Source organism: Podarcis pityusensis, assembly GCF_964106645.2.
Source record: "Podarcis pityusensis genome assembly, chromosome: 17".
NCBI lineage: Eukaryota > Metazoa > Chordata > Lepidosauria > Squamata > Lacertidae > Podarcis > Podarcis pityusensis.
Genome location: NC_138042.1, coordinates 29,518,653 through 29,645,857, shown reverse-complemented (window position 1 = coordinate 29,645,857; position 127,205 = coordinate 29,518,653). Strand labels below are relative to the sequence as shown.

The 127,205-nt window shown below is 44.8% G+C and overlaps 2 protein-coding genes, 2 long non-coding RNA genes and 1 pseudogene across 6 annotated transcripts; 4 read left to right on the top strand and 1 right to left on the bottom strand.

Moving 5' to 3' along the window:
- Window positions 1-21,313: 21,313 nt before the first annotated feature.
- Window positions 21,314-21,784, top strand: LOC308466101 (MICOS complex subunit MIC10 pseudogene; annotated as a pseudogene). Its single transcript has one exon. The product of its transcript is annotated as an MICOS complex subunit MIC10 pseudogene (transcript).
- A 6,492-nt stretch (window positions 21,785-28,276) lies between these two features.
- On the top strand, window positions 28,277-42,041 carry TAL2 (TAL bHLH transcription factor 2). The gene is made up of 2 exons (XM_080987052.1): window positions 28,277-28,571; window positions 39,730-42,041. The coding sequence occupies exon 2, from the start codon at window positions 39,748-39,750 to the stop codon at window positions 40,099-40,101; it is 354 nt and encodes a 117-aa protein (XP_080843178.1). The 5' UTR covers window positions 28,277-28,571; window positions 39,730-39,747; the 3' UTR covers window positions 40,102-42,041.
- Window positions 42,042-58,818: 16,777 nt separating this feature from the next.
- On the top strand, window positions 58,819-85,799 carry TMEM38B (transmembrane protein 38B). Of its 2 annotated transcripts, XM_080986994.1 has the most exons (6): window positions 58,824-59,437; window positions 65,827-65,983; window positions 72,241-72,425; window positions 74,016-74,103; window positions 80,813-80,930; window positions 83,343-85,799. In XM_080986994.1, the coding sequence occupies exons 1-6, from the start codon at window positions 59,326-59,328 to the stop codon at window positions 83,550-83,552; spliced, it is 870 nt and encodes a 289-aa protein (XP_080843120.1). In that variant the 5' UTR covers window positions 58,824-59,325; the 3' UTR covers window positions 83,553-85,799. The 2 variants fall into 2 exon arrangements, with proteins under 2 accessions (XP_080843121.1, XP_080843120.1); XM_080986995.1 differs by lacking the exon at window positions 65,827-65,983 and having other exon boundaries at window positions 58,819-59,437.
- On the bottom strand, window positions 69,207-83,394 carry LOC308466346. The gene is made up of 3 exons (XR_013980782.1): window positions 83,292-83,394; window positions 78,293-78,375; window positions 69,207-71,505 (listed from the first exon to the last, which is right to left on the bottom strand). It is a non-coding gene; the product is annotated as an uncharacterized lncRNA (long non-coding RNA).
- Window positions 85,800-101,087: 15,288 nt separating the features above from the next.
- LOC308467062 lies at window positions 101,088-106,732 on the top strand. The gene is made up of 3 exons (XR_013981127.1): window positions 101,088-101,198; window positions 104,143-104,210; window positions 105,256-106,732. It is a non-coding gene; the product is annotated as an uncharacterized lncRNA (long non-coding RNA).
- Window positions 106,733-127,205: the final 20,473 nt, after the last annotated feature.

Below are 127,205 nucleotides of genomic sequence, written 5' to 3'. Positions count from 1 at the left end.
TTTCTGTTGCGCCACAGCTGTACTGGGAAGGGAATACGTCCTGGCATAATTTGAAAACGTTTCATTCTGAATGCCAAATATTTGAGAGCAACGCCATACAAATAGGTAAAGAAACCAGGTATCCTGGCTTCGGTTTTCATCAGTATTCTCAGTATCTACTATAGATGTACACATGTTTTGCTTACATCTGATATCCACAGACAAGGCTTTCTTGCTAAGAATTTCAAAATGGTGCTCCGGGGAGAGAGAGAGGTTATGCAAAACACACAGCGCACAGCGACACTTCCATTTGTCATGAGACGCCAGATGCTTTAGACAGGCTGGCTATAAATGCAAATCTGAGTCCAGGATCTAAATATATGGTACTGCTGGGGTTTTCCAGTGTCCTGCTAAAAATACTTTTGCCCTCTGTAAAGACCAAGCAAATGGACTGAAAGGAGGGAGGATTCAGGAGCAGTTAATTTAGGGCATGGCTACTACTAATGTCACCCGTGCACCAAAATCTCTCCCCTTCTGCCCTCAGAAGTCTGTAAAAATGTTTCCCCTGCCCCATGTTGTGATGCCCTAAATGGCCTTGACCCAGTATACCTGAAGGAGCGTCTCCACCCCCATCATTCAGCCCGGACACTGAGGTCCAGTTCCGAGGGCCTTCTGGCAGTTCCCTCACTGCGAGAAGTGAGGTTACAGGGAACCAGGCAGAGGGCCTTCTCGGTGGTGGCGCCCGCCCTGTGGAACACCCTCCTATCGGATGTCAAGGAAATAAACAACTATCTGACGTTTAGAAGACATCTGAAGGCAGCCCTGTTTAGGGAAGTTTTTAATGACTGATGTTTTAATGTATTTTTAATCTTTTGTTGGAAGCCGCCCAAAGTGGCTGGGGAAACCCAGCCAGATGGGCAGGGTAGAAATAAATTATTATTATTATTATTTATGTCATTGCGTACATTTCTCTGCTTGCACTAACTATTGACATAAAGCAGGAGCCCATGAATGTGGTTACATCATCAGCTGATGCAGATGTTGACTCAATTTAATTGTGAAAGGGGTGCTCTTTTTAGAAGGGACCCCTCCGTAAACCAGTTTTTATTCAGTTCCTTAGAAATGGAACAGGACTAAGACTCTCTTATTGTGTTTTTTAAAAATTTTGTATTCTTATGTTGTGATATCTACAGATGAAGGGCGGTATTCAAATTTAATAAAACAATAATTTTATAATTCATACCCCACCCATCTTGCTGGGTTCCCCCAGCCACTCTGGGCAGCACAGCACAAATAAAAACATAGTAAAACATTAAAAACTTCCTGGTACAGGGCTTTCCTTCAGATGTCTTCTAGAAGTTGTGTAATTCTTTATCTCTTTGACATCTGACCGGAGGGCGTTCCACAGGGAGGGCGCCACTGCCGAGAAGGCCCTCTGCCTGGTTCCCTGTAACCTCACTTGTTGCAGTGAGGGAGAATTATACAGAATTTCAAAGGATCTGAGTAGCAGAAGATTTTGTGGCTCTCCTATACAGTATACCAACGTGCATTCATAGGCCCTCCAAGTTTCCCTACTTCCCAGGGACAGCCCTGAATTTACAGAAGTTGCCTGGGTTTCTGATTTGATCCTGGAATGTCCCACTTTTCCTTAGGATGCCCCTATTTTCACCGGAGAAATGTTGGAGGGTATGGAGCAGGCAGTTCTGTCAGGTGTGCTCTGCACCCTTCAATGGCACCCCAAACCCGTGTTGGGATACTGCCAGGGAGACAAAGTCCATCATGGCCCCCAAGCCGGCTGCCGGACGATCCATCGATCTCCCGTAGACACGCAGTATCAGCAATTAGCGACATGAGCTCCAGAACATTCTAGAGCCGATGCACACTCTTTATCAGCAGATAATGCACAGCAGAAGTCGCACTCAGGAGAGCATTATTTACAAGTTTTATTCAGCGTTGATCAGAACAAAGAAAAACATGACTGCCTGCGTCAGTGTCTCCAGACACAGAGAAAACGAAAGCAACAGAAAACATAAACATCCTGTGAACAGGAAATACGCAGACTCTGTGACTCTCAAAGCCTGCTCCCTTTTAAGGTGGAACGGAAATATCCTAACAACCCGCAGCCTGAGGTGGCTGCCCTACTTCTGCTTAGAAAACCTTGCCTTTCTGTGCAGGATGTTGGCTCGAAAGCTATGGAGATGTCTTCTTCAAGTACAGTGGTACCTCGGGTTACGTACGCTTCAGGTTACATACGCTTCAGGATACTGACTACGCTAACCCAGAAATAGTACCTCAGGTTAGGAACTTTGCTTCAGGATGAGAACAGAAATCGTGCTCCGGCGGCGCGGCAGCAGCAGGAGGCCCCATTAGCTAAAGTGGTGCTTCAGGTTAAGAACAGTTTCAGGTTAAGAACGGACCTCCGGAAAGAATTAAGTACTTAACCTGAGGTACCACTGTAGTGGCAATGCCCAAAGATGTCATTTTAGGAGAGGCAACCTGACATTGCCACCACTGCCTTTCTTTTCAGTGAACCCACATAGCTGATCTCATGAACACCTATCTATTTGGTAGTTATGAGCTATCAAAGGCAGCCAATACTTTCTGAAGGCGCTTTTAATTCCCATAACATTTGAAGAGTGGATCCCTCACCCAGAAATCTCTCCACCCTTACAACGAAACTTTGAAATGGCAGTCCTAATATAAAGCCCCTATTAACTTCTTTCCTAGGCTTGTTTCAAAATTGAATTGCCCCTCCACCTCGCTCCCTTTCTAAATTAGCTAATTAATGCTGCTTTTGGTCTTTCAGGCGGTATAGAAAGTCAAGGCCCTTAAGTGCAGCTATATAGTAGCACCAAACTGCTTGTTTGACTTTTGTAGCCTCTCATCTTGAACTGACATTATGCCCCAATTATACACACACACTCTCTGTGTGTTAGCAGCCTCATCTGCACTTCTGTAGCAGCTTCTCTTGGATGAAAAGTCTCCATGTTTACATTTTGGACTCCTCTAATCGGCCTGGGTTGTCCGCTTTGTCGTGTTTCTGCCCAGCTGCCTGGAAAGAGGATGCTCTGAGCAAACATTGGAGAGCCGCTTTTAATAGATGTCGCCAAAGACAAAAGCCCAGCCCGACCATTTGGACAGGTCCAAGGTTTGACTCAGTGGGCTCATCAGGCATATGGTGCCAGGTCTCCTGGGGAATTTATTTGCCTTTCAGCTTCTGTTCCCCAAATCGCCCATCTTCTCTATAGGAAATCGGCAAAATAAGCATGAAAAGGAACAAAAACGTTTCAAGGTGGACACAGCTCATATTGTTGACTCTGGCCTTGTTTTGTACACTTGCGAGGCAGAGATATAGTGCCCTCTTGGTTGGTTGGTTTATGCAGCTGAGCTTGAAAGGTTGTCAAAGAGCCAGGTTGTTTAGCACAGCGGTTCCCAATTGGTGCTCCCAAAACAAAATTTTCAAAAGACCTATCGCATGGAATGAAATAAAATTGTAGTTGTAAGCTACCTTGAGTCAGGAACATAAAGGTAAAGGTAAAGGGACCCCTGACCATTAGGTCCAGTCGTGACCGACTCTGGGGTTGCGGCGCTCATCTCGCTTTACTGGCTGAGGGAGCCAGCATACAGCTTCCAGGTCATGTGGCCAGCATGACTAAGCCACTTCTGGCGAACCAGAGCAGCGCACGGAAATGCTGTTTACCTTCCCGCCGGAACGGTACCTATTTATCTACTTGCACTTTGACGTGCTTTCAAACTGCTAGGTGGGCCAGAGCAGGGACTGAGAAACGGGAGCTCACCCCGTCACAGGGATTTGAACTGCCGACCTTCTGATCAGCAAGTCCTAGGCTCAGTGGTTTAACCCACAGCGCCACCCACGTCCCAGTCAGGAACATACCAGAGTGTAAATCCTAAGGAACTCAGTGAGACTTGATTCTGAGTCAAAATGCTTCAGATTGCGGTGTAAGGCTCCCCAGTCTCGACCCAGTTACGTGGGAGTCGGCTCCATGGAATACAGTGAGACTTACTTCTGTGTAGACAGTGTAAGTCTCTGTTTACAAGAAAGGACTCAACACTCCCTGTGTTTCCTAAGAAATGGCAGAAGCATTGCAATGAAATAATTTAAAGCGGATTGGTGACATTTTCCTTCAAAATTATAGGAAGGGCTTTGTGCGCCAGCTTCACCATTTGGTGTGGGGATTTTATCTCCAGGATAAACAGACTCCGTTTTTGCACCTACACAAAGATCACTTTTAATTATTCCCTGAGACGTGGAGGAAGCATTTTGGCTCAGGATCAAGACATGGAAGAAAAAGGAAAAGTGGGACATTCCGGGATCAGATCAGGAACTGAAACGTCTTCTGTAGTTCTGGGACTGTCCCAGGGAAATCGGGACACTTGGGAGGTCTGTTGGGTTGTAAGAATCATAGAATATACGGTAAATTTTTAGTTGGAAGGGACCCTGAGGATCATATAGTCCAACCCCCTCAATGCAGGAATATGCAGCTTTCCCATGCAAGGAATCGAACCTGCAACCTTGGCATGATTAGCACCATGTTCTAACCAACAGCACTGGCTGAAGACAACTTGAATTGGTGGGGCAGTGCCACATTCACCCTAATGGAGCAATCTCTACTGACTTTGCGGGGAGCTGATGGTCCATGTTGCCTTGCTACCTCTGATAACATTGGCAAAATCTACTCAAAATGAGAACCATCAGCACTGTGGAGCGGTGCCCAACTTCGCAATCCTGTGGAGATAAGACAAGCCTATGGGTTCAGACCAGTAGCCACCTGGTTCAGCGTGCGTAATCAGTTGCGCATGCACAACCAGCAAGCAGTAACCTGAGCACGACTGCACCTTTCCTTCTTGCTGCTTCTAGCAACTGGTACTCAGAAGCATACTGCCTCTGCCAGGGGAGGTTGTTGTTGTTGTTGTTTAGTCGTTTAGTCGTGTCCGACTCTTCGTGACCCCATGGACCAGAGCATGCCAGGCACTCCTGTCTTCTACTGCCTCCTGCAGTTTCGTCAAACTCATGCTGGTAGCTTCGAGAACACTGTCCAACCACCTCGTCCTCTGTCGTCCCCTTCTCCTTGTGCCCTCCATCTTTCCCAACATCAGGGTCTTTTCCAGAGAGTCTTCACTTCTCATGAGGTGGCCAAAGTATTGGAGCCTCAGCTTCAGGATCTGTCCTTCTAGTGAGCACTCAGGGCTGATTTCCTTAAGAATGGAGAGGTTTGATCTTCTTGCAGTCCATGGGACTCTCAAGAGTCTCCTCCAGCACCATAATTCAAAAGCATCAATTCTTCGGCAATCAGCCTTCTTTATGGTCCAGCTCTCACTTCCATACATCACTACTGGGAAACCCATAGCTTTAACTATACGGACCTTTGTTGGCAAGGTGGTGATGTCTCTGCTTTTTAAGATGCTGTCTAGGTTTGTCATTGCTTTTCTCCCAAGCCAGGGGAGGTAGGACATAGCTATTAGCTTGTATAAGGAAACAGATATTGTAAAATGCCGAAAACTCTAGCACTCACTCTTGCCACAAGGAAAAAGAACTGCCCCTGGAGTGAGCTATACCATTCAGATAAAACTGAATAGTGAGAAGCAACCTTCAGCTTTGGCTAGCCCTGTGGTTAAGAAGCATCGAGGATGGACAAGAATATGTCCTCTTTTATTTTAAAAAATGGCTAAATGAGAATGGCGGCTTCAAACAATGGGACAAATGGTGGTGGCTGTAGGAGTCCTAAGCATGTGCTCATTTCTTCTCCTCCTTTCCCCATCTCTGGTCTCCCCCTCCCCCCAACCAATGCATGTATATCATCCCTGTGTTGTTCAGCTACAAGCGGATGATTTGTGTTTATAGCAAAATTGGTGACGGTGACCATGTGTGTGAATGGGTAATGAGTTCCAGCGATAAGGCCTTTGACTGTATATTTTACTCCACCAAGGTTCTTAACAAATAATCTTTCCGCAATGCAAGCCGTCCTTATCAGCCTAAGGCAGATTGTCTGAAACCCTTATCTCTCTGGGCCAGTTAGCTAGAGTGATCCCCATTTCACAATGAATAGAGAATGAAGAGCCAAACGCAAACCCTCTTCCACCCCTCCTTTTCTTCCACTCTTTCTCTTCCTCCATTCTCTCTCCCCCTCCCGCCCCCGCTCTCCAAATCCCCTAGCAATTGCTGCCATTTACCGGCAACGGTCTGAATGGGGATTCTGATTTCTCAAGTCATATAACACGAGGCCTGCCTTACGCTTTCCGAACAGTCGCTTTGCATTTTCATGGGGAAAGGATGAGACAGAGAAACAAGGGGAGCCAGACATATGAATGAAGGCCCTCCAACATTTCTCCGATGAAAATAGGGACGTCCTATTCAATAATAGTATAGTGGTACCTTGGTACTCGAAGGACTAAGCAAACCCGGCAGTGAGTGTTCCAGTTTGTGAACGTTTTTTGGAAGCTGAACATCCGACACTGCTTCTGCGGCTTCCGATTGGCTGCAGGAGCTAGCCAATCAGAAGCCATGCCTTGGTTGTGGAAAGGTTTTGGGAGTCAAATGGACTCCCAGAATGGATTAAGTTTGAGAACCAAGGTACCACTGTATTATTATTATTATTATTATTATTATTATTATTATTAATTATTATTAAATTTTATTTGTACCCCACTCATTTGGCTGGGTAACCCTAACCACTCTATACGGCTTCCAACATATAAAAAACATTTTAATAAAACATTAAACATAAAAAACCTTCCCTATACAGGGCTGCCTTCAGATGTCTTCTAAAGGTTGCATAGTTACTTATCTCCTTGGCTTGGGGGGTCACATAACTCCATACTCTCCAACATTTCTCCGATGAAAATAGGGACGTCCTAGGGAAAAGTGGGACAGTCCAGGATCAAATCAGAAATTTGATCGAATTGTCTACCTCAAGTAACAAAATTAACTGATTGGTTTGGGTACTATGTAATTTTGTGGGAGGTTTTTTGTGGGGGGAGTGTGTGTGTTTTTTGGGGGGGGAGTGTGTGTGTATGTGCGTGTCCTTCGGAAAGCAAAAATGTCTTGGGGCACCTGTGTGCATAAACCTTCAAAAATGTTCATCAGAGGCAAAAGTGGAATAAATAAGTCCTTCAATGGCTGCGCTCATTTCTCTCTGGTCGGGGACAGAGGGTGGCGCTTGGGGGGGAATTGTCATCGCGCCACTCCTTGGTGTGTGGAGTACCTCAGGGTGCGATACTCTCCCCGATGCTTTTCAACATCTTTATGCGTCCCCTCGCCCAGCTTGTTCGGAGTTTTGGGCTGGGTTGCCATCAGTATGCCGATGACACCCAACTCTATCTGTTGATGGATGGCCATCCTGACTCGGCCCCAGACACACTGACCAGATGTTTGGAAGCTGTGACTGGATGGTTACGTGGGAGCCGGTTGAAGCTAAATCCTTCGAAGACAGAGGTCCTGTGGCTGGGACGGGGCGATATGGGATTGGGGGGGCAACTCCCATCTCTTGCGGGGGCGCAATTAGTGCCAGCACCGTCCGTTAAGAGTTTGGGTGTAATCTTCGACACCTCCCTTTCCATGGAGGCGCAGATTGCAGCTATAACAAAGGCGGCATTTTTCCATCTCCGCCAAGCTAAGCAGTTGGCTCCTTACCTCTCTCGCCCTGACCTAGCCACTGTGATCCACGCGACGGTCACCTCCAGACTGGATTATTGTAACTCGCTCTACGTGGGGCTGCCCTTGAGACTGGCCCAGAAACTCCAGCGGGTGCAGAATGCTGCAGCGAGACTCCTTACGAGGTCTTTGCTGCGAGATCACATTCACCCGGTGCTATACCAGCTGCACTGGCTCCCGGTGGAGTACAGGATCAGGTTTAAGGTGCTGGTTTTAACCTTTAAAGCCCTATACGGCCTAGGACCCTCGTACCTACGGGACCGCCTCTCCTGGTATGCCCCACAGAGAAACTTACGGTCTTCAAATAAAAACATCTTGAAGGTCCCAGGCCCCAGAGAAGTTAGGCTGGCCTCAACTAGATCCAGGGCTTTTTCGGCTGTGGCTCCGATCTGGTGGAACACTCTGTCACAAGAGACCAGGGCCCTGCGGGACTTGACATCTTTCCGCAGGGCCTGCAAGACAGAGCTGTTCCACCAGGCCTTTGGCCAGGGCACAGCCTGACTCCCTCCCTCGGCAATCTTCGCGGAGCTCTGGCCCAATGGTTGCCAGTGGCTTGAATTAATTAATTTTATAATGAATGATTTTAGAATGTTGTTTATGCTGTACTTTTGTACTGTTTTATTGTTGTTAGCCGCCCTGAGCCCGGCTTCGGCTGGGGAGGGCGGGATATAAATAAAATTTATTATTATTATTATTATTATTATTATTATTATTATTATTATTAATACAGAATCTCTTAAAATCACATTTAGTTCTCATACAAACAAAGCAAAGCCATGTCATCTGTTTTTGGATTGAACAGTATCATAGCTGACATGTTATAAGAGTCAGGTTTTTTTTTAAAGCGTTGCAAGTTTAAGTTTATTCATCAATTAGGATGCCAGTGTGGGTTATGGATTGCAGTTAAAGGCATACTTGTTTATTTTCCACAGCTATTTTGTTCTAGTCAGCAACAGAGAATGGAGAAGCAAATATTTAAAATTCCTTCTAATACCAAGTGGCGGGTGAATTTTGTTCATTTAACTGTAAATTCTCTCACATTTCCTCCAAAATGCACTAGTGCTGATGTTTAATAACCCTCACTTGTACATTTACTTATTTAACATAGTATTTAACACAGTAATCCGTTTAAAGGTATATGATCTACAGTGCTAATATCACTGTTGAACTATCTCATGATTTGCATGCTTGTTTGCAGGATGTCCGTGCAATTCCCATTTTCCAGTTTCCCATTGAAATTCCTGTACTTTAGAGCAGGCAGCCTCCTTATCACCCTGTCACTACGGCTGGTTCACATGTGAAGAAGGCTCTAAGTGACTGTAGCAGTGACTGGTTTGGACAGCTGCTCTACATGCACATGGAGAGCCATTGGCAGTGCTGCCACTTATCCATTTGCTTAACCTCTGGCAGCACCGGCTCAGGAGTTGCATGCAGCTTCTTGTGGCAGTAGCAAGCAGAGAAGAACAAGAACGTCACAGTAAAAAGGAAGCTGCAGAAATGTCCTTATTTCTGTCTCCTGCTTCAGGGAGCCAGATGCTCTTGGAAGGTGAATGGCTGATGAACAAGCAAGTGAGATGCTTCTGAGTGAGGGGTGGAAAGGGGCTTTCTTTAGGCTACTGTATTAGCTATACCTTATGATAGCTGCTACAGCCACCTGGAGGCTTCTCCCTATGAAGGCTGGTTTGTGGAATTTTGTGTGAATAGGCCATATGTTCATGTTAATTGCATTAATGTTGCTGCATTGATTATGCAAATATTACTTGCAAGCGTTAAGAGCCATTAAATATGACAAGCGAAGCTGATAATTGTAAAGTAGGGGGAATACTACGCAATTGCTACTGAAATGTGAGGAACTGGCTTGTGCATTGCAGGGAAATTAATCCTCAAAACAGGATTTAGGAATCTGAAAAGTACAGTTTTACAACCTAGCTAATTCAAACAGTCTGAGAACAGTTAAATGTCTGATTCCTTTACACATGTAGGTATTTGTTATATCCATATTCCGCTTTTTCTCCAAGGCTTCACGATAACCCTGCCTTGCTGGGCTGAGGAATTGTGACTTGCCCGGAGACAACTTTGCTTCATAGTCATCCAGCAATTTCTCAGATCCGGACTCAAACCCCAACCCTAGCAGAGGACTGAACCGAGATTTACAGGTGACGGATTTATGCTAGCTGACCTTTACACGTAAATCCTTCAGGAATGGAATAATGACGGTTTTCAGCATTACAGGAGCAGCTCACAAACGCTGCTGTTTGGCCAATGCCCTTTGAAAAAGCCCACCCCTTGGCTGGCAACTGCCTCTGTTTCTTGGCAGGGCAACCTCTGCCGCTGGAGCTTTGTGTGTGACTGTGTCTGTGCGGTGTGAGGAAGCAACGGCTGTTGTTTGCAGCTTTTCATGGGCCGAGAATTTATGGTGCGAAGAGTACCTGCTGTTCGAGGGAATCTTTTATTTATCTGCTGCGGTTTTTGTGCCTCTTGTGTAGGCTTCGGCTCAATCGGAGGCGGGAGGCCGAGGATAAAAAGACATCTGAGAACTTCTCAGAAAACACATAATACACCGCCCAACTGCATTTATTTAATAGCAATGGGAGCCTTTCCCCCTTTTATGTGCAAGTTGCTGGCATTTAGCATGGAAAAGGATGCGGGGAGAAGCTTAATACAAGAGCATGTCATCCATTATAGACCTACCCGGTTGGTAGGGCCCTAGCTTTATGGATATTTTATTATATTTTAAAGTCAAATCTTGCCAGAGAACTTTCTCAGTGGAGCTGTGATTTTTGAATGCCCTCTGTCCTGACCCAGTTGCTGTTAGCCTCTCAACGAGCAGTGAAAAATCTGCTCTTTTGAACGCATTTAATTTCAGCCAACATGTACTTGCTGCCGAATAGTGCCACAGTCACTGGTAACATCTTGCTTAGGTTAGTGCCCTGCCCTGGACATACGGCTGCCTGTAAGGGTTGTTTAGTTAGTGCACAATACAGCAACTGGGTCCGGCTGTAGGTAGCATCTCACTGGTTGTTAGGCAGCGGCACTGATCTCCAGCATTTCTGAGCGCAGTTAAAAGTGTTGGTTTCGACCTTTAAGTGGCATGGGACAACTGTACAGTGGTACCTCGGGTTACATCTGCTTCAGGTTACAGACTCCGGTAACCCAGAAAAAGTACCTCGGGTTAAGAACTTTGCTTCAGGATGAGAACAGAAATTGTGCTCCAGCGGCGCAGCGGCAGCAGGAGGCCCCATTAGCTAAAGTGGTGCTTCAGGTTAAGAACAGTTTCAGGTTAAGAACGGACCTCTGGAACGAATTAAGTACTTAACCCGAGGTATCATTGTAACTGAAACATATCCTTTTCCTGCACGAACCAGTTAGCATAGAACAACATATCCTCCAAGCGTCCTGATTTTCCAGGGACAGTCCTGGAATTATCAAAGCCATCTTGGCTTCTGGTTTGATCTAGGGATGTCCCTATTTTCCCCGCCAGCACTACCAGCACTGAGCTCAGGGAGGATAAGGAGCCGGCGTTTGTCCCAAGTGAGAACCATGATGATGCCAGCCACTGCGAGGGAGCATCTCCTTGCTTCTCCACGGCTGCTGTGGCCGGCCTCTTCCCTTCAGCAGCTTGTAGCAGCTCCTGGAGAGTGGGCAAGGGGGAGGAGAGGCTGCCACCACTAAGCCCCAGCCCCACAGCATGAGCCAGCCACTTGAGGGGCAGGTTGAGGGCAGGGCCACCCTGGGCAGGAAGAATGGGCAGAGTGCAAGGAGCTGTGATTATAATTATTTTAAATGCTTTGTGCTTATGTGTCTTATCTTGCCCCTTTCTAAAATGGTGTGTGTTTTCCTTTTTGTTTTGGTTTGTACCTTGGTTTTCGAACGTACAGTCATACCTCATGTTACGTCCGCTTCATGTTACTTTCTTTCAGGTTATGTCCCGCGGCGACACGGAACTACCGGAAAGGGTTACTTCCGGGTTTCGCCACTCGCGCATGTGCAGACACGCAAAATGACGTCACACGCATGCACAGAAGCGACGAATCGCAAATTGCGCGTGCACAGATGCGCCACTGCGGGTTGCGTTCTTTTCATGTTGCGAACAGGCCTCTGGAACGGATCCTGTTCGCAACCAAAGGTGTCACTGTACTCATTTCTAGAAGACTGTTTGACTTCTAAAACCTTTGAAAACTGAGGCGCAAAGGGCGGCCTGCAAATTCAATAGAGAAAATGGGGTGGGGGGACTCAGCGGAAGCCGTTTGACTTCTGAGGTGCGTTCGAAAATGGAAGCATTTACCTCTGGGTTTTCGGCATTTGAAAACTGAAGCATTCGACTTCCGAAATGTTCGTAAACTGAGGTACCACTATAATAAAATAAAATAAAATCAGGGTCATGGGGTTTTCTCAGGACAGTGTGCATGTTCTGTGTCCCATTGGTGGCATTTGCCCTTCTTCTTCTGATAGGAAATGCTGTGCAGGGTGGGGAAGGATAGAAAATGGGGGGTCAAGGAGGGTTGGGGAGTGAGAAATGTCCTCCTTCTTATCTGAGGAAGGTTGGAGGGTTTGTGGCAAGTATATTAGCTGGAATCCAAAGAGTCACTTCAGGCAGGTGGCAGCCGTTGATCTGTACTACAGTAAGAAAGATTCTTTATATTCAAGTGCAGGGGTGCCAAATTAAACCCTGTGGAGGCCCCTAGGCAGTTGAAATCTTTTGGGGGGGGTGCTCGCAAGAGCGACGACAAACAATATTTATGCTTCTACTCGTGAATATTCTACTAGGATCTGGAGTTGAGGGGAACTCACGACAGACTGACAGAAAGCTTTGTATCTGGAGGTTTCTTGTGCGCATGCTCTAGTGGGATAACATTGAACTAAGAAAACTCGATAGTAATTTTCTTGCAAGAGCCAATCAATATTATTTAGATCTGTTGTTGTGGGGCCCCAAAAGGAGTGGGGCCCGAAGGCCGGTGTCAACTCTGCCTATTTGGTAATCTGGCAGTGAAGTGCAGGGGTGTTTCTATAGGTACACATGCGTGTGTATGTGCGCGCGCACACACACACACACACATTTCTGCTTTCCTAGTAATAGGAGGAAAAACAAGGGCTCTTTACCTCAGGATTTGCAAACCGCACCTGTTGTAGCCCCTCCAGTCCTTTACCGCAACACCAAAGGACATTTCCATGCACAAAGGAAAAAGTATAGCTGCGTGCAAAACAACAAGAAAAATGAATCAAAGAGACAACTGTCCTTTGGCACATGCAAAACATCTTTTGATCAATTGCCTTGTAGATTCACCCACGGATGTTGCAGGTGTGCTTTAAACAACGGTTTTGGATTATTTTGACCCTCTCAAGTCTTGCAGACTCATCTTCCAGGCACAGAAACCTATCATTTTGGCCACTGGTCTGAGGTGTGCACAATGATTCTATTTTTGATTAGAATTTGGGTTGTTTAGGGTTGCCAGATCGTAATCTGGAGATTCCCCTTATAGCTGTTTAGTACTGAAATCAGGAGATGAAGAAACTGCATCTACTTCACCTTTTGCTGCCTAGTCACCATCTGCTGTTGCAAGCAGGTACCAGTATATGAACAGGGATAGAATTGGGCAGAGGAAAGGACTTGGATCAGGGGTAGGGGGAGATTGCTATAGCAGTCTGATCACCCTGTTTCAAGAAATACAGGGATAATCTCCAAGTTTTGATGTGATAATCCTAATGTTATCGACTCTACCAAATCAAAATTATGATATGGGGGGGGGGGGCTGGAAGTCCCTTGGACCTACAGCATGCAGGGCTCATGTGGTCTCGGTTTGTTAGTTAGTTAGTCTTTGAACACTGTCCGTCTTCCCCCAAATAAATAAACGACAGGGAAATAAGCAGGAACAGATATGGATATTGATAGATATATAGATATAGATCTGTCGTCTGTGAGGTTCTGTAAAACAAAGCTTGAATAATATCTCCTTGAGCCAGATCTAAATCTTTATACTGTAGTGATCTCTTTCAGGAACTATTTTCGCCAGAGTAACTCTTTGAGAAATGAGTGGGGTGCATTGTAAGGTTACCAGACATCCCCGGATTTACAAATCAGTCCTTATACAAAATCCATTGAAGTTGAAAAGTGTCCTCGGATTCATTGAAGAAAATCTGGTAACCTTAGAGCTCCAGGTATCCTGTTCCAGTGCTATAACTCAGGACCAAGTTACCTTAAGGACTGCCTCCCTGCCCAGCAGGTACACCCCTGAAATAGGGCATTGCTGAGAGTACCAAATATCCCAGAGATGTGCTTAGTTTGTATTAGAAACTGGGCTTTTAGTGTTGCAGCTCCAGCTCTCTGGAATGAGTTGCCAGATAGGTGTAAAGCGAATTAATGTTTAGGAGTGTACTGTATCCATTTCTTATTCAGGAAAAGGTAAAGATAAAGGGACCCCTGACCATTAGGTCCTGTTGCGGACGACTCTGGGGTTGCAGCGCTCATCTCGCTTTATTGGCCGAGGGAGCCAGCATACAGCTTCCGGGTCATGTGGCCAGCATGACTAAGCCGCTTCTGGCGAACCAGAGCAGCGCACGGAAACACCGTTTACCTTCCTGCTGTAGAAGGCGTAGCCATTTGTGAAATATTAGATTCAGAGCTATAGAGATGTGTTTTGGTATGTGTTTTTTTTAGACTTTTGTAGCTTTTGTATCTTGTGTACTCCATTGATATCTTGTGCCAAGCAATTTTAAAAATCTTTTTTTTTAAAAAAAAAAATAGTAACTAATACCAATATAGACATCACCCCTGCCTTGCACCTCTTTTGTCTCCTGTCTCACAACTTGGGCACAAAGCGTGGGGCTAAGCATGGAGTTAGCAGAGCCGAATCTCCGTGCTACTTGGGGTTTTTCTTTAGCATGGCTGAATTTCTCATTTTAGAAAGTGGGGGAGAAGGGCGAGGGGGCTTGAAGGAAGAATTTGCATAATCTGATTAACTGGGGATTATCCAATGGCTGCTAAACAGCCTCCATGTGCTTGAGCTAAAAACCTTTACTATTCATAGCTCTCACCACGCTGGAGAGAGAGACCTGCACCTGCAGGGCTGCCAAGCCCTTCAAGAATGGCAGGTGGGGGCTGTTTCAGGCGAGGCAGAGCCAAGCAGAGGGAGGAAGGTGGCCATCGAAGTTGGACTGCTGTGTGTGTGTGTGACCTTTAATTGATCTCTTCGGATTATCCTTGAGGATGCCATAATAAAAGCTTGGGCCACTTTAAATGACAGAAGATGGCAAGATGTGGTGGTACCCTAGAGCAGGGCTTCCCAAACTTGGGTCTCCAGCTGTTTTTGGACTACAGTTCCTGTTAAGTTGTGGGTGAACATATCAGACGACATAGCGATTCTTCAAACAGCTCTTGTTTACTCACAGGCCAGAACAGAACTGAACTGAAGGGTTCAGTCAGCCTGCTTATATAGAGCTCCACTACAACGTAACTGTAACAATTTTCTAAAACTATCCAATCACTGAACGTCACTTTCGATCCCTTATTTGCATAACTATCTACAGTATCCCCCTGCTGGCCCAGGGTGAGAACTTCAGTACATAACAGTTCCCATGATCCCTGACCACTGGTCCTGCTAGCTAGGGATGATGGGAGTTGTAGTCCAGAAACAGCTGGAGGACTCATGTTTGGGGAAACCCTGCCGTAGAGACTTGATCCTGGTTCAGACACTCTACTCACCCTTTCAACACTCACCTAATGCAGTATGTGGTACAGGGGGTTCATGTGGAGGCTACTACTGTTGGGATACTGCCGGGGAGACGGGGGCATTTGGCAGGTTCCCCAGCTTGCTCCAGTCACCGGCCGGCAGCACGGCAATCTCCGGTACAGCATCAATCAGCAACACGAGCCTCAGATATGTTTAGAAGCTGTGCACGCTCTTATCAGCAGAGTGAATAAATCCTCACAACGGAAGTGGTGGACAGAGACATGTGTAAGCATATTTACAGCATTTATTCAGCAGCAGGAACAAAGGAAAAACATGTCTGCTTCCCTTCGTGTCAGAGGAAGCAGCAGTATACAAAAGCAATATACAAAATGGAAGTTACCAGCAGACTGTGCTGGAAGGAAACAGGCATGTGACACACAACAGTCATGCCTGTCCCTCTTAAGGTGGAATGGAACTATATCCTAACAACCACACCCGAAAGCATGACTCTCAGGTTCTTTCTTGCTTTTGGTTTGGAGAGCACAAGTGTCTGAAATAGGCAGATGCTTGGATGCTGGCAGTGACAGAAAAGAGGACCAGGACCAGGAGACTCCAGATCGAGACCATTGCACCCCTTGCAGGGCTAAGTGTCTCAGCAGATACCCAATGGGAAGGACCATAGACAGACTCTCCAAGTGTCTCTATTTTCCAGGGAAAGTCCTGGATTCACAGAAGCCATCCTGGTTTCTGATTTGATCCCGGAATGTCCCACTTTTCCCTAGGACGTCCCTATATTCATCGGAGAAATGTTGGAGGGCATGGAGTTATGTGACCCCCCCGAGCCAAGGAGATAAGTAACTATGCAACCTTTAGAAAACATCTGAAGGCAGCCCTGTGCAGGGAAGTTTTTAAAAATGTTTTATTGTGTTTTTACATGTGTTGGAAGCCTCTGAGTGGCTGGGGCAATCCAGTCAGGGGGACGGGGTACAAAATTATTATTATTATTATTATTATTATTATTATTATTATTATGGTACCTTGGGTAACAGACGTTTCAGGTTACAGACACTTCAGGTTACAGACTCCGCTAACCCAGAAATATTACCTCAGGTTAAGAACTCTGCTTCAGGATGAGGACAGAAATCATGCGGCAGCAGCAGGAGGCCCCATTAGCTAAAGTGGTACCTCAGGTTAAGAACAGTTTCAGGTTAAGAACGGATCTCCAGAATGAATTAAGTTCTTAACCCGAGGTACCACTGTATTATTATTATTATTATTATGGAATAGGACTTCCCTATTTTCATCGGAGAAATGTTGGAGGGTATGCAAACCTAATGATACTTGCTCCCAAGTCAGTACGGCTTGGTTGCTATCCTCTAGTCTGGGAAATTACAGTCAAACCTTGGTTCTAGAACTGCTCCGTTTTTGAACATTTCGCCTCCTGAACGGCGAAGTAAATGCTCCAGTTTTCGAACATTTTTCGGGACCCAAACGTCCGACGCGGCTTCCACTTGATTGCAAGAAGCTCTTGCAACCAATTGGAAGCCGCGCCTCAGTTGTTGAGCATTTTGGAAGTGGAACAGTCTTCTGGAACAGATTACGTTTGACGACCAAGGTTTGACTGTATAGGCGATACAGCCATTCACTGGGTGAGCAGGACAAAACAAGGAAGGCATCCTGGTTCCTGTTGAAACCGCACGGTGTTGCATTGATGTGATGTTGCCAGATAGCAAAAAAAAAAATCTCCTTCTGCGTTTAATGAGTAAGATAATTGAAGCAAGCTAATGTGAGGTACGTTGTGATGCAGATGGCGCTGTTTTGATAGGGATGAATTCAGTCCACCAATGTGTCAGATTATCTATGATTTGTTGCCTGTGAGAAGTGTATTGCTATCCATTGCGGTTTTCATTTGACAGTGTATTGGGGCAGGGAGTGTAAGGCAAACAGCAAGCTCCACATTTGCCTTATAGGTAGTCTACCTACCTATTATGGACGGAGCTTCCAAACCGTGGAGAATCCATAGCAATCACAAAAAGAAAAGGATCTTAATTCCCTCCTTACTAGTATTCATGTGCTGCGCTGGTGAACGACTAGAGGAGAATTCCAATCCTGCACATTCATGTTGAAGCCCGTGAGTTGATGCTGGGCTTGAGGCTCAGCCTTAACAAGCTCTTGTTGCTAACGAATCGCTCCAAGCTCAGCCCCAGAGCTTGTGAATCAGCGCAAGTTCCCTTTCCTCCTTTGGTAAGCAGTGCCCATTACCACACATCTGGGCTGGATGAGCAGCGATGGTGCCAGTAGCGATTATTATTTTTCTTGTATAAAGCAGTGGTGTGGCTGGGCTTCACTTCCATCATCCCCAGACACCAGCCATGGATGATGGGAGGTGTCCAACAGTTGTGAAGGGTAAACACAGCATCAGTCATTTCTGAAACAAGCTTCTCATTGGCTCATGGAGTTCATTTCCTCACACTCATAAATTGGGCTCAGCTCAAAAGAAGGGTTAGCCATAATCTTATTTTCAAAAGCAAATCTGTGAGCCCACCAAGAGCAGGGGTAGCTGATGTTTCTTGGGACAGGTGGGATGGAAGGCAGAGTGGCCACCTGTCAGGGATTGGACTCAAGAGGGAGAGATGGAGGAGGAATGGCAGAGATCCTGCTCCCTTCTCCTGACACTGCAGGAGAAGAGAAACACAGCATTGATTTACAGCAGGGGTTTGAGGGGGCTGAGGAAGGTCACCGCTCAGACATAGACGAACCGAAAAGCTGGGAAATACTAGACGTGCATTCCTGAAACAACGAAACAAACAACGATTGCGTGCACCTACCAAAACAGCATATTCCTTTTGCTTCACTGGCAACTGCACCACCAGCAGCAAAACCTGACTTTCCTATGTGGAGCACATAGCTAAGTGTGTTAGGAGGTGTAAAAATTCAATGGATGCTTTTAAAAGCAAAATGCCGTTTGTGGAAGCTGCCCCGGGGGAAACAATATTTCAAGGGTGGAATTGATGAATAATGAAAAATATTAATAAAACTTAAATCTTGAATATAATGAATCTAACTGAGAATCTTGCTCCTCTGTCCTGAAACTTCATTCCCCTTCCCCTCTGTAAAAGTGCCCCGGGAAAGGAAGCATTTATCAGCCAGTACCTAATGTATCCACAATGGGACAACTATAGAGCTCGCCTAGAGAATAAGAAGCATCATTTGCTTTAGTGCTTCAGACTGAAGGCCCATCTGGTCATACATTCTTTTTCCAGTGTGGTGTAATGGTTAAGAGCGGTGGACTCGTAATCTGGTGAACCGGGTTCGCTTCCCCGCTCCTCCACATGCAGCTGCTAGTCACCCCTTCCCCTTGACGTCCACTTTTGGCACGAACAATAGAGCATGCCATTGTAGCACAAGAACAGGAGCTGGGTGTTCTCATTCAAAGAGATGAAGCAATGAGAAGCCAAACTGCTGAAAAACGATTACTAAGGAATTTGTGTGTGTGCTTCTGTTGCTTTTCAAAGTCGGTATGTGACAAATTAATAAGGAAAGTGAGGTAAAGAAGTCACACCGTTGCTACATAGCAAAAGTTGCCTGCAAACACGCAATGAAGGCTGGCAGTGTTAACCCTGCCATGTGGGAATACCTTGCAGACAACTGCAATGCCTGGAGACAGACGGTCAGGTCTTGTATCCCTTGTGACCAGAGGGAGGAACGATATCTGGGGAAAGTGCAGGAAGAAGAAACACAGTGATTCACATGCATCAGAGCAGAGGTGCCAGCTTCTCAAGACAATGGAGAGGGCCCGATGGGACATCCTGACGTCACATGCACAACGTCCTGATGTCACGTGAGTGACGTCATGAGGAGCCAGGGGACAGAGCCAAATACCCTCTGAACACTGAGGGGCCTTGGGCCCCTAAAAAAACCATTTGGGGGCTCCAAAGTACCTTAGCTCTCAGGAGCTGCTACCTATGCATCAGTACAACCTGATGCCTTCATCTGCCCCAGCTGCAACAAAACATGTCTCTCCCGTATCGGTCTCTACAGCCACGGCAGGCGCTGTAAGTCTCCCAACAGTTTGACTTCATCCTCGAAGGTGCACTCTTCCATTGTCTCCTGAGACAAACGGATGCCAACCAGTTTTGAAACTTCAAACCTCTGGGCCAGTATTACTGAAGGTTGAGCTGAACTGAAATATAGTCTAAGGCAGGGGTCGGCAAAGTTGTTGTGGCTTGGGCCAGTTCATGGTCCCGCTGACGCCGCGGTGGACCGGAGTGTGTGTGTGCACACATGCATGCATGCGCATGCAAACACTATTTCCGGCGCTCCTTCCAGCACGGAGGAGGTGTGCACAGCTTCCCATTGGCTGCAGGAGCTTCGTGCAAGGCGGTCCCCGCTCTGCTCTGTGCCGGTTTAGCGCGGTGCACAGGAGCCAACGGAGCGGGCAGCAGGGCCCCCCGAGTGGGGGGCAGGGATCCATGGGCTGGTTAAACGACCCCCATGGGCTGCTTGTGGCCCATGGTCCTTAGGTTGTTGACCCCTGGTATAAGGTCACCTGGGCAGTTCTTGGAAGAGAGACGAGCTCTGAACGGTAGACTTCCTAGTCTGCCTACCCTTCTCTCAGCCACCGCAGTACACTAGTCCTCATGGAAATCTACAAAATTCCATTATAGGAAGAACAATGCAATCCTTTGCACTTCTAATCAGTGCTAAGTGTGTTTCATGATTTCTGCCAAAAAGTTTCGAAGTACAGTCGTACCTCGGAAGTCGAATAGAATCCGTTCCGGAAGTCCTTTCGACTTCCAAAATGTTTGGAAACCAAAGCACGGCTTCAGGAAGCTCTTGCAGCCAATCGGAAGCCGTGGAAGCCCCGTTGGATGTTCGGCTTCCAAAAATTGTTCGCAAACCGGAACAGTCATTTTCCAGTTGGCAGTGTTTGGGAGCCAAAACGTTTGAGAACTAAGCTGTTCGAAAACCAAGGTATGACTGTAGTACCATATCATCTCAGCGGATCTTCAGTTTATTTTTTGTGGTTTTAACTGATTTCGGTGGATTCAGAAGAAGTCCCAAACCTTTGCTTGTGGGATGTCAGGAGGCAGGATAGATTTGCTTGTCCACAATTTAACAGATGCAAATGGTTGTCCACCTCTTTTCCTCATGGTACAGAGCAAACCTTCTCTCCCATATTAGATATTCCTGGCTGGAATATCTCAGCGCTGCAGGCTGTGGGTAAATAATGATCTGGAGGAGGTTACACACTGGAGGTGCTTTTGGCAACTTTCCAATGTAAATTAGATGGAAATGAGGCTTCTGTGGAGGCCAAAGGCCCTTTTCAAATGGGCTAGTGGGGGATTAGTTAACATAACACTTGTGCTAAATGAAGCAGTTGACACAGCTTTCAGAGGGGAGAGCTGCTGCTCTAATTTACCATGAGAAAAGAGACCAGCCTCAATTTAGTCCTGCAGGAGAAGGAACTTGCAATCACAAGAATGTGTGGCCTATATTTCCAAACCACTGAAATTTGAAGTGTTGACATTCTGGGCAGTGTTAAAATAAACCAAGATAATTTAAACCCTTTCGTGGGTGACTTATTTCAATGATCTAGGTGGATAGGTTTTCAATTCTGCCTTCACTATTTTTTATTTCACGGCAGAGGCGCCAATTCAGGATGCTCAGACCAAAGAAAGATAAATATAAAGCCCTGCTTTTATTCTCGAACCTGCTGTTCTATATCACCTTTCCTGATGAGTGTGACATAGGATTGCAGCTCCCTTTGGACTCCGTGGCAGGACACATGCAAAACGATTGCAGAGTGAATTTTCTTTAGCTCTTTCTAGAGGTAACTTCCTTTTGCAACTCCTTTCAAAGAAGTGTAGCTTTTCTTATTTTCCACTACTTTCTTTTTTTCCACCCCTTCCCTCTCTGAAAAGAAGAAAACCTTTTCTCCTTTGAAGAGCTTGCAAAAGAACAATCCCTTTTAAAAAAAGAACCAAAGAAGAAGATGGAGTCGGAGGGTGACTTGGGCAGGAAGTGGGACCGGTGCTTGGCTGACTCCGCCGTCAAGCTGGGTGCTGGCTTTGGGTTGGGCGCCATCTTCTCGGTCATCTTCTTCAAAAGGAAGACGTGGCCCATCACTCTCGGGTCAGGAATGGGCTTAGGAATGGCTTATTCAAACTGCCAGCATGACTTCCGGTCTCCTTACCTTCTCCACGGGCGGTTTGTCAAGGAGCAATGACGCAGGCCCGACCCACGCCTCTCTTTTGCCAGAGGATCAGCGGCACCTTGACAATTCCTCGGGAAGGTTGAAGCGTCCCGGCCTTGAGGCAATGGCCTTTGGAAGCGCTCGGCCCGTTGCTCTTTTTTTACCGCGACACCTGGAACCGAATATCGTTTGTTTTTTTTGTAATCCCTCTTTTGGAAACAAAAACAGGGAAGGTGCTGTTCTGGAAAGTGAAATAAAAACGAGAGTCCACCCCCTTGGGAAAAAAAAAAAAGAACCGAAGAAGCTTAAATGCTTTAGGTCAGTTTTGGAGAAGAAAAGTCCATTATTTTTTTCTCTGGATATTTGTTGCCCACTAGGACAAATCTCTTCTAATTAAAGGCAGCCGTAGGGATGTCTCATTCCCTAATGATAATTTTACTATTTATACCCTGCACTTCTTACTGGGTTGTCCCAGTCGCTCTGGGCAGCTTCCAATATATATAAAAATGTAAGAAAACATTAAACATTAAAAAAACTTCCCTATACAGAATTACCTTAAGACAGCTCAGGGGTCAGATAATGCCACAGCCTCCAACATTTCTCCAATGAAAACAGTACATCCTAAGGAAAAGTGGGACATTCCAAGATCAAATCAGAAACTGTGATTGCTTCTCTAAATCAGGGACATCCTTGGAAAACAGGAAGACTTGGAGGGGCAGTTCTTACCTTACTTGGTAGGATTCAGCTACATGCTTCTGTTGTAAATAAAAATATGCCCTTTTCCCTTATGGGGTATCCAAGAGCCCATATAGAGTCCTTACATAGGTTCCCTATTGGTAGGAGAAAATAACAGAGGCCAACCAGAGAATATTGAGAAGCAGAGCAGCTAGTAAGCCTGATCTTTATTGATCTGTTGCAACAGGGTGCTCCCCTCACTCGCAGGAAAGGAGGAGGACCCCCCAAAATGCTGTGCAAGGGCTTATAAAGACTTTTGAAATTCCCATCCTGTAGACCAAGACCACCCCCAGAAACATTATACATACATCACAGAAGGGGTGTAACCTAAGACCACCCCTCAGATACATCACAGAAAAGGTGGTCTTAAAACAGAAATTTCAATATTGTTTTTCTCTTGTCCTTGTTTATTTCCTGTCTGGCAGGTTACTTAATTGGATTGCCTGAGGAGCCTGGCCATTCTTTTGTAGTGATAAATAGTGATAAATACTTAGTTCCTGGGCCACGTCACAGGCTCACACCCTATTCAAACACATCAACATACCCTTAAGACAGGATTTGTGAAGGAAAAGACAGTGGGGAGGTTTTTCCATTTTGACCATGCAGAGAAACATTTGCTCAGTTTAGGAATCAAAAATGGCTTCAGGTCAGTCTTTCTGTGCTTGATCTATGTACGTGCAGTTATGAACATTACCATATATCTAGACCTCAAAATTCCTATCACACTTCAAAATGCATGTCTTAATGTGCGTCTGGTATGCACATCATTGTAAGGTGTGGGCTTTCAGGCAGTACAATATAGTTTGTGTTTCTGGGACATGCTAAGTAGGACAGGTTCAACTTCTCCTGCACTTTTCCTGAGTTTGCAAGCCTGATATCTTCTGGGCACTTACGATAGTGAAAAGGGAGTCAGGATCAGATGAAATGAACCTTAAGGACTAGCTGTTTCGTACCATAGGGCAGGCCTGCCACAACTTGTCATTCATCAAGCTGAATGTGGCTTGCCATCTATGTCTTGCAGCTTGTCAGGGGCTCAGTAAGCTGTGCTTCTGCTGCCTGCTCAGGACTGAAAATCAAAGGTTGATCAATTGATGTCAGATGGACCATGGACCAATCCAGGTGTGCAGGCTTGGCTACAAAAAAGGGCATTAAAAGCAAGACAGCCAAAGAAGGAGAAGTAGGAGTAGGAATAATAATAGGTGCCAAGCTGCTTAGTATCAGATAAGGTACCCCAGTGGCATAGCGTGGTGGTGGGCCACAGGGGCAGTTCCCCCGGGCACAAAAATTTTAGGGGAGCAAAATTTCAACACCTGGTGCTGCCTCGGTACCGCTGGGCACTTCCATTGCTGGGTGTCATTGAAAACAGCTTCTCCATGCGAACCAGGAAGTGACCTTTCCCACCCTCCCACCTCCTTCATGCAGCCCCGGGCACTGGCAACCCACGATATGCCACTGGAGTAGCCTGCTTTTCAGCTGACCTCTGCTGTTGTGCCTTGAGCAGCAGCTTCATTTGCAGCCGTTCGGCATGGAGAGGTAGCAGCAGCCACTGTCAGGCTACAGCAGAAGAAGGAGAGATTGGGCTGCATGTAGGGCCTCCCCATCAGCTCAGCAGAGAGACCAGCAGCCTCCAGCTCCTCTTATCCTTGAGCTCTTTCTATTCCAGCTGGAGTTACAATAACTCCGTAACTCAGATCTGGGGTCTGACCCCCTCCCTCCCCATCCTCTTTCCTTCTGCACCAAGTCTTATGGGTTATAAGCATGAAAAGCAGGGACTGTTTTCTATTGATATTTGTAAGCTGTGTCAGGCTCCCCCCCCTACTGAAGAGAGGCATACAAGTGTGTTCAATCACATCTATTTATTTAGCTATTTATCTCCATGCTGGTTTCTGAGCAATGAGCATCAGCTCAAGGAGCAAGAGGAGGGAGCCAGCTCATTTCCACCCCTCCCGCCCCATGTCAGAAAAGCCAGGGGGTTGCAAGGAGCAGAGGCAGCGAAGTCTGCAACGCACCTGGAACTGCAGTGGTGGCTGGTGCCCTTTGAGACTGGTAAAACAACAGCAACAAACCTATGGTTACGTGAAACATACTCAATAAACACACGAGACGTAACCACCTGTACTTTGAACAAATAAGGTATACTATTCATTGTGTCAAATTGTAGATTTCAACGGAGGTCTCATAAAGTTCAACGAAAAAGGCAGAAGACCCAGTGGATCAGTTCATTCTCTAGTCAGTTCATGCATAAGGTCCATACATGTATAAGTATCTATTCCAACTGTCTGTTCATAGAGTCCAATAAGCCACATGAAGGGTTGTTACAGTTCCACAAAATCCTTTCACAGAGTCTAAGACAAGACCTTATTTATTCAAAGTACAGGCAGTTACAGGACCCGGGTGGCGCTGTGGGTTAAACCACAGAGCCTAGGGCTTGCCAATCAGAAGGTCAGCAGTTCGAATCCCCGCGACGGGGTGAGCTCCCGTTGCTCGGTCCCTGCTCCTGCCAACCTAGCAGTTTGAAAGCACACAGTGCAAGTAGATAAATAGGTACTGCTCCAGCGGGAAGGTAAACGGCGTTTCCGTGTGCTGCTCTGGTTCGCCAGAAGCGGCTTAGTCATGCTGGCCACATGACCCGGAAGCTGTACGCCGGCTGCCTCAGCCAGTAAAGCTAGATGAGCGCCACAACCCCAGAGTCGGTCACAACTGGACCTAATGGTCAGGGGTCCCTTTACCTTTACCTTTACAGCCGGTTACGTCTTTTGTGTTCTTTGAGACTGGTAGCCGCTAAGACTGGGAGACCCACAGCAGGTTAGAGCCAGGGGCCAATGACAGACAGAGCTAGCTAATTCTAGTTTTGCTCTCCTCCCTCCAAGTGTCCCCATTTTCCAGCAACAGTCCAGGAATTATAAAAGCCATCCCAGCTTCTGATTTGATCCTGGAATGTCCCCTCCCCTCACTGCCAGTGTTGCTGCTGTCGAGCTTGGCCCTTTTCCCAAGTAGCTGTGGTGGCAAGGGAGAATCATTTTCAAGGCCACTCCAGGGCGACTGCTGTCGGCCTCCTTCCTTGGGCAGCTTGTAGCAACTCCTGGAGAGCAAGCGAAACAGACGAGAGGCTACTGAACCTGAGGCTCAGCCCCATATGACGTGCCACCTCTGGGGAGCAGGCAGAGGACAGGACCATCCTGGACGAGAAGAAAGGGGGAGGTTTCTTTATTTAAAAAAAAATATTTTGTGCGTCCGTGTCTAATCTTGCCCCTTTATTTGTGGTTGTGTGTTTTTCTTTTTGTAAATCTTCCAAAGAATAAAATAGAATAAAATTGAGGTTAAGGGGTTTTCTCATGAAGGTGGAAGGCATGTGTGCTGTGTCCTGTTGGTGAAATGGTGTAGGGATGCGGGTGGCGCTGTGGTCTAAACCACTGAGCCTCTTGGATTTGCCAATCGGAAGGTTGGCATTTTGAATCCCTGCGATGGAGTGAGCTCCCATTGCTCTGCCCCAGCTTCTGCCAACCTAGCTGTTTGAAAGCACACCAGTGCAAGTAGATAAATAGGTACTGCTATGGCGGGAAGGTAAACGGCGTTTCTGTGTGGTCTGGTTTCCATCACAGTGTTCTGTTGTGCCAGAAGTGGTTTAGTCATGCTGGCCACATGACCTGGAAAGCTGTGGACAAACACCGTCTCCCTCGGCCTGAAAGCGAGATGAGCGTCGCAACCCCATAGTTGCCTTTGACTGGATGTAACCGCCCAGGGGGTCCTTTACCTTTTTATACCTTTTGGTGAAGCGGTGGTGGCACTTGTCCTGTTTCTGATAGGAATGGGGGGTTGAGGAGGGGCAGTTGGGGAGGGTGAGAAATCTTCATATTTTCATCTGAGGCATGTTGGAGGGTATGCTTCTGTACAGCGAAATACTGAGACTGACAGCCAGTGACTTCCCCTCATCTGGATTTAAGTAAGAAGACAGGCAGGTGGGGGCTGCCTGAGACCAGAGAGGTTGGTGAGGCATGCACCATTTGCTCTCATGGGCTGACCAGCCTCCACTGTCGGGCCACCAACTGTGGTAAGAAATTCACCACCTTGTTCATTAGCCAGGTGAGGAACAACCACCTGTTGAATAAACCACAGAACCAAGCAAATTATTTCCAAGTCCAGCATCCAGATTTAGGGACCCGGTGTTAATTTTTTAGCTATTGCAGCAGGACAGAGCTCACTCAACTCAGTTTGCGAGTTGAGAAGGTCTGTCCCAAGGCACTTCAGAACGCACCTTATCCAAGGTATCAGTCTACCTATTGGACTTATTTACAAAACTATTAGCACCCTTCTACAAGCATTGAGGGACGCGGGTGGCACTGTGGGTTAAACCACAGAGCCTAGGACTCGCCGATCAGAAGGTCAGTGGTTCGAATCCCCGCGATGGGGTGAGCTCCTGTCATTCAGTCCCTGCTCCTGCCAACCTAGCAGTTTGAAAGCATGTCAAAGTGCAAGTAGATAAATAGGTACCGCTCTGGTGGGAAGGTAAACGGCATTTCCGTGTGCTGCTCTGGTTCACCAGAAGCAGCTTAGTCATGCTGGCCACATGGCACGGAAGCTGTACGCCGGCTCCCTCGGCCAATAAAGCGAGATGAGCGCCGCAACCCCAGAGTCGGCCACAACTGGACCTAATGGTCAGGGGTCCCTTACAAGCATTGAACAGCACAGCATAGTAATACAATACAGATCAGCATAGTAATACAATACAGAGGATGGCTGGGAGGAGGGAAGCTCTTTCTCCTCTCTCATGCTTTTCTGCAACCAACATCTAAACCCTGTAGACTAAAGGCCAGTCACCAAGGGTGGGGGTGGCTATTGTCTGAGTTGTTGTGTGACGGTTGTTACGGTCTGAACATTTTGAAGTTGCCATACTATAAGTCGGAGGTCAGAGAATCGGTGCATCTCGTTCAGTTACGGTCTAGGTGGCAGAAGCTCTTGAGCAGAGGTCAGCTACATAACTTTTTCAGCAGGGGGCCGGCCCATTGTCCCTCAGCCGGACTATATTTTGAAGGGGGGGGGAATGAATGAATTCCTATGCCCCACAAATAACCCAGAGATGCATTTTAAATAAAAGGACACATTCTACTCATGTAAAAACGCGCTGCTTCCCGGACCGTTCGCAGGCCGGGTTTATGACCAGAGGCAATACCTAGACCCCCCCAAACCCATTTAAATGTGAGTGCCAGGGTTTGAAACTGGAGTTACCCCACACAAGGTCTGAGCTTGAACAGCTCTACAGCCCTTCCCCTGTTTGTAGCTGCATACCTACGTATGTGTGTCCCTGGGCTGCAGTTATGTGAAATATTTGGTGCACACATCACTGAACGATACTCGGAAAAACATTGTGATTACAAACAGCCTCCGCAGGTCTCCAGAGTAGCGTGCGTCTCCTTTGTTTTGCTTTCTTCGGCAACCATTCCTGTTGCCTTTTAAAAAATTACATCCCACGAGGCATTTTCCACACCAGTGTTTTCCCACAAGTGTTGTATTCCAGTGATTAGTTTCTAAAAAGAGCATTGCCAGGTTTCTGAGCGTGACTCCAAGCTGCCCTTACTGGTCTCCAAGCTTCTCCCCGCTCAAAAGGCCAGGCGTACTATGATGTTTGGCGGTTGCTGGGCACTCTGCACATGCTCAGAGGTGCTTCCTTTGCCATGCTAACGCTCCAGGCACTTGGAAATCCATTCCAGGGCTGAGTCCCCTGCCCCCCGCTGCCTGATTCCTAAGCCCAGACTTAAACGAAGCTCATCTCCTATAAAACCCTGCTGAATTCATTAGGCTATGGCTGGGGTAGGCAAGATGGTGCCCCCCAACATCCATCATCCCTGACCATTGACTATGCTGGCTGGGGGCTGATGGGAGTCCAACAACACATAGAAAGCATCACATTGCCAACCGCCAGCCACTTACGGCCTTTTGCAAAAATAGCCTGTCTGGTGTGTTTTTCCCCTTAGCGTTTGAATCCAAACCTCTTGGCATTTCAGAACAAAGCTCCAAAGCTGTCTTGTCCACCTATTCTAGCATGGGCTAGAATTCTAGGAAGAGCAAGAAGCTGCAGCATGAAAAGGATCTCCCAGGAGATACGGAATAAGCTCCCTGGATCGCTAGCACTAGTGGTGACACGCGCCAGACAAAGGATCTGGCATTCTATAAAGGAGGCAGCAGGCAGGGACCGGCAATTGGCTGGATTGTCAGGAGAGAGAGCAGCTCTTGCATCTCAGAGCTGGGAGAGCAAAGTACCAGCAGCAGCCAGAGCGAACTTGGGCTGCAGGCGAACACTTCTGCAAGATCAGCTTTGGAAAAGGTAAGTTACTTTGCTTATAATGTGTTTGTGTGGTTTTTCCTCCTTAGATTTTTATTTTTAAAGCATTTTAGTCTTTTATGCAACTTTCCCAAATGTGCACACACTCCCACTTTTCCCAAAACCAAAAGGCTTTGTGGGCATTGCTGGGTGGTTTCACTGGAATGCCTTTTTAGACATCCGCACTGAATTTTGTGCTGGGGAGGGAGTAAGAATCTTGACAGCTTCCTTTTGACACTCATAAGGTGGTGGTGGCACTATGTCTGGAAAGGGCTGCTCCTTCACAGGTGACTAAATCCAGACCTGGAGGGTGACGGTTGTACCCCCTGCTCTTTCCCACATTGCTGCTGACATTGTAGCATAAGCGTTGCAGTTAAGAGACCGGCGGTGGAGCTGTTCTCATTTTGTCCGTCTGAATAACATTCCACTGCTGAGATTGCATGGAATTCAGCGGGGAGGGGGGTATTATTAGGTTGTTCTCGTTTTTGTTTTTGTTTTGCGTTTTTATATTATGATTTTAAGTTGTGAACCGCCCTGAGACCTTCTGGTATACAAATTTAATGCATAATAATAACAGTGACAATGCTGAAGAAACAGGGAATATCAACAACCGAGTGAAATTCTGGAAGCTTTCAAGAGTTTAGCATTTAAAACCATGTGGTGTGTTAAAATCACGTACACCCCTGGGTGGAAAATGCCACTAAACCGGACACTTTGAGGCTTCCTTTACATTCTACATGCCATTACATGCGATGTATACAACATGACAGGGCCACTTTTTTAAACCACAGCAGCCTCAACAGTTTCTGTCGTATTTATTTTTGAAATATTCAGACAACAGATTCTTATGCTTTAGCATGCAAGGTAGCTAGCTCATTGTGTGTCTTGTGGAATATTTTTATACTGTTTAATTAATACAGATTCACTCAGTGCCCCAAGAGGCAGATCTGTAGCTTTGCATTCCTTGTCTTAAGCACATACTACGTGAAACTATCCTACCGAAATCTGTGGGTATGTTTCCATTTAAAGGACTTTCAATGGCATTTCCATATAAAGTGTTTGGGAGCAGGTTGCAAGTCTTGTTGAATTTCCTCCCCTTTGAGTGTATATGACAGTGACAGCTATGAATTCCTTGCCTAGGTTGCAAGTTTTTTGCATGTGCATACATATAGGAACTATTTAGCTATCTTTGTCGATTCTTTCCTAAACACCGTTTAAAAGATAATAACAGCAACAACAGAGTCCTCAGACTTTAATCCCACTTAAAACAATACAATGTCCAGTGGAAAATACCAGCTCAACATGTAATTCTCTCTGGTCATATTGCAGTACCCAGTGCTTTTTTTGTGATCTTACTTACTAATACAGAGTACCTCTTATTTTCCCTGCCCATGGCAGCTATTATGGGCTGGCACCCACAGCACATTTATCAAGGCACCACATTTTTTATTTTTTACCCCCCAAAAAGCACAGGCAGTACCTTATTATATACAGATTTCAGTTCCATAATATACGTACATTTTTATAATGTAGGGCAAAATCCAGATAAGGAGAAACACCTTTGAATACTGTTGACATCAGCAGGAGAGATTTAAGGACATTTCTTCCAATGAAATCAAAGTGCCTTAAAAAGGTACTTTATGGCTAGAATTTGCCAACACCGTTTGGCTGAAAAATCTCAGAACTGGCCCCTCTCATTTGAAAGGCCAAACTGGATATGGGCAGAGAGAAAACTCTTTATACTCAAGCCTGTGTGTGCGCACACACATAGAAAACCGGTTTATAAATATTAAATATAATTAACACTATACAGCAAGCATCCCATGTGATTTAGATATGATTTTCCTTTGATGACTTGGGGGGGGGGGTTATTTAATTCTGGATTTGGATGGCTCCCGAATTTTAGGTGGTTATCTTTTTTGGCAATAAAATAAGAACAACGAAAAACAGAACTGCAAACCTTTACAAAAATTGGCAGCAAGGGGGGTCGGGCAATCCGTTTGAGAATGTGGCTTTGGGGAGAGGGAGGGGGTTAACTTGCCCTGTTCCTTATAACCACCACCTCCCAAGCTGTTATTTGGCTTGTTAGGAAAATGTGTGCTTTTTTTCCTTGCAGGGCAAACAGCAGCTCGATAGGAAGGGCAGTTTGTATTCAGTGGAGGGGGAAGCAATGAAACCCCCCCCCCCCGGTCTCTGCCCTGTTTTGGCCCTATATGCACCCCCCCTCGTGCCACAGCTGTTTGTAAAAGTTCACAGAGACCAAAGAGCTATTTGCACATCCCCGTTGTTTCATTTCATTTCACCCTAAACTGGATATGATGGTGGGAAATCATTATTACTGTACTTTTTTTTAAGGCCAAATGCAGCCACGGGGGAATCCCCCAATGCAGTCTGAGACAGGTGCTGTGAAGGTGGGCTTAGTCCTCCCTGGCACAATTTTATTTGCCTCCTGAACTTAATAGCAGCTTCGGGGGGGGGGGGGGGCTATTAGATTAGCAAAAACATGAGATGGGAAAGGGCTCTGTGGTTCTGATCTAGGTGCCTCCCTCCTCCCCAGCAGCTGCAATTTTTTGCTTTAAAAACTGCTTTTTGTCTGTCTGTCTGTCTTTCCTTCCTTATATTTTCTGGCTATTTCTCTCTTAGATTTTACACACACACACACACACACACACACAGAGAGAGAGAGAGAGAGAGAGAGAGAGAGAGAGAGAGAGAATATTTAAAAATTGAATTAAATCAGGGGACAACCTTTATTTCGGGGGAAAAATGACTCTTGGCAATGCCTTTTCCTAAATGCGCTTTTAATTGGGGGTACTAATCTTAGCTTGTTTATTTGGCCCCCCTTCTAATTGCTGTGTTTGGGGTAATTCTTACATAAAAGCAGACTTCATTAGCGAAACCGATGTATTACTTAGAATGCAGTCCCATTAATTTCCGTGGCGCTTAATTGCTGCATAATGACCCTGATTCAAAATTCCACAAGGGTTCTTACGCACAACCGACTGAAGTGAATGAGGTACCCTCTGCTCATAAGGGAACTCTACGCGAATAGTGCAGTATTTGCATGGTTATCGAAGCCTCTGAGCTGGGACCAGTGCGTCTAGGAATTGTATGCACCATTACGAAAAAAATTGCATCTCAGTATTTTTGTTTCCCTCTACTACTCAGATTAAAATGGACAAAACTAGCCCTATGTGCATTTGAAAACCGCTTTTGTTTTTTAAATAAATAAATAAGCAAAATAGTGTATTTTTTTATCTTTTGGGCTTGCATACATTAATTATATTGCAGCAGTGATCTAATACATGCAGATTCAGTAAAAAAGAAGTTTATTTTGTTGTTTAAGTGGTCGGAAACTTGAGTCTGCCTGAAAAAAAAAAAATTATTTATTATAATTCTTTTAAAGGACCCATGAACCCAACAATAATATTGAAATGCCGCTGCTTATTGGGCTGTGAAAGCTCAAGAAAAGCTTTGGGTTCTGTCCAGATCTGCTTAGAGTAGATTCACTGAAATTAAGTTAGTCATGGGCCCGAGGTAGCCATAGCTATTTACTTCAATGTGTCTGTTCTGAGTAAATCTACCACTGGGTACAACCTTTAATTCCTGTTCAGCCCATGACCTCTTTTCCAGATTGACTCAGTGGAACAGGAAAATAACAGAAAAGTGCCTCTGACCATATGCAGTGTGCCTTTCCGTGTGCACTACTAAAAAATGGCAACAAATCTGCAGGCATCTGAAATTAGAGAGCATGGCTTTAAAAAGTGAATGTTTGGCTAGGTGAGCAAGCTTTAAGCACCTAGAAGTCAAGTGCTACCTTAGGAAACTGCATCCATTTTCTGTGATGATGCTGTCTAGGAGCGTTGACTGTATGTCGCGGAATGCTTTCATTTTTTGTTTTGTTTTAGCTAGGCAGTCCATATTAAATTGCTGTTTCAATTGTTGTTTTAACAAACTGGGGCCGTTTTAATCGTTTAAGGGGTTTAGTTGTTGCTGTTGTAGGCTGCTTTGAAAATGAAGGAGAAGCAGGGTAGAAATATTTTCTTACACGTCTCCATTCCCACCATGGACCCACATTTGCATTGTTGAGCAATTCCATATGCCATAGATCGTGGGTAGGCAAACTAAGGCCCGGGGGCCAGATCCGGCCCAATCGCCTTCTAAATCTGGCCCACGGATAGTCCGGCAATCAGCGTGTTTTTACATGAGTAGAATGTGTCCTTTTATTTAAAATGCATCTCTGGGTTATTTGTGGGGCATAGGAATTCGTTCATATTTTTTTTTCCAAAATATACTCCGGCCCCCCACAAGGTCTGAGGGACAGTGGACCGGCCCCCTGCTGAAAAAAACTGCTGACCCCTACCATAGATACTCTACTGAAACCAATTTTTTGTGGTCCGTTTGGTTGCACGACTGTAGGTTTGGCGTGAGTACACAGAACAAAAGAAGTTCGGCAGTTTACCCCTTCGTGCTTGGAAAATCTCATTTCGATTCCTTCGCTCAAAATGGCGCCCTGATAATGCTAGAACCACATCAGCTGCATTGCTGGGTCTGTTGCTGGTTTTTTTGTAGAGCTCTAGGTTTAGGGTGCTGGTTTCCCTCACAGAACTAAGTGGGGAAGTCCGCTTCATTGATTCCTTGGCTAAGAAACATACAACTCATAATAGTACGTCCATGTCTTGCTGCTAGTGGATTAAATGTCTTTCTGCTGTGGAAAAGAATAAATGCAGTTGTCTGCACCACAAAGGGCTTTGTTTATTTTAAAAATGAGGTAGTATTTATTTATTATTACATTTGTATTGTGCTGTTTGTCCAGGGGGAGCTCAGAGAGGCGCAGATGGGACTATTCCATTTTCTTTTACCCATCACAATGGGGGTGGAAAAACCGCTCTAGATTTTCCAGCCCACTCCCAAGTTATTTAGAACCAGGAGTTTGTATGTTGTTAAGGGGTTAAGAGCCCATTCTATCAGTCTTAAGCATTGCAGTTGTTAAAGGCCTCCAAAATTCTGCTTCCTTGATAATACTGGGCTGCTTAGGGTAGGCAATTAGCTCCAGTTGATATTAAAAGTCTCATTTTGGATGCTTAGCAGCATCCTTCAGCCCCAGACAGCATTAAGCAGGGGCTGATGGGAATTGTAGTCAAAAACATTTGGAGAGAACCAGGTGGGGGAAGGCTGTGACTAGCAGGCATGGCCAAACTTGGCCCTCCAGCTGTTTCAGGACTACAATTCCCATCATCCCTGACCACTGGTCCTGTTAGCTAGGGATGATGGGAGTTGTAGTCCGAAAACAGCTGGAAGGCCAAGTTTGGCCATGCCTGGGAGTATCCACTTAGAGAATTGCAGCTAGAAACTTTGTTTACTTTCTTACGTTTGTAAGATATTTCTTCATACGTTTTAAAAGAGACCTTTAGGATACATTTTGAGCCTTACTAATAAGGCGTTTGGGCATTTTTCCGTTATGAGGGGTTATCTCGTTTTTTTGGAATCTGTTTTTAATTTGAATTTTGTTGCCTATACTAATACATACATATATCGACACGTTCTAAGTTCTTGTGAGATTGTGAGAGGGAAGCAAACTTTATTATATTTTAAACTCTCTATCCCATTTCCAGGTTATGTTGCTTCTATATTTGCAGTACCACTGAGGACGAAGTTTCGCAGACCCTCAAAACACATTGCAATTGGAATGAACCATATTCCTTATTGCTTTGTTTGCCTAGTTGGAGAGGGAGGGCAGCCGTTTGAGTTCTGCTTCAGGTAGCAAAATATCCTGGGCTTCCGTTGGCCATTTATTTTGGAGCCTAAGTTTCTGTGTTACTTTTGAATTCCAAAGGCAGGTTGGAACTAGTGAATATTTCTGAAGCGGTGGAGATTTGGACTCTGAGAAAGAACATCAACATTTTCCAACCTTTAACCAAACATGCAGTTCGGAACAATTTCCTTTATATTTGTATGTTGGTAGTGCGGCTGCTGCTGCAACCAGTGTTGGGTCCCAACCCACCAGGGGAAAACCAGTGTCTTGGAGCAGGTTACTTGCTTCCTTCCTTGTTCCCAGCCCCAGCCAGATGAGGGCTCATGTCTATACACTGCTTTCTGTTGCAAGATCTTGGCAGCAAGAGTGCAGCATCCATTGGGAATCTTTTCTCCATGAGATCAGACTTTAAATGGGGCTGTATCTTTGTTGCAATACCTACTTCTCCCTTGTCTCTTGTCCCATACCTACTAGACCCTTGTCTAAATGGCTCCTTGTGGATGGTAATAATAATAATAATAATAATAATAATAATAATAATAATTTACAGTGGTACCTCCAGTTACAAACTTAATCCTTTCCAGAGGTCTGTTTGTAACCGGAAACCAGTCTCAACCTGAGGCGCGCTTTCGCTAATGGCGCGCGCACGATTTCCTCACGCATCCAGGGGCAAAGTTTGCTTCCAGGAGCACGTATTTCTGGGTTAGCGGATCTTGTTACCTGAAGGGTGCACAACCAGAAGTGTTTGCAAACAGAGGTACCACTGTATTTATTTATACCCCGCCCATCTGGCTGGGTTTCCCCAGCCGCTCTGGGCAGCTCCCAACAGAATATTAAAAACAGAATAAAACATCAAACATTAAAAACTTCCCTAAACAGGGCTGCCTCCAGATGTCTTCTAAAAGTCAGATAGTTGTTTATTTCTTTGACATCTGAAGGGAGGGCATTCCACAGGGCGGGCGCCACTACCAAGAAGGCCCTCTGCCTGGTTCCCTGTAACCTCACATCTCACAGTAAGGGAATCACCAGAAGGCCCTTGGAGCTGGATATCTTCTATTTCCTAATACATATGCAGTGTTGTGTGTGTGTGTGTGTGAGAGAGAGAGAGAGAGAGAGAGAGACAGACAGAGAGAGAGAGAGAGAGATCATTGTACACAGTCCTCTGTTCATCATATTCTTAGAGATTTATTTATAATTAAGCGGGATACACATTCTGTTAAATAAAATAAATACACCTGGACATAAAGTATCTTGCCCCATCTTTGTTGTTGTTGTTTTGGGAGATGACCTTTGGGGTCCCTTCCAACTTGACAATTCTATGATTCTATCTCTATAGCCAGTAGCTATAGAGCTGGATCGGGGCCCTAATATTTTCTTAACTCTTTTCGAAATTCAACGATGGTGATGCTAAAGGTGAGTTGACACATGCATGTACGTCAGCTTGATCTCTCTGTCCTTGATTAGACCGTACACTCAATAGCTGCTGCACTCAATGTGTGAACGGACACTACTGAGAAGCCTATTGTTGGGGGTGATATGGAAAGTCTGTCTGGGCAGTTGACCTGCTATGGCTTATACATGCGTGCGCCCCTAGATTCTGCCATCATAACATGATGAGCTGGCATGTGCACGATACAGGCCAGATACAAATCTAAGCTATTTATATACCCTGGAGGTCTGAATCTCTTTAAATTTTACTTGTTCGTAAGCCCTCATTCCCACTGGATTATACAGAGGTTCTTTGCTAGCCTATGAGGGTTACTGCTGCTTGAGTGGCCATTTATTGCGGAATAAATGCACCAGAAATGCAGCTTTTGTGCTAGGAACTGCTGCGGCTGGTGCTGTTTAAGTAGCCTGAATAGATTCACTAAGGGATGCTGCCCAAAGCCTTGGCTATTGAGAAACAGATCTTCATTTGTAGCTCCCTGCATTGGTTAATCTTTTGTATGGTAGTAGCTTTGGGTGAGCTTTGTTCATCATGTTCATTTGGGGCTTCTGAGGTGCTGCTCTTGATTCTAACTTGTTTGCTTGGACTTCATTCTGTGTTGCTGGTAGTTTCAAAGAGGTGAAGGTAGTAATGCGTACACATTCACATCTTTGTCCTGTTGTTGACTTTGGTCAAATAGGTCTTACAGGTCTTTGAAGCACTATGAAATATGTTTGATCGCATACAGCAGTGCTAGGAGTATTCACACCCTGGACAACAATGCATCTACTGTACAATTGCTATATTCTGGGGCGGTCAGAATCATTTTTATTCACATTTTGTACTACGCCAATAAACCCTACTGGCTGAGAAGACATTATATAAGGCCAGACTTACTTCAACAAATATATATCAGATCCTTTCTTTGGGGTTCATTCTCTGACACCATTCACATAATGGCTCGTGAAGCAATTTCATTCATAAACATGAAAGCTTTTTTTGTCTGAATGGGCCATCCTTGCACCTAACAGACAAGAAAACCCTAAACCTCACATTTTCATGATGTTTGGACATTTAAAAGTGCCCATATGTAACAGAGCAGCTTCAAATAAGACTCAAAGCAGGGAATCTGAATCAGGTCACTTTGGATCCCGGATGTGGATCTGGTTTTATTGCATTATTATGGAATATTTACTCAAGAGAGGGTCTTGATGTTGGAGGGTCTGTTGTCAAGGTTGGCTTTGCAAACAGAAATCTCTTGAGTACAGTGGTACCCCGCAAGACGAATGCCTCGCAAGACGGAAAACCCGCAAGACGAAAGGGTTTTCTGTTTTGGAGGCGCTTCGCAAGACGAATTTCCCTATGGGCTTGCTTCGCAAGACGAAAGCCCATAGGGAAATCTCCGGGGACCTCTTTTAAATGCTGGTGGTGGGGAGCAAAGCCTTTCCTCCCCTCCGGCCTTCAGAAGAGGTCCAGGAAGGCCGGCGGGGGCCGAAAGGCTTTGCTCCCCACCGCCAGCATTTTAAAAGCAGTCCGGGATAGCAGGGAAGAGCTTCCCGCTATCGCGGACGGCTTTTGAAGGCAGGCGGGGGGGGAGCAAAGACTTTCGCCCCCCGCCCGCCTTCAGAAGAGACCTCTTCTGAAGGCGGGCGGGGGGCGAAAGTCTTTGCTCCCCCTTGCCTGCCTTCCCGGGAGAGCGGAGAAAGGCAGCGCCTTTCTCCGCTGTCCCGGACGGCTTTTGAAGACAGGCGGGGGTGGGCAAAGACTTTCGCCCCCCGCCCGCCTTCAGAAGAGGTCCAGGACCTCTTCTGAAGGCGGGCGGGGGGCGAAAGTCTTTGCTCCCCCCTGCCTACCTTCCCGGACGGCTTTTGAAGGCAGGCGGGGGGGCCAAAGACTTTCGCCCCCCGCCCGCCTTCAGAAGAGGTCCAGGACCTCTTCTGAAGGCGGGCGGGGGGCAAAAGTCTTTGTCCCCCCCTGCCTGCCTTCCCAGGGGCTTTTACATCGCCCCGGACAGCGGAGAAGTCCTCCGCTGTCCCGGGCGATTTTAAAATGCCGCCCGCCAGCATTTTAAGATCGCCCCGGACACCGGAGAAGTCCTCCGCTGTCCCGGGGTTTTTTAAAATGCTGGGGGTGGGAAGAAAAGCCCTTGTCCCCCCCAGCCTTCAGAAGAGGTCGGGGGACAGACTGTCCCCGGACCTGGTCTGAAGGCGGTTTCCTTAGGAACGCATTAATTGATTTTCAATGCATTCCTATGGGAAACCGTGCATCGCAAGACGAAAAACTCGCAAGAAGAAAAAACTTGCGGAACGAATTAATTTCGTCTTGCGAGGCACCACTGTAGTTCTCTGCTGAAAATAGGGACATCCTATTCAATAGTAGTAACAACAACAATAATTCTTATATCTTGCCCATCTGACTGGGTTGCCCCAGCCACACTGGGCAGCTTCCAACATATATAAAAACATAATAAAACACCAAACTTTTTTTTTAAAAAAATTCTCTATACAGTGGTACCTTTGGTTACAAACTTAATTTGTTCCAGAGGTCCGTTCTTATCCTGAAACCGTTCTTAATATGAGGCACCATTAGTGAAAGTGCGCCTCCCACTGCGCACACACCTCTGGTGTGAGATTTCTGCTCACATCCCGGGGCAAAGTTCGCATCTGGGAGCAACTACTTCCGGGTTAGTGTAGCTCATAACCCGACATGTGCCTAATCAGAAGCATTCGTATCCAGAGGTACCACTGTGCAGGGCTGCCTTCAGATGTCTTCTAAAGGTTGTCTAGATACTTATCTCCTTGGCTCGGAGGTCACATAACTCCATGCCCTCCAACATTTCCCCAGTGAAAATAGGGACGTCCTAAGGGAAAGCAGGACATTCTGGGATCAAATTAGAAACTGGGATGGCTTCTGTAAATCTGGGACTGTCCCTGGGAAACAGGGACACTTGGAGGGTCTGAGGCAAAAGGATTCAGAATACAGCTCCCTGAGGTAGGGCTAAGAAGACATTTTAAGGTAAAGCAAACAGACAAGAGCAATAATCCCATGACACTTAACTTAACCACAACTGAACATGGTGGAATTTCTGAGTAAACATGCTTAGGATTGGGCTGCATGTCGGGAGGCTGTAAATAAATAAATGTCCCACCTACAAACTGGAAGTCTGTCAGCTATTTGAAAAGGATTCCTTGGGTGGATGGGGGCCTCTGTTTGCTGATCTTGTACAAATGTCAGAGAGACAAGGATGCATTTTGAAGCATGCCATCTAACGGAGAAACCCACAAAGGTCGCTATTCGCTCACAGAGCTTGTGCTGACAAAAGCAAGAGAGCAAAAGAAAGGAAGAGGGCAACTCTGGCTATCCTTTCACAAATATTGCTGCTCCCCTTGGAGTGATCTGTTAATGGGGCGCTAGTGACCTTTGGTCTACTGGAACATTTCAGGCCCGTACAAAGCAGAAGTGAAATAGAGAGGCACTGGGTTTGCAGTTGGACTCTAGGTCTGAGCTATCTTATTGAAGGGTTTAGGGACGCGGGTGGTACTATGGTCTAAACCACAAAGCCTAGGGCTTGCCAATCAGAAGGTCGGCAGTTCGAATCCCCACAACGGAGTGAGCTCCTGTTGCTCGGTCCCAGCTCCTGCCAACCTAGCAGTTTGAAAGCACGTCAAAGTGCAAGTAGATAAATTGCTACCGCTCCGGCGGGAAGGTAAATGGCGTTTCTGTGTGCTGCTCTGGTTTGCCAGAAGCAGCTTAGTCCTGCTGGCCACATGACCTGGAAACTGTCTGCGGACTAAGGCCGGCTCCCTTGGCCTGTAGAGCGAGATGAGCGCTGCAACCCCAGAGTCGTCTGCGACTGAACCTAATGGTCAGGGGTACCTTTACCTTTATTGAAGGGTTTTAAAAAAATGTTTACTTCTATCCTCTGGCTGCAGTTCAGCTAGTCCTTTCATGATGACCTTTCCACTTTTCTCTTCCTCCAGTTCTGCTGGTTCTTGAGAATGACCAGAAAGATCTTCACCAACAGCAGGGAGAGGTGGAGGCAGCAGAACGTCAACAGCGCATTTGCCAAGCTGAGGAAGCTCATTCCCACCCACCCTCCGGACAAAAAGCTCAGCAAAAACGAGACCCTCCGCTTAGCCATGAGGTACATCAACTTCCTTGTCAAGGTGCTCGGGGAACAAGGCCTGCAGCAGCCAGGGATGAATCCACGGGGAAGGATACTGGGACTGTTCCAGCCAAGTCCAAGTTTGGAAAGCATGGAAGACTTGACTCTCATTGAAGACTCTGAGGTCCCTTCTCCCAACACAAGCAGCAATGCTCCAGAGTGTTGGTCAGAGGCGTCGTCTCCGTGACGTGCTGTTTGTCGGGGCTGTAGCCCTCCTGGTAGTAATTTGATAGTTTCCCTTCTTTATACAAGTTGTGGGTTGTCTGCCTATGTACAGTATTTATATATATATATCTTTTGCTCTTTTAACGAATGTATTTTGTGTAACGGTTTCTTTGGGAGATGCTAATTTTCAGTACTTAAAAAGAGGGATATCAAATCTCTGGAAGTTGATCAGGATTCCAGCAACTCTACTTGCCACAAAGTGCTTTGATCTCAAGGCCAAGGATCTGTGATACAGTCCACAGAAAACTACCCATGACGCATTGGTGAGAGTTATTGGAGCCAATAGCTGGTGACTGATCAGCAACGTAACTTCTAGACCCAGTTCATACAATTATTGGGCTGTGGAGCCAGTGTGGTGTAGTGGTTAAGAGCAGTAGTCTCGTAATCTGGTGAACCGGGTTCGCATCTCCGCTCCTCCACATGTAGCTGCTGGGTGACCTTGGGCTAGTCACACTTCTCTGAAGTCTCTCAGCCCCACTCACCTCACAGAGTGTTTGTTGTGGGGGAGGAAGGGAAAGGAGAATGTTAGCCGCTTTGAGACTCCTTCGGGTAGTGATAAAGCAGGATATCAAATCCAAACTCTTCTTCTCTTCTTTTCCGTGGTGGAGTGAGTCCTCTCTACCTTGTTTCCTACAATGTATGGCATGAGGGTTGCATGTGATCTCCTCTTACCTTTCCTAAAAGGAAAGAAACACTTGAGTTGGGCCACTGCAGAGACAGCTGTATTAGGAAAATCTTCACGTCACACATTTTTGGAAGCTTGTGGAAGGAAGGGCTGCAAGCCCATTTCTTCACTTCTGACTAATGTGTATTGAAGATTCAATTTACCTTCAGTTTAAATTGTTTTAAAAGTCAAGACCATCCTAACATCAAAAGGTAGTTGCTTTCAGCAGCAGACTCGAGAGAGAGCACCATATCCCTGCCTTCAGTCTTGGTCTGAAAACTGAGCCCTGGAGCAGAGGTTGTCATATTTTTCAAAAATATTTTTGCCTCAGGTGAAAACAGTACCTAAGCCCCCTGCTAACTCATTTCTGTTGCCTTCATCAGCCATGCAAGTTATGAATCATCGTCACTGCTCTTATGTCTGCATCTCATTTCCAGTTTTTTTCTTTTTTATTTGCAGCTTATGTCAGAACTGGAAAATCAAACCAAAAAATATTTGGTATATTTTCAGAGTGAAAACACATCAGCCACGAGAGGATGACTGATGCCCAGTACACGTGCTGCAGTTTTATTCAAAATTGCCAAGATAAATAAACTAGGGTTGCTTATTTAATTTTTCAAACATTTGAACCTTAAAAGAAATACATTCAAATTTGATTATTTTTCAGGAACAGCAACTGTTTACTCTGGTTTTGTAGATGGGGGGGGGGAGATTTTTAAATTTGGCTATAGTCAGTAGGAAGGTGGCGTGGACTTTTAAACTCACACAATTTAAATTTAACAAGTGGAACTAATCAAATTGCTCAAGAAATGTTTCCTAATGGGAAACACAGTTTAATTGAAAGATACCTGTTCCACTGTTTTTTATAAGGCAGCAGGTTGCTGTTTGGATTATTTACAATGAAAGACAAATAAGACTACATTATATTTCACCTACTTCTCAGACATTCATCAAAGGCACTATTCCCCAAACTTTTGTTGATTTACAGAACAATCCTAAGCATGTCTACTCAGAAGTATGTCCTACTGAATTCAATGGGGCTTACTCCCAGGCTTGTATGGTTAGGACTCCGCATTTCATACTCCGCATTTCAAGAGCAAAGCTCTCCTGAGGTGGCTTACAGAAACATTCGAAATCATAAAACATAAAACCCTTTCATTACAAAACTAAAGAAAAAGAAAAGCAGTTTAAAAACAGGATAACGGCTCAGCATGGTAATTCAGATCAGATTATAATCAAAAACAGAAACAGTTTAAATGTAATGAAAGACCTTATATAATTAAAGACCAGTCTAATTGTTACGTGTTCCAAACACTTGCCTCTCAACAGGCAATTGCATTCTCTGTGTTGAAGTTTCCAAACCATTTCGAAAGACAGCCTCATATAGAATGCATTACAGTGGGCTAGTCTGTAACCAAGACGTAAACCAGTGAGGGAAGATATTTTTTCTCTGGAGGTTCGTAGCTGGCAGAGCAGCTTGAGCTGCTTTAAGCATCCCAGTCACTGATTCTGTCACCTGTGCCTCCATAGATAGCTCTGTTTGTAGGAGGAAACAGCCCCCGCCCCCAAGCTGCAAACTTGCTCTTTCAAGGAGAATGCAACCCATCTAAAACCACTTGCAACTCTCCGTCCACATTGGCTGGCTTCCTGTGCCATAGGTGGTCGAAGCCTCAGCTTCTTCATCTTCCTCCACCTCAAAACCATTTGCAGGTACCCACTGAGGACTTATACAGTCCCCCTGGGATCAGTACAGTGGTACCTCGGGTTACAGACGCTTCAGGTTACAGACGCTTCAGGTTACAGGCTCCGCTAACCCAGAAATAGTACCTCGGGTTAAGAATTTTGCTTCAGGATGAGAACAGAAATCGCTGTGCAGTGGCGTGGTGGCAGCGGGAGGCCCCATTAGTTAAAGTGGTGCTTCAGGTTAAGAACAGTTTCAGGTTAAGTACGGACCTCCAGAACGAATTAAATTCTTAACCCAAGGTACCACTGTAGTAATAATGATAATTTATTATTTATACCCTGAGCATCTGGCTGGGTTACCCCAGCCACTCTGGGTGGCTCCCAACTGAATATTAAAAACACAATACAGCATTAAACATTAAAAACTTCCCTAACCAGGGCTGCCTTCAGCTGTCTTTTAAAAGTAAGGTAGTTATTTATTTCCTTGACTTCTGATGGGAGGGCGTTCCGCAGAGCAGGTGCCACTACCGAGAAGGCCCTCTGCCTGGTTCCCTGTAACCTCACTTCTCGCAGGGAAGGAACCGTCAGAAGGCCCTCGGAGCTGGACCTCAGTGTTCAGGCTGAATGATGGGAGTGGAGACGCTCTTTCATGTATACTGGGCCAAGGCCATTTAGGGCTTTGAAGGTCAGCACCAACACTTTGAATTGTGCTCGGGAACATACTGAGAGCCAATGTAGGTCTTTCAGGACTGGTGTTATATGGTCTCGGTGGGTGGAAAAGAAGGGTAGATCTGGGTGGCATCTGCACACCAGTGACACTGTGGCCCAAAACCTCCACACGGCTTCTCCCAGCAAATGTTTCATGCAAACGTTAAAAAGCATGGGAGACAAGATGGAGTCCTGGGGTCATTGCTTTCTATTTGCCTGGGTTAATCGGCACTTGAAGTCTCTTGACTGAAATTCTGCTTTCTAAGTGAGCTTCAAGGAACAGACCAATAAATATTGTACTTTGCTGCAACTGCAAAGGGGCGAAGCTGCTGCGCTTTGGACATCAAAGCCCCCATTTCGACTCAGCCATTAAGTCATATTTGGCTTCCAGCAAATGACTCGTTTTAACCGATATCACAGGACTGCTGTGAGATTAAATTAAATGATAGCGCTGTGGTAATTATACTGCTTTAGGTCTGCCTCTTCCCCACTAGCTCCAAACATTTTTAAATGGTACGTTTTAAATAATTGCAGGTGGGAATAAAATTATTAGAATTCAATAATTCAACAGTAGCAGTTACTTGAAAAAACAACCCCACACTTCTAGGGATCTGGACTGACAGAGTTCTTTCATTGCATAATGACCATGCAGTGGAAAGACTACAGACTAGGACATCTTAAGAAGCACTCGGCCACTCAGTTCTTTCAAGACCTTAAATAAGCTATGACATGATTCTGACTTGCCTGGGAACCCATTGATTGGCCCTTTTAAACAACATACAGATTTATTTGGAAGTAAGTCCCACTGGGCTTAGTGTTCCGGCTGCAATATTCTGGCTGTGTCTGGGAAATTCCAGTCATCTGGCAACCCTAGCTTAGTGAGACACTAAGGCTGAAATCCTAACCATGTCTAGAAGCAAGTTCTGTTGAATTCAGTGGGACTTATTCCTGGGTACGTGGGGGTGAGAAATTCTGCTTAAGACCTTAATAACTTTGCTTAGGAACTAAGGGCTCAATCCTTGGGGATTGAAATGAGCCTGAAACATCTTTTGGGTTATGGTAGAAAACAGTTGTCTACAATCTGCCGTAGCTTTTTAAGTATGAAGACTTTATGTATGAAAACGTACTATTATATTTGATAGTCTCGTTCTTTTTCAGGAAAGCCACTTAAAATGTGAAGAAGTGATGGAGTAGTTCTGACGCTACCTCATGAAAAATCTACCCACGTTCACGGCATAAAATGATTTTTAATTAGGTACCAAACTAACAATCTATGTTTTGTGCTGGGACTGTTCATTTTGGCAATTATTCCTAGCATGTATAAGCTTTCCCAAATACCCCAAACAAATGAAGATTAATTTTACTTAAACTTAAACTCAGATTAAACTTAATTTTAGGGTGGTGAAAGTTTTCATGTAGTAATATTTCTAAAATGTCCTGCCTAATTTTATAGTAAAGGGGGGAAATAGTATCTACTATTGATGTACAATTTGCGTTTTTAACTAGACTTATCTACCAAAGATTTATTTTGTCAGCACTTTTTATGTTTTGTGATTTCCTTCTGTATAGCTATGAACAAATATGGTGTAACTGATACCTTTTCCTGTATACTATGCTATTTAATGGCTAATATATTAAGAAATAAATTATTTACAAAAGTGGTCACTTTGTTTCTTCTATTAAAAATGAAATTGTTCCAACTAGAAAATTTTTGCCATTGTTTACACGAGGAAGTCACTGGTCTTACCGCTTCTCTTAGCAGTAGGACGAAGCAGATACAGCTCCATAGGCTCAGTTACTTTGCGAAGAAAGTGTACGGGAGATCACAGTAACTTTTCTAATAAATGATTCACAAATGTACAGGTTTAACAGATGGCAAGCAAGCACACAGGCAGGGGCGGAGGAAGGGGGCGGTGGGGGTGGTCTGCCCCGAGTGCCCTCACTGAGGGGTGTGACATTTTTCGCAACACCTGCCCGTGACTCCCAAGCTGTCGGGATAAGTGGGGAGCTGCGCCGCTTTGCTGGTGGCATTCCCACCTTCCCCCTTTGTTTTGACAGCTTGGTAGTTGCGGGCGGGCGGCGCACCGAATGTCCGCCATGGGTGGCTCGCTCCGCCCCGGCTGCAGGGTGCTTGCGCCGCTCTGGGCACCCGAGCGACTATCCTGCACCCGGGAGGGCACCCTGCGTGCCACATCCCCATCAGGAGTGCGCCTGCCCTGGGCATATGCTCTGCCACTTCACACAGGTAGTGCTGACCTGTGGGCAATCAGTCTTGCAGCCCAATTTCCTAGGAATTGCTTCTGCCCACCAAAAACCTATAGCAACCTTTTCTCCAAACTCCAAAGTAGGTTTCTCAGAATACAGCCCAATTCAAGGCTCCCCCCAAAAAGAAGTCTGTTCACTTCCATCTAGGGAGGTGAGCATGCACTCAAAGTGGGTGGAAATAGCCACCAACCATCAAAATCCATTTGAGTGTCCACCCTGAGACCTCCGGGTATAGGGCGGTATATAAATTCAATAAACAACAACAACAACAACAACAACAGGCCAGATATAGAGAAAGCCATTTTGCATAGTCAAAAAACGATCTCATGACATATCTGGGTATCAGCACTAAAATTACTGTGTATAAAATTCACTGTACTTCCCAAGTTTGAGTAAAGCCATGGTCCACAGATAAGGATTTGGAGAACATTCGGGGATCTGAAATGCATGGGGAGCCTCAATTAATCTCAAAGGCTTTCTGCTGCAGAAGTTACCTTCCATAAGTTGGAAGATAAAGAGAACAGTGACCGGGGCTGTGAGATGAAGAGCACAATAATGTTAGGGCACAGGTAAGTTCTACCAGATCTAGGCATTATGGAAAGCAAGGTGGGTAGCTGTAATTTTCATTTAGTGTCCCATCTAGTCAACGTCTTTCATCTTGTCAAGTTTACAAAGCCAAACCTGTTTAGATTAAGTATCCTGATTCCTCGGCCCTTTCTTTGAGCCAGTGATATGGGGTGTATAATCTAAGTTCTATTCCGAGCAGACTCACTGAAATTGATTAGCCTAATTAATGAGTTCATTAATCTCGGTGGGTGAGTATGACAAACATTGGATAGAATCCTGTACACAGGATTATATTTTACCGGATTAGAATTCTAAATTCTAGAAGGGGCCAAGCTAGAATTGAAACCAACGGTTCTAACCATGTGTACAGCTATATTACCTCTGATGGATTATGTCTGCTTCGGATATTACTTTTAGCTACTTGCGCTTTGACAACGTGCAAAGAGAAAGTTCAGGAGAATACATTTCTTTGGGGTATGCTAATCAGCACTATATTTCTAGAAAAAGTGGTACTGGAACTTGCAATGAATGCTTCCCTTGTTCTTTTATGATGGCAATGGCACCCACCTGAGCTGAAAAAAGCTCTGATGTTAATAGTTAGACTTTATCAGCTAAAATTTCCCTGCTGGCTTGGCCTTCTCTTACAATGCAATACTCAACACTACATGAGTCCCGAAAACACATGCCTTCCTTGCTGAGCACCAGAACAGATGCTATTGAAAAGTATTGGGTTTTTGAGGTAGCATTTATCTCAAGTTAGATTGTCACAGCAGTTTAGGCCTCGAGCCTTTGCTAGAGTTACAGGAAGGGGGAGGCATATGCATTGCATACATAATGTCTTCAGTTCACTTTCTGGCATTTCCGGATTAAAATGGGATCTCAGTTTAGAACCGATAAACACTTGGTGCCTCACAACATGAGACATCACTGTCAGAGTAGTTGCGTGTCGAGGTCCCCAAGCCACCCCCCCAATAACTCACACATCACACATCAATTTTGGTTTGGGTTTTTGGCACGATTTTGGCCACAACTTTATTTAAATACATCCAAGTGAGTGGTTGCTTAGGCATTGGTTCCGACTATCTGTCCTTGCCCAGGGGACAGAACTGATTTCCGGATTCCAGTGAAAGCCAGTGCGGGAAACAAATTTTGGGGAGAAAATGAAGCTGGGCCTCAGTCCCTCACTTCCCACCCTCATGCTCCTGGTGGACAAGGATGAAAAGAATGGCAAGCCCCTGGATTCCTTTAATGGAATTCCCTTTCTGCACCACCATTGGAGGGGTAGGCACTTACCCCTCCACCAACCAATTTGAACCAATGCCTAACCGCCAACCTTACAAGTTGTGACGATTTGCTACGCAGTAGGCAAAACCAAATGGCACCAGCCAATCAGGCAAATGGACAAATTCCTACCAGGCCCCTGCCTCAAAGCAGACGAGCCCATGACAGGCATAGCAAGGTCAAGCGAACAACCCCCCCCCCCAATACAGGGAGGGTGGGCGGGTGATCCGGTGCAAGCAGCCAAGAGAATGTTCAAAGTTGGGCGACCAGTATTTAAAACCTCTGACCCCTCCTTCAAAACTGGCAACAAGCAGTTCTCCCCAGCGACCCAATTAACCAATTCACTGCCTGGGTCCCTCCACAAATCCACCCAGCAACAATGGGGTGGCTTGTATCCCCCACCACAACACGCGCTCTCTGCTAGGGAGAACACGTTCTAGATAAACAAAGCATGTCTCTGAACATATGAAGTTGCCTTATATTTCCTATCAAAGTACATGTAAATCAGCTCCTGGTATTTCACTGTGCATGTATACCCTAAATATCCATAAAGAAAAGAGGGGTTGCATTGGAATTAACCATCTGTGGGGTTTTCTGCAATGGAAACCCAGCATTGTGAAATCAAGAGATCTATGCTAGTCAGTAATGTACCCAAGACTTGCTGTTCAAATACTGCAGTGGCACATCAACTCCACACACTTCACATTATTCTTTCACATTATTTTTATTTCACCCATAAGGGAATTGTCTGAGATGACCAAGTGAAGATACAGGGTAAACAGTTCACATCTGATGGGTTCTTTCATCCTTCAACCATAAAAGGAAAGTGAGAGAATGGCCAGCTTAACTGCTGACCTGTGAGGTCAGAGATCATCTAAAAGTCACATTGTTAAAACCAAAGGCCAGAGAGATAAAGTGATTTTAAATTCATCCTTTTTCGCCTCCATAGCCATGATTGTACTTTTAAAACAGCAGGTGCCAAGAGGGAAACTAAAGGGATGGAGGAAGGTGAGTAAGAAAATAAAAGATTTAGGCTACAAACCGAACCACACTTACCTGTGAGTAAGCCCTCTGAATTCCATATGGTTTACTTCTGGGTAGCTCTGTTGCTGTTGGACAGGAACATTTATTTTTGATGGAATGACCAAATGCAAAATAGGATCCAGGGAAATTTCTCCGTTGCGGAAATACCTTCCATCCTGATTAAGGGTTCAAGAGCCCTGTTCTCCTTTTCATCTGGTCTCTCTCTCTCTCTCAGGTCCCTCTGCACAACTTGTGACTCGGCGCCACACGGCACAAAACCATGTAGCACAACCCACCAGAGAACTGATAAATCTGTTCTTGCTGTTGACCTGTGACTGCAAAACAAGGGGAGTTGTCTGGCAGCTCTTGATTCATGGCTTGTGGCCTCCATTTCCCAAGCTGGGCAGATCTGACCCAAATCTTGAGTAATAATAAGACCCCGACCAATGTACCACCAGTCCCTGCTAAAGGCCGCTGCTATTCTTTAAGTCTGGCCTTGGGGAACTTCTGGCCCTTCAGTTGTCATTGGCCTCCAACTCCCACCAGCCCCAGACAGCATGGTCAACGGTCGAGAATTATGGGAGTTGTAGTCCATCAGCATCGGGCAGTCTACAGTACATTGGAACATAGGAAGCTGCCTTATAATGAATCAGACCAGCATATTGCCTACATGGACTGGCAGTGGCCCTCCAAGATGTCAGACAGGACCATTGATTCATCTAGCTCAGGGTTTCCCAAACTTGGGTCTCCGGCTGTTGTTGGACTACAACTCCCATCATCCCTAGCTAGCAGGGATGGCCAGCTAACCATCCCTGGTCGTGGTCAGGGATGATGGGGACTGTGGTCCAAAAATAGCTGGAGACCCAAGTTTGGGAAACCCTGATCTAGCTCAGTATTGTTTACTTCAGCAGCTCTCTGGGGTTTCCAAGTAGAATCTTTCCTAGCCCTGATTGGAGAGGCCAAGGATTGCACCAAATGTTTATAATATTTCCGTCTGTGTGGTTATTATTATTTGTGATGAATTTATGATGCATGCCTATTCATCGCAAGGCCTTCCATCTTTATTTGCATCTGTCAACAACCTAATTTCCAAAGACAGGCTTTTGGCAAGAAGGACCTATAACAGATTGGGGCTTCAGCAACTCCCCACCCATACCAAACTCTGGTGCTAGTCTTGCCCCTCTCCCCAGTCCACATGATTAGCCTACTTCATCATATTGCAACAAATCTGGAGTTCTTCTTCATTACCTCTGCAGTTTTCCATGCCCAGTAAGCAAACTGGCTTTTCATACAGAAATAGGTTGAGCTGTCAGACTAGCCAATAAAGATCTTGCAAAAGCTTGGCAGAAAATGTTTAAGCGACCCGAGCTTTTCCTCACAGAGGGCTGGTCTTAACATATTGTGTGCATCCTTCTGTAGAATCAACATGACAACAGCACCTTGTCCCAGTTGGACAGTGCTGGTAATCTTGGTGAAGAATTTCAGCACTAAGGCTTGTGAGAGCTCCTTCCCTCCCTCTCCCACTCTGTAACGGAACAAGAGGATGGGATTAATTAGCAACAAACCCCACTGCTAGTCATGCAAATCAGCTTTGCAGTAGCTAACGCTGGTAAATCTCAGCAGCAAATTAAACAAAGGCCTTAAATATACAGTCCCCCAGCAAATGTTTTCTTATAAGGATTTGAATCCAAGGCAGTCATTTTACTATTTTATTTTATTTTATTTATTTTATTTTATTTTATTTTATTTTATTAAGAGTAGTCCTTCCAAGCCACCATCTAACTAGTGATCTTCTTAAGAGGCAAGCCACTTCACTTTGGGGCCTAAGGCTGAAAAACAAAATGAAGCATTCTGGAAAAACTATAAATATATCAAATTATTGGGAATTTGCTGCCTTTTTTCATGGTACTTTTAGGTTTCCTGCTTGAGGCTGACTGTGTCACCCTGCAGATTTGTCCTCCTCCTTTCCATCTTGTTTGTGTATTTTAAATTCACAAAAGAAAGAAGGACCGGGGAGGGGAGGGAGAGACTACATATTTGGAAACGGAATAAATAATAATAATAACGAAGAATTCCAGCAGGATTTGAAAGAGGAAGGGAAAAAGCAAAGCCCCAAACACAACTATAACCACCAATGTGGTTTTGGCATTTCTTATCACACTCCTGCAGAGGCTCTAAAACTCTTATCTCGATAGACCAGATTACTTGGCTGATCTCCTCTCCATGCTGAGTAGAAATCAAACGGCCTGTTTTACCACTGTCAGCAATTTGCACATTCCCTATCCCGATAAATCAATTAATGGGATGCAGGCTGATTCATTCCATCCCTCTTTCATTCAGTGTGCCTTTCTTTCTCTGCCTTGCCCACCCTCCCTCCCACCCGTGTTTTAATACCATCTAAGAGTCCTTAGTTAGAAGAGGACTTGTTCGCATTGCAGGTGCAAAGCCTTCAGCTCCACAGCCTAACACCAATAAACCCTTTCTGCCCTCCTCAGGGCTTCCCTTTGTCGAAATACTTTCTCCCTTTGTCATTTCCACCCCCTTCCCCTCGTCCTTTTCAGACGTACAGCACCATGCAGCTAATCTGATTATGCTAATTTGTACTTCATGATCCCAAACAAGGTAATGGGATCCAGGGAGGGTGCCCCACGCAGGGGCTGGTGGGACGACGGTGGCAGCAGCAGCAACAATGGAGGACAATGCGCCTGCGAGTCAGTTAACAATAAAACATCTTCTGTCTCGGAAGACAAAGCTCACTCTGGGAAGCCTGCGAAGCTCTTGAGAATTTAGAGTGGTCCAAGCAGGCTGCTGTTAAATTGGGTAGGAAAGGTGGAACCATCAGTTCGCGGTGTGGGGCACAGTGTTTGTTTCCTGTTGCAAGTTCTTTTTCTTACTTTAAACAATAATAGAAAAAGTCTATTCCTTGCCACTGTGCACAGCATTGCACATCCAATAGCTGCTTCTGCAGCAGACAGCATGTTATACTTCCTTAAGCATGTATCCAACACCATTCATTGGAAAAATGGGACCAACTTGTGACTGCTTATTTTCTTAATATGGTGCCTTCTTTCAGCATGTAACCCAAAGTGACTTACCTGTGGTTCCCAGGTAGTCACTCACCTGGAAAAGGACCAGACCTGCTTAGGTTCTGCAATGTGGCATCCTCATGCGCCTGGGACTGTAAAATACACACATTGGGTTGTATCAATCGCTGTGTGTGAGTGGTCATGTTGTGTGGATGCCTGATTATCATCTTCCAAAGCAACTACTCTACTCCGAACTTGAGAATGGTAAGCATAATGCTGGTGGTCAACAAAAGAAGTTCAAAGACCATCTCAAGGCAAATCTTTAAAAATGTAGTATGAACACTGACAACTGGAAAACACTGGCCTGTGAGCGCTCCAATTGGAGAACAGCCTTTACCAAAGGTGTCATGGGCTTTGAAGACGCTCAAACTCAGGATGAAAGGGAGAAATGTGCTAAGAAGAAGGCACGCTTGGCAAACCCTCACCATGATCAACTCCTGCCTGGAAACCTATGTCCCCAATGTGGAAGGATGTGTGGATCCAGAACTGGCCTCCACAGTCACTTATGGACTCACTTTTATGGAAGACAATCTTAGTCGGCTATGAGTGATTGCCAATGAAGAAGAAGTGAGTGCACTACACTTGTGCAATGGGACTTCTTCTTCTTCTTCCTCCTAACCCCCCCCCCTTTTTAGGGTGTGCATGGGTGGGGGGGCTGCTGGAGAGAAGAAAGGGTTCCATTGCACAAGCAGAAGTCTGTTGCATGAACACGACGGCAGCATTGGATGTATCCCACAAATTACAGGCCGGCAGCCAAAAGTGTGACCAGTCATTTCAAATGAAAAGGCGAACTTCAGCTTTCCTCCCTTTGCAGCTACATGGCCATTTGATGAATCTCTCTACAGGTTACCCCGAAAAAGGGAGAGAAAATGGAATTGGGAGTTCTAGATGAACAGTCAGACTGCATACCCTTAATAAGAAACAGGTGTTTTGAGCAAATGTAAGAGACAAAGGTTGTTACATAGATGATGAAGGGAGCGGGTGGCGTTGTGGTCTAAACCACTGAGCATCTTGGGCTTGCCGATCAGAAGGTTGGCCATTTGAATCCCCGCGACAGGGTGAGCGCCCGTTGCTCAGTCCCTGCTCCTGCCAACCTAGCAGTTCAAAAGCATGCCAGTGCAAGTAGATAAATAGGTACTGCTGTGGCAGGAAGGTAAACGGCGTTTCCGTGCGCTCTGGTTTCCATCACGGTGTTCTGTTGTGCCAGAAGCGGTTTAGTCATGCTGGCCACATGACCCAGAAAGCTGTCTGTGGACAAACGCCGGCTCCCTCAGCCTGAAAGTGAGATGAGTGTCACAACCCCATAGTCACCTTTGACTGGACTTCAGGGGTCATTTACCTTTACCTTTTACATAAATGATAGGGGATAGATGATGATTTACAAGCTACAGGGCAGGTTAGTCGATTGGATGTGCACTACATTAATAAGAGTTACTTATTTATACGTTTGTATATAAGGAGGGAACACCCCACTCATGTGCCTACAATCTAGGGCTTTGGGATCCACCAACAGAAATCTCTTTTAACTATCACCAGAGGGAATGGTGCAGAACCTTGCAATCTGCTGTCAAGCAACAGCTCTCGAAAGGCTGTGATGTGCTTCCTAACTGGCTTGTCCCTCTGTACCATTGGAAATCTCCTTTTGATCTTTTCTCTTTAACAATTTGTTTGAAAACAAAGCTACACTTCCTCCACAATCCATTTCTCTCCAATCCTCTTTTCCCCTTCTTTAGACTGCAAGTCTGTGCTCTTCCACTGTGTCTTTTGTTATTAAAAACACGCACATACATACCCATACCCATAAGTAGATGACTGTAAGTACTATACAAAGAACAAACACGCCATAGATGCACTTCTGCAAATCGGTTCAGCTCTCATTCCTGGACTGGCTGCTTGCAATTCCATTGCCTTTGCTACAGAACTGCCTTTGTGCCTTTTCATATCTGTTCTGCCCAGCTTTTACTGACCTTGGCTCCTCACCATCCCTCCTCTATTGTCATGCTACTGACAGTCTTTCTATCAGAAACCAGGTTCCCATTGAGCCAGCTTGACCATAATAATTGCTTTAAATATGTATCGATTGTAAAATGGGACACCCTAATCTGACCCAATCCAAACTTGGTACAGTGGTGCCTCGCAAGACGAAATTAATTCGTTCCGCGACTTTTTTCGTCTAGCGAATTTTTCGTCTTGCGAAGCACAAAATCCCATAGGAATGCATTGAAATCCAATTAATACGTTCCTATGGTCAAAAAAAGTCCAAACAAAGCCAAATTTGGTACAACAAGAGTTTATTAAGTGCTCTTTAAAGTCACACATACTGTAAAGAGCATTTCAAAAATTGAAGGAACAATAAATTAAGTTTCTAAACATGACAGAAAAACATTTAAAAATCAACAAAGTGTACAGTACATTTTCTAAGACTCTGGGAGACAACTCGAAGAAGGTTCCTCTTCCACTCTTTGCTTCTTGCTGAAGAACCTGTCCATGGTCTGCTGCTTCATCCGCCTTTTCAGCACCTCCCTGAAAGGCGACATGACCCTCGTATCAAAAGTGTTCGCAAGGTCACGTGTCAGGTCCTTGTCAGGGTGGTGCCGCTGTGCAAAAGCCTGCACATCTTTCCACTTCTGGCAAATGTCCCTCAGTTCTTCAGCCGCAGGAACATCAGAACTGGCAGCCTCTCCATGCCTGACCACGCTGTGGATTCCAGATCTTGTCTTGAACTGGTCAAACCAGCCTCTGCTTGCCTTGAAGACTTCTGGCTCACCTGAGGTTCCTGGCTGTTCCCGGACGAGGTCTGCGTGAAAGGCCTTGGCCTTCTCACAAATGACGGCCTCAGTCACTGTGTCCCCTGCACGCTGCTTCTTTTCTAACCAGATGAGCAGCAACTTCTCGACCTCCTCCAGAACAGCTGGGCGGTTCTTCACGATCCTGGTGACTCCCTTGGCTGCATCAGTCGCAAGGATCTTCTCCCTCATCTTCAGGATGGTGCCGATGGTCGATGGGTTCCTGCCGTACTCCCTGGCGAGGTCTGTCACACGCATTCCACCGTCGTGCTTCCGGATGATCTCCTTCTTCATTTCCAGCGTCACCTTCTCCTTCTTCCTCTCGCCGGCCTCTGCAGCAGCAGTCTTCTTGGGTCCCATGGCAGCACAGCTCCTAGCTTCGTAAACTCAGGAGAGAAAAAAATCAGTGCTTCACACCCAAAAAATTCAAAAGCACCCAGCCACCCACCACACAGGAATTCAAACCCAGAACCAAGTCCTTGAATTCCAAACACCCAACCCAAAATCCAAAACCCCCCAAAAAAGTTTTAAAAGTTTAACTTACCAAACGGCTGCAAAAGAAGTTTTGGAAAAGCTTCAAAAATCAGCAAAGTCCTCAAAAACCTCAAAAACCTCAAAAAAGGCTACCACACCGCGTGCTATGTGTTGCTCCTCAAAGTCAAGTCGCAACTGCACCTCTTCAAGCAATGCACCCTGCGTATTAACGGTTTTACGAAAAAGGAAACAAACTTGCAAGACGTTTTCGTCTTGCGAAGCAAGCCCATAGGGAAATTCGTCTTGCGAAGCAGCTCAAAAAACGGAAAACCCTTTCGTCTAGCGAGTTTTCCGTCTTGCGAGGCATTCGTCTTGCGGGGCACCACTGTACAGGGGTGTATTCTTCCTGATGGGCTAAGCTTGTGGGACAATGTCAGCTTTGCCTTTAAAAAACAACAACAACCAATGTTTCTGAAATGTTTACAAGGAAACACAAAGGCCCCTAAAGAAGGTATGTTTGGGCCTGAACAATCAAGACGGATGTTGGCTAATATGGACCAAAAGTAATGAGAAGTTTGATGAGTTGTAGCCGAAACAGGAAGCAAGCTCATCAAAGAATGTAACTGTGAATATTCATATCAGCAAATAACAATTCAGATGTGTTTTCTAAATATGAAACGGGGGGGGGGGGGCATGGAAACCACCCAAAAGAATTCCTGTGGCCAGTTATTCTTTGTGGGTCAGGCACTGGTCCCAATTGCATCTCAGATCCCTGGGCAGTAAATTGAGCTCACCGAACTGTGCATACCTCTGACACCTTCTATATGCCCCAAGTAACTCATATGTGTCAGTTGCGACTCTGCTACTTTGGATTGGTGTAAGGGGGAAAGGGATTTTTTCAGCTTGTATAAAATTAAAAATCCAAATGGGCCCCCTTCCAGCTGTGAAAAAAGTATGGGAAAAAAGATCCCATGTATAACTGAAGACAAAACGTGGGACAAACTGTGGTCTAGCTACTTTGGGAAGACAGTTTCACCTAATATTGAGGAGACTGCCAGAAAAATCTTACATCGGTTGTACAGGATGCCAGTGCAATTGGCTTGCAATTGGCTTGCATGACTTCCACAATCAGTTTCACAAATCTGTGTCCAAGAAGAAAGCAACACCTAGAAACAGCTGGGATGAACAGCAGATTTACTTCTAAAAGACTGCAGCTAAGGAGAAAGTCACATTTATGAAAAAGGAGAATCTGGATAAGTTTGAAGACATCTTTGTAAGGCTTTTTCAACCTTCTTGGGGACTGAAAGAGAGTGCAGGAACATCTCTGATTACTTGAGGCAGCTGGAATCTCAGACAAAAAAACCTCCTTCCTTTCTTCAGTTCTTCCTCCTGTCCATTCCATTCTTTTTACATATTTGTTAATTTAGTTAAGTGTTATGTGACTTGAGTATCTTGAGAAGGGTGGATAGACATCTGAAGAGTGCCTCAACTTTTATGAGAGTGTGTTGGATGGATTAGGAAAGGGAAAGGTTGTTATTAATATGGACCCATATTAATATTTCAAATGCACAAACAACCTCTCCCCCCCCCCCTGTGAATTATCAGAATACAAATCCCATTACTGTGGAAGCCAAAAAAATATACTATTTGCAGCAGTGTATGTCTGCAGGTTTATGTTCTAGGAAACAGATATTTTCCATAGTTATTTTCCTTATGAGTAAAATTGTGAACAAACTGTTTACAGTAGCTTGAATCAACTTTGGTAGGATTAGCAAAGACCAGATATAATTTATTTGCCATCCAGACTGGGCCCTAGGTTGCCAGTTATCCACCTCCATCCTAAACTAACTCCTTCCTCTTTCCTGTACTTCGTCAGTTTAGGAAATCAGGCAGAACTATATTTACATTTCTTAGACATGAATGTGATGCCACTCAGTGGGTAAAAAGCAGTATTGCAAAGAGCACAGTGATGTGCTTTCACGCTTCCCATGTGAGTATGTCAGATATTGTTATATATCTGACCTTGGTAAGCATTCTTAATATTAATTATGAATATTTTGGCACCATAAAGAGTAAACAAATTATTGGAGCATAATAATTAGAATGGGCATTTCCCCTAAATTTTAGAACTCAGTTTCTATAGCTATTAACTATTGTAAAGGTAAAGGTAAAGGTAAAGGACCCCTGACAGTTAAGTCCAGTCATGAACGACTGTGGGGTTGTGGCACTCATCTCACTTTCAGGCCGAGGAAGCCGGCGTTTGTCCACAGACAGCTTTCCGGGTCCTGTGGCCAGCATGACTAAACCGCTTCCGGCACAACGGGACACTGTGACGGAAACCAGAGCGCACGGAAATGCCATTTACCTTCCTGCAACAGCAGTACCTATTTATCTACTTACACTGGCGTGCTTTCGAGCTGCTAGGTTGGCAGGAGCTGTACTCACACTGGACAAGTAGATGCCGCTGTAGGAAGCTCCCAAGCCAGGAACTAAGCATAAGAGCACCTCCCCCCAGTTGCGATTCCCAGCAACTGGCACTCATAAAGCATCACTGGTGGCCATCATGGCAAGCAGCCTTATCCTCCATGAACTTGTCCAATCCTCTTTTAAAGTCACCCAAGCAGGGCCAGCCCAAGACAGGTGAACCGAGGTGAATCACAACATGGTGCCCCCACAGCTCCCCTCTGTGGAAGAGGGTGGCCGCCTGTCCTGTACAATATAGTCGTACCTCGAAAGTTAAACAGAATCCGTTCCGGAAGTCCGTTCGACTTCTAAAGCGCAGCTTCTGATTGGCTACAGGAAGCTCCTGCAGCCAATGGAAAGCCGTGGAAGCCCCGCTGGACGTTTGGCTTCCAAAAGAATGTTCAAAAACCGGAACAATCACTTCTGGTTTTTGATCGTTCGGGAGCAGGAGGTTTGACTCCCAAGGCATTCAGGAGCCGAGGTACGCCTGTACAGGATTGTCCCGTATTTCAATGTAAAATGCTACATCCTGTATTGTGGTGTGTTTTTTTATGTTTTTTAAAGTTTTCTTGGTTTACAAAGGTATGCGCAATGTCTCTTTTTTCAAGTTACATTTTCCATAGGTCAGTTTCATTTGAGACATTAGGGTTACATTAGGAAGAAAAAGGGGGGGAGAGGTGGAGGGGGGGAAGGCGAGTGGGGGTGGGGTCGGGAGGTGATGTTTCTAATTTGCTTAATGTATGTGTGGGGTTTTGCTATTCGCTTGTGTTCCTTTGGTGGTGAGAGAAATTGGGGTTGGCCTAGGGTGCGGCTGTTTGTTTGTGATTGGCTGTGGTGAACTTTGTTTTTTGTGTGCGAGTGGTTGATAAGAGTTTGTCCTGTATTTCAGGTCCCTCTCTCTCCCAAGTTAGGGATCTTTTCCAAATGCATGTGTTTGAAAGAGTGTGTGAAACGTCATGTATTTAAGCTCTGGGTAGCGAAGCACAGACAGATTTACAAATTCTCGTGTATGGACAAATTCCAAAGGGGCCATCCTGTAAGGCTACAATAGATTGCAATGGATTGTTTTGAAGTCACTTCATATATATACAGTGGTACCTCTGGATGCGAATGGGATCCGTTCCGGAGCCCCGTTTGCATCCTGAAGTGAACACAACCCGTGTCTGTGTGTTGCGATTTGTCGCTTCTGCGTGTGACATCATTTTGAGCGTCTGCTCATGCGCGAGCAGTGAAACCTGGAAGTAATGCGTTCTGTTACTTCCGGGTCGCCGTGGAGCGCAACCCGAAAATGCTCAATCTGAAGCAACTTCAACCCGAGGTATGACTGTGTATATATATAGATAGATAGATATATCACTTCTCTCTCATATATATGTGTTTTATAGATATATACCTATAATTAAATTTTCTGTTTTACAGTTTAAAGTACTCATTTTTACATCCTTAAAATATCAATGACTCCCCTTCTTCTCTTACCATACAGATAATAAATCCCTGCATATTTTACAAAAACTATACTGTTCAGTATTCCATCCATCAGAACTTATTTACACTGTTGAATTTATCTTAATGCTGCCAGTGTACACAGCTGTCACTTCAGCACCAGATGAAAAAAAAAAAAATTGCACCCAACCTGTGCATTATGTCATAACAAAGGTGGCAACCCTAGACTGAAGATCAACATCAGGTACAGAGGGGGAGCAGAAATCAATAATTATCTGCATTAGGATTTGCCACCCTTGTTTCTTTTGCTGCCTGAGGCAGTTGCCCCACCTTCCCCAACGGGAGGACCGGCCTTCACTGCCTCCCCCTCTGAGCGTCCCTGCCTGAATGCGCGGCCACCCTCCTGTCCCCGCCCACCGCGCGGCAGCCCGGCCAATCGCCTTTCATTCCAGCACAACGTTGGGGGGGGGGGATGGAGGGGGCGGGGCCAGCCTCTGCCCCGACCCCGCGGCGCGAGCGCTCATCCCGCCCGACGGCGGTTTGTACGGGACAAAAAACTATGCGCGGGATTCGACTGGGACCGTTCGCGCCCCTTTTTGGCCTGAGGCGATGAAGAGAGAGGGGGCGGAGGGGCCCTTCTAAGCCCCGCCCCTCGCTCGTTTGGCTCTTCTCGCCCTCCCCCGCCCCCCTCACGTTCCCTCTTTAAATCCGTCGCCGGCGCATGCGCGGCGGAGTCCGCCGCGATGGAGGAGCTTCTGGGGCAGGTGGCGCTTCGCTTCTCCCGCCTGCCCATGTTCCCTTTCTTCGACCTGGCGCATTACGCGGCCTCCGTCCTGTCGCTGAAGGAGCAGCCGGGTGAGTGAGGGGGAAGGCGGGCGGGCAGCGGGGATGGCGGCGCCGGAGGAGCCCGGCCTCGCGTCTGGCCGTGCCTCCTGGGCATGTGCAGAGTGCCTTCCCTTGTAGACGAGCGCGGTTAGCTGCGAGGCGAGGGCTCGCTCAGCTCCACGCCGCTTTTCTCTTTTTTAAATTGTATGTTGCATGCCCGCACGTTTTATAAAGAAACACAAACACCCCTTTTTTAAATTTTTTGGCGGGGAGGGAGAAAATTAAGCATTTTTTTTTGTTCATTTTTTCCTATATTATATTTTCTGTTTTACATTTTAGAATGTTCATTTAAATAACCTTAAAGCATCAGTGACTTCCCTTCTGCTCTTTCCATGGTTCATTTTGCATACCACAAATCCACGCATATTTTACATAAACTAAGCTATTCCATTATTACATCCATCAAAACCTGCTGCGTAGCTGCCCAGAGTGGCTGGGGAAACCCAGCCACATGGGCGAGGGATAAATAATAAAATTATTATTATTATTAGTTTATGAAATTTGAATCCATACGACTTGGTGACAGACGCATGCATGGTTCGTTGGATGGCTTTGACAGGTAGCCGGATTAGGTAAATTCCTGGAGGATATAAGTCTTATCATTGTATCCTGGAGTTCTGCATCCAGTTCTGGGCACCACAGTTTAAGAAGGGATGTTATGCAGAGGAAGGCAACTGAAGACATAGGAGCCGACTCCTAGGGGCAAAGGAGTCTTCAGTCCCCTCATAAAATATTTGAGTTAATGGGCATTGCCATTCAAATGGTGTATGTGTGCAACACCATGAGATCAATTATGTGGGGCGGGGCTTACCTGGCTCACCCAATATTTCAATATTGGCACCCAGTGGACCAAGATGATAGAGGGTCTGGAAATCAAGCCTTATGAGGAACAGTTCAGATAGCTGGGCATGTTTAGCCTGATAAAAAGGAGACATGATAGCCACCTCCAGATAGCTAAAGGGCTGTCACATGGAGGATAGCGCAGGCTTGTATTCTCCAGCTCTGGAGGATAGGACCTGAACCAATAGATTTAAGTGACAAGGAAGAAGATTCTGACTAAATATTAGGAAGAACTTTCTGACAGTAAGAGCTGTTCGACAGTGGAATAGTCTCCCTTGGAAGTTGATGGACTTTCCTTCATTTGAGGTTTTTAAGCAGAGGTTGGTTTGGCCATCTGTCTTGGATGCTTTAGCTGAAATTCCAGCACTACAGGGGGTTGGGCTAGATGACCCTTGGGTCCCTTCCAGCTCTACAGTTCTATGATTCTGCCAGTGACTGTTAGCTGTGTTTGTTTTATGGAAGTCCATACTCAAAGCTAATACACAACAATGCCTGTTTCTGAAGAGCAACTGTTGCCTTCCTCTCCTGCCTGTGTGCTTCCCATAGACGTCTGGTTGGTCACTGTGAGAAAGAGGATGCTGGACCTGATAGGCCTTTGGTGTGATCCAGCAGGACTTTTGTTCTAACTGGAAGTAACAACAGTGCTTCTGATCATGTGCAGAGTTACTTTCCCCCCTTGCACCAAGGGTGGGGAACCTGTGACCCTCCAGGTGTTGGAAGTTGGGGCTCTCAGCTTCCATCATCTGCAACTGTTGGTCATACCGGCTGGGGCTGGTGGGAGTTGTAGTCAAAGACCTGGAGGGCACCAGTTTGAGGAATGGTACCCTGAGACCAAAATCAGCACATGTATCAAGAACAGCTGTTGCCAGAGGTTAAATTTGTAGCTAGGTTCAGACTGTCCTAAAAGCTTTTATTTATTTAGCATTAACAGGTTCTCAGGGTGGCTTACAAAAGTTAAAAATAAAACCAATGGGAACAAGAACATTGAAATACCACAATTTAAAAGCAGCTGGCAGAATTAAAGCAAATGCCAAGCTGCACACACACACAAAAAACATTCAGGGTTTTTTAAAAGGCTGGCAAAAGCGTGTTGCTGAAATGACACAAATACGACTGGCTTAGTGCTTTGGCATAAAAGCAGTATGCAGAGTGGATTTGGAGTGTGTATGGAGCAGATTTGACTAACATCACATATCAATGAATGGATTCAAGTGATGACTCTTATTTTGTTATGCTGTGCTTTCTTTAATGAAATTCCAGGTAGCACTTGTTGGGTGTCTGGTAATCTGTTCAGGTACTGACCAGTCCAGACCTGCTTGGCTTCAGCCAGGTTGTTGCTGCATCATGTGGCTTTAGGGTCTGAACTGCTTCAGGGCACAAGTTGTGAAACTCTGTAGTGCAAGGATGGGGAATCTGTAGCTCTCCAGGTGCTGGGCTACAACTCCCACCATTTCTGGTTGGGGCTGATGGGAACTGGAGTCCCACAAGAGCTGGAAGCCTGCAGGTTCTCCAACCATGCACTGTAGAGTCTCACGATGTCTGCCATGGACCATTTCAGAACCTTTAAGAGTGTTTGAAATCTCTCTTCAGAAATTAAAAACTGGGTCTATACTGGGGATAGCTGAGCATGTCACACACCCCCCAGTCTTCTCCTTGGCCCATAATAGCCCTCACGATTATATACAATCATGGTTGTGTACTTGTATACAAAAAGATCCCTTTCCACGACACTCTGTTCACCATGGCCTTGACTCTCAACAAGTACTATTGAGGCACCTCAGCCTCAAACAGGTGTGTTTAGGCAGACAAAAGGTAGTACTATGTGACTTTGCTTTGGTAGTGTTGAAAATGCACCGCATTTGCCTGCATTTTGCAGGAGTGGAACTGCTATAGGCAAATTCTGAATGGGGGAAACAGTGAAAGCGATATGCTTCTATGGTATAGGCACACTTACGTGCGGCTTCTCTGCTCAGAATCCTTCAGCTGCTTTCTCTCATTTGAAAAAGACAGAGCTGTGTGTGACATGAAGTTGGCCCCTTAGCAACCTTATCTTCACCACTTGGCCGGAGCACACACTGCATGCCTTCATGGTGTCTCATCATTAGTGGGGTAAACCCAACTGACAAGACTATGTTCAGATTGATGATACAAAACACTAAATTTAGTTCATCATTCTACCCACAATATAGCTATAAATGGCAACTTTAAATGGCAAGCCATTGAAGCAGCATAACAGCATAGTAACAACATGCCCATGCTATAATCATTAACTTGAATTTTTGGACCCACAAATAATGTGCAGTGTTCCTTTCCTCCAAAGAAAAACAAATTGATTCCTTTGACTCCAGGGGCGTATTTGCAACACAGTCTTACACTGGCTTTTACATGTTGCTGCTTCCTCAAAGAATCCTGGGAATCAAAGCTGGAGTGTAGATCCAGACTTCAGAGAGACATGGGAATGGTGCTAATGACATCCCCTCCCCCCCCCAAAAAAACACACATCAGGTCATGGCCCAGTCCTGCTTGTGGTGAAAATGGCATAGTGGCTGTTGCACCACTGCTGCTTTGGTGGCAGTGCTGCTCTCCACCGGCTGCCTGGACATGCTGCAGTGCTGAATGGTGGTGGTGGTTTTGAATGGGAGCTAAGCTCAGTTCTCATCCATGGTGAACACCTGCAATCTTAAGTTACCCCAATGCAATGCTTGGCTCATAGATCTAGTTGGGCAAGGCTGGTATAAAGAAGGGATGTACCATAAGAGGAGGGACACGGGTGGCGCTGTGTGTTAAACCACAGAGCCTAGGACTTGCCGATCAGAAGGTCAGCAGTTTGAATCCCTGCGACGGGGTGAGCTCCCGTTGCTCGGTCCCTGCTCCTGCCAACCTAGCAGTTCGAAAGCACGTCAAAGTACAAGTAGGTAAATAGGTACCGCTCCAGTGGGAAGATAAACGGTGTTACCATGCGCTGCTCTGGTTTGCCAGAAGCAACTTGGTCATGCTGGCCACATGACCTGGAAGCTGTACGCCGGCTCCTTCGGCCAATAAAGCGAGATGAGCGCCGCAACCCCAGAGTTGGCCATGACTGGACCTAACTGTCAGGGGTCCCTTTACCTTTATCTACCATAAGAGGCATAGGGGGCCAGGGAGGAACACCAAAAGCTGAAGGGGACCGGAGACTCAGGCCAGCTTGGCAGGACTTTCCAGCTGAAAGTGGCAGACCAGAGGACCAGATGCAGAAGTAGCTGGAAGCACAGGTGGTGGTGGTGCTCGCTTGACCCCTTTGGAACAGGATTGCCAATGGCTTAATGATGCAGCAGCATCTCAACCATGAACTGAGTGTAGGAGGAGCAGCAGGGAAAAGTTATCATTGCCTGTATAATTTTGGACATTAAGGCATCATTCTGGAAGTCTGGGTTTCCTGGTCTCTCTGGGAAGGTGAAGTCTTCACTTGTTGCTGTTCTTGCTTGGAGAGAAAACCTGCAACTAATCCACTAGCCCCTGTTCCTCTGAATCTGGAGCATCTTCCCGATATATATCAAAACATCTTTCTCAATGCCTGATTTTTGGGGGGGGGGGGGTTAGTGGAAATTAGACTTGTGGAATATGTGCCTGTCTTCTGACCTCACAAATCCTTGTAAATATATACTTGTGAATAGGGCATTTGGACTTAATATCTTGTGCTCCAGACTTGTAATTAGGTAAATCTGATAGTTCATCCAGATAATTATCTCCCTTGTCAAGCACACAATTAAGCTTAATTAACTGCAGCTTTAATGCTAGAAGGAATATTGATGGGTTCTCAGCACTAATATTCATTGGGACATGCAGTGCAGATATTAAAGCATGGCAATTTATATTTGGATATTGCTGATACAAACTATGTTTAATTTGGCTTAACAAAAGTAATTCCAAAGAATTAAGTTGCATGTGCACCTACTAACTGGATCCTCATTTTTTGGTATGAATTAAAGGCAGTTTAAAGGAAAGGTCATTAGTGGCTACATCTAATTACTTGTGGATTACTGAAAGCAAATCACTTGATCATTTCTGTTTTCTCCCATTAAAATTTGCTTTTCCACATAATACCAGTTTCTTAACTTGCCTGCTTTCTTGTGCTCATACTATTGTAAAGAAAACAAGTTTTTTTTAAAAAATTGAAATAGTATTGCATTTGCATTGGTAGAATGTTTTGTAGAGAGTTGGAGCTGGGTTGGTCCTTTTGAATGAAGCCTTGCACCTGTTCTGGTTTCTATGATGGTTGCATTCAGTGCTGTTATTACTTGGACCATTGTAAATGTATCTTCTTTTTTGACATTCACATAGTAGCTGATTGTTGAGGGGTCTGTATGCTTTGCACAGTATTTCATCATGCTCGATAAGTACATATTGAATAGTTACAGGTCGGTAGCCATGTTGGTCTGCCGTAGTCAAAACAAAATAAAACAATTCTTTAATATAAAAGAAGTGTGCATGCACACGAAAGCTCATACCAATAACAAACTTAGTTGGTCTCTAAGGTGCTACTGGAAGGATTTTTTTTATTTTACATATTGAATGTGGACCATGCTTGGAACAACCTTGCAAACAAAGTTCATAACAGCTTTTTTACTAGTTGACTGCAAATACCCCCTGTGACGGTCATTTGTGGCCTAAAAGAAGGCAGGGGTGGAAAACCTTTTCTGCCTTGTGGCCTGGAATTGGTCCTTCATGCCACAAACAAATCAAACAAAAGTCTTCTTATAAGGTTGGCTTAGAACCCAACAGGGAGGCCAGTTAAGGAGAAATCTTAAATGACATCAATGGGGTTGACAATGCAATTTTAAGTATGTTTACTCAGAAGTAAGCTCTACGTTCAGTGGGAATTGCTCTCTCAAAGTGTTCTTGGGATTTTGACCATAGACAGTTTATTCTGTATGCTTTAGCTCTGGGTAGGCAATGGATTTATTGGCTTGGATCCAAAGGTGAATAGTCAGGCCCTTTTGCTTTTGCAAGGCATCCCCAACCAAATTCTTCTCATTTCCTTATCCTGCCCCAGAGACCCCTGTGCTCCAACTCTTGTTCTTTCAAAGAGTCACTTGATCCTTAGGGTCATCTTTGGGAAGTTTTTGGGGTGTTATATCAGGAAAGACACAATGACCCTTCACACTCGTGATGCCATTTCAAATACTTTGGGCAGCATCCAGCTTTATTCACTTTATTCAGTAATAAGAAACACACTGAACTAAATAAAAATCCATTTATTTCAGTGGGTTTGCTCAGAGTATGGCTAACGTTGGAGATCATGCTTTCGGTACTGTTTTCATAAATAATGCTTAAACCCATTTTGGTATTGGGCATGTGAAGCAAATTAATGAACTACATTGGTAGGAACAGTGGTTCCCAAACTTGCACCCCACTGGATGACCTGAAAATTGCTGAGGGTGGTGGTTGGTGCTGACCTGTGATCAGGTTTTTGCTCTTTCTGTAGAGATTAAAGGTGAGATGTTGGAACTACTTACACTTTGTCTTTTCTACTGTTCCAGGAGCAGTTGACGTATCATACCGCAGCCCAATTGCATGCTGGTTTAGCGCAATGCTTTACTGTTTTGGTGGCTCCATTTTATCTTCGCTGATGCTTGCAGAACCTCCAGTTGGATTTCTTGCCAACACCACAAATGTCTTACTTGCCTCGTCAGTCTGGTAAGCAGCTTTTACGATGAAGGATGTTGCCTAAAACTTAAATCTGTGCTTAAATTCATGGAATGCAGCTTCAGAATTTTAGAGCTGCCATCTGATTCAAAGAATCTAGGTCAGTTAATTGTGTGAGTTTTAATAGATTAAATCTGCATAGTTTTGCATATGAATGAATAAATAAAAATATTCAGGGCCCAAGAGAAATGGGTGTCTGCAATTGGCGGTTTTTAAATATGCTTTTTAATACAAGTTGTTGTCTGGGTACCTCGTTGAAAAAGGTTTTTATTCAATTTAATCAATTAGTTAACACAGTGTTGCACCTGTAATTAGAAGCTGTTCAAATGCTAAAAACTGGGTGTTTATATAGACATGCATAAAAAGGGCAATTGGTGCACTTGCCACAATATGTACATATAGTTATTTTGGTTCATGGTGTAGCTTGGGGAAGGTGAATAATCTGCAGGTTTTCCTATAGGGTGTGTTGTTCACAGTCCTGACTGGCTGATCCCTGTGATGTCAAGAACCCTCTTTTCTTGTGTGTCCCCCACCCTGTATGCTGTTTTACATGGTTTTTATTTTTAACAAAAGAGCACTGGGTGTATGTTAGACTGACTAAAATAAAACGTTGCACTGAAGAAAAAAACTTTTAAAGGCAATAATACATCCTGTCTCAAATGTGGGGTAAGACCTGTTACTTTAGAACAATGGCAGGTACGTCTGTCTTTCAAGAGGAAATTGGGCTTGCCCTTCTCGGAGTAAAAGCGAGCAGTTACTGTTTTCAGGTTCATTTTGAATGCCGCCATCGATGCCTTTCTCACAAAGGCTGCAGTCTTAGTTACTTACCTGAAACTCGGCGGGCCTCGGCTTCTAATAAGTACAGTGGTACCTCAGGTTACATACGCTTCAGGCTACATACGCTTCAGGTTACAGACTCCGCTAACCCAGAAATAGTGCTTCAGGTTAAGAACAGATATCGTGCTCCGGCAGCACGGCGGCAGCAGGAGGCCCCATTAGCTAAAGTGGTGCTTCAGGTTAAGAACAGTTTCAGGTTAAGAACGGACCTCCGGAACGAATTAAGTACTTAACCTGAGGTACCACTGTATAGATCAGATTGGGCTGCTTACCTTGGTGTCTTGTGGCGTAAATGGAAGCCAGTCATTCAATTTACCGCATTAAGATTTGCATTTTCCTGACTATTAGAGCCACCTTTCCTCCAAGGAGCTCAAGGTGACATATATGGTTCTCCCCCTGCCCCTTTTATCCTCGCAACAACCCTGTGAAGTAGGTTCAGCTGGGAAATTGACCCATGGTCTTCCAAGTCCTAGTCCAGTACTCTGAACACTACACTTCTAGTCTTTCAGCACACTGGAGTTAGGAGAAAGACAGAAGATTGGTACGTGCAAACTAGTAATTACTGTGAGCTAGATTTGTCCTCCATGTGAATTTCCAACTAGCTGAGAGGCCCAGTAATAGGACTTAGCAGTGTTCGTAACTGGCACAGAACAGTATCTTTTTATGCGTCCATAAAGTACATGTTGTTCTTTTTCAGACTTTTTCCTAATTAGTGAAGCTCATTAACAGTTTTGAGTTGGGGTTGAATTTATGAATCTCAGCCCTTTAGCTGCCGTGACACGAGCTGTGGAATGGATGCAACTCTCTTCCACTGTCTCTTAACCCACATTTGGGTGGGGTGAATGCTTGTGGGGTCTTTTTTTGTGGGGGGGGGGAGTGTTTTTCCTTCACTATAGTAGTTTCTCAGTTTAAGCAGTACTAACATCATCTTATTAGAAGTTCATTGGTATGAGAATGTGCTTTGATTTAGGTCGCCTTTAATCAGAATAATAGGGTCTCCTGGCCTGAAAAACAAAGCATACATTTTCTGGCTCAGACCCTAACTTTTCTTCCATAAACAGAACAGAGTTGGTGTTCATGGAATGGCCTTTTGCTTCACTCTGAAGCCTCCTGCACCCCACCCCCCCAACCCCCTGTCCCTATAAGTTGGGGGTCTGTTGATGAGTGAGGTAGTTGGGTGACAATGTAACCCCTCCTCAGGATTCAAGTCCATGTGTTTACCGTCATCCTATACTCGTCCTAGAATCCAAAAATCTCATTATGAGATGCCGTTCTGAGCCATATCCATTGCTTGACATAGGAAGAAGCTATAGGGAGGTATAGTCGAAGCTGCTTTTCAATATGCAGAGACTTAAATGGTGTCTTATTAAAATTAACTGATTGATTGATAAAACACTCAAGTTATTCAGGCAAATTAAGGCCAAGGAAAAAATATAACTTCATTGCCTTGTTTCTTCCTATCATACTTAAAGGATGCCACCATCCTTAATAGGATAGCTTGAATGTATATTCATGCACCATCATCTCTACTTTAAGGTGCATCTGTTAGGATAAGAGGGACGCGGGTGGCGCTGTGGGTTAAACCACAGAGCTTAGGGCTTGCCGATCAGAAGGTCGGCGGTTTGAATCCCCACGACGGGGTGAGCTCCCGTTGATTGGTCCCTGCTCCTGCCAACCTAGCAGTTCAAAAACACGTCAAAGTGCAAGTAGATAAATAGGTACCGCTCCGGCGGGAAGTTAAACGGCGTTTCCGTGTGCTGCTCTGGCTCTCCAGAAGTGGCTTAGTCATGCTGGCTACATGACCCGGAAGCTGTACGCCGGCTGCCTCGGCCAATAAAGCGAGATGAGCACCGCAACCCCGGAGTCGGTCACGACTGGACCTAATGGGCAGGGTCTCTTTACCTTTACCTGTTAGGATAAGAAGCAGTTTTCCTAAAGCGTTTAGGGAAGCTGGGTCCCGTCCCCCCCCCCCGCAAAAAAACCCCTGCCCGCCTTGCTGGTGCATTTGGGATGTACAACATACTGATTTTGTATTATATACAGTACATCATGATGAACTCCTGTTTTTTCTTACATATAGATTGTACCCATGCAGAAAAACAGTGGGGTTTTGTGGTCCCCCAGCAGTTGTTTCTGGGGCCCCATCAGGACCCCAAGTTGAGTGCTAGCCACCTCTGGTGCAAGGGATTCTATATGACCTTGGTTAATAACACTGCTATCATTATTAAAAGTAAACATGGCAAATGCACTATCAGGGCCCCGTTTTCTGCAGTTGAATCTTTTAATATATCTGAGAAGTAGGTGTTTAAACCTTTCCCCTCTCATCCTCTGAAATGCTTCACAAGGAATTGGATTGGAGAAGGTGCAGCCCCTTGATGTGTGAAGTGGTGTGTGGATGCTTCCATCAAAACAGAAGGAAAGTTCTGAAGATTGCTGTCAGATGCATCACAGAACAAACCAAGAACCCAAGTGACAAGTGTGAAATGCTTTGTTTTCACTCAAGCCTTGTTTACATTTACACGTTGAAGTATGAGCCCTATCGACTTCAGCAGCTGACCATTTAGGAATGTTGTTATTGCATATAAAAAATACAGCCGACTTTAGAATTGTGTAGAATGCTGCCTCTGTATTGCATAAAATCTGAAATGAAACTTTCCCCCTTCACTGGGAGAAAAAATTCCATCAGTAAGAGAGTGGCAAATTAAATTTTGTGAATATATAGTTCTGGCAAGACTTACGGCAGCGATAAGAGGACAATCAGATCAAAAACTGATAGAAGAGTGGGATTGTGTAAAGGAGTACATGAAAAAACATTGTTCTGGCATAAACATATTGATATGCAATGAATGAAGTTTACAGGGTAAAGACAAGGAGAAGTTGGGTATAAAAGGTATAAAGGCAAAATATTATTGATAACACAATTAAAATAAAAGAGAAAGAAGGAAGTCATACACAGGTGGAGGGAAGTCAAGATTTGTGTACTTTTTTTTTTTGTATTTTAGGTTGATATCTTTTTTCGTTTGCTGTTTCTCTTATTTTTTATGTTACTTTGACGTTGTCTATTCTGTTTGTTTCGTGTTTTTTGTTATTGTAACTATCAATAAAAAATAAAAATAAAAGAAACTTTTCCCCTTCTCTGAACAAGCCAAGCTAATAGAGATTCTGTTATGGCTGTCAACTAGTGACATCTACTGGCACCTATTGGAAACATCTCTCGCATTCTACAAGAGCCAGTCTTATTTATTATAAATGCCTGATTTGAATACTATATACTATTTTCCCCTTTGACTAGGACATAATGAGGAATCTGCTGTTCTTCCTATACAGCAGAGACAATTATGCACATGCATTGCTATGACTTTGCATGAAAGGAATGTGCCTCTAGAGTTGTGAAGGCCCAGAAGAAAACTGGAAAAACAAAAGCTGGCTGTTCCCCTCCAATTCTTCTTCTTGTGTCCCCTCTCCCTTGAAAAATAAATGGGATTTCACAGGTGTACGGTAATGAGCAAATATTGTGTAATACCACTTCTCTAATGAGATCAAAATCACCACTGAGCAGTCTCCTAATTTATTATAGATCCCTGGCCAGCGACTAGTTTTACAGGCAAATTTGAGAGAGGGTGGAGAGCGGCGGTTCAGACTACCCTGTATGGTTCGCCAGACTGTGTTGTCAAACAGACCCACAGAGAGACCACTTTTTCCACCTGCTCCTGTCAGAGTTAAACACTCAGATATGTGAGCCTAGGTGCCAAATGGCTCCTTAAATGTCAAGTTGCCGTTTTTCAATACAACTTTTTGTTTCCTGAAATCCATTCTGATTGTGCAGATAAAATATAATGGACAAAATTCTGCAGGATGTGTTGCTCGTGTGTAGAAACAGGCAAGATCCAAGGATCTTCAGGCATGCACCTCCAGGTGGTGGAGACATCAGGCGGCATCCTGGCACCCGGGCATCTTCACCTGGTTGCAAATGGCCAATAGTCAGGTGCAAAGTGCAGAATTTCAAACACTGGCTCCTCTTGCTCCTAGGTGGGCAGCTGGATCCACTGGTGTTTCCTAGGAGGGCAGGTCTGGCGTTGCAAATTCCTGTGGAAGACTTTTGCACTAGGGTGCTAGGGAAAGATCTGATTCATAAGCAAAGATAATTTGACCTGTCTGGGGGAAAAAATAACCATCTTGTGCAATGTTTCCAAATGTAAGCTTATTTTTTAAAAGATTTTCACCCAATGCACCTGCTGGAGGTTAGGGAGAGTCTATTGTATTAAGACAACTCACATGCTAAATTGAAGCCCTGCGTATTATTATTAAATATAGATGTTAAGAAACGTATGTGGATTCTGAGAATGGAAAAAGCAAGGTCCATATAGTGAAGTCACAACTGTTGGCTTGCAATAATAAAGCATATATGTGCGGATTGAAGAAGGCAGAGATGCTTGGCCTTTTGAGCTTCCATTGGCACACGAGCAGGCATCTGAGGAAGGCTTATTCCTTTGGCATGCCGATGGAGAGAGATCGGAGAAGGCTGGTGAAACCTGATGAAGAGATCTCCTCTGATCCTGACAGTAAACCAGCAGCATCTCTGTTCACTCTGTGTCAGCCGACGTGCTTGATTTTCAATCAAATTTGGCAGTGGGAGGGAGATGGTAATGAAAATGATGTCTCTTTGTTAAAGGAGCCTGTAGAGGCAGAGGCAAAAGGGGAGAGCAATAGATGATTAGGAGGAAGCGAGTAAAATGCTGCCTACCAGGCCTTTATTTATAATTGTTCAACCTTTGTGCTGGGGTGGAACAGTGAGGGAATATATATATCTTTCAATAAGTGAATGGGAGGGAAAGATTGTTCAGAGCTAGACAAAATGCTCATGTAATTGCCCCTGCTCCTATAGGTATGTGGAGAGAGTCACTCATGCAATTGCAGCATTGGTGAATGCATGTTTCGGGCTCCTAGCCTATTTTCCCCAAATTTGGGAGCTTTAGGAAAATGCTGTATTTGTACATTAGAAGTGTAATATTAAGAGGATACATGTGGACTAAACACAATGGATGTGACTTTTTTTAATGCTATATACTTCTTTAAAATGCCAGATCTTGATATACCACAAAGAATGAGGTGTTGGGGTATGTTTTTTTTACAGCAGTTGTGTGTGTTTGTTTTTAACCAAAGAGCAGGGAAGGAGCCACGTGCCCACAATTTCAGCAGCACGCTGCATGTTCACATTCAAACCATAGTTTAGTTTAACTATGGTTTAAAGTGACTGATAGCCGTAATACTACAGCGATGACTTCTTAACATCTAGCTCTTTTTTTTTTAAAAAAAAAAAGCCTTTATCAGTTTGTTTCATTTTGTCAGCATGCTTCCATTGCAAACATTGCGAAGTAGCTAAGGTTCAAACTTTTTCCCCAATTCTTTAGGTATCTTGTATTTTATTGTCCGCGTGATCTAGCCTACCGCTGTTTCTGTTTTCTACCTATACGACTGCTGCTTGCAGGGATGAAGGAAGTGACTAGAACGTGGAAAATAACTGGCGGGATTGCACATGCACATCAGCACTACAAAAATGTCTGGTTAATCATGATAGTAGTTGGCTGGGCCAGAGGTAATGTATAAAAAATAATATCTATATATATTAAAAAGCATTTCAAATTTTAAGGGGGAATCTCAAGGACAGTGGTTGCAAATCTTTTGAGGGGGCATGGGCTGCACTGACACATAGTGAACCCTCTGTAAAAAAAAAAATCAGTATGGCCAATTATTATTTTTTTAAAGGACACTGGGGCAGCTCACAAAAATCATTGGCATTTTGGGTGGCATTTTGGGGGCACAAAAATGGGTGTGTGCGGACTGTACATAGCTTGTGTGGATTAGGCACCACTGTTCTATGAAATGGTATTGCATCCGGGGCCACTCTTAGAGGAAAAACCAATTTAAATCCATCCTGTTAATGTGTTCTTCGCCCTCCCTCCCTCTCACCACTGCCACCCCCTTCTTGGCTGCTCCTTAGAGCCATGAAGCTCAATCCTGCTCAAGTTTAGTTCCATCCTCCAGAGGAAAAGAACTCATGCCTAAGCTTTCACATGTTGCTGTTTATGTGGCCTCTGAATAAGATGTCCCTAGTTTAGGTTTCAGTTTTACTGGCAAATGCTGTTCTTGGATGAGAGCCGCTTATAGGTGCTCTCATTTTATTATGGAATTCCACCTCTGCCAGGTATAACAGTAGCAGGGGCATTTATATTTCTACGTCAGCTCTGACAGGTTTGTTTAAAGCTCAAATTATAAGGCAGCAATCCATAGGTAGGAGATGGGGAGGTCAGCACGGTGGACATCAGGGCAGGGGAGTGTTTTTGTGCTTTTTCATCCTTTTCAAAAAATGTGAACATTGGAATTGGTGGAAAGGGAATATACTACAGTAGCTCCAGTTTGGTTTAGTTACATATAACTAAACTGCTAGCTTTCATATGTGTGCTGCAAAAGGCTCTTTTGGTGAGAGCTGACAAGTGATGAGTGTTTCAAAAAAGGTTCAAGAGTTGCAGTCATGGTGTTTAAAAACAGAACACTGGTTTGTCCCTCCTCTGCCAGGTCCCAGTAGGCTAGTCAAATGTTTTTTTGTAGACTAATAACTTTTGCGAGACTTTTATAGGGCTGGAGTACTACTTCCATGAGTTTGGTGTCTTTCTTCTGGAGTAGTCACAGGGAAGAGTGGAAGTCATTCTATGAGCCCTTAATGGGTGCATAATCTCTGTGTTGCTATTGCTTTGTAAGCAAGAAGAGATTTTGTGCTTAACTTCAGTAAGATATAGGAATCTCTCTCAAACCCTTTTTTTACTAAATGGACAATCACAAATTCTAAGCTCCAGCGTACCAGGCTGCTGCCTCCATTATTATTATCATTATTATTTATTAAGCTTTGACAAAATTTAAGATCCTTGAATTAATTTCCCCCCTGAAATATTAGGTGCTTGCTCCTGACAATAGGATGCTTTCAAATGAGTCTCAAATTGAGGACCCAATTTCAAAAACTGTGAAGTAGGTCATTCCATTTGTGCCTATAACTTGAGGGCCATATCCTGCTCCTTTTAGAAAGGGATGTGAGCAGCTTTGCAGTTGTCCTGACTGGAAGCAGAATTGAGTGTCGTCAGATCTTCTGGAACCAATTTTATGCATGTAATAATTTCTTGTTGAATTGCAGGAGCTGGGGGCGGCCTAATATCTAACTTTGAGCAGTTAGTGAGAGGTGTGTGGAAGCCAGAAACTAATGAACTGCTGAAGATGTCCTAGTAAGTCAATGAAAAGCACGTAACAATTGTCACAGTACTGGGAATGTTCTTTCTTTGTATTGAAAGTAGTACTGTATGAGTAGCTCTTCAGTAACATGACTCTTCTATAATAAATTAGTGTGCTTCAAACTTTCTGCCTGGAGGGAGAACTGTCCGTGCCAGTTTGCTGCTGAGGAACCCCAAAATATCTGCAACGAAACTGTCGCATGTTGTAGTATTGGTTTCTAGAAAACCTATTAGTTTTGCTCTATATGAATTGGGTAAAAAGATAAAGGTAAAGAGAACCCCTGACAGTTACGTCCAGTTGCGAATGACTCTGGGGTTGTGGCGCTCATCTCGCTTTACTGGGTCATGTGGCCAGCATGACTAAGCCACTTTTGGCGAAACCAGAGCAGCGCACGGAAATGCTGTTTACCTTCCCGCCAGAGTGGTACCTATTTATCTACTTGCACTTTGACGTGCTTTCGAGCTGCTAGGTTGGCAGGAGCTGGGACCGAACAATGGGAGCTCACCCCGTTGCGGGGATTCAAACCGCCCACCTTCCGATCAGCAAACCCTAGGCTCAGTGGTTTAGACCACAGCGCCACCTGCATCCCTGGGTAGGACTGGGCAAATACAGAGCGCTAGACTGCACTGTATTCTTGTGGTTTATCACATGGGAAAGTGAGCAAAGCAGTGCACATATAACCACATAAAGATGATGAAGAGTCTATGGCTGCAAGCCACGGCTCCTCAGAAGTAAGTACTATTGACTTCATATGGAGTTCATCTTAAATTACCTGTCTGCACTACTGCCCACAGGGAAGGGGAGCTGAGGAACAAGGCAGCAGAGAGCTTCATTGAAGAGCCCTATGGGGCCTCTCAAGTAAAGACGTTGGCAGCGACTTCCACTGGGGATCACCATGGCTGTTGACTTGTCCTGCAATTTGCTGCATTTTATGCCCCGTTCCTCTTAGCATTTAAAATGAAGCTGCTAAAAGCACTCATTCAGAGTTTGGAAGTATACTGACGACACCCAGCTGAGTCATATGATCATAGAATGAGCTGGAAGGGACCATGAGGGTTATTTTGTCCAATCCCCTGCAATGCAGGAATTTTTTTGCCCAACCTATGACCCTAAGATTAAGAATCTCATGCTCTACCAACTGAGCTATCCCAGACTTCTTTCCCCTCCTTCCATTCCCAGCGAGGTGATGAAACCCTTGAACGGTTGCCTGGAAGAGGTGATGGGTTGCATGCAGGCTAATAAATAGAAGCTCAACCTATTCTCTCCCCCCCCTCCCGTTTATGGTTTTGTATCCTGCTTAGTAAACTGAGATTGACAGCTCAGCCCTATACATGCCTACTCAAGGCATAAAGTCAATATAACTTATTCCTAAGTGAGAAAGTATAGAATTGCAGTCTTAAACCACAGTTTCTGAATTCAGATGTACCTGGAAAACCAGGGTTGTAACAAACCATGATTGAAACGCTAAAGCTGCCATCTTGAGTGCAGGATGGGGGCAACAGCATGGGTCTAACTCTCATTCTGTGCTTTGAAAACCAAGATAGATGAAGCAAATATAGCTTCATCGGAACTGGTCCTTTCAGTAACAAACTGTAAGAGTATAGTGCAGGGTTTCCCAAACTTAGCTTTTTTTGGACTACAATTCCCATCATCCCTAGCTAGCAGGACCAGTGGTCAGGGATGATGGGTATTGTAGTCCAAACACACCTGGGTTCCAGTTTGGGAAACCCTGGTCTAGTGTTAGGCAGAACAAGTGGGATAAAAATCGAAAATAGTCTTTCTTTGGCTTTCATTGTGGCAAGTGTGTTGGCAACAGGAGTCTGGGGAATAGCTACAGTTGCAATCGAAATTATTCAGCTCCCATTGTAAATCAGGTTTATTATCAAACTTTACAGACATTCAGCTGTTTGCAATGCAGGGGGTTGAATAATAGTGAGACTGGAGAAGCGAGCATAAGTTGCAATTTCAGCTGAATTGGGAGAACTACTCGAAGCATCCGTTTGTGTTCAGCTATTCCAATTGCTTTTGTTTGATTTGCTCGTTGCAAACAGCTGAAATCTGTAATTTTTTATTAAAACCTGATTTGCAACTGGGGGGGGGGGTGGTTTGAATCATTTCGATTGCAACTGTAAATCCTTTTCCTGTCCTACCTACTGATGCAAGGGATTACTGGGTGTGTGGGAATAGGGCAGGCAAACTGAACCTTAACAGCAGGGATAACTTCGTGTGATTTGTTAGGTAAGGGAAATAGTATCAGTCACTCATCTGGATGAAAAATAAAAGTTAAAACTCTGCTCTTAAGGACTAAACTCTGCCGAGAGCTAAACCTGTTTACCACCCCAATCCTGACACTGAATTGTCTAGATCATGGGTAGGGAACCTGTGACGCTTGTTGGACTTTAGTCTCCCATCAGCGTCACTCAGCATGGCTTAGTGATCAGGGATGATGGGAGTCGTAGCCGTACACCACCCGGATTTGCGCATTCCTTATCCCTAGTCTTGCGCAGGAGGGAAATCTTGCCAGGGGTCCTTGCAATGTGCGCCACCAGCCCTGCCTTTTGCTGAATGCATCCCCAAAGCAGCCTGCCAGTCATAGTGACGGGCGCTTCACCAGTGTCTGACAAAACGTCAGCTTCAAAGCAGTAACTGAAATTAATCGGGAACGAAAAGTTCAGGTTTTGTGGGGATGCGAGAGCCTGCTCCGAAGGCGAGCCACATTAGTATGCTGTTCAGAGCGTGCCTCTGGCGCACGGGGGAATACTGCTTGAGTTACAGCTTTCAGCTCGGGTTTGCAGAAGCTAAATTGGGAATGTTAAATCACTCCCAATTTAACTTCTGCCATGGGAAGTACAAAAAGAGCTGGAGCAGGCTGTCAGGCCCCAGCCGCTCCTCCAGAGGGGGAAACGAGCTCATGGTGGGCATTTTAAAGTCCCCTTGCCCTTCCTCTCTGACTTCCTGGCAGGGTTTCCTTTGCGGAAGTGATTATTTTGAAAAGACTGCTGCCACTACTAGTGTGATAAAAGCAGCAGGAGTGCCAAAGCACTTAGGCATCCTGCTTCCAGCCACTATCCTAGGTAATAAAGAATGACAGGAGAGAAACACAGCAACGCAAGCAGAGCTGTTGCCAAAAGTCGGCGTTGTCTCTTCTCCCTCTTGACCCACCCGCTTAGCTTTGTGTGTGTGTGTTTGTGGTATGAGCTGCCTTTTGTTGTTGTTGGGCGTGTGTAGGTGACCTAAATCCTTCAGCTGTGAAGAGAAATGCAATTTTTGTCAGTTTAACATGCTGCAGATGTATTTTTTCTTCTCTTAAAGCTATATGCTGGTCAATGCAAGGCAGAGCATTGCATGTTTTTAAGAGGGGAAACTTGAAGCTCATGAAAGGAGAAATGTTTCTCAGGAGCTCCTCTTGCGACAATATCACTGATTTGAGAACTTTAGGATTTTAAAAAGGGTTATACGTAGATTGATATTTTCTATTACTGCACAGTGCAATTTAGTTCTGGATTATACATTGCTCCTAAGGAGAATTTAGGGACTCCTGAGGTCCCAGCTGCTGCCCACCTAGCAGTTCAAAAGCACGTCAAGTGCAAGTAGATAAATAGGTACTGCTCTGGTGGGAAGGTAAATGGCGTTTCCGTGCGCTCCTCTGGTTCGCCAGAAGCAGCTTAGTCATGCTGGTCACATGACCCGGAAGCTGTCTGTGGACAAACGCTGGCTCCCTCGGCCTATAGAGCAAGATGAGCGCACAACCCCAGAGTCGTTCGTGACTGGACTTAATGGTCAGGGGTACCTTTACCTTTAAGGTTCCTAAGGTGGGGAACTTGTTTTTCAGCCAGAGGGTGGCATTCCTTCATGCGAAACCTCCCCGGCGGACTGCCTGCAAATGCTGAGCAGGGCCAGAGGCAAATGTGGCTAGACTAGAGCAACAGATGTGCCTCTTTTGTATGTTTCGGCCACTCAAAAGTCAGAGGTTTTGGCACAGACCTCCCACTCCATCCAGGTGAGCAAGAGGCAGTGCCAAGGTTCAGAGACACCTTGCAGCTAGGCAGAGCGCTTGAGGGCATGGAGGACAGGCAGTGCAGGGTGTGTCCTGGGAAGAAGAGGCCAGGGAGACCGTAGAAAGGACTAGATAAGATGGGTTGGGGGGATTTCTGCCCCCCCCCCCGGCATGAGGTTACCCACCCCTGCTCTAAGCCACAGTGTTGGGAATTTTCTAAGTGCCTTTAACAAGGGGCCTGCTTCATAGGGTGCTGGCAGAGATCTCCCTGGTGAACCAAGGGGAAGACAAATGCATGTTAAACAATTAGCCCCTTCTATGTTCTGCATGAGTCTGACCAAACTGCGGGAGGCAGTGGAAGACAGGAGTGCCTGGCGTTCTCTGGTCCATGGGGTCACGAAGGGTCAGACACGACTAAACGACTAAACAACAATGTTCTGCAGAGGGCAGGAGCCTTGTTCTTTTACAATCTCCAGCCATCAACTCACTGGTTGACTTGGGCAAGCTTTTATTCAGTAAGTTTGTCAACCTGGCATGCCTGTCTGCAATGTTGCCATGCTACTTTACAGAGATGGTGTAAGGATTAGCGGGACGAATGTTTGTGAAGTGTTTTGAGCAAAGCGCTCTTAGAAAATGTCAAGTGGAAGAAGCGGTAAAGATTTGAGAAAGACAGGTGCATCGTGGTAGAAAACGGAGGAATTCTCATTTCTGTTGTATAAAATCCAGATCTATTTCTTAGCAAGACTAGCAAACAGTTCCCAATGTGTTGTTGCAGCGCTTTCAACCGATTATGGATTTTTTGGCTGGTTAATCATTTGCCCTTTTTCTGCTCAACAAGTCTCATTGAGCTGTGTTACATGTTAAATAAACCTGTGGGTGGAATCAAACATTGCATTATCTGCTTATAAAGACCTTTGAATTCCGGGTCTTGGGATTCTTATCAAGTGCTTCCTCCCATATGAAGCTCTCTGAGGCTTAAGAGCTGTTTTCAAGCCCTGATTTCAAATTCTTGCATGCTTTCAAGCCAGGCTTTCATAAGAAGCAGAAGCTGCCTTTCTGTTACTGCTCCAGAGGTTTGGATCACCTGCTTGCAGTCTATTCTAGAAACCAGGAAGCTTAGTCGGGTCAGAATCTAATGTACACTTCCAGAGTTAATGATAAATACAGATTAGAGAACTGGGCAAAAACAAACAAGATGAATTTTAACAGGGAGAAATGTAAAGTATTGCACTTGGGCAAAAAAAAATGAGAGGCACAAATACAAGATGGGTGACACCTGGCTTGAGAGCAGTACATGTGAAAAGGATCTAGGAGTCTTGGTTGACCACAAACTTGACATGAGCCAACAGTGTGACGCGGCAGCTAAAAAAGCCAATGCAATTCTGGGCTGCATCAATAGGAGTATAGCATCTAGATCAAGGGAAGTAATAGTGGCACTGTATTCTGCTCTGGTCAGACCTCACCTGGAGTACTGTGTCCAGTTCTGGGCACCACAGTTCAAGAAGGACACTGACAAACTGGAACGTGTCCAGAGGAGGGCAACCAAAATGGTCAAAGGCCTGGAAACGATGCCTTATGAGGAACGGCTAAGGGAGCTGGGCATGTTTAGCCTGGAGAAGAGGAGGTTAAGGGGTGATATGATAGCCATGTTCAAATATATAAAAGGATGTCACATAGAGGAGGGAGAAAGGTTGTTTTCTGCTGCTCCAGAGAAGCGGATGCGGAGCAATGGATCCAAACTACAAGAAAGAAGATTCCACCTAAACATTAGGAAGAACTTCCTGAGAGTAAGAGCTGTTCGACAGTGGAATTTGCTGCCAAGGAGTGTGGTGGAGTCTCCTTCTTTGGAGGTCTTTAAGCAGAGGCTTGACAACCATATGTCAGGAGTGCTCTGATGGTGTTTCCTGCTTGGCAGGGGGTTGGACTCGATGGCCCTTGTGGTCTCTTCCAACTCTATGATTCTATGATTCTATGACATGACGGCTGGTAAATAAGCCACCATAGCCATTAGAGGGCCATGATAAATTGTGTTCTGGGCTTTTTAGACTCTTCTACCCATGTACAGTACTATCTGGAACCAAAGAGGCACATTGGTTGCCCGATGTGAAATTATTTTTAACTTTCCTGTCCCACTAAGACAACTAGGTTTTGTTGTCTTTTGGGGAGTTTGCCATTATTTTTCTGCTGCTTGGTTTTCCAGGTTTATTTTAATTTGTTATGTTTGATTTTACATACATTACTTGATGAGAGGGATAGAAATCACAACAGTAATGTTATATATACCACCTAAACAGGTGATTATAAAAAAGTTACTGAGTTAAAAAGTTAAAACAACAACTTAATAAAGGGAGTTTACCACACGTTCTGAGAAGGGATGGTCATCTTTAATATTTTCCTCTTGTTCTTCATTCACCAAAGCCAAAAGAGCCTTGGAGATTGAACACCCGTGCCCCTAACTTCCAGCCAGTCAATTGACGTTTCTCTTCGCCTGCCAGCCAGCTAAAGCTTCAGCTGTTTCGTTTACTGATTAGAAGTTTTGCAGCCCTATTGGAGAACCCAAATGCCTCTGGGCCGGGGATGGTGGGAGATCTTGACAAATTAATGAAAACTAACAGCAGTGTTGAGAGATTTACAAACTCTTCTTTGAGGGTGGAGAGGGGATTGAGAAATGATGCCTGACATGTTTTGTGTCTTTCCCCCCGCAGCCCTGTGAAAATAAGCTTGATAGGGGCCGTACTCTTCACAATGCAGCACATCTCTTTTCTTCCAGTAGCAAAGCCCAACCTCATGCTGTATTACACCTCCTTCTTGGTAATCACAAAGGTAAGAATTTTGGGGCTTCTTGGTGCTTGATGTTGTGCTGACATGAGTAACTTACAGGCACTCTAAATAAACCTGTGCATGTTTTTGTACTGATGGTTCCAGTATTGCATCTAATGCTTCATATATTAGATTTAATTGTTTTATAATTACATAAAATCGGCACCCCGATCTTAGTCTTCTTTTTTTAAAAAGTTCATTCCTGCATCAACTCTTCTTTCTCCAATAACTAGAAGTTTGAATACCAAATTGTGTGGTAACAGTTAAAACTGGGGTGGTGAACTACTGGCCTGTGAGTCTGGTCCAGCTTCCCCAATGCTTGTTTGTGACCTCAAGAACCCACAATTTTTGTCAGCGGCAGTGGCGAAAGGCAGCATGTGATGAATGTAGGAACTGCCTTCAGGAAAGAGAGAGAGAGAAAGCGCCACTGTGAACCAAAGAGGCAATATCAGCAAAACAGATCCAAACAGGAAGGAGCTTTCTGATCTGCTATGGTGTTTCCTGGGCACTCGGGAAACTTTGGAGCAGATCAGAGTGCTCTTTCTGTATCCAGTGTGGTCTGATCCGCTCCGGTTCCTCTTCTCCCAGCAGTTCACTTACTTTCCCTTCCTAGAAAGCAGTTCTCGGATTGAGAGCTGCACTAGCACCAAGAAGACTGTTGGAGCACTGCTTTCCATCCTGCCTAGCTATCTTTGGTAGTGGCAGTATTGAGTCCCATGTGGAGGGATTGCAGCAGGGCACCTCGCAGTAGGAGGGAGAGGGTGGGGAGGCAGTAAATCAGGGGGAGAGCAAACAGGCCTGCAATTTGTGGAGGTCCTGGCACACGGTGCTTGCATTGTGGTCTGTGTGGGGTGGCCACACCCACTTTTGCCTTGGCCACACCCTTTGATGGTTGACCAAGAAGAAATGTGCCCCTTGGGCTGTAGAAGGATAACCGCCCCCTCCTGTTTAAAGCATTTGAAAAAAATTCAGTGGTGAAAATTTTGGATGGTGGTGGTAACTAATTAGTTGTACCTTGGTTGCCAAACGCTCTTGGAACTCGTACATTTCGGCTCCCAAACGATCGCAAACAGGAAGTGAGTGTTCCAGTTTTTGATTTTCGGAAGCCAAACGTCCAGCACAGCTTCCGCGGAAGCCGTGTCTTGGTTTTCGAACAGTTCTGGAAGTCAAAGGGGCTCCCGGAACACATTCTGTTCGAGAACCAAGGTATGACTGTAATCTGCATCTGTCCTCTAGAAAAGCCAGAAGAACAGAAAGGAGCCCTCTGGGAATGTTTGGGGGAACTTCACTTTTGAAAACCCAATGAGATACCTACTTAATTTCAAGGACCAGTTCACATGACTACTCCTACCCTCTGCCAACCCGGGCTGTGGTTTCTCATGTCGAGGACCACTGCAGTGCTCATACTAGCCAACTTAGGATTCCAGTGGCAAGGTCTACTGAGGATTCACTTAAGCTCACGATATTTAGAAACATGCTAGTTTTTCCTATCCCTTCAAAAGCTGCTTTTGGGGGTTACAGGACCCCCAGGTAGATTTTGGAAGCACGCAGGAGGCTGGAAGAGGGAGAAGAGAACCTGAAAGTCGCACCACGCAAGCGGGTAGGCATCGCTTAGATGCCACCCTGGGGTTGTATTATTTATCATTCTGCATTTGTTTGTTTGCTTTTAACTAATGCAAACTACCTTGAGCCTGCCAGGTAAAGCAGCAATTTTAAACTTGCAAATGGTCACATTAATTGTTCTGTGTACAGAAGATATCTACCTAGTTTTAGTTCCATAGAATTGTAGAGTTGGAAGGGACCCCAAGAGGCATCTAGACCAACCCCGCTGCAATTCAGGAATATGCAGGTTGCCCATATGGGGATTGAACCCATGACCATATGTCTGTGAAATCAATAGGAACTTTGCCTTCGCTTCAGCCATGTCAGAATTGCATGCTAGGTGATTCTGAATGTGTGTGTGTGTGTGTGTGTGTGTGTGTGTATTTACTAGTGAAGATATGAATTGAATTAAGTATTAATGTCAGTTTTAAAAAGTATAACTGTGCAATTTTAAGAAGTAGTGTTTGCTTGCTTGTATGATCTAGGGAGAAATACATATTGTGTTTGATATTCTTCCCTTAACTTGGGTCCTGGTTTGTATCTAAAAATGGAAAAATCATTGGGGAATTGGATTAATTCTTATTTATGGGTTGTTGCTCATGACCTCGTGATATAACGTGTATAAATGCAAGGAATAGCACATCAGATAGCCCATAACCATTCCTTCTAATTGCGAGCTTGGGTGATCACATGATGGTCTGTTTGGAAGGAAAGCAGGACCACCCAAAAGTAAGCGAGTGGTTTCTACCTAGGTACACACACCTGCAAATCTTGTTGGAGAGCTGATGCCCCTTGCTGTGCTTCTTGTTTCAGGTAATCATGATGCTGACGGATAATGCTTTCACTCCCTTGGCCCCGTTTGAGAAGGTGCTGGTTGGCCTCCTCTTTGGTCTTCACCCGCCTTGCCCTGAAGCCAGCGAGGCCAAAGTCCCTTACAATGGCGCCTCCTCAGACTACGACCGCACGACAGCTGGAGAGACGAGCGACAGTGTCAAGAGAAGACATGCCAAGAAAACAGAATAAAAAGCTTAGAATGTGATGCGGGGTGGCCAAATGTGGCTTCTTTGTACATGCCCATAAAAACACGCCATGTTTTTCTTTTTCCTAATAATGTGAAAGGACAATTGTGTATAAGGAAATTCACGTAGCAAATGGCTTCCAGAAGCATAGTGCAAAGTTTCCTGTGCAAACCCCCATTTCAGTGAAGCTCGCTCAGGCTACATTGCCCACGAACTTTCTGCACTATTGACAACTACTGCCATATGGCTCTATGTAGCCTCTAAAATTTATTTTTTTGTAAGCTAGAATTCATACTTGGACAAGATGCATCATGTTGGGTTTCTTTCTATCTAATGTGACTTGATAAAAGAAGAGATTATATTGTGATTTTACTTGTATGAAGAATTTTTATTGTGGTCTTAAAATAGTTTTTCTACTTCAGAAAAGAAAATACTAACTTTTAAAAAGCTTGATGAAATATTTTCTGGCACCAGTGAAATGTGATTGTCAGAACTGACTATTTATGTTGATTGTAACTTATTCGGGAGATGATCCAGCAGACCTGAGCACCTTGAAATCTGATGGGTGAGCTTTAAGCATGAGCATTTAGGACTTGAAAGTGCTTAATTTTTTGGCTGAATTGTGTCCTGGTGTTTTCATTCTTTAATACCAGGGGTTACTCTCCCAATATTTTAACACATGATTTTAATCTAGTTGAGAAATGTGAACATATTTGTGAAAATGTAATATATTCAGTGACTGAAAGAAGCAGTAATTTCAGTGATCAAATTTAAACCAGTTTAATATTCTAACAATTTTATATATATATAACAGTGCTTGAGGGCCAATTTTGTAAGTTTTCACACTTGGCTTGAGTCACAAGCAATCTTGTAGCTTTTTTCACAAAATTTTCATACAGGGTTTTCAAATCTTTGTATGTTTACTCACTGGAACCACTTAGATATTAAATTATTTGTAAGCATGAGCTTCCTTCTTCCTTGCTGGGTTTATGAAACAAAGAAACTCAAGTGTTGTGGATTTTCTTTTTGGATTTTCCAAACAATTCCACTTAATCAGTCAGAGACTAAGTGTGGTAAGAACACACCCCTCTTCAGTACACACACTCTTTTATTTATTGAAACAGATATTGCATACTAGACAGGTTTTCCCTATATAATTTGGTATATCAGCCTATCTAATGCTAGCTAGCTGTAGACACAAACTTGCACATTGAACCACGTTTCAGATGTTTGCCTGGTACCAAAACACCTGTGTGGTGTTGCCAATCACCTGGCAGGAAATAAAAATAGAAAGGGGCCAACTTCCAGGAGGTCTCCATCCTTTTCCCCAAATCACCTGCCTGGCCAGAATACATGGGTTATGGTCTGTATTTGCCTTCATAGGTCAGAAGCTGTATCGCCCTGTTGTAGGATTTAACCTCTACTGGATGATAGCCAACTAGGGGCAAATCCACAATATACCTTTAAAGCATATTCAGCGCACATTTAAAACACGTTCCCCAAAGGCTCATGGGAACTGTAGCTCCCCCCAATAGAGCTACCATTTCCAGCATCCTTAACAAACTACAGTTCCCAGGATTCTTTGGGGGAAGCCATGTGCTTTAAATGTGTATTGGATGTGCTATAAAGTTATCATGTGGATCTGCCTCAGGTCATAGAGTAGGCCTACATAAATAAATGAACTTCAGTAACTTTAGGGAAATATTTCATGACATAAACATACGATTTTACAAGTAACTTTACATTGAAAAATAAATTCAGGAAGGCTTTTTTTAAAGGTTTAATTTCCCCGCCCTTTAAAAATGTAAAGCTAAATTTCTCTCTTAAAGTGGTTTTGTTCTGGGAGAGTGTAATTCATTGCCATATAAAGAAAGGGTACTGTTGTCTCAAGTACCCATCTACCATTATACTGAAATTCATTAGGGGGTAGGGCAGCTGAAAAGTACTTGAGACAAACACCAGCAGACAAGTGCGCTTCCAACCTTTTTGTGCCAGTAAAATCTCTGAAATGTTTTGTATTACTGGGCTGAGCAAGTCTCTCTTTGCTACTAGATCTTTGTGGTGCTGTTGACGATGACGACGATCTCACCGTAGTAATTTCACCGTAGTTCTTTTACACAAATGAATGTGAAAATGTATTTGAAATTACTGTTAAGATATTTACAGTTGTTAGCCAGAAAATGGTCTGCTTTGTATTTGGGTGCTGTGTGCATTTTAAATCCCTGCTATTAAAACGAAATGGAAAAGGAAACCGTTTGTCTCGGCGCCTTTAGCAGTGTGATGGGCAAATAATGAGCTGCACAAATATGTTTTCTTGCTCCATGGGGCGTGTTCCTGTCATTAATGTACTTAAAAATTGTTCTGCAATTTTGTCTTAAAAATTGCCTTGCGACGTGATTCTGCTAGTCCGGGCTATGAGGTCTGGGGTGGTGCAGGCCATGACGTTTGCCGCCCCGGGAAGGTGGGATCGAACGAAGGATGACATAAATGGTGTGACTGAATCCGTTCCGTTCTCTGATGAATGCATTCAACACTGAGTGAATGGTAGAAATGCCACTGCTACCGTTCCACACACAATTAAGCTTTTTAAAAAAGGAAAACTGGGTTTGGTTATGGGTCATAACATCTGTTTGAGGGGATTTCTAAATATTGAGATTTTAAGCATAGCCCTCTCCTAGTCAAAAGCATTGTAGTAGCAGTCTGATAACGAAGGTCAAACAGACTCCAGGTGCACTTGACTTCCCGTTTAATGTCAGAATATGTGTCATATTACAAAACAGTAAGTTTCATGTTACCTGGAGTCTGCAAGGCCTCCATTGAGAATTCTGAGGAAAATACAATCTTTGAACAATCTACCCAACAATACTATACTAGACACTATGGATGTGGGATTCCTGTACACCAGCATCCCATACAATGATGGTTTACAAGCTATAAGGAACACCGTTTCAGATAAAATCACAATGGACTTTGCTACCAAACTCTGCCATTTTGTCCTCCCTCACAACCACTTCAAATTTGGAGATGACCTGTTCCTCCAGATCAGTGGCACAGCTATGGACACCCGCATGGCCCCACAGCATGCCAACATCTTCATGGCAGATTTGGAACAACGCTTCCTAAACTCCTACCCACTCAAACCTCTCCTGTACCTGCAATACATTGACGATATTCTTATTATCTGGACACATGGTTAGCAGACCCTAGACACCTTCCACCAGACATTCAATGACTTTCACTCCGCCATCAACCTAACAATGAACCAATCTATGCAAGAAATACATTTTCTGGACACCACTATAAAAATACAGGATGGGCACATAGACACCACCTTATACTGAAAACCAACTGACCGGCAAACATCTACATGCTTCCAGCTACCATCCCAAACCTACCAATCAATTGTATATAGCCAGGCTCTATGTTACAGCCGCATCTGTTCCAACTCTACAGAAAGGGATTCTCACCTAAGAGATCTACAGCAAACCTTTTTGGAACTAAAATATCCACCTGATGAAGTTAAACAACAGATCAACAAAGCCAGACTGATACCCAGAGAGAACTTGCTGCAAGACAGACCCAAAAGAGAAAATAACAGAACACCACTAGTAATCACATATAGCTCCCAAGTTAAAACAGTTCAGCGCATCATCAGACATTTACAACCTCTCCTAGACAATGACAGTTCTCTTTCTCAAGCTCCGGGAGGAAGACCTTTCATCGCCTACAGACAGCCACCCAATCTTAAACAACTTCTCGCCCACAATAATACAACAACCAGACTTAACATGGACACTGGTACCAGAGCCTGCAATAAACCCAGATGCCAACTTTGCTGCCATATACACCCAGACAACACCCATCACTGGCCCCAACAACATCAAGGGCTATTTAACTGCTCATCTTCTAACACGGTGTATGCCATCAAATGCCAGCAGTGCCCTTCAGCAAAGATGTTTGGCTCTTAGCTGGGGCTATATGCTACATTTGGCTCTTAGCTGGGGCTATATGCCATGACACCATAGCCTGTATTGGGCTTCATCTTTTAGCAGGATCTGTCCTTTCTATGCTACTGCAGGACAGTGTCAGAAACTCAGGTATATAAGCTAGGTGCCAGATGGCTCCTTAAACCAGGGTTGCAGCCGCCAAAACGGAAGGCCTAGTTGCCATTTGGGGGCCAGACGGCTCAAAAGTCGTATTTTCAATACTTTTTGGTTCCTGAAATGGGTTCTGATTGTGCAGACAAAACATAACGGACAAAATGCTACAGGGTTCGTTGCTAGTGTGCGAAAACAAGTCAAGATCCAAGGATCCCCAGGCATGGACCTCCAGATGGTGGAGATGTCAGGGGCATCCTGGCAGCTGGACATCTTCACTTGGTCGCAAGCGGCCAATGCCCAAGGGCAAAATGCACCTGGGAAATTTTGAATGCTGCTGTAGGATGGATGCTCGTAAGTCAGTGTTTTTGATGTATTTTAAATGTTTGCATCATGTCCTGCTTTTATCACTGTAAGCCTCTTTGAGACATTTTATATAGTAAGCCCATGTTAAGTGGTCCGTCCCTTCCTTCCGCAGGGCCTGTAAGACAGAGCTATTCTGCCTGGCTTTCCATTTGAACTTAGCCTGATCTTTTATTCCCCTTCCTTCCCTCCCCCTTCCCTTTTTATGAAGATTACCCGCTCTGGCATCCCACAGCTAATTCTCCCCTGGTCTCCTTGCTGGCCCAAATAGGACTAATTTAGCCAGCTAGCCCTGGTGATCATCTAATGTTTGTTGGATGGATTTTCCCCCTAAATTGATTTTTGAATTCTGACTTTATTGTTATTCACGTTTTATACTGTATGTTATGCTTTTTTTTGTTGCATCAATTAAGTGTTTTAAATTTGTTGTTAGCCGCCCTGAGCCCGGTTTTCTGAACTGGGAAGGGCGGGGTATAAATAAAAATTTATTATATTTACAGTGGTACCTCGGGTTAAGTACTTAATTTGTTCTGGAGGTCTGTACTTAACCTGAAACTGTTCTTAACCTGAAGCACCACTTTAGCTAATGGGGCCTCCTGCTGCCGCCGCGCCACCGGAGCTTCTGTTCTCATCCTGAAGCAAAGTTCTTAACCTGAAGCACTATTTCTGGGTTAGCGGAGTCTGTAACCTGAAGCGTATGTAACCTGAAGCGTATGTAACCCGAGGTACCACTGTATTTAATTTCTGTCTCCCTGCCCAGGGGCAGGGATGGAGGAAGGGGGGTGCGATGGGTGTGGTCTGCCCCGGGTGTCACCACTGAAGGGGGTGACAAAATACTGGACGACACACCATGGGGCCTGCAGCGCGCCCGAGCCACGCATCTCTCCTGGGAAAGACGCAGAGGCTTGGGCACACGCAGGCTCCACGCTGCCCAAAAGGTCTACCTGCTGCCTCCCCCCCAGCTATAGGGCGGCTGAGTGGGAAGAGGCAGGCGCTGTGGTGTGTCCTGCCCCTATGGGCGGCTTGCCACGCCCCTGGGCATGCTGCCCCAGGCACCCAAGCAGCTTCCTCCGCCGTTGCCCAGGGGTGGGATAGCTCTCTCACCAGAGAAATGAGCAAACTGCTTGCAGGCGGCTTTTGAAATTGGGGTGAGGGTCCTCCCGTCACTTACCTTTTAAAAACGTTTGTGGGGCAGTTTTGCCATGAGTGTGATGTGCTAAACCCTCCGAGAGAAAACAACCGGACTGAGGAAGGCTGTTCAAGCCATTCATTTCTTGTCTGAAAAGGCCTTGCGTTCGACTTAAAGCCTGGCTGTTTTCGACAGCGTTGCCCCCTCGCCCTTGCAGTGCGTTCCTGCTTGGAGGCTATTGCATTTCCCTCCCTCCAGTGAATCGCAGCTGGTACGAGAGACCGTGTTCCTGGGAGTGAGAAGTGGTTGCTTTGATTGGTAGAGCCAATCTCATGGAGAGCTTTGAACGTCAGGGCAGAACCTTTGAGCTTGCGCTCTTGTGTTCTGAGCTGAGCGGAAAAGAGAAGAATTCTGAAGGGTTACGTTCGTGCCGGCCTGTCACACTGAGCAGCCGAGTTGCTGTGTTTTTGTACTTAAGCTGTTTCAGGCTGTGTGGCTTCGCTCCTAGTAGCAGTATATTGTAAAGCTGCCTTCTTCAGTTCTATCCGGCGATGGTGCAGCCACAACTTGGGAACTGAAGCTCACACGTTCTGCCCACCTAATGATCCCTTGCTCTTTTTAGACCACCCGCCAGCATTCCACCGCTCTGAAGGTGTTTTCAGCGAGCGACGTGGAAGATGCTTTTTATAGTTTTCCTGCTGAACGTTAGGAGGATACAGAAAGCAGAAAAGAGCCATGTTCAAAGATGGGAGTGTGCAGTCCGAGATCAGCCAGCCTCACTCTTTTCATTGACATGGAGGCCCAAACCCTGCCCTGAGGACAGACCCTGCAAAGTGTCCCTATTTTCCAGGGACAGTCCTGGATTTCCTCTCAGCTCACCCAAGAAAGTCACACAATGAGAAGAATTCTAGGAAATGGCACCCTAGTTTCTCGCTCTGCTTTGTATGGGCAGGCACAAGATGGATGACCCTTCTTCTGGCTGCCCACAGCTGTGTCCCGTTCACCTGCGATCTCCATACCCTGTTCCAGGTGCAGCAGGTTTGTTGAGTTTCCCTGGGAGTCCAAAGAATGGGAAAACGTCAAATCTAGGTTTTGATGCCGCTTGCGAAAAAATGCCCGTAGTTTAAGAAGAGTCGTAGCTAAAGCAGAGATATATCAAAACTAAATGAAATTGTTATGTACTGAGTTGAATAGGATCCAAAATGCAGCAGCCTGATTGGTCCTAGAACAATAGGATCCAAAATGCAGCAGTCTGATTGGCCCTAGAACAATAGGATTCAGAATGCAGCAGTCTGATTGGTCCTAGAACAATGCAGCAGTATGATTGGTCTGCAGGAGCCACCCAATCCAGCTACAGATGGAAGTGAATCCACAACCTGATTGGCCTACAGGAGAATTCCGGAATTAGCCAATCACGTGCAGCCCATTGTGTAAATAATGTATATAAAGCAGATACTTTGGGGGAACTTCCATTCCTCCTCACCACTATGAGCTGAATAAAGAGCATGAAATCCACTCTCGACTCCGAGTATATTTCAGAAATGAATGCACCAGGTCTTAGAAACACTGTGCACGACAATGGGAAACATCTAATGACTTACATATATGTACATAACTTGAAACTGACCCTTTTGTTTGAACACTTGTACAGCTGCTGCATGACTAGAAATGCTACCAGTTGTTCAATTGGATAACCCTTCCTCCCTCTGCCTCACCTCACTTAGCAGTAAGTGGATGAGCAGGAAGATGCCATAAGCCTCAGGTCTGCCTTCTCTCCTGGCATAAGCAGAGAGTAGCTGATGCAAGGCTTGTGCTCACACACTCTCCTGCTCCCCTGCAGCAGAGAGGAAGTCTTCAGCAGTGTTTAGTTTCGCTTTCCATAAAACCTGGCTTGCCGCTAAACAAAGTGAAGGTAGCTGATGGGTCTCAAACCCTCAGTGAGTTAGGGACTTCCCCTGCGTGCAAAGACAGTCTCCGGAAGATTGAGCGGACGAGACCAATAGTGGGTCCCAGAGACACTGGGTGGCCTCTCTGGGGGTGGAATGAAGGCGTGGAACAGCCCCCTTGTGTTAAAATTGCTTCAACAGGGATGGGGTTTAAACTTGGGTGGGTGCTGTTTTATTGGGGGAGTGGGGTTGCTTTAAATTGTTTTTAAATGTTGTATGTTAATTTGGATTTTTGGATTTTATTTTGACATCCAATGCCCTTTAAAAATTTGTTGGGGAGGGGGCTGTTTTTGAGCTGTTTTATTTATTTTTCTTATGTATTTTGTGTTTTTATATTGTGATTTTATATTGTAACCACCCAGAGACTTGCATGTACAGTGGTACCTCAGGTTACATATGCTTCAGGTTACATACGCTTCAGGTTACAGACTCCGCTAACCCAGATATAGTGCTTCAAGTTAAGAACTTTGCTTCAGGATGAGAACAGAAATCATGCTCCGGCGGCGCGGTAGCACCAGGAGGCCCCATTAGCTAAAGTGGTGCTTCAGGTTAAGAACAGTTTCAGGTTAAGTATGGACCTCTGGAATGAATTAAGTACTTAACCCAAGGTACCACTGTATAGGACAGTGTACCAACAACAACAACAACAACAACAACAACAACGGGTTGGAGTGTTGTTTAGAGTCTTTTGCTGGGGAGTGTATTTTTTATTAATGTGCATACATTGTTATTTCTTTTACTTATTTTTGTTACGTATTTCGTGCTTTTCCTATTGCAACTTTGTATTGTGGGCTGCCCCGTGACCTTACGGGTATCGGGTGGTATGCAAATTCAATAATTTAACAAAAACAACAACAACCTTGCCCTGTTTAAACAGATTTGAGGTTTGCCATGATCCACCTGTGTTCCCTGCCAGGTAGGGATGAAGTGGCGCTGGCACCGAAAAGGAGATGAGTACGCACGCTATTCAGTTTTCCAACGGAGCTGAGACCAGCCTCTTATGTAAGCCCCATCGTGCCCAGACAGAAACAATGGCTGCTTGGGAGGGGGTGAGTGTTCTGGAGCTGCCAGACTGATTTGGAATCTTTTTCTTAGCCGTTCCGACACAAACAAGGACTGGGCACCCAAATCCCTTTGGCAAGACTCGAGCCTCTTGGGCTGGAGGCCAGAGAAGGAAACCTGAGCGTTCCCCACACAACCACCACCACCACTGGCTCCCACCCCAAGTCACGCCTCCGAGGTGCTGAGCCTGGTGCTAATCTGCTGCGCCCACCCCCTTGCTGATAGCTGCGAGGGCCTGGCAATTCCCAGAGCTGGGCTCTGCCATTTGTCAGCAAGCCTGGCTCTAAAAGGTGAGGGGGGTGGGTGGGAGGGATAGGGGGCAGCCTGCGAATTCCTTTACAGCCCATTGTGTACAAATGCAGGTCTTAAGGCCTTTCATTTCCCCGTTCGCCAGGCTGCCTTTGAGCTCTTGTGTTTAGTCTCATAAGCAAACTGTTTAGAGCTTTTTTCCAGCATGTATTTATAAGCCCATATGGGCATGCTGAGGATCCAGCTGGAGGGATGGCCTTGCCTGCTGGAGTGGCTCCTGGCTCGTTCCTGCACTCGATTATCTCGCTGGGAAGCCTTTTGGAGCGGCAGAAGAATTTGGGTGGCGGGGATTTTTTGAGCGAATTCTCCCAGGCTTGAACGCGCTTCCGAAAAAACCAAGCTGCGTGTCGAATTTATATGCTCCCTAATGTCATTTGCTTAGGCTGCTGTTGGATTTAGGGTTTAAGGAAGGAAGCAAGCAAACAAATGTCCTGGTTCGTGGGCAAGATTGAGCATCAGTATGTTTTATAGCAGGGATGCGGGTGGCGCTGTGGGTTAAACCACAGAGCCTAGGGCTTGCCGATCAGAAGGTCGGCGGTTCGAATCCCTGGAACAAGAGGTGTGGGATATAGCTATTAATGATAAATTAACATGTGCCATTAAGGTAAGACAGGGAATATGCAGGAGATATGATTTTGAGGAGATATGGAAGGTGTTTATAGAATTTGTACTGTTAAAACGCAAGAGGTGTTAGAATTTTGGGTGGTTGGATAGTTACAATGGAATGGTCTCAGTGGTGGGGTACACATATTTTATTCTTATGTATGATTATTACTTTGCCAATATAAAATAATAATAATAATAATAATAATAATAATAATAATAATAATAATAATAATAGAAAAAAGAATATCCACAGTAAGAAAGGAGGGGAGGAAAGTCATTATATTGGTTTCATAGTTTTTGACAGGGCAATATATCACAAATTAAGATGTTTGTGTGTGTGTTTGCAAAAATCACAATGTGGGGAAAACCAATCAGCCAATCCCTCTACATACTACTACTACTACTACTACTACTACTACTACTAATTTATTATTTATACCCCACCCATCTGGCTGGGCTTCCCCAGCCACTCTGGGCGGCTTCCAAAAAAATATTAAAATACTGTAATACACCACACATTAAAAGCTTCCCTAAACAGGGCTGCCTTCATAGCTCCATCCTTATTTCAGACATTGTGATATATCAATATATCACGATGTTTAGCTGGGGATATATCACAAAGCTGAAAACCAGGTGAGCGCCTTGCCCAAACTAGTCACAATGACAAAGAGACATGATTTTGGCCCATAGTAGCTGCAGGGTGGGTGGTTTTGCTCCAGATTTTTTTGGGAGGGGCAGAGGAAGGAGAAGGGAAGCTAATCCTTCCCCTCCAATGCTATTTTCCTGATGTAGCCCTTTCCCCACCAGCCTACAGTTTGCCATGCCATGGAGAAAACAAAGAAACATATACACGGACACGCAAATGTAATGTTCTGCCTCTCTTGCTGTCCACAATGGGGAGAAATAAATATTAAAACACCCTTTGCCTGGTTCATGTGATGGCATATGGGAGGTGGAATAGGCAGCTATGTTAGCGTGGTGGTGGTGGTGATGATATAAAAAGCCCCAGGGCAACAAAAGGAGCTCCAGTTGCCCCGAGTATTAAATGTCGTAAGGGGGCTAGGTAACAGAGCACAGTGCAAAAGTGTTTGGCTTGACTGCAGAAATGGATCAACGAACTCAGGCAGAGACATATTAGAGCAGGCATCCCCAAACTCGGCCCTCCAGATGTTTTGGGACTACAACTCCCACCATCCCTAGCTAACGGGACCAGTGGTCAGGGATGATGGGAGTTGTAGTCCCAAAACATCTGCAGGGCCGGGTTTGGGGATGCCTGTATTAGAGCATGGAATGAAGGCTTAGAATGCCTTGATTGCCCTGTCAGAACTTTGTTGCCTAAGCAATACAAACACACCTAACACAGACAAACAATTGGTTTGGGATTTTCTTTTTTCTCTCTCTCCCCTCCCTGCCTGTGTTCTAGCGGGGTTTATCTAGAGCAGTGTTTCCCAACCTTGGGCCTCCAGCTGTTTTCGAACTACAATTCCCATCATCCCTGACCACTGGTCTTGCTAGCTGAGGATTATGGGAGTTGTAGTCCAAAAACAGCTGGAGGCCCAAGGTTGGGAAATGCTGATCTAGAGTATAAAGGGCTCTTGCCAGATGGAAATCTCATTTCAGCAGCAACTTGGCCAGCTCTGTGCGGGCATTAAAACAACAAACTGCATACTTACCGGCTCTTCTTATTTAGGAGAAACCCATTCTTATTTCTACAGCAATATATTGCAGTATTTCCTCGCCTCCCATGTGGCACTGCCAACAAGTTTTCCTTTCCAGGTTTCCCAAACTGGGGCTCCTGCGGGTTTTGGACTACAACTCTCACCCTCCCTATCTAGCAGGACCAAGTGGCCAGGGATGATGGGAATTGTAGTCCAAAAACAGCTGGAGACCCAAGTTTGGGAAACCCTGGTGTATACCAAGGGTAGCCAAACGTTGTACCCTCCAGATGTTGGAGGACTACAACTCCCATTGTCCATGACTGCTGGCCAAGCAGAGTCCTAACACCTTCTGGCGAACCCCATGCTTACATCGACTGGCAGCAGCTGCCCAGGATTTCAGACTGAGAATCCTCTCCCAGCTCTACCTGTAGATGCTGGGATTGACCCTGGGACCTTCTGCATGCAAACACATGCTGTGCAAATGAGCTACAGCCCTTTCTATTTTGAAGTGAGTGAGTTAACACATGTTGCCATCTAAAGTGTGATGGGTTGAGGTCTACATCCAGAGCCTAAAATTGCTTTGCAACCTCATCTGGCTCAGATGCAAGTTATATACGAAAGTCAGCAATGGGCAGTGGAGAGTTGAGCAAGATCTGGAGAAGATATTTTTGTGTGTGTGGTGGTCTCTCTCTCTTTTTAAAAAAAAATATTTTTATTAAACAATTTCAACAAAACAAATTATCAATCCAAACAGTCGATTATCTCTTCCTCGACTTCCCTCAGCTCCCTTCTCCAATTTGTTTACGCTTGTTATTCTCTGCATATCAAAAATGGTACATATCATTACCTTATCTGTCATATATTCTATTAATAAATTTGTGGATGTTTATTCAAAACTTGCCAAGGAGTCTAAGTCATTTTGTTTTTTAAAAAAATAATTTGTAAAAAGTTCCCAATCTTCTTTGAAGTCATGATTGTCCTTCTCACATAGTTTATGTGTCAATTTGGCCAATGCTGCATAGCTCATCAGTTTTTCTTGCCATTGTTCTTTTGTTGGGGTTTCCTCGTTTTTCCATCCTTGTGCTAACAAGACTCTTGCCGCTGTTGTAGCATACATAAATAAATTCTTTGTTTTTCTTGGCAGATCTTGTCGTGTGTGGTGGTCTCTTAACTTTAATCCTGACAATGGAACCAGGCACAGTGGTACCTCGGGTTAAGAACTTATTTCGTTCCGGAGGTCCGTTTTTAAGCTGAAACTGTTCTTAACCTGAGGTACCACTTTAGCTAATGGGGCCTCCTGCTGCTGTCACACCGCCATGGCGCAATTTCTGTTCTCATCCTGAAGCAAAGTTCTTAACCCAAGGTATTATTTCTGGGTTAGCAGAGTCTGTAACCTGAAGCGTCTGTAACCAGAGGTACCACTGTACTTAGTAATCGGAAGCTCTTTCCCCAAGTGCTTGTAAGCATTTTCTGCCATTCACTGCCGATTCTTTGCCACCTTCAGATTTGTTTTATTATATTCCCCCAATCTTTTAAAATCAAAACTCAGCTGGTTAGAGTGTGGTGCTGATAATGCCAAGGTTGCAGGTTCGATTCCTGATCCTCAGGGTCCCTACAGTTCTTTGGAATATCTTTGGTCAGAAAGACAATGCATACTTTAAAAAAATAAAACAGAAATATGCCTCTCTTTCAAAACTCTTTAGTCATGGTTAATAATCTCTAGCTTTCCTGGTGTAAAATCAGTCCTGAAACTTGAAACTCATCATTTCTGCATCAACTGTCACTCCCTCTCAATCTGTTCCTTCATTTACCCTTTTATTCCATCTCTTCCAGACCCACCCATTCCTCTCCCAAATCAGATCCATCTGTATCTAATCTACTTTGAAAACACTCCAGGCTTCCAAGTTGCCCGGCCAGCAACCCCTGTGCCCTGACTACTAAGATATCTCTCTTTTAAAGAGACAGGGAGTTGTTGTTGTTTAGTCGTTTAGTCGTGTCCGACTCTTCGTGACCCTATGGACCAGAGCACGCCAGGCACTCCTGTCTTCCACCGCCTCCCGCATTTTGGTCAAACTTATGCTGGTAGCTTCGAGAACATTGTCCAACCATCTCGTCCTCTGTCGTCCCCTTCTCCTTGTGCCCCCCATCTTCCCCTACTGATCAGCAAGTCCTAGGTTCTGTGCTTTGTGCAGCTGCCCCCCCCCCAATTCAAATGAATGAATGAAAATACTTAACTAAAAGTAGAAACTGCAGAAAGATTCCGACAGGTTTTCCTGAGCACTTGGGGCCCAAAGAAAGAATTTTAAAACAACGGTTGAGACATTTCATTCAGAATCCGCTACGGAGGAGAATGACAGGTGGGTGGTCTGCCTCCCCACGCCCCCCGCGCAACATAAATCCATTCTATGCCCATAAACAGACTTCATCCAAGAGGGGACCTCTTCTTCCTTGGAGGTTTCCAGGTAGAGGAGGTGCCGATGGCCACCTGTCACGAGATTCATGCATCGCAAAAGGGGATGGGGGCTAGAACCTGGGGGGTGGGGAATTCCTTCCAACTTCTGCGATTCTACGAACTAACCCTTCTCACCCGTGGGGGGGACGGGACGGGACTTGCGCACAGCAGCGAAGCCGCGAACGCCGTGCAACTCGCTCCAGCTTTTGCAGCCCGGAGCGCGCGCTCGGGGCGCCTCCTCCGCCGGCGCCACGTGGTGCTGGGGGGGTCTTCCCCTTCCCCGCGGGGGAGGAGGAGGCCTCCCTGCGAGGGTCCCGCCTCCCCCGCGAGCAACTCCCAGCTACCTCTTGCCAGCAGGTGGCTCCTGCCGACCGCCTCTCCTCCACTAGATCCGGAGCGCGCGCGCGCGCGCTTCGGCTGCAAATGCAAACGACACCTCTTCTTGCATTCTTATTTTATTTTTTATTTTTTTAAAGCAGGTCTGTAAATATGCAATGCAATCGAGAGCAACCCCCAAACACCCCCCCCGGCTGTTTTTTTTTTGCTTTTGCGGTTTAGTTGCGGCGGAAAGCGCTCCTCCGGGAGTCCCTGGGCTCGTTTTTGCTCGTTTTTGCGGCGGCAGCTGCAGCTTAGCCGGGTTGCAACAGGCGACGACCCCTTTGTTCTCCCCCTTGCTGCCCTCTTGCTCCGAAGTATCCCCGGCGCAGCAGCAGCAGCAGCGCCCTCTGCAGGAACTTGGGAGGCGCTGAGCGGAGCGGGGATGCCCTGCAATGCTTCCTTGCGCACGCTGGGAAAAACCGTGTCGCTGCCTTGGAGGGATTTGTTGCAAGACCGGGAGCTGCCAGCTAACACGTTGCAGCAGCGGAAGCAAACGGAGCAGGGCGGGGAAGGGGGCAGGCAGCTGAATGACCCCCAAAACAGCAAGGCTAGCTTGCCACATGGTGCAAAAAAGTGAAGGAAGGCATGCGCGGGACTGGCACTGTCAATATTTTCATTCAAATAAATCCCCAAGCGGCTTACAAATAATAAGTGACAGTAAAGTGGTGGTGGAACATAATTAGAACATCACAAATATAGCACGAATAATTAAATATTTGATTCGATTTTCCGTAGTTGCACCCGCCCTGTGTAATGCCCTTCTGGCAGGTGTGGAAAAAAAATACACATATTCGTAGGCATATGAAGGCAACCCTGTTTCAGGAAGTTTTTAATGCTTGATTTATTTTTGATGGCGGGTGCCCAGAGTGACTGGGGCAACCCAGTCAGTTTGGCAGGGTATACAAAATAAATTATTATCGTTGTTGTTGTGGAACATAATGAACATCACAGATACAGAAGAAATCATATAGGATAATAAAATATTTTATTTGATATATTTCTTTGCCGCTTTTCATTTAAATAAATCCCCAAACGGCTTACAAACAATAAATAACAATACAGTGGTACCTCGGGTTACATATGCTTCAGGTTACATACGCTTCAGGTTACAGACTCCGCTAACCCAGAAATACCTCGGGTTAAGAACTTTGCTTCAGGATGAGAACAGAAATTTTGTGGCAGCAGCGTGGCGGCAGCGGGAGGCCCCATTAGCTAAAGTGGTACCTTAGGTTAAGAACAGTTTCAGGTTAAGAACGGACCTCCGGAATGAATTACCGTATTTTTCGCTCCATAGGACGCACTTTTTCCCCTCCAAAAATGAAGGGGAAATGTGTGTGCGTCCTATGGAGCGAATGCAGGCTTTCGCTGAAGCCTGGAGAGCGAAAGGCATCGGTGCGCACCAACCCCTCTCGCTCTCCAGGCTTCAGGAAGCTATCCGCAAGCCTTGCAAGCCCGGTGGGAGTTCCCGCGGGCTCACAAGGCTTGCAGGCAGCAGCCTGCAGCCCCGGCGAGTGTCCGCAAGCCTTGCGCGCCCGGCAGGAGGTCCCGCCGAGCGCGCGAGGCTTGGGGCCGCAGCCTGTTGCCCGAAGCACGGGGAGCCCTCCGGAGGGCTCACCGTGCTTCGGGCGAGTGTCTGCAAGCCTTGCGCGCCCGGCAGGAGGTCCCGCCGAGCGCGCGAGGCTTGGGGCTGCAGCCTGTCGCCCGAAGCACGGGGAGCCCTCCGGAGGGCTCCCCGTGCTTCGGGCGAGTGTCTGCAAGCCTTGCGCGCCCGGCAGGAGGTCCCGCCGAGCGCGCGAGGCTTGGGGCTGCAGCCTGTCGCCCGAAGCACGGGGAGCCCTCCGGAGGGCTCCCCGTGCTTCGGGCGAGTGTCTGCAAGCCTTGCGCGCCCGGCAGGAGGTCCCGCCGAGCGCGCGAGGCTTGGGGCTGCAGCCTGTCGCCCGAAGCACGGGGAGCCCTCCGGAGGGCTCCCCGTGCTTCGGGCGAGTGTCTGCAAGCCTTGCGCGCCCGGCAGGAGGTCCCGCCGAGCGCGCGAGGCTTGGGGCTGCAGCCTGTCGCCCGAAGCACGGGGAGCCCTCCGGAGGGCTCCCCGTGCTTCGGGCGAGTGTCTGCAAGCCTTGCGCGCCCGGCAGGAGGTCCCGCCGAGCGCGCAAGGCTTGGGGCTGCAGCTTGTCGCCCGAAGCACGGGGAGCCCTCCGGAGGGCTCACCGTGCTTCGGGCGAGTGTCTGCAAGCCTTGCGCGCCCGGCAGGAGGTCCCGCCGAGCGCGCGAGGCTTGGGGCGGTAGCCTGCAGCCCGAAGCACGCGAGGCTTGGGGCGGCAGCCGCAGGGGGGGGGAATAATCTTTTTATTCATTTCCCCCCCCCAAAAAACGAGGTGCGTCCTATGGGCCGGTGCGTCCTATAGAACGAAAAATACGGTAAGTACTTAACCTGAGGTACCACTGTAACAGGATGGAATATAATAGAACATCAGAAATAAAGCATGAAACATACAGAATAATTAAACCACCAGCGAAACAATTGCGACCTTATAGCACACTGTTAACAAAGCTAAAACTAAAAAAATAAGCTAAGCATCACGAAGCAAAAGGCTGATCACACGATTCACAAGTTAATACAGCAGCTTGATAAAGGGTGGCTTATAAATCATCATGGCCATCATCTAGAAAACAACATTATCAAAATAGCCACCCAAAGATAAACTAAGCGCTGCTAAGATTGTAAAAATGATCTCCACACCCCCATGACACATACCAGTAATCTTTCACTCTGTTCAGTTTATTAACATACACAGAATGTCATTAGGGAAGAGCATTGCATCTAGAGGTCAAAAGTTGCCTAACTTCTCCCATGGTTTAAAAGCTAACAAAATTATGATGGTCCGTAAAAGTTATTATAGTCCACAAGGACGTATGCCTTTATAAATGTGCTAATCTTTTTGCAGATCTGGCATCCCACTAATGATTCTGGTCTCCATCATCCCTGACCACTGGCTTTGCTGGCTGGAGCTGTCGAGACTCTGACAAGTTCTGGAGTGCTCTGTGTTGACTACCCCTCTTCATTGTGTGTGTGTCTCAATATATATATATACGGTATATTAAAAATACAAACATTTCCACAACAATCTTCATAACAAATTGTTACATTCTTTCATTAATAGACTTCCCATCTCCACTTCCGCAGTGGTTTTACTCAAACCTTTTCTTCTGCATTATATCTTTTATCTATTACACAAATTTTCTCTATTACAATAGTAATAGTAATAGTATAGTATTTAAAAAAAAAAAATCCAAGAAAGGCCTCCATTCTTCTATGAAAAATTCATCATTTTGATGTCTTAATTTCGCTGTCAGATTTGCCATTTCTGCATAGTCCTTTACTTTCAAAAGCCTCCGTTGGAACCTGCTCTCCTTTCCATTTCTGCACATATAATAATATTCTGCTGCTGTTGTCATGTACATACCGGTAAATAGTTTAGTCATCTTCTTTGGAACCTCTGTCCCTATTATGCCTATCTATTTTTGTGTTTTCAGACTTGGACAGACAACACAACGTCAATTTCTTTGCCATTGTCAACATAAGGGGGTTTGGAGGGGGATCCAAGTTAGAAGAAAGGAGATTCCGACTGAACATCAGGAAAAACTTTCTGGCGGTAAGAGCTACCAAAGTAATATTCAATAGTACATTAGAATTTAATAGTACACAATAAAATAAAATATCAGCAAATAATAAACAGAGTTTTTTTAACAATTACAAATAAATAATTTCTAAACTATAATCAGTAAAAATAAAAGCACGTCACAGTGCATAAAATAACAATACAAATTGAAAAGGAAAGACACACAACTTATATAATTATTTTTTTAAAAAATATCCCTGAACTCCTCTCTTCCCAGCTCCTCCTCCTGTTCCTAAAGTCATGGTTTGAGAATGGCTCCTAGGCTGGGAGGCTGGACAGTGATTCTGATGACTTTTCAACACCAAAGGAAGACATTTTTAATTCTCCCAGGCATTTTAACTGTGGGGTTTTTATCTCTAGTGATGTTCTTTTATGCTGCTCTGCCACTTGCTGTTGTTGCTTGTTTTGTTTGTTTTTAAACTAGACTGCTTTTCGTTTTTAAAACCATCCCACAGCAGTTTATAACAGCAGGTTTACATACGGTAATCATGGCAAAACTTACCAAGACAATAAAACATCACCAAGACAGTGGTGTAAAACTCACATCAATAGCTGGGCAACAACTAGGCAAAAATACAAAATTCGGATAAACAATGGGAAAGACCCCTGTTGTTGCCTGCTATATGACTGTACGCATGGGGGGCATGTACCACAAAATACCGGTAAGTGCCACTGCGGAGAATTCTTTTTTTTTTTAATAAAAGATATTTATTAGAGTTTCCAATAAAAAGAACACATCAGTAAAAAAAATTAAAAAGAAAAAGAAAAATACACAGTTCAAAAGTACACAATACATAATCCAAAACAAAAAACAAAAAACAAAAAAGAAAACAGTTAAAAACAATACCACCTTTTCATTACCATTTTTAAATTAACTTATTTTCTGGACCTCCTCATACCTCCCTCTTTTGTATTCCAGTTCAATTTTGTTTGTCCAGCAATTTCTTTCCCTCTTTTTTAATCCCAATCCTTAATCTTAATATAGTATAACATTAAAATTTTTACCTCTTAAAAGCCAAATTTCCATTTCCTTTAACTTTTTTAATCCTAATCCTTAATCTTGATCTATATATAACTTTAAAGCCTGTATAGCTAGAAGCCACTTTATTTCAATCCATCATCACTCTAACATTCTTTAATTTTGCAATGTTTCTGTAGATAATCTTTAAATTTCTTCCAATCTTCCTCCACCAACTCTTCTCCCTGGTCACGGATTCTACCAGTCATTTCCGCCAGTTCCATATAGTCCATCAGTTTCATCTGCCATTCCTCCAGTGTGGGTAACTCTTGTGTCTTCCAATACTTTGCGATGAGTATTCTTGCTGCTGTTGTTGCGTACATAAAGAAAGTTCTATCCTTTTTTAACACCGATTGGCCGACTATGCCCAGGAGAAAGGCCTCTGGTTTCTTCAAGAAGGTATATTTAAATACCTTTTTTAGTTCATTATATATCATTTCCCAGAAAGCCTTAATCTTTGGGCACGTCCACCAAAGGTGAAAAAATGTACCTTCAGTTTCTTTACATTTCCAACATTTATTATCGGGCAAATGGTAGATTTTTGCAAGCTTGACTAGGGTTATGTACCACCTATATATCATTTTCATAATATTCTCTCTTAAGGCATTACATGCCGTAAATTTCATACCTGTGGTCCATAACTGCTCCCAGTCAGCGAACATAATGTTGTGTCCAACGTCTTGTGCCCATTTAATCATAACAGATTTCACCGTTTCATCCTGAGTGTTCCATTTCAACAGCAAGTTATACATCTTTGACAAATTCTTAGTTTTGGGTTCTAACAGTTCAGTTTCTAATTTTGATTTTTCCACCTGGAAGCCAATTTTCTTGTCCAAATTAAATACCTCCATTATCTGAAAATAATGAAGCCAGTCTCGCACTTTGTTTTTTAATTTTTCAAAACTCTGCAATTTCAGTCTATCTCCATCTTGTTCCAAAATTTCCCAATATTTCGGCCATTTGACCTCCATATTGAGTTTTTTCAAGGCTTTCGCTTCCATTGGTGACAGCCACCTTGGAGTTTTATTTTCTAATAAATCCTTGTATCTTATCCAAACATTAAACAATGCTTTCCTGACAATGTGATTTTTAAATGCTTTATGTGCTTTGACCTTATCATACCACAAATATGCATGCCATCCAAATACATTGTTAAAACCTTCTAGATCCAAAATATCAGTGTTTTCAAGAAGCAGCCATTCTTTCAGCCAGCAAAAAGCTGCTGATTCATAATAAAGTTTAAGGTCTGGCAGGGCAAATCCACCTCTTTCCTTTGCATCCGTTAGTATTTTAAATTTTATTCTGGGCTTCTTGCCCTGCCAGACAAATCTAGAAATATCTTTCTGCCACCTCTTGAAACAATCCATTTTGTCCACAATTTGCAAAGTTTGAAACAAAAACAACATTCTAGGCAATACATTCATTTTTATCGCAGCAATACGGCCCAGCAGTGAAAGCTTCAAATTTGACCAAATTTCTAAATCTTTTTTCACTTCAGCCCAACATTTTTCATAGTTATCTTTAAATAAATTCCCATTTTTTGCTGTCATGTTGATCCCCAGGTATTTAACTTTCTTAACCACTGTTAAACCTGTCACGTTCTGAAACCTCACTGCGGAGAATTCTTCACCGGTGCAATTTCACAGGTTGTGGCAACAAGCACCCTCCAAAAATCAGCGTGATCTAACAGGTCTGCATGGGGAAGGCGTTCTTCTAGGTAAATGTGCCCTGAAGTTGTTTAGGGCTTTATATCTTGATAACAGCACCTTAAACCTGGCAAATTAGCAGCCCATTCTGCACAGGTGTTATGTGTGAATGGCCAGATGTCTCTCTTAGCAGCCTAGCTGAGTGTTCTGCACCAGTTTGCGGTTTTATTGCTGTTTTTATTTTTTAAATTAGGGATGCAAGACGGTGTTCCTGCAGCGCTCTGATGTTTAAATACCAACGGCGGCAGAAATGGTAAAATTGTAAGTCATAGAGGGCAAAATGTACAGTGGGATGTTAAAGTACATACAGAGGTTTGGGGGATGGGTTGGGAGAGTGATCGCGGACAGCCCTGTCCATTCCTTAATCCAGGATTAGGAATTGCAGCGCTCCAGATGTTGCAGAACTACACTTCCCATTGCACCTGGCTGTTGACGTCGCTGAAATTCTACTCAACATTGATCCAGAGTAGATTCCAATGTATAGTTAACAGAGTAAAAACTTAAACACATTGCAGGATCCCCCCAAAATAGACCAGAGGTAATTGTATTTCATCCAACAGAGCCATAGCTGTCACAGATTCGAAAATAAGGGATCAGCAGCCTCGAAAATAAGGGATCAGCAGCCAAAATAAGGGATTTTAGTCAACCAGCAGCCAAAGGAAGCCTCAAGCGGTGGTTCCCACAGCGCAGCAACCCCGCAAAGGGGATGCAGCAAGTAAAACCACAGTCACCTCTCCGCTGGGAAACGCTGAGCAAAGGCGAGTCCCCAGGCAACGTGGCTGATTTGATTGGCAGAAAACATGCAAGCTCCACCTCCCAGGTGGCCGGCAGGGAGGGAGGGAGGGAGAGGAGCTGCTACCTTTGAAACCCGGGAAATTTAAGGGACATCATCAGTAAGGGACAGCAGCGGGACACGGCGCTGGGATAAGGGACTTTCCCGCCAAATAAGGGACGGTTGACAGCTATGAACAGAGCTTTACTGCTACTGAGGGCAAATAATAATCACAAATCCAATACATTCAGGACTGGCACTGTCCATAAGAAATCCAGGTGCAGTAGACTTAACCTAAACTTACAATAACTTATAATAAGACCAGACCTTAACACTAAGCATACTATGTACAGAAAACCACACCAGAAGGAAAAGAGATAGAAACTGAAGCCCAGGCTCTTTCTGGCCCTACTTTCATAGTCAGCATGACCTTGACTGAGAGAGATAACAGAACCAGTTTAAACCAGTTGTACTCAGCTTCTCTGAAGGAATAACCCAAACATCATGAACCTTCTGCTTGTTTCTTTCACACAGAGAAGCTTCCAGAACCCTCTTGAATTAAGTAGAATAGGAAAGATCTCTACACATCAGATCAATACTTTCTGCACCAAGAAATGCAAACTGACAGTTGACCATACTGACTGGGACAATTTGGAGAGGAAACAATTGCTATGAGGCCGCAATTTCCTTTATCTCTACTCTTAATGATACTGGAGAGCCAAAGAAGCTTTTACTTCAGAGTTATAGGTCATGTTGTCACACTTTCGAGGGTGTAACCCTCACTTACTTACCTGGGAGTAAGCCCCATTGAATTCAATAGGAGTTCCTTCTGAGTAGATATGCTTCGGATCGCACTGTTAGAATCCTCTTACTGGTTTTACTACTGTTGCTGCCTATTTTTTTTTTAATCATTTTTGCTCTCATTGTTGTATTTCTGTTTTTATTATAAATCCATCCTAGGGAAGTTTATTTGAAAGGTGGGGGGTATAAATACCTAAAACAAACATACAGGCATATAGAATAAACCATGCACAGTTGTCAGCCAACCATGAAAAAAAGCCTTGTCTGTTTTTGTGGCTTGATGTCCAGAATTTGGCAGGCAAAACTTTTCATGGCGTGGAAATAAATCATTTAACGCCTACTCATTGAGAAATTTGCGGAGAGCTGTGCTCATCGTTCCTACAGATCAAGCCGCTGTTAAACACACAGCTGCCACAACTGGTTAAAATGTTGGCAGCCCTAACTTTGCATGGCCCGATAGCCAAATTTCCAGTTGTTGCACCAGTTCTTTTCCAACATGAGAGCATCAAAGCCTGTCTCGTGATCAGATTCCCATCCCGCTCTCCAAATGACTAAGAAGGCTCAGTGATATTGCCAGCTGGCTGAATAACCATGGTCTGGCCTGCTCCATCCTGTGTTATGCAGGAATCTTACCTGCTACTGTCTGCAAACCCAGCAGCTGTTGGGCGCAGGAACCAGGACCGCAAAAATAAACTTTAAGAAGAGGAGACTTACGGGACATAAAGTTGAATTTTTGGATACTGCCCTCCTTTTCCTTGATGAACTAATGTCAATACTCAGCCTCACCCCCCACCAAACTAAAATTCCAAAGATATTTTACCAATGGTAATTAAACAGATACAAAGACACTATCAGTTAATACGCTTCAAAGTTCTGTATTCCAGAAAGCACAGCACTACTTAACAGAGCAATCAAGTGCCGCTTCAGAAGGAAAAAACTCAAACTGGAATCAAGCTGCTACTGGTGAACTACAAAGTAAGCTGTTGTGTATTAATTGATTTTAGATACCTGCTTGTTGATTATGTGTAAAGCTTGATTATTTCGTTTGAGTGGGCAAGGCTGGGAGTTGGGGCAAGAGAAACGGAAGTCTTTCATTGCGGCGCTAATGATCTGCCGTACGATATTTTCTCAACTGTAGAGGCTCATTAATTTGTTTCTGGTAAGGAAATATTTTCTCCTTTTCGCTGCCGCGATAAAAATGTTTTGGTTGCGCACACTGTGCAACAGAGCTTTAAACGAACCACCGCCGTCCACTAATGTATGGATTACGTGGGTAGTTAGGTAGGAGAAAGCTGACACTGCAAGAGGAAGAGTTCAGAAGGAGAACAAAGTCAGGACCAGGCTGCCATCCAGATGTGCGATGGAGATTTCATGCAAGCGAATATCTAATATTTAACTTTGCTCTACATTATGATAAACCATTTAATCCCTTGGCTTGGTCTGCGCTGGACAAGGTCAGAATTTAAGTCTTGTCGTATCCTCTAGGTGTGTATATCTTATTCTTTCTGCCTGTCGCATGCCCCAGTGCTCTGCCTCTGTTCCTCTGCACTGCAGATGGAAGTTGTCACGGGGTCAAGGAGCATAGTCTGCACAAATGTAGCAGGAGAGGTGTTTTCCTAGCCTACCTGCACTCCGCTGCATCATTCCTACTCCAGGAGGGATGCTTTCTTTGGCACTTTTATTCCAAGAGGACCCTCTTATTTTTTGCAGCTTTATGGACACTAGCAAAACAACAACAAACCTATGGTTACGTGAAACATACTCAATAAAAATACAAGACGTAACCGGCTGCACTTTTGAATAAATAAGGTATACTAGTCATTGTATCAAATTGTAGATTTCAACGGAAGTCTTGTAAAGTTCAACGAAAAAGCAGAAGACCCAGTGGGTCAGTTTATTCACTAGTCAGTTCATACATATGGTCCATACATGTATGTGTCTATTCCACCTGTCTGTCCATAGAGTCCAATAATCCACATGAAGGGTTGTTACAGTTCCACAGAATCCTTTCACAGAGTCTAAGACAAGGATTTCCGGAATATTAGCCTTGTTTCGCCATCCTAGGCTTCATCAGTACAATGAATGGTATACCTTATTTATTCAAAAGTACAGCCAGTTACGTCTTGTGTGTTTATTGCTTTATGGACACAGCACACAGCTCAGCTCATCACTGTTGTTGTTGTTGTTAAATAAACAGGGCAAAACAACCTGTAATCTTCTATCCGTGCACATGCACGTTAAGTGTATAAATCTTAATTTTTTGATAAGTGCACATGCAAAGGACCTTAAAAATTGCAAAGATGTATAGAGGTTGTTGGGTGAAGTTGTTGCAGAGGTGTTCAGCAGCACTGGGACAATGTACAATGAGGTTCACAAGGGCATTCATTTCCAGTATGCCTTTAAGGACCAAAACTCCTCCATGAACTTTCTTAATCTTTTAAAGCTATCCAAGTGGCTGGCTATCACTCTTGTTACTGAACTACAACTCTCGGCATCCCTTGCCATTGACCATGTTTGCTGGGGATGATGGGAGATGTAGTCCTGGATAGCTCCGTTGGCTAGAGTGCGGGGCTGATAGTGCTAAGGTTGCTGGTTAGATCCCCATATGAGACAACTGCATATTTCTGCATTGCAGTGGGTTGGACTGGATGATCTCAGGGTCCCTTCCAACTCTACAATTCTATGAGATCCTATGAACATCTGGAGGCCCAAAGTTTCCCCACATCTGTCCTACAGCAACAAATTCCATGGTTTAATGCTGCTCAGTGTGAAGAAATAGTTTATTTTCTCTGTCCAGAATGTTCCATCATCCAGCTTCATTGTATTATGAGGGGGGGCAACTTTTCCCCATCCAATTTATTCACCCCATGCATCGTCTCATGCACCTGTATCATGTGTCCCCTTCTCACCTTTGTTTCTAAGCTAAAAAGCCTAAGAACTCTTCACATTTCCTCCTAGGGAAGTTGCTCTACCTCGCTCGATCATTTTGGTTGCAAGTGCAGACACACCATAGATTTGTATAATTATATTGATGTGTTATATTTCCAATCCGCTTCCTAATGACCCCTTAGCATGGAATCTGCCCTTTTCACAATGCAAATGTACTGGTTTGGGTCCACAACCTCATCAAGCTCTATCCAATATGACCCCAAGGTCTCATTCCTGGTCATTCGCTGCCAGCTCAGACTCTGTGTGTGTGTGTGTGTGTGTGTCCCATATATATATATATATATATGGGACATATTTATCCCTTAATGGCACCCATTTAGTCATTCACTGAAGGCATTTTGACTCCTGGAAAGACTTCCAGATCAATAATGAGCAAGATAAAAGATATAACACACAAGGAATAGGGATGAGGAGGGATGAGGAAAGCAAGGAAACTCAGGTGCTGGTTGCAAAGTTGTTATTAAGTTTGATCCCCATATGGGACAGCTGCATATTCCTGCACTGCAGAGGTTTGGACTAGATGATCCCCAGGCTCCCTTCCAACTCTACAATTCTGTAATCCAGCTAAGATTCTGTGATTCTGCGATTCTAAGGATCAGCTGAGAAGGAAACCGTTTGGAGGGTGCAGTTGCCAAATGGAAATGTTCTCTCAGCAGAGCTGATTGGAGCAGCCCAACTTCCTGTCTCTCTTTCGGCTACCGCTAGCTGACAGCTGGGGCAGCAGAAGAGCCCAAGGCAGCTGGTAAATCACGATCTGGGCACGACAACTCCAGCGTGCTGCTCTAGCCTCACTGCCACCTGTCTCCTCTGCTAAGATATGCCCTCCAGCAACAGCGAGGGTCCCTTTCTGCTCCTTGTTCACCACTCAGCAGCTCTGGCTGAGCAGTGCGATCAACATCACGCCTCCTATACTTCCTGCCACTGTTCCAGGTTCTTAATACCCACTGATGAATTGTAGGAACGCAACTGACAATTGCAAAGTGGGTGATAACAGAATGGAACGTTTCCAGCCTTGCAATGCATTCCTAAAGCATTCTCCTCTACCAGTACCTCTCCTTTTCTCTCTCTCTCTCTCTCTCCATTTTCTCTGAGCATCAGGGAGAGAGCATAGTAGGAACGAAAGCCTAATGCCTTTTTGCACATAGACGTTCGCAAATGTTACAGCCATCCTTGACACCGGTGACCCACTCTTACCTTAGCTGAACCGCTTGAAAAGCCTGTAAGTAATATTTGGAAAGCCTCATTTGATGTAGTTGCTTGTAATGGCCGTCTTGCAAAGTCGGCCTTGAAGCAAAAGCTGCCAGCCCCCTCATGCCAAGCCAAGTCTCAGGAACAGGTTTCTGGGTAAATGAAAGTTGCATTGCCTTCCATTAGAGGCGACTTGAAAGTAAAGTGCTTTGACTGTAATACTGCAGATGTCTGCAGGAAACCTGGGGTGGGGGTGGGGGGGAGAGAGAGCGAGAGCCTTGAACACCGTAGTTAGATAGCTGTGCAAAAAAGTACACGAAGGGAAGAGCTAATGTGCAGGACTTCTATTTAAGATAGGGGGGAAGGAAATAGAAATTGTGATAGCATGCTATTTCAGGTAATAATAGAAAGTACTTGATGTTTACATGGTGAATGGATCGATACTAATTCTGTAGTCAGGGCACATATACAGTAGTTTGGATTATACAAGTGATAGATGCACTCCGTACAGCAGAAATTTCCACCCGACAACATTTTATTTCTCGCTGAGTGCCGAGATGGAATTTTTTCCACCCAACTATCTGGGAAGGATTTGCATAAGAATGGCGATAGAGCAGTATTCTTTAATGATGTGCTTTTCTTTGTTAAACTTCAAAAAAATAAAAAATGTCTACGGTGCATGATGAAGTTCGGATGAATTGCCGAGCTAATGCTTTTATATTTTCTTCTAAAGAGCTTATCTTCCTGGTGTTGTGGAAGTTGCTTTATACTGTTGTCATAAAGGTTCAGGCAGCAACGCAGACCTGGTTGCAGCCTCTGAGGGTGTCCCCGTCTCCTTCCATACTGCCAGGGCCTCTTGAGCAGATGGAAGAGGAAACCCTTAAATTACTAGGGATAGGAGACTTGACAGATCTCCAGAGTAGATTTGTTGGTTATGCAGCTGAGCTGCATTTTCTTCAACCAAGGCACAGGCAACATACTTTAAAAACCCCCTCTCCTCACACATAATCATGGAGTTGGAAGAAACTCTGAGTATCATCTAGATACAGGTACAACAGCTGTTGTACCTGTTATCTAGAAATATGCAGCTGTAACTTACGGGGATCAAACCTGCAACCTTGGCGTTCTCAGCACCATGCTCTAACCAACTGAGCTATCTACTCAGCATGAAAAGCAACAGAGCCTCTGCCAGAGTTCTCCTCCTTATCCACCCTAAGTGGACTCTGACAAATAGAACTGAGCAGCTGTGGTGTAGATGATGACAATGATGATAATTAATAATAATTTATTATTTATACCCCAGGGATGCGGGTGGTGCTGTGGTCTAAACCACAGAGCCTAGGGCTTGCCGAACAGAAGATCGGTGGTTCGAATCCCCGTGACGGGGTGAGCTCCCGTTGTTCGGTCCCTGCTCCTGCCAACCTAGCAGTTCGAAAGCACGAAGTGCAAGTAGATAAATAGGTACCACTCCGGCGGGAAGGTAAACGGCGTTTCTGTGCACTGCTCTGTTTTGCCAGAAGTGGCTTAGTCATGCTGGCCACATGACCCAGAAGCTGTATGCTGGCTCCCTCGGCCAATAAAGCGAGATGAGTGCCGCAACCCCAGAGTCATCCGCGACTGGACCTAACGGTCAGGGGTCCCTTTACCTTTACCTATTTATACCCCGCCCATCTGTCTGGGCCTCCTCAGCCACTCTGGGCGGCTTCCAACAGGATATTAAAAACACAATAAAACATCAAACATAAAAAACTTCCCTAAACAGGGCTGCCTTCAGATGTCTTCTAAAAGTCAGATACAGTGGACCCTCGGGTTATGTAATCTTCGGATTGCGAAAACAGCAAAGCCGAAAGTATTTTTCTGGGTTACGCCACTTGCGCATGTGCAGAAGTGCTCTATCGCGCTGCAGGTGTGCGCAGAAGCGGCGCCTCTGGATACGGATTTTTTGGGGTGAGCACGGACTCCTGGAATGAATTAAATCCGTATCCAGAGGGTCCACTGTAGTTTTTTATTTCCTTGACATCTGGTGGGAGGGTGTTCCACAGGGCGGGAGTCACTACCGAGAAGGCCCTCTGCCTGGGGAGACACCTGCAAAAACCTTTGTTGCTGGGCACTTTGGGGAGGTTTGGGCAGATTAATGACCCCTTTGCATACACCTCAGCTTGCACTAGCACCCGTGAGCAGAGGTGGCAATGCCGATCTTTGAGTTCTAGTACAATTCACAATATTGCCTCTTTTTCAAAAACGAAAAGCTCTTATTAAGCGGGACCTGTCTTGCTCTGCTGTTTGGCCATCCTTGCAGCTTTCATTACCGACTCATTATTATACAAGGTTATCTATTTTTTATTTTTTTACATTTATAAAGCAGTGACCTCTTACAGTATTTTAACCCAAATCGTTACAGGATATGGTAACGTGTTTTTCCCCCTCTGAAAGTGGGTCAGATTCACATTATTTGCAGAATGACATTCTTGAATTAAGAGAGAAGCAAAGGATTAGGCTGAATTTGAAATGATCCTGGCTGGCTAAAGTTATTGGAAAGATGGTTATGAAATTTTAGAGGAGATTTTGGCTGGCTTTGATGGTCCAGCCAAAACTCCTGGACCCCAGGACCCCACCAGTCCCATTTGGCATGTACTCCCTTCTCTAACTTCCAAGCTGGTTCCTGGCAGTGCCGGATTTACATATAAGCTAAACAAGCTATAGCTTAGGGCCCCACTCTCTTGGGGGCCCCCCAAAAAATTAAAGGGGAAAAAAATACCCTACATACAGCAACAATGTTTGTGTGTTGTGTAGGCTCCTACGATGTAATGGTTAGCCTGCTCCTGCTCCTGCTAGCCTGCTCCCTAAAATATCACTGGTTTGCTCGTTTCTATATATAGGGTGCCTACAGTGTGCATGGACTGGTTGCATGGCAACATGTAGCACAGGCATAGGCAAACTCGGCCCTCCAGATGTTTTGGGACTACAACTCCCATCATCCCTGACCACTGGTCCTGTTAGCATTGCAGTTGCCAATTGCAGTGCAGCACAGTTGAATGTAGGTCAAGCTGTTGTAAAGGTAAAGGGACTCCTGACCATTAGGTCCAGTCGTGGCCGACTCTGGGGTTGCAGCGCTCATCTCGCTTTACTGGTTGAGGGAGCCGGCGTACAGCTTCCGGGTCATGTGGCCAGCATGACTAAGCCGCTTCTGGTGAACCAGAGCAGCGCACGGAAATGCCGTTTACCTTCCCGCCAGAGCGGTACCTATTTATCTACTTGCACTTTGACGTGCTTTCGAAATGCTAGGTTGGCAGGAGCAGGGACCGAGCAACGGGAGCTCACCCCGTCGCGGGGATTCGAACCGCCGACCTTCTGATTGACAAGTCCTAGGCTCTGTGGTTTAACCCACAGTGCCACCTGCGTCCCCAAGCTGTTGTACCTGTTATCTAATATTAAAGAGTGCTTTTAGGCTGATGATCAGGCAGCATAGACTAAGAGTATGAGTCTTATACCTACTGATTGATTTCATATATTCAACACGAAAAACAGCGACAATTTGCTGTTGACAAAGGACAGCTGGACATATAAAGGCCCCATTACCTTCAGTAGCATAGGGCCTCATCAAACCTAAATCCAGCCCTGGTTTCTGGAAAGGAGCTGTGAATTTTCCTTGTGGTTGGACAAACCCAGTGCAAGTGCAAGAAAAACCCTTGCATAGGCAACTGTTTTTTCATGGAGCTGAACAAAGATTTAAATAGGTTTCCTCTTTACAGTTTGTGCCCTCTTTTCCCATTTGCCTCTAGTAACCAATTTTTACAGACTTTTGTGTTGTTACAAAAAATTGTGTGGCCGGAGTTGACAATACGGATGGGATAAGTCTGCCTGCTTGTGGTCTGTGCCACTTTGAGTTTTTTTTGTTAAAAATATTCATAATTCCATTTCTTTTCTGCATTAAGCTGGAATTTTAAAAACAGATCCTCTTAAACTATGTATTTAAATGTGGATTGTGTCTCAGAACATGCATTTCAATGCGTTTTCCACTATGCTTGCAGTAGGGCAAAATCTCTTGGATAATTAAGTTCTGATCTGCACATTACTCCAAGTGGTGAAGTTCGGGACATTTTGTATTGGAATTTGCAAATACTGAATTCCCTGTGCAGTTGAGAGTGGGGCAACAGAATTGTGCATGCACCATGGAAAGCCATGCTTCTTTTAAGGATGCCTGCCTGTCTATCAAGCCTAAGTCGGCGAAAAGCATCTGTACGTAGCCTTATTCACATTTTAATTTAGTGCCTCGCTCCAACCTCTGTTGCTATGATTCAACAAGACTGTAATAACCACCCAGCCAGATGGGTAGGAGAGGGGGAACTCACTTTCTTCGCAGGCCAAGGATGTGAATTACAGTAAATATTTGAAAACTTATATATTTAAAAAGTTATTATTCCAATGTGCTTTCCCCACCACAATCAATTTCTCTCACTAAATTTCAAGCTTTTTGTTCTGGGTTGCTTTAGTAAATGTCGAGTAATTTTCATGTGGCACATTTGCTGTTGAGTTTTTCCTCCAGCACTATGAAGGTGTAAAGAGTCATTTTTCAAAAAGCTGATTATCACCTGCCCTTTTAAAAAATGCAACTAAATAGTTGATTATATTTTGTATTGCAGGTCTTCACACACACACACACACACACACACACACACGAGCTGCTGAATGGAATGTAGGATAACTTACAATTTAAAAAACAAGATACCAACCATGGTTCAAAGGGAACATTTGTGTGTGTGTGTGTGTGTGTGTCCCCGTCTCCCCATTCCCATTCCCTCTTATAGTAACACAGTGGAACCAAAATAGCTTCCAGATGTTGTATTCTTAACTCGAGAGTCCTCACAAATTAAAACTCGTCGTCTTCACCAATAACTAATCAGTGGTCAACCTCGTGGTCTCAGATTTTAGTAGCGCCTTGTGAGATGCCCCCTGCCTCTCACCTTCCATTTGACACCACTGTTGCGGTGTCCCTGAGACCCCACACACAGTGAAACCAAACCAGTTGCGCTCCCCTAAAATCGCCTCTGAACTAATGAAATATTTAGTTAGCTAATAGGATGGTTAAATATTGTAGTCTCTCAGGCATTGCTTAAACTGGCTACAGAATTAAGGCTATAATCCTATGGTGACATTACAGTGGTACCCCTGGTTACGTACTTAATTCGTTCTGGAGGTCCGTTCTTAACCTGAAAGTGTTCTTAACCTGAAGCACCACTTTAGCTAATGGGGCTTCCTGCTGCTGCTGCGCCGCCGCTGCACAATTTCTGTTCTCATCCTGAAGCAAAGTTCTTAACCCGAGGTACTATTTCTGGGTTAGCAGAGTCTGTAACCTGAAGCGTATGTAACCCGAGGTACCACTGTATTGGGAATAAACCTGAGCTGCAAGGGCCTTCTGGCAGTTCCCTCATTGGGAGGTTACAGGGAACCAGGCAGAGGGCATTTTCAGTAGTTGTGCTCATCCTGTGGAAGACCCTTCCATTAGATGCCAAGGAAATAAAGAACTATTTGACTTTTAGAAGACATCTGAAGGCAGCCCTGTATAGGAAAGGTTTTAATGTTTGATGTTTTACTGTGTTTTTATTTCTTCTTCTTCTTCTTCTTCTTCTTCTTCTTCTTCTTCTTCTTCTTCTGGATTCAATGGGACTTCTTGGAGAATCCGTAGAGGCTGGATTCTCGATGAATTCTAGGCTGGATTCTTTATTAATCTGCAAGCCTGAACCTATCGCATCTAGTTCTCTCCCCAATAACATTTTATTAAACCTTTTTCATAATGCAATATGATAAAAGAAACTACGTAATCTAAATAGAAACACAAACAGAGAAAGAAAGAGAAACAGAGTCCTCTCTCAAAGGTAGTTCTTGTCTCACACAGAATCCCCCATCTAGTTATTGACCCTTGTTGATACTCCTTATTTTCAAGATTGTTCTGTAATATCAATGGGGCCACTTGATGCGTATCTCTCCAGGTAGACAATTAGCAGGTCAACCGTTTGGCTTTGTGAACTTAATTACTCACTGTGCCTGTGCCTTCAGTAAGGGCAGTAGTAAGTCAGCAGAAATCATGGAGTCAGCTTTGATGAGCAAAGCAGTCCTTTCTATGACAGCTTTTGCTGCATTTTGATCATTAAGCAATTCAGCGTTTAGCCCATCCATCTTGTTTATCTGCCCTCGGGGAACGTAATCCCTGCATCCTAGGCTTCTCAGCAAGTTTGAAATTCAAACATATTTTTGGTACTGTCAGTGGTATGCAATCTAGTAGGCACATTTTGATGTAGGGTGTCGACAGATACAACCGTCCCGGCGAGTTCTGTAACGTAGCAGTTATTAGGAAAACAAATCTTTATTCTTTTCCCCGCCAGAGTGCTTGGAATATCCCAGCAGTTCTTACGCCTTGCCCCCTGCTAACAGGAAAGTTAGGGAACTCCAGCGAGCCAACATTATCTTTAAATCATCGTTAAAAATAAAACCTGCTAATCACTCCCAGAAGCATTCTTGAGGCAAAGGCTTCTCTGCAACTCTACAGTATATTCTCTGTGGGGTGTGTGTAAAAAGTAAAAGCACTATTTCTAGACATTTAAAATAAATAATATGGGCTTGAATTAATTTTATTCTTCAGAGGATCATTTCTTTTTGCAAAATCGACCATGTGGCGACCGTGTACTACATTTGCACGGGATGAGGGTACTTGCAAATAGAGAAATGGGTAGAATTTGTCAGGCAGACCCATGGGCAGTGTTCGTCAACCGCCAATGGCGAAAGAGTGGCCTCCTTTCACAATTGACCCTCTGCAACTATCTGAATTTGCAAGATTGCCCATAGCATAACCAAGAAAAATGAATGAGAACCATTAACCTCCATTCTTTTCAGAACAAGGTTGATGCCAGTATACAAGGGGACCATTAAGGGGTGGTTGTGTCAAGGGGCCACGGGTCCTCCACATTTTTAAGGAGGGCCCCAGGGCCCCTCAATATTCTGCAGCAACGTGCGCACATCACTGTCATGCGGCATGCAGAACTGGTGCACACGCATCGCATGGTGTGTGCATGTGATGTGAGCAGGTCACGCAGCGTGCGGAATGCATGCGTGTTATGTGGCACTGGGGCCCCTGATCATGGGGGGCAGGTGGGTGCACATGGCAGTATGCAAACAGTAGCAAGGGCTGACTCTCTGGAAATCTATTCACATTTGTGAGTTGTCTTTTTTTAAAAGAAAGAAAGAAAGAAAGAAAGAGAAGCACAATAAACGTTAAGTGTGGGGGAAATGCCCCTTGTTTCACACCAGTGCAATATTACCTTGCTTATTGATTCACATATGTTATCCAGGCAGGAAGCAGGTCAGCTGCAGGTCAAAGTTATGCTAGAGATGCTTCAAATAGGCCCTGACCTCTGATAAGCACCTGGGGCACACCTGCCCTTCGTCATAATGATCAGGCATAAGTGATACCACTTCCAAAGGCGCTGAGCACGCAGCACTCCGGGCAAACTTTGGTATTCGCAGCACTTTTGAAAGCAAGGCCATTTATTTAGATGGATCTGCTTTGATTTAGGAACCCATTGTAATGCACCTAAACAAAAAAAAAAGGGAAAGGAGAAGAGAAGAGATTTGATGCAATGGTTATGCTGAGTTTAGAACCATGGTATCGCTGTGTAAGAATTACTTTGTTGGATCCGGCTGAAGGTCCATCTGTTTCTGTCTCCATCAGTTGTCAAAACAGCTGCTTCCAAGAGGCTCAGGAGAAGGGCACGATGGTAGCATTTATACAGCACCTTTTCTACAGGTTCAAAGCACTTTACTTTGGGTGCCGTATTTTTCGCCCCATAAGGCGCACCTGATCATAAGACGCACCTAGTTTTTAGAGGAGGAAAACGAGAAAAAAAATATTCTGAATGAAACAGTAGATGTATGATTTTTGTGGTTCATTCTGTGGCCACAGACATGTGATCTGATGGTGAATTTGGGGTGACCCAATGCAAAAATCCTGAGGATCCATGTGGATCCGTGCTTTGTAAGCATGTGGATCCGTGCTTTGTAACGATCAGTGGCTTTGTTTCAAAAACAACTTCCCTCTTTCAAAAAAAAAAAAAAGGAAAAAAAAGCATGATCTGCTTTTTGCTGCTGGGCAATTCGGCTCCAGGGACCATGCATTCGCTCCATAAGACGCGCAGACATTTCCCCTTATTTTTAGGAAGAAAAACGTGTCTTATGGAGCGAAAAATACTGTAATTCTTCGTTGGAGCGTGTTCAAAGCCCTTTCCATGCATTTGTGGCAGCAGTCCTTACAACAGCCCCATAAAGTAGGCCCCTGCTGTTAGTTTACAAAATTGCAAGGCAGCCTTTCTATTTATTTTTTAAAAGAATATACAAATCGGTTTATGAAAACAACCGTAAAATAACAATTAAAGCAGCATAAATTAGCTAATTGTAAAACCATAAGCAAAGTAGTAGGAATAAAAAACCAGGGAAGGAAAAGCAGCAAAACAGCAACCATCCATCGCCCATTAAAAGTCTTAGAAATTACCTCTTTCCTACAGTCTAAAAGTATTGATGCTGGCCAAGCCTGCTCAAGGAAGTCATTCCAGCGTGGTATAGTGGTTAAGAGCTGTGGACTTGTAATCTGGTGAATCGGGTTCGCTTCCCCGCTCCTCCACATGCAGCTGCTGGGTGACCTTGGGCTAGTCACACTTCTCTGAAGTCTCTTGGCCTCACTCCCCCCACAGAGTGTTTGTTGTGGGGGAGGAAGGAAAAGGAGATTGTTAGCCGCTTTGAGACTCCTTAGGGTAGTGATAAAGCGGGATATCAAATCCAAACTCTTCTTCTTCTCTTCTTCGATGGTGGAACCACCACCACCAAAAAAAGCCCCCACTCCACTCCTTAGCTGCTTTAGTTGGTCAGAGGAATTTGGAGGAGGACACTTGACATGGACCTTAAATTCTAGGCAGGTTCATATGAGAGAAGATGGTCCTTTAATTACTCAAGCCTCAAGACACTTAAGGTTTAAAATAACATCCTCCTGAACTGTGTCAAGAAGTACGCCAGGAGCCAATGAACCCCTTTTACAGAATCACAGATTTGTAGAGTTGGAAGGGACCACAGGGGTCCATCTAGGGGACATGGGTAGGCAAACTAAGGCCTAGGGCCCAGATCTGGCCCAATCACCTTCTAAATCCAGCCCGCGCATGTTTTTACATGAGTAGAATGCGTGCTTTTATTTAAAATGCATCTCTGGGTTATTTGTGGGGCACAGGAATTCATTCATCCCCCCCCAAAAAAATATAGTCTGGCCCCCCACAAGGTCTGAGGGACAGTGGGCCAGCCCCCTGCTGAAAAAGTTTGCTGAACTCTGAATTCTAGGACAGTGCCCTGCAATCTTTCACCCAACATGGGATTCAAACCCACAATCCTGAGATTAAGAGTCTCGTGCTCTACCAACTGAGCTATCCAGCGCTGGGACAGTGCATGGTCCAAGTGGTGCGTCCTTGTTAACAACTAGGCTTCAGTTTAGTGGAATGCTTTCTGGAAACCCTCCACTTATAATACTTGGTCTTGATGTTACAAGGGTATGGGCAACTGGAGGAAGGATATCTCTCCTGACCAGGAGATGATGTAGCTGGCATTCAACGTAAGTACCTTCAATCCAGGGGAATGGTCATCAAGACAGTTTAAGCCCTGTTGGATGAAAGACTGCTTGGAGGAGGAAAAACAAAATATGGTTGGGGTGCCTTCCTCTGTAGTCAGCTGACTGTCTGCTACCTCTGCCTATGTAATATGGCAGCACTTCTGTCTCCCTCGCCTTCGCATCCCCTCTGAATACATCTCCGTCTCACCACAAAAACTTAGCACCAGATTTAGGGTGGTGCAGGTGGTTCCCTCCCACAGGGCACCAAGGCAGGGTGTGTGTGTGCAAAATTGAGAAGATCCATAATTGAGGAGTTCCATTTGGGGGAGCCAAATTTTGGCCTCACACAAGGTGCCATATTACAAAAGATGACCAAAGTCTGCTTCTGAAAAACCGCGTATCTTTCTCTTAGGTGTGGAAGTTTCTACACTTGGGGAATTTTCAGTGTGGCCACCAGGAAGGACTGTATTGTCCAACCATCTGAACATTTGAATGGGTTTGGGTTACCTAGTGGTTGTGAGGAAGTTGTTATTGGGAGAAGAGGCACAACTGTTGTGGTTTTGCAAGTTTGTATATAAATGATATGTATGCAGGATTTTATCATTTTGTTGATTAGGCTAATACTATGCATGGGCTAGAAAGCCTAATTAACCAGGAAACTGTATCCTAACATTTTATGATATATTATTTTGGGTCAAAGTGGAAAAAATTTGGGCCTTTCTTCTCACGAAGCCTGCAAGCAGCTGGAGCAGATAATGCAGACAGATGTAAAGCAATAAACTTGGGATCAATAACAAATCAATAGAGGAGAACGCTCCTGAAATGAAAAACACTGTCAGGGAAGAGATGCTGAAAATTCTGATTGGAAAGATTCACAAGAATGCCTTTTATGGAAAGAGTCAGCAGGCTTCTGGGTTGGATCAGGCTAGGGATACAACACAAAATGAAACAAATGTGCCTCCTTGCGTTTGAGTAACCAGCAGTATCTTGGTAGTCTTATGAGATCCTTCACGGCTAGTAAACTGTTTTTGTTTGGAACAAGTGCGTCGTGTGACAACAAGGAACCAGGCACAGGGCCTTCTCAGTAGTGGCGCCCACTTTGTGGAAGGGCCTCCCGTCAGATGTCAAGGAGATAAAGAACTACGCAACTTTTAGAAGACATCTGAAGGCAGCCCTGTATCAGGAATTTTTAAATGTTTGACATTTTATTATGTTTTTATAATTTGGTGGAAGCCACCACAATGGCTGGGGAAACCAAGATGGGCGGGCTAATAATAATAATAATAATAATAATAATAATAATAATAATAATTGGATGTCCCTATTTTCATCAGAGAAATGTTGGAGGGTATGCAGTTCTAAGGTGCAGACAGGGTTGCCCTGGGCAAGATATAAGGGGGAGCAGAGCAGAGCACAAGGAATCCCCCCCCCCCCCACAAAGCAGCCAGTGTCATTTATCTTGATATAGTTGCTTTTCTCACAATTCTCACCCTTATGCACCTTCCACTTTTGAATATTAATACTAAAGCTGTCACCTGATTAACTACTTCTCATTCCATCAGTTGCCCAGGTTTCTAACTGATTTATTTGGGACTGCAACAAAAAAATAATAATTGGGGGGAGATTGCCCAGAGTTGTTGTTGTTGTTTTAATGTATTTTTATTAAAGATTTTCTTGGTTTACAAAAGTATGTGCAATGTCTCTTTCTTCAAGTTACATTTTTTACAGATCAGTTTCATTTGTTGAGACATTAGTGTTACATTAGGAAGAAAAGGGGGAAAGAGGTGGAGGGGGGAATGGTGAGTGGGGGTCGGGTGGCGATGTTTCTACTTTACTTAACCTATGTGTAGGGTTTTGTGTCAGTGTCGCTTGTGTGGGTTCTCTTTTACTATTTGCTTGTGTTCCTTTGGTGGTGAGAGAGGTTGGGTTGGCCCAGGGTGTGGTTGATTGTTTGTGATTGGCTGTGGTGATCTTTGTTTTCATGTGTGAGTGGGGTGTGTGTATGTTTTGGATCAGGTTAGCCATGTCGATTCGTATGCTGACGGGGGATTCTTGACATTGTCTTGTTGGGCTGTGTATGTGATAAAGGGGAGTCATACCGGGGTGAAGGCGTCTTCTTCTGTTTGTCCCCATGTCCGTTTCGGTTTATTGGTTAATTTTTCTAGTAAGGCTGTTCCCCATACTATTTGGTACCATTGGTCCATGCTTACCCCTGAAAGGTCTCTCCAGTAGCACAAGGAATCTTGAAGAAGAAGAATATTTGTGTATCCATGTCTAGTCTTACCCCTTTCTAAAATTTATTTTTGATGTGTGTTTTTCTTTTTGTAACTCTACCAACTTGGGAGAAAACCAATGACAAATGTAGACAGCATCTTAAAAAGCAGAGACATCACCTTGCCGACAAAGATCCGTATAGTTAAAGCTTTGGTTTTCCCAGTAGTGATGTATGGAAGTGAGAGCTGGACCATCAAGAAGGCTGATTGCCAAAGAATTGATGCTTTTGAATTATGGTGCTGGAGGAGACTCTTGAGAGTCCCATGGACTGCAAGAAGATCAAACCTATCCGTTCTGAAGGAAATCAGCCCTGAGTACTCACTGAAAGGACAGATCCTGAAGCTGAGGCTCCAATACTTTGGCCACCTCATGAGAAGAGAAGACTCCTTGGAAAAGACCCTGATGTTGGGAAAGATGGAGGGCACAAGGAGAAGGGGATGACAGAGGACGAGATGGCTGGACAGTGTTCTCAAAGCTACAAACATGAGTTTGACCAAACTGTGGGAGGCAGTGGAAGACAGGAGTGCCTGGCGTGCTCTGGTCCATGGGGTCACGAAGAGTTGGACACGACTAAACGACTAAACAACAACTCTACCAAAGCTGGCGGAGGAGGAGTGTGGGGGGAGCGCACCACCCCCGGCAGCGTGATACTGGTGGGGTGCCATCGTGGCTGCTCCCTGCCTGCGCTGGGCGCCCCGCCCCCATAGGTGCTGCACCCCGCCCCCAGGACACGTGTCAGCCCCACCCCCGCCTGCTCTCCGCCCCCTGGTGCTGGAGCATGAAGTTCCGCCACTGTGCCAAAGACTAAAACAAAACCAGGATTAAGAGGTTTCCTTAGGACGGTGGAGGGTGTGTATGCTGTGTCCCGTTGGTGTAGCATTCACTCTTAATCTGATAGGAAATGCTCTGCCGGGGGGGGGGACACAAAAATGGGGGGGCGAGGAGGGTCATTTGGGTGGGGAGTGAGAAATGCCTCTATTTTCATCTGAGGGATGTCGGAGGGTGTGCACCCCTCATTCTTCGGTCCAACCTGCACACAACTCTTTGGGGAAAGCAGGACTAGGTTCCAGCTCCAAGATCGAAGTACAGTGGTGCCTCGCAAGACGAAAATAATCCGTTCCGCGAGTCTCTTCGTCTTGCGGGTTTTTTCGTCTTGCGAAGCAAGCCCATTAGAGGTTTAGCGGATTAGCGCTACAGTATTAGCGGCTTAGCCGGCTTAGCGGATCAGCTGATAAGCGGCTTAGTGATCAGCTGTTAAGCGGCTTAACGATCAGCTGATAAGCGGCTTAGTGATCAGCTGTTAAGCGGCTTAACGATCAGCTGATAAGCGGCTTAACGATCAGCTGATAAGCGGTTTAGCGGCTTGGGAAAAAGGGGGGGGGGAAAGGAAAAAACCCCCGCAGGAACTCGCAAGACATTTTCGTCTTGCGAAGCAAGCACATAGGAAATTCGTTTTGCGAAGCACCTCCAAAACGGAAAACCCTTTCGTCTAGCGGGTTTTCCGTCTTGCAAGGCATTCGTCTTGCGGGGCACCACTGTAGTTTGCTCATTTCCCTGACAGATATTGTAACTTCCTATTGGGAGGGGAGTTAGGTTTAGGAAGTTTTGATCACAAGGAATTTTGTGAAGTTAGGAGGAGGAGGAGGAGGAGGAGGAGGAGGATCATTGCCCCGCATAAGCCCTAACCTCACTTACCTGGGACCAAGGCCCATTGAAATCAAGAGGATCTAAACCACAGAGCCTATGGCTTGCTGATCAGAAGGTTGGCGGTTCAAATCCCCGCGACGTGGTGAGCTCCCGTTGTTCGGTCCCTGCTCCTGCCAACCTAGCAGTTTGAAAGCACGTCAAAGTGCAAGTAGATAAATAGGTACCACTCCGGCGGGAAGGTAAACGGCGTTTCCGTGTGCTGCTCTGGTTTGCCAGAAGTGGCTTAGTCATGCTGGCCACATGACCTGGAAGTTGTCTGTGGTTAAACGCCGGCTCCCTCGGCCAGTAAAACGAGATGAGCACCGCAACCCCCGAGTTGTCCATGACTGGACTTAATGGTCAGGGATCCCTTTACCTTTTTAAGACATGGTTAGGACTGCAAGGGTAAGCTGGCGATTTACCCAATTAAAAACTGGCATTTAAAAGCGAAAGCTGCAAACATTTGCGTAGGATGAGCTTTCTATGAACTATATAAATCTGTGAAGGATGAAACTGAGGTGAATTCGCTCATTCTGTAAAATGATAAACTAGAAAGAGTTCCTTTTTGAAAACGATCTTTCTAAGCACCAGATTAAAGAAAAGAAACTCAAACCAGGGCTGGATCTAGATACATCCAAAAAACCGATTCAGTTAAACGCGTTGTAAACTTCATCCAGGGAAATCCCGTTGGCAAAAGGTGGGACTCCACAGCGCCATCTGGTGTCACAGTGTTATAACACAAATAAAGCGCTTTATCATTACAAATGTAGCTGAGTCCCAGGTAAAGGGCACCAATGGATCAAACAAGGCATTTCTGAGGTGTGTCCCAGGCAATATAAAAAGGAGGGTCAGAATTGTCTCCTATTTTCATGGGACCATTCATAACCTATGAAAGGGTGGAGGTCAACAAATTTCAGGAAAGTGTGGATGCCTTACTTTATAGATGAGGTGGCAGAGGGTTTTCCTATCCTCCATTTTTGTACAGTGGTGAACAATGCTTAAAAAAATAAAATAAAAAGTATATACATAAGACCTGTGGTGAAGATCATGGAATCACCGCGTCTAAATCAACTCCTCCCTTAAATCTTAGAAATTCACTAGCCATTCAAGAGGGGGTGGGGGAAAGAGAAGCTTTTCAAAAATATTTTAAAACCTGCAGCTATGAATTGCTGAAAACTGCTGGACTAAAAAGGTTCACCTGAACCCCGAACAATACACTACCTAGGGAAGTAGATGAGCAAAAACAAGATAAAAATGATTTCAATATTGAGACTGTGTCTGTGGCAACTGATGATGAAGAAAAGCTGCCAGGATACATTTTGCGACTCCAATCTAACGCTTTCAAAGCACAGGTAATATCTCCATTAGCACAATTACTTCAAGATTCTGCAACGAAAAAGCCTAGAAAATTTTGTGTGTGAATTGGTCTATTTATAAAATGTTTGCAGCGACATTGGTCTATTAGAATATATATATATATATATATATATATATATATATATATATATAGCCACCAGCATATTACCTTTTTACTTGGACCAATCCAAAAGTTATGAAATAGAAGTTTTGTAGGCTTCTTTTTCAGGCTGGATGTTATGTATTAAACGAAAACAAAAACCCAAAATGGGTGGCGGTGGTATTTTGAGTCATGAAAGAAAAGCCCTCCAACATTTCTCCTATTAAAACAGGGATGTCCAGTGCTATTTTTCTGGAAAAAGAGGTGCCAGAACTCACCACCAACCCCACCCTTGTTCTCTTATAATAGCAATGGTGCCCACCTAAGAGGTGCCGTAATTGAGTTTCGGCGAGTCCTGGCTGAAAAACGTCCCTGGAGTCATCTTATTCCATACCCTCCAACATTTCTCCGATGAAAATAGGGACATCCTAAGGGGAGATGCGACATTTCAGGAGCAAATCAGAAACCAGGAAGGCTTCTGTAAATCCAGGATTGCCCCTGGAAAACAGGGACACTTGGAAGGTCTGCCAAGTGTCAGCCATGGTGTAATTTCAGAAATATAGAAGAATGTTTCTTCATCCAGAAGTGTTTTTATTAGGGTTAATTGATGAGGAAATCCACAAAAAAGATGTAAATTTATTCATGTACGCCACAACGGCAGCAAGAATCCTCCTGGCCCAGAGATGGAAACAGCAAGAACTCCCCACCCTAGATGACTGGCAAATAAAGATGGTAGAATTTGTGGAATTGGCGAAGTTGACGGGGAAAATTAGGAACCGACCGATGAGAGATTTCAAAAGGACTGGAGCAAATTTATATATTATTTGAAAGAAAACTGTAAACATTTGTAGCCTTAACATGAAATGTTTGGTAATGAGGAAAGAAAGAGCTAATTTACAAATAAGAGTGTGATCTTTAAATGATTATGTAAGGTAAAGAAGTGATTATGGAAATGTGATAAATATGTTAAAGGTATAGGAAAGTCAGAAAAGAGGGAGGGAAGGCGGTCGCTGCTCTCTTCGGGTAATAATGTAAGCTTTGGATATGTATTATGAAATGGAATGAACTACGGAAAACTCAATAAAAATTATGTTAAAAAAAAGAAAGAAAAAAGAAAAAAGTTTCTTCATGACCCAAGGTGGGGATTGTGGCATGTGTGTGAGACAAGGACCACGTTGCAAGATCACACTGGGACCACCCCCCCATCCCCTGCAAATGATGCTTGAACCCTGTATGTAGGGAACCTGAGTAAGATGAGCAGATTGTGTTGCTCCAGGTTGACAGTCACGGTTCAGATCTACATCCACAGCACATTTTATTTTTCTTAATAATTTTTAAAGAAGTTATCTTAGCAACAATAGAATTTAATCTCTCTCGTAGGGGAATGTGGGGGCATTTGCCTCTTATCTAAAAAAGGAGGAAACAGACAAAAAAGAAAAAAAAACAAACCCAACCCCAAGTGTTCTTGCACTCCTTCTACAAAAGGTCCAGATTTTTAAAAAAGCCACGGAAACTCTATGCAGCTTTGCAAAAATGACTTAGGTGGTATTTATTGCTTCGACAGGGTCAGCGTTCACGATGTACATGTTGCCTCCCAAACATACGTTTCGGGCGAAGAACCAAAGCTAATTTCAGTGTGTGAAAAGCAAGCAGATTTCATTACCGATTGTGGCTCTCTTTCAAAATGATTAGGATGCAGGAGATAGGTTCTCAAAACTGAGTGTCCAAGTGGGAATTTATGATGTAGAACTTCAGCTTTATCATCCGTGGACTTCAACACGGAAAAGGAGAATTTTGCTCACACGAATCTCATAGTTAACTTGTGAGCCAACGGTCTCACTTCAATTTCTCTCTCTCTCTCTCTCTCTCTCTCTCTCTCTCCCCCCCGCCTCTTTCTCACCTGCCTCTAAATCTTCATACAACTATTTACTCTTTCCATAGCAAGTTAAGAGCAGGAATGGCCATTGGCTGTAACCCTTTTTGGCAGACAACGAGGAGTCCTGATATTTTTTTGTACTTCCACTCCTCCCTAAAGAAACATCTGCAAAATTAAGAAACCAAACAAACCAAATTTCAACTAGAAAGTGGGATGAAGTCTCACAATACAGCTTTTCATCTGAGGAGGATTCTTCCCCCTGTATTATTTTGACACATCTTGGTCCCAGATGCAAGAAGCCATCTGCACTAATAATTCTCTCACCGAGATCAGGTAGTCATATGAGTTAAAACAGCTGTGGAATGACTGAAGAGGTGAGCAGGCTGCTAATCTGGCAGCAGTTTGGCGAATCATTGCATGAGTTTGGTGGGGAAGTATCAGAGACATTAGATTCCTCCCTCTTTATCACCTTTGCGGACACCCATAAAGTAATGCTATTAGTCCCGATAATTATTCGCAGCTAGAAAAATATCACAACATGGTAGACAGTTTTATTTATTTCTTATTAAGGTTTCTGCCGCAACCTTTAATCAATTAAGGTGGATTGCAATGAA

What these genes read in the sequence shown, in the direction of transcription:
- TAL2 (XM_080987052.1), top strand. Translation starts at nt 39,748, where the DNA reads ATGACCAGAAAGATCTTCACCAACAGCAGGGAGAGGTGGAGGCAGCAG.
- TMEM38B (XM_080986994.1), top strand. Translation starts at nt 59,326, where the DNA reads ATGGAGGAGCTTCTGGGGCAGGTGGCGCTTCGCTTCTCCCGCCTGCCC. An exon ending in GTCGCTGAAGGAGCAGCCGG is followed by an intron (nt 59,438 to 65,826) that starts GTGAGTGAGGGG and finishes CTACTGTTCCAG; the next exon opens with GAGCAGTTGACGTATCATAC. An exon ending in TTACTTGCCTCGTCAGTCTG is followed by an intron (nt 65,984 to 72,240) that starts GTAAGCAGCTTT and finishes CCAATTCTTTAG; the next exon opens with GTATCTTGTATTTTATTGTC.